We start from the raw sequence: 139,677 nt of genomic DNA on the forward strand, positions 1-139,677 counted from the left end.
GCCGCCCACAAGCAGAGTGCCCCATCATCTCTACCCCCAGGGACTCGGAGATCAAGCAGCAGAAGCAGAAAAAGGCAAACTAGAAGGAGGAACCCAAGTACGTTTGTGGCTTCTTCGTGTCCAACCCTCTTGCCCTTCCCTTCGCCTGTGTGCCTGGAGCCAGTCCCACCACGCTCGCGTTTTCTCCTGTAGTGCTCACAGGTTCCAGCACCGATGGCATTCCCTTTGCCCTGAGTCTGCAGCGGGTCCCTTTTGTGCTTCCTTCCCCTTAGGTAGCCTCTCTCCTCCTGGGCCACGCCTGGGGGTGAGGGGGTTACCACTTCCCAGTGTTTTTTATTCCTGAGGGGCTCACCCCAAAGTATTAAAAGTAGCTTTGTAATTTCAAAAAAAAAAAAAAAAGAGGGAGCTCTGGAAGTGGGCCTAGATGTGCAGTGGTGCCTAGTGTCGTGCAGGTGGGGTTTAGAAAGCACAAGCACAATGGGGGACACTGGTGGGGGACTTGCAGTGAAGGGTATAGGGCCATGGTGCTGGTGCTAGATTGAAAGTATGGCATATAATAGAGGACCCTGGTGGGGTGGTGCTATGGCCCAGCTGTCTGCCTGTCCCCCCAGCCCAGTTTCACGTTTACCCACCAATGTGTTCCCCACAGCCATCACAGTACTCTGCGTGGAGGGCCTCATAGCAGGCACAGCAGTGGGGGCGGCTCTGACGCATAACGTAACGCTGGCCTCCTAGCGATGCTTCACACTCAAAGCAGCAGAAGTGGCCCATGTGCCAGTGCTGGCCCTCAGCCTCCGTGCACTCAGGGGAGAAGATGATCTGGGTGGGGGGAGGGGAAACACACACACAGGCCACCTTGGCCATCAGAAGGGCCTGCCCCGGCCCTGCTCACCCTCCACTCCCATCCCCAGGGCAGAGAGGTGTGAACCTCGTCACAGGCTTGGCAGCGTGGGCGCAGGCGTTCGGCATGGTGGCGGCCACAGTAGACTTTGCCAGCATGATAGAAGTAGATGAGGTCCACCAGCAGCTCGCGGCATGTGCAGCACACAAAGCACTGCGGGTGCCAGCAGGCACCCAGGCCCGCTCGACTGGCAAACACCGCGATGTCCCCACCTCCAATCTGTTTCCCGCACTGCCAAGTGACAGAGAGACACTGCCACCAAGATGGTCAGATGGATGGGGGTCAGCCAAGACATGTCACACTTGGGCCTTCCTCTGGCAGACCTTTGTGACTGGTTACACTCGTGGGCTTTTAGATAGGCCCCACAAACACGGGAGGGTACCCTAAGACTGACCCTACTTCTGGGGGAAACCATAGAGACAGGCCCTTCTAATTGTGGGTGGCCTTCAAGGCAAGTCTCATCCTCAGGGAGCTGGGGAAATGGAAGAGACAGGCCAGGCTCCGTGGGGGAACCTCAGTGACAAACTTCACTGAGAACCTAACAGGAGGATCTAGGGTTGGGCGCCACCTACCTGGAGGGACCATGAAGAAAATTCCACCCACCATGGGGCCCTATAGACAGGCCCTGCCCCTGTGGGTCAGCTCTTAAGGACATGTCTCAACCACAAGAGGACCAGAGAGACAGCCTACACCTCACATTCACTGTGTAGAGGGAATGAATAGAGAAGGTCAACTAGGGTCTGCTCAGAGACAGACTCATAGTCAAGGGTGAGATCTAAGGAACAGGCCCTGTCCACCAGGGGGCCCTACAGGCAGATCCTGCTGGCCAGGGAGGCCCTAAGGCAAGGTCCTTGCCCAGTAGTGGGAAGTGAGGGGATGTTAGAACACTGGAGACAGACCTTGAGTGCTTAAGTGGCAGGCCGCCTCCTCCTTCCAGGGCCCGGAGCAGAGGCACTGCTCTCATTCATGGGGGGCCGTCTGTGGCTCACCTCCTCACAGATGGCTCCGGTGATGGTCACGGGGAAGATGCGCACTGTGCCACGGCCCAGATTCTCCCGCTTCCGCTGCTGGCTGAAGGATCTGAGCTCTTTCTTCTCCTCCTCTTCCAGCGCTGTGCAGTACTGTGCCTGGGGTAGGAGGGTCTTCCAGGCTCCTCCCGCCAGGCCTGCCTTCCTCCCCCCACTCCCAGAATTCATCCACACTCAAAAGGAGTTTACTTCTAGACCTTTGTAGAGGTGGTGCTTCCTGCCCGAAATTGCTACCCCTTACCTCTTCTCTCGGGGGTTCAGTCGTGGTTTTGCCCAGGAATGTCTCAATTGTCCCTGCCTATCCAGACCTTCCATGTCGGATCAGCTTACCTTTCCTCCTCTGACCCTGTCCATTTCTTTCCAGCTGCTTAGCATCTGCCCAGGCTGTGCACCTTGGCCCCCAAACTGGACCTGGCATGCCCTTCCTGTCTCCTCTCTCCTTACCTCACTGTCATGTGGGGGCAGCTGATACAGAAGCTGCTTGATCCTGTATTTTTCCCCGGGACTGTTGACATAGGGGACCTTGTCCTCTGGGAGGCAGCTGAAAAACTGGTATACCTGGGAGGACACGGGGCGGGGGTGGGGCGGGGGTGGGCAGGAGAGAACAGTTGAGACGAGGGATGAGTTGGGAGGCAGTGGGATATGGGGGCCCTATTCCCTGAGAATATTCAAGTCATCAGAAGGGACATGTTGACTGACATTCTCCATCGCCCCTTCCTCCAGGCTGGATCCTTTCCATCACCTCCCAAATACACTGCTTTGACCCCACATTTCTCTCCAGCTGCTCTCCATTGGTCTTTTACAGCAGAGTTCCACGAAAGAGTGGTGTGCATCGGCTGCTTCCACTTCCTCTCCTCTCATTGTCTCCAGACCTGACTCCACTCGGGCTTTTCCACCCCTTCTGTCCCTGCCCCTCATCCCAAGCCTTCCCGTCCTGTCCTGTCCCAATCATTGACGATGTCTACACCATTAAAAATCCTTTTCCAGGTTTCAGTCCTCATTCGATAAACCCATCAATAGCACTGGACACAGTTGATCACTCCCTCTTCCTGGAAACACTTTGTTCCCTTGGCTTTCTCGGTTTCTTCCTACCTTACTAGCTGTTCCTTCTCTGTCTCCCTTTTGGTTCTTCCTCAACTTGCTGACCCCCAGATGTGGGAGGACCCTTAGGGCTCATCCCTGGTTCTCTGGATTCTCTTCATTCACTTCCTTGGGAATCACACCCAACCTCCTGCCTCACACATGCATACCCCCAGCCCCGTGACGTCTCCCTTGAGTTCCAGGCCATATGGCCACTCAGATCTCTAACAGGCATCTCAAACTCCAGATGGCCAAGACCAGACTTACACTCTTACTACTCAGTTTGCTCCTGCCTTGGCCTGAACCCTATTGGTTCATCCATCCATCCTTGAGGTTATCTCTGACTCCTCTTTCTCACACACCCACAAACAGATCCTTTTAGCTCTGCTTTTAAAACATCCGGAATCGGACCACCACTTGCTACTTCCACCACCAGCATAGTCTTCAGCCACTGGCCCCCTGCTTCGGCCCTCGCCCCTACAGCCTATTTTCCTCCCAGCAGCTAGAGGGAGCCTGTTAAATCCTAAAACAAACCACAGCCCTTCTCTGCTCACAACCTTTTGTTGGCTCCTCCTCCATTCAGAGTAGAGGTCAAAATCCTCTTGGTGCCCACCCCACACCAGACCTCACCTCCACCCACTCTGCCAGTCACTCACTCTGCTCCAGCTGCACCTATCTCCTAAGGATTCCTCTTGCAGGCCAAGTACACTCTTGCCTCAGGACATTTGCATCAGCTACTCCTTCTGCTCGGGTAGCTCTAACCTTGGGTACCTGCATGGCATTCTTTACCTCCTTCACAAAGCCCAAACATATCTTCACAGAGGCTGACCTGGGCACCCTATTTACAATTCTAACAGTTCCCTCCCTCCACTATTTTGTTTGCGTTTTCTCCACCTGCTATGTCCTCAGTGCCTAGAGCAGTGTCTGACATGCAGTAAGTGCTCAATAACTATTTGTTGAATGAATCAACTAATGGAGATGTGGTACACGAAGTGCTGGGATAAGACCGGAGTTAAGGAGCAGAATAGGAGTGGGGTGAACAAGGCCTGACCGACTGACTCAGGGATCATTCACTGTTCCCTGAGCATTGTGGGGGAGCTGACCACTGTGGGATTACAGAGGGGTTAGAAGGGTACATTCAGTCTAGTGTTGTCCCGGAAATAGGTTTCTGAGTGTGTGTCTTTGTGTGCCTGTTGGTGTGCGCGCATCTACTGGACAACAAGAGGGGGTGGCGGCCTCTGGTCACCTGCTCTGGCTTGAGCCCAGGAGGCACCCAGGCATACTCCTCCGAGGCACAGCCTGAGTCATCGTCAGAGATGGAGTGGCGCTGGAAGTCTGAGATTAGGCGACACATGATACGTTCCAGGTCCACAGGCACCGTATGAACAGCATGCTCTTCCCTTGGGCATTTGCAGTGCTGACAGATCTTTCTGAGGGGGCCGGGATGGGGGTCAATTATTAAGTGGTAGCTCACTTGGAAGCAGCAGCCCAAGGAAGTCCAGCTAGAGGGGAGGGACACGTAGAGCATCACCACCAAAAGATTCTGAGCCTGGATGAGGATCCAGCCCCAGGTGGGGGGGGGGGCAGGGGGCCCAAGACTGCTGTGGGTGAGACAGGAGTGGAGGGCGTGGCTGTCTCCAGCTGGGGGTGGGGCCGTGGGGGTCTCAAGGCCATTCCCTGACTTTTACCTCTGGGACTCAGGTCAGACTTTCCTGGTGGTGGGCCTGAATAGGGGTGGAGCTCTGAGTCTGAGACTGGAGTTATAAATTTAGGGGTTTCTCCTCAGGACTGGCTTTGGATGTTGTGGGGGGAACTTTATCCCTATAGGTGGGCTCTAGTCTGTGCTGTGGCTCTGAACTTGTGGGCAGGTGGAGGCTCTGAGCCTCTATGTAAGGGCCTGAATGTGCCAGCTGTGGACTCTGTGGTATTTTATGAGACATTCTGGATACAGGGCTCCAGTGGGAGGATAGGACATGGTCTGTGAGAGGAGTTCTAAGCCTGAGAAGGACTGGATGTCAGTGGACAATGCTCAGGGCCTGGGACTGAGGATTTCCCTAGGGATGGGACTCTGTGGCGCCCAGAGAACATTTCTGGGGGGCGGGGCTATGTAGTGGGTGGAGCTTTCCTGGGAACAGGACAATTGGGAACGAGTCAGGGGGCGGGGCCCTGAATCTAAGCCGGAGGCTCTTGCCCCAATGGAGCTGCTCTGGTGGACAGGGCTCAAGTCTAGAGGTGTAGCCAGAGCTTCTAGGGGTTTCCCCCCAAGGGCGGGGCCCAGACAAAGGCGAGGCCCTGGGATAGTCACTTACCTCCACCCATGCAACAGGAAGCCGGGGCACTGCTCCCTGCAGGAGTTGCAGGGCTGGCCACGATCTGGGTCCTCCAACTCTGGAGGCTGAAGTGGGTGGGGGCAGACGCGGGAACAGGCACAGCGCGGGGGCGGGGAGAGAGAAGTCAACACCCTCCTCTCCACTCCAAGCCCGCGACCACACGCTGGGGCCTGTCCCACCAGGGCAGCGCTGGGCAGGCTGGGACAGCACCAAAAGCGCAGAAGAAGGAGGACACAACTGAGGTAGAGGTGGGGCAGCTGAGGCCACCTCCCCATATACCCCTTTTTCAAGGAATTCCCTTCCCCTCACCCAGCCTTGGACACATCCCACCAGCCTCTAACTCCTCCAGGCCTCAAACACCTCCCCCCAGAACTCAGAGTACTCTCCCCACCAGACCACAGAGTCCCAAATCTGGGTGTCTCCTCCCAGGCCTCATCCTGGCCCCTTCTCCACCCAGGAGGCCGGAGGCACTCCAGTTCCACAGGGTAGGAGTCTGAGGCCCCATCCTTACTTGGGATTCCCAACATGAACCCTCCCCTCTTTTCTGAATCTCAACAGCCTGTCCTCAAAATCCTGGCTTCCTCTTTTCATACCTAAGGAGTTGGAGACCCTCCCTCAGGATCTCAGGAGGCCCCTGATCCATTCAGTAATCCTGATCCCAAGAAGCCTTGGCCTTTACCCTTCATATCCTAGGGCTATTCACTCCTCTGGAACACCAAACCCAGACCCCACTTAAGAACCCCCTCCAAAGGAAGAGCTACCCCGCTAAGAAGTCAGAAAGCTCCTGGCTCAAGTAGAAGCCTGGAAGCCCTCGTTCCCCAAATCCCAATCCCCAGACCCTTAATATTCAGGAACCCCAGGAGTGTAGGACCTCACCCTTAAGATCACCTTCTGCCAAGGTACAGGGGAAGTCCCTTCCCTCAGAAGCACAGGAGGTCTTTACTCAATCCAGGACCCTAGGATCCAGTCTTTTGGCCCTCAGAATCCCCTCCCAGAATTCACATGAGAGGGGAGCCCATCAGGTCTCTGAGGGTGCTGATAGAAGTGTGCAGAGAGGTGATTAGGGAGCAGGTGCCACCAGATCTCTCTCTTCCTTAATCCACACGCTTCCAGCAGCCCTGACCCCTCTGTTCTAGGAATCTGTGGATGGGGATTCCCAGATCCTCGGTGGAGCACCTCCTCCTTATCCCAATCCCCTGCCCGCTCTCCTGAGCCTCAGTTTACCCCTGCCTCCCACCGCTGCCCCGAGTCTCGCTCACCGCGCGCCCAGAGCGGCGCCTCCTGGACCCACGCGCGAACATGGCGCGCCCAGGCAGGGTCAGGCCGGGCAGGGTCAGGCAGGATGGAATCCTCCCGGCGGTCAGCCCACCGCGCGTCCGGCCTAGGAGCTCTGTTCCGTAAATCTGACACCGGCGTGGGAGGAGCGCGCCCGCATGGCCCGCCCCTGGCCCTGCGCTCACTCCGGGGCCGCGGCGCCCCCTGCCTAGAGGTGAGGGGCACGCAGCGCAGGAGCGCGGGACGCGAGCGCTCCCCAGCCTTCCTGCCCTGGGGCGGGAGTCAGGCCTCAGAAGGCTGGGCCCGGAGCCCCAGGGTAACACATGGCCTCTCCCGGGATATTCTAGGGCTTGAGGGCTCTGGAGTGGAGGAGGAGGGACTTGGAAATGGTGCGCTAGGGTACTAGTATTGGCATTTCATGTCCATTTATCTTGGCTGTTTATTTGGAGGAGGGGTTAAGGCCACCTCTTGGCCCCCTACCCACTGGGGATATTCCCAGGGCCTCTTTCCCCCGAAGAATACTGCAAGAATGATCCCCAAGCCCATCGCAGTTCCAGCTGGCGCTCCCTCACCACTCATCAGAGAGGGAGCTCTTATCCACCCCCTACAGCCTCCACTCCCAAACCCTATCAGAGCCAGGACTATTTGAGATTTATGGGGAAAAGGTTAAAGTCACTGGCCAGGTTCCGAGGCCCCACTACCCGCTCCCTCTCCTTCCTAACAGGCCCAGCTGTCTTGTCCCCCTAAGTCCTGAGAAATCGATTTTTTTTTTTTAAACAGAAGTGGATTCGCGGGTGCACATTTTATTTTTAAAATATTTTTTGTTTATTTATTTGATAGAAAGAGATAGTGAGAGAACAAGTAGGCAGAGCAGCAGGCAGAGGGACGAGAAGCTGACTCCTTGCAGAGCAGGGAGCCCGACGTGGGGCTCGATCTCAGGACCCCGACGTGGGGCTCGATCTCAGGACCCCAAGATCACGACGGGGCCCCAACCCAGTATCACGATGGGACCTTAAGCAACTGAGCCACCCAGCCGCCCCCTGAGAAATAGATCTTAAAGCCTTCTCTCCCTGGCTCCCATTTTTTCTCTCCAGTTAGATAGCCCTTTTGCTGAGCTCAGTCCCATAGCTGGGAGTCTCTCCTTTGCCCGGCTTCGCTGTGCCTCAGGGCTAGGAGGAGGGGGGTCCCCGACCCACAGTCAGAACTTGGGCGCCGGGTGGGGGTTTTTAATTAGGCAGGGTGATGGCAGCAGCCGGGCCTTTCAGCGTGGGCACAGGGTACCAACTCCGTACCCAGCTCCATTACGCACATCCCAGTCACTCTCCACCCCCCTCCCCCTGCCCCAGGGAGGAGCCAGGAAAGGGTTAAAGGGAATGAATTAATGAGGTAACGAGTCACCCCAGTGCTCTTGCTTCCTGGTTGGGCAGGAAAGGAAATGGCGAGAAGGCTGGGTCTGAAGAACACGAGGCACGTAGGTAGGGGGAAGTCTCCCTGTGAAGTATAGGGGTCCTCTTCAGACCCCATGGGGTTTGAGGACAGGGCTCCACAGGGTCTGGGAAGGGGAGTGGCTAGTGGACCAGAATTAGAACCGACCCCTACAAACACTGGACATTCGGCGGCCGGTAGTGGGGGCAGCAGGCAGGGCTACTCAGAGAGAGACTTAGAATGATCGACAGGTGAGGTGAGGCTTCACCGAGGATGCAGCTTGGCGTTACGCTGCTGGAGGGACGTGAAATGATGGAGTGACTTGAATGGCAGGTCCAGCAGGTCAGGGGCGGAGCTTCCTCTCGCCGCCTCTACCCCACCCCTCCTTCTTCCTCCCCCCTCCAAAAACAGAAAGACACACTGAGAAATCAGATCCGGGTGGACTCGGTGGTTGAGGAGTTTATTTAGGGGAGGAGAATTAATCCTATTTGTTCTTCCTCGGGGAGGTCTTCAAACAATACCGACGGGCTAGGAAAAGGGTGGGCGTCTGGAGGAGAGGGGGAGGGACCACAGCCAGACAAAATGGCAACACACAATCACAGGCACTACCGACGTCATAGACACAGCAGAGGGTGCAGGATAGGGACTTCAGACCGGGCCTCCAACCACCCTGGGACGGTGCGGGTGTGGAGGGAGGGAGGAGGCAAGGGAAGCGGGGGAGGGGTGGGCCGGCCCCACAGGCCCGTTGGCTCTGTCCTCTGACTACCTAGCTGTCCCGTTACGGGGGTGGGCAAGGGTGTGGAGGGTGCTTCTCTCTGGATCCCACCCCTCACCCTCCCAAGCCTTCAGGTCCTCCCAGGTCACCTCAGTACTCAGTTCTCATCAGGGATATTCCCGCCACCCCCCCACCCCCTGCCCACCGCTGCTAAGCCCGCCCACTTTAAAACATTTTTTTCACTGCTCTATTGGGGAGGGCTGCCCCTTCTGAAGCCACCATGAACACCCACTCTAATCCCCGCCCTGTCTAGAACCCAGACCACGACCTCACCTCAAGCTTGGCCCATTTCTGAATCCCACTTCTCGCCTTGCACAAGATCTGCCCCCTGTAGAATCAAACTCCGTCTCCTGAATATTCCTAGCTACACCCCTTCCATACCCTCTGGTCCCAATCCAAGATCTGCCCACTCTAGAACCTCTCCCACCGTCTGGTTCAGGCCCCACCCCTCTAGAACCCAGTCCCCAGGTCCCCAGTCACACCCCTCCCATAGGACCCTGTCCTGTTCCAAATCCTGTCCACTTTGGAGGCCCAACCCCTGCCTCACTCAAAGCTCCACCCATTCTAGAACCACGCCCCCAGCCTCATCCCAAGCCACACTCCAGAATGCTCTAGGGCACCCCTCTTCTTTGGACTCTAGATCCAGTGTGTCTGGCACCCAAACCCCTTGCTTACTAGTCCTCTTCACCCCAGAGCTCCTCTCCAAGTCCACCGTGGGTCAAGTCCCCCAGTCTGCCTTTCTGCCCTCTCAGGACTGAATTTCCCCTAATCATCCCTGTTTGGGCATTGCTGGAGGAATCAAGGCCAGTTGGGAGGAGGGAAGGGAGAGAGGGGAGAGAGTCTGAAGTCACCCTGACCCTCCCCACATAGCAGAGATCTGTCTTTTCCCTGTCCCCCTTTCAGAGTCCCCCAACCTCAGGGCACAGGGCCAGGGGACAGAGAGGGGCCAAGGTATGCAAGGGAAGGGGTGAGGTTAGGAGAGGGGCCACCTCAAGGTCAGGCCCCTCATGCATGAGGAGTGTGGAGTGGGGCAGGGCTCAGACAGATAAATAGATATTTATATATAATATATATATATATAAACAGCAAAGAGAGAGTCTCCTGGCTTGAGGGGCAGAGACCTGGGGTGGAGGGGTGGAAAAGGGGGCAGGGCTTCTGAGCTCTTGCCCACACATGGGGTCCTCCCGGGCTGCACTGACCTGTGGAGACAAAAGATACAGAAAGGAGAGGGGGTCCAGACATAGGTTGTGCCCTTAGGGAGGGGGCTGGGCTGCTAGGCCTCCACCTTGTCTTTACCCTCTGCCTGCCATGTCTTTTCTTCCTCCTTCACTCAATAGTCCTTGAAGTCAGCTTCATCCCAGCTGCCCCTATTGGGAAGATATACCTTGCACCTGCTAGGTTAAGTACCAAAGACATTATGGTTTCCCCCTCCCCTAACCCCCAAATGTCCATTAAACTGTACTGTTCTAGCCACTGGTGATAAACTGTATTGGGTAAAACAAAGCTCCTTATCTCTGTGGTGCTTGCGTTGTGGCAGAGGAGACAGACTTCAAACAATAATAGAAACGTGTAAGTGGGTTATCTAGCATGACATAAGGTTATAATTGAAATGTAAAAACAAAAGGTAGCCCAGGGTGAGGGGGAGTAGGAGTACCAGTAGGGGAAGAAATGTTACTGTAGTAAGTAGGGTAGTTAGAGAAGACCTCAGTTAAGAAGTGATATTGGAGGGGCAGCCTGGGTGGCCCAGCGGTTTAGCGCCACCTTCAGCCCAGGACGTGATCCTGGAAACCCGGGATGGAGTCCCACATCAGGCTCCCTGCATGGAGCCTGCTTCTCCTTCTGCCTGTGTCTGCCTCTCTCTGTGTGTCTCATGAATAAATAAAATCTTAAAAAAAGAAGTGATATTGGAATAAATAGTTAAGGAGGTGAGGGAATGAGCCATGCAGACAACTGAAGAGCATGCAGACAACAATGAAGAGCATTCCAGGCAGAGGGAACAGCTGGTGCAAAAGCCCAGAGGCAGAACCACATCTAGTGTATTTGAGGAACAGCAAGAAAGTCGGAGTGGAGTGAGCAAGGGACAGTGGTAGGAAGTGATATTACAGAGGTTGGTAATGCCGTCCTATAGGGCCTAGATTGTGAGGACATCAGCTTTGACTTTGATAAGGTGTAAGTCACCGGAAGATTTTAAGCAGAGATATATAAAATGAGAGTAAAATGTCTCATATTGTTTCTATTATTTTCTCAATAAATCTTTCTTAACATTAGTAGGGTTCTAAGTGATGTATGTACAGCATGAATAAGTCATGGTCACATCCTCTAGTTTAGTGGAAGAGATAGTTAATAAACATATAAAGTAATAATTACAGACTATGGTAAGAAAAGCATAGGGTACCATAAGAGAGCTAAGAAAGGGGACTTGTAAGAAGCTGGCCAGGTAAGGTTATCAGTGTGTGTGGGCACAAAACTCCAGGAGGAAAGCAAGTACCAAGGCCCTGAATTTGGCTTGTGCCTGGAACACAGTTGGGGGTGGGGAGTGGTAGGAGGTCTGAAAAGTGACAGGTGACATTTGGTGTTGTGCCTGGTGAGGGCTTTGGCTTTAAACGTGAGTGAGATGGGAGCCTAGGTAGAGTTCTGAGCACAGGAGGGTCGTGTCCTGATTTAAGATGTAACAGGATCCCTCCCAATGCTGTGAGTCGAACAGAATGCGGATGCAGGTGGAAAGCTGTGAAGATGTCCAGAGGAGAGGACAGTGAGATGTGGAAGATTATGAATATATTTTGAAGGTAGAGTCAATAGGAGTTTTTGATGAATTAGATGTAAGATACCTAATAAACTCCTCCCTGCCCTTTCCATCCTGGCCAAGTGCCAGAAGTTATCTCCACCCACGTGTTGCCATCTCCCTGCCTCTTCCCATTTCCCTCTCTAATTTGCGAAGTTATCGCTCTTCTCTTTTCCAGGGCCAGCAAGAAGGCCTGCAAACCTTTCCATTGCCCCCACCTGCCCCCTTTTCCTTCCGTGAAATTCCACACCACCTCCCTCACCACAGGATCAGTGAGCTTGTTTGGCCTTCGTGATCCCAAGCCCCTTTAGCTTCACCATCTATCGGCCTTATCAGAACATATTGGCTAATCAATCACTTCTGAGGCCCACCTCCTTTTCCCTCTTATGCAAGTCCTCCTGCCATTCCCTTCTTTCATTGGTTGTTCTGTCCGCTTTTTCTCTCCCCTCCCCTCGGAGAGGCATTTGTTTCTCTCTCATTGGCTTTCCATTCTGCCAATCTTCAAGCACCGCTCTCCTGCTTTCCATTTATTGGCTAGTTTTTCGTTCTTCGCTTGTAGCCCCGCCTCCCCATTGGTGCCCTCGCCCCCCGCGCCTACGTACTATTTACTCTCGACTCTTATTGGTTCACTGACCCGCCCGTCTCATTTCCTGTACCCTCCTTGGCCGCGCCGCCCGTCCGTCACTCACCAGACTACATCTGATTGGAGAAGGAGGTGGGCGCACCCTGAGGGCCATAGCCTTGCTGCCCGTAGTCTCCCTGAGGCCCGTAGCCGCCGCCGCCGCCGCCGCCGCCGCCGGCGGGCTGCCCGTAGTCCGGCTGGTAGCCGCCCTGGGGCCCGTAGGAGTCCTGGGGCCCGTACCCGCCAGGGCCCTGCCCGTAGCCCGCCTCGCCATAGGCGTCCCCAGGCGCTGGTTGTTTCTCGGGAGCGCCAGGAGGTCCGCGCATGAATGGGGCAGCCCAGCCTGTCTCTTTGAACACGAACCACAGGTTGCCGACCCAGAGAACCAGGTTCAGGAAGCCGAACACCTGCGGAGAGACAAACCCTGGCTGTAGTGTGGCGCGCACTGAGTTGGCCCCGGGGAACATCGAGGCTGCGCACATGGAGCATAGATCCGTGGCCTGCCGAAGAAAAAGTGCTTTCTAGAACCCGGACCCTCTAGAGTCCTGGCACATGAACGCAAATGTGCAGAAAAGTCCCCCAGGGTGGGGGTGGGAGGCGTGTTAGATTTCAGATTCTCCGGGATGTCGGCCTCTATCGCAATTACATATACACATTTATACATGTCTAAAATAGAATATAAATTTGTAATGGCATGTTAAGCACGAATTTTTATTATGTTGTTACACCACTAATAGATGCATATATACACATATACAAAGTATATAAAAATATACCTTTACATAAAATATATGGAACTCAGGCCCAGAGACGCTAAGATGCTCAAAATCTCCTACCTTGCGAGTGACAGAAAAGTTGGTATCTTAGCATCTGTAACACTTGTATACAATTTACCACATGCCAGGCCCTTTTCTAAGCACTTTGTATGTTACTAGTTCACTGAATACTCAACTTTGGAGAGGACTTCTTAGTTTTCAATTTACATGCTCAGACTGAGGCTGAGAGGCTAGTTTGAGATCAGAGTTGTAGGTGGTAGAGATGGTTTGACTCCGGCCAGTAGGGGGAGCCCAAGCGGGAAAAATTTCAAGTTATTCTTTCATTTGGCATACTGTATAAGGACGCTGGTCCCCAGACGGTATTGAGTTGCTAGAGGATCTACATGACTAGGCTGAGCCTGGGATCCAGATCTCCCAAACCTAATCGGATAGAAGGTCTCATATTCCCCTCCTGGGGACTATTTGTGGTATTGAAGTGGTTATAATTGCTATCTCATCCTTCAAGGCACTGTTGTTGGCATGCTTCCTCCAGGGAGCCCTCGGGGATCTCCTTTGACTTCTCTCATTCTCTCCCCACCACTCCCATGCCAGACGGTGAGTTTCCTAGCCTCCCTTCCCAGCTGGCCCACCAGCCCAGCCACGTTCCCAGGGCTTACCACTGAAGTGTTGAGGCCAGAGGTCACAGGGTCCCTCAGCTCCTTGCATGTATTCCCTGTCTGGTGGCAGACAGACATCCCTTTGATAATGTTCTCTGGGTCAGTGGCCATCTTCACATCTGACAGCCCCTTGGCCCACGCTGATGAGCTAACCAGCCACATGAAGGCGAACACTGCTGTGGCCAGAAAGTCCTAGGACAGGCAGGAGAGAGGCAGATGGCCCTGTGAGTGGGCTGCTTCACCTCATGCCATGGGGCCTCCTCAGATCACACGCTTTCTTGGGAGTGGGAGGCCCCGCAGAAAAGCCCTGTCTCTCTCCTGCCTTTTTAGCCAGCTCCGAAGCCCCCAATATTCACTCGAAGGTGAGCATTCCTAGCTTGGGCTTGTGTGTATGTGTGTGTGTGTGTGTGTGTGTATGCATGTGAGGATGTGGGAGTGTAATTGTGATGTGTGGGTGTGTTGTGGGAGGATTTTGTGGGATGGCTTCCGAATCTGTGGAAAGTAGTGTGTCTTTCTACTTTCATCTCGATGTGGGGATTTATGTCATTTTGAGTCTGGGATGAGGGTGTATGAGTACAGCTGTGTAGGAATCAGTGTGTCTGGGTGGCATGATGACAAGCATGACTGCCCCAGTGAACCTCTGTGCACTTTTCCTTGATCTAGACTGTGTGGTTGTGTGAGAGGTGGTAGGTTTCCAGGGCTAGGCCTGTTTGGGATTCTGTGTGGGCTCTGAGCATGTCCCTGTCATTCTATGATTTGGTTTCTTTGATGCTCACAGCAGCAGCAGCAGCAGCAGCAGCAGTGACATCTGTGGCTGTTATGGTGACTGCTTGCATGTGGGACTGTCTAGGGTTTGGTGTGGCCCGTGAACATGGCTGTGTCCCTGAAGCTCCATGGTCCCTGGCCCCTGTACTTGAGTGGTTGTGGGGCTCACCATCATGGGTCCTTTGTTGTTCTCTCGGTACTTATTCTGCAGAAAGATGTAAGTGGCCAGAGCCCCCATGGAGTACAGGAAGGCAAACACAGCCACGGTGACAAAAAATTCGGCCGATGAGGAGTAGTCCCCCACCAGGAAGATTTTTTCAGTGTCCCCTCGGCAGGTGGGTGCATCAAAGTACACTTGGTGCAGCCTGTGGGGAGAGATGGCAGGTGTGGCCCAGGACCTAAGAATACCCCCCACTCCCCCTGCCCAGTCATGGATTCCCCAGATTCTGACAAAGTCCCAGGAAGGAAGAGGGGTGAACAACCATTCGCAGAGCACCTACTGTATACCAGTCACATTTTACCAATTGCGGTGAACTAGGTCTTCTTTGACCACTACTCCAACCCAGGCGCTTTGACTTTTTGGTTATTTGTAGAACATACCAGGCCCCTCCCACCCCAGGATCTTTGCACTGGAATGCCCTTCTCCTAGATATTACACCCTTCATGTCCTTCAAGTTTTGCTCAACTGTCACCTCAATTAGGCCTTCCCTGATCTCACTATTAAAATCAGATGGAACCATTCCCTCCCAGTGCTCCTTAGCCCCCTTCCTGGCTCTATTTTTCTCTGTAGCAGTGATACCCTATGCATCTGACATATCATGTGTTTTACTTTTTTCCTTGATTTTCCCCTTCATTAAAAGAGGGTTGGGGGATCCCTGGTTTGGCGCCTGCCTTTGGCCCGGGGCGCGATCCTGGGGACCCGGGATCGAGTCCCACGTCGGGCTCCCGGTGCATGGAGCCTGCTTCTCCCTCTGCCTATGTCTCTGCCTCTCTCTCTCTGACTATCATAAATAAATAAAAAAATTAAAAAAAAAAGAGGGTTGGGCTTGGGCACCTAGGTGGTTCAGTCGGTTAAGCATCTGCCTTTGGCTCAGGTCCTGATCTCAGGGTCTTGGGATCGAGTTCTGCATTAGGCTCTCTGCTCTGCGAGGAGCCTGCTTCCCTCTCTCCCTCTGCCACTCCCCCTGCTTGTACTCTCTCTCACATGCGCTCTCTGGGTCAAGTAAATAAATAAAATCTTTAAAAAAGAGCTGGTCTTTTTCCTTTGCTGCATTCACTGCTATATCCCTAGGACCTGGAACAATGCCGCCACATAGTAGGTGCTCAGTAAATGTTTATCACATGAAATGGATAAAGGCTGAGAAAAGTGCATTAATTTGCTTAAAGTCACACAGCTGGGGAGATAATGGCAAGGTTGGGATATGAACCTTGTGTTTTCTCCCTACATCATGTTGACTCTTCTCTCTACCCTACTCCAGGTCCCCAAGAGAAAAGAAACATATGCATAGCAGAGGAGGGCTCAGAGTCTATAAGAACAAGAGATAGAAAAAAAAAAAGAACAGGAGACAGAAAGACAGGAGGGTAGAAGGGATACTGGAACAAACAGAATGTATGTATGTGAGGTGGGAAGGGGCCAATTGGGAAGGTGTCCTGGGACTAAGGCTTTCCTGTAGTGTAATGGAAATCATAGGGAGAAAATGTGTGTGAGGAGAAGGTCTGGGGTGGGGTTCTGGGGCTCTGGCTTCAGATTGGGGGGCAGGATCCTGAGACTGAGTGAATGGTACTAGTCCCCTTATGTAGCAAAGGTCCTGAGGGAAGGGGCTTATGCTGACTGATCACCTACCAGGCACTTTAGGGAACTGCCTCATTCAGTGACCCTCCCCCTCAATCTCTAAAGGAGGCATTAATATACCCATTTTACAGATGAACAGAGGCTTAGCAAGGTTATGTTAGGTGCCCAAGGTTGTATAGCTGCTAAATGACAGCTAAGAGTTGAATCTGGGGGGGATCCCTGGGTGGCGCAGCGGTTTGGCGCCTGCCTTTGGCCCAGGGCGCCATCCTGGAGACCCGGGATTGAATCCCACGTCAGGCTCCCGGTGTATGGAGCCTGCTTCTCCCTCTGCCTATGTCTCTGCCCCTCTCTCTCTCTCTCTCTCTCTCTCTCTCTGTGTGACTATCATAAATAAATAAAAATTAAAAAAAAAGAGTTGAATCTGGGTAAGTTTCTGGGTTCCTAGTAGGTTGGGTTGGGAGAAGGGGTGTCTAATGGGAATTGGGGAGCTCTGGGGGGTTATCAGGGCAGCAGGGGGAAGGCCAGGGGGGCCAGGGCAAAGACTTTTTTTGCAGGAGACTTGTAGCTAAAAGGCAGATCTTCAGGACTGGAGGTCCTATGTGTGAGAGCTATTGGGGAGTCCACGGGTTTTTGTGGCCTTCTGGATCCCCAGAGGGCTCCCAGCAGTATCCTATGCTTCCAGCTTCTCCTCCTTCCCCAAACTCTGCTTCCTGGCTTCTGTGAACCAGGGGATCCCTGCTTCCCACTGCCCCTTGGGCCACGCCTCCCTGGTGCCTCTTTTTCTTTTAACCATTGCTCAGGGCCAATGCTGGATTTTCCTCTCTCCACTCTTCCCTCTCACCCTGGGTGATCCCCTGAGTCTACATTTGTCGATAGTGCTCAAAAATGCCCAATTTCCAACTCAATCTCCGACCTCTTTCCAGAGGCCCTTAAACTTACTGATTTTCTTTATTTTAACAAGCCCTCGTGGGGAGCTTATTGTGTGCCCGGCACTGTGCTAAGCACCTAACAAGTACCAACTCACTTAATATTCATCAGAACCTTGTAAGGTAGGTATTATTATCTTCTTTTGCAGATGAGGAAATTGAGCCCCCAGAGCAGTTATGTGATTTGTCCAAGTGGTGGAGGAGCCTCAGGAGCCTCGACTGAAATGGTGTCTGTGGATCTGTCTCCCCACTCCCCAGGAGGTAAGCATCATCATGAGGGCAGTGACCTTGCCTGACTGCGCTCATCCTCAAGTTCCTAGCACCTGGCATACAATGTGAGTATAGTAAATATCAGAATTGCTTAACTGGGTTTAATCATTCCCTATAGCTAATCAGACCCCCTCATTATTCTCTGTGATAAAACCCTGCACGAGTATCCCCTCTTTGAATTTCTCCCAATCTGCAATCATCCTTTTTACTGATTTATTTGTTAAAATGTTGGCTCCAGGAGGGTGGGGAGGTTGGTCTGGGTTGTTTTGTTTTGTTTTGTTTTCCCTGTTATGTCCCCAGCACTTTGAGCAGAAACTGGCATACAATAGGTTCTCAAAAAAAATGTATATGGAACAAATGAATGGGAATGAAATAATATTAGCTGACATTAACTAAGCAACTACTGCTTTAATATATAAATATATAAATATATATATTTTTGTTTTTGAATCTTGTTTATTGCCAGTCTCCTGCCCCTCTGCATTCACTAGAACACAGCCAGAGGGCAACAGCTTCTGCCTGTCCTGCTTACCACGTGTCCTAAATGTCCAGAGCAGTGCCAGGCGCAAAGTAGGTGCTCAGTGCATGCACAGTGACCTGAGCCAATGTGGTCTCCTGAGGTGGAGACTGAACAGGAGCCATTGGGGAGGCAGTGTTGGCCAGTCCCAACCCACTCCCACCCTCTTTCTTGGGATCCCTGGGGTGGGTTGGGGTGGGGGCGCACCTGAAGGGGTACTCGAATTCAACCTCGATGCTGAGGTCACTCTCTGACTTGTTGGCACACTCCACGCTCAGCCGGAGCTCCCCGGTGTAACTGCCGCATGTGGCAAAGGCGAAGATGGCAAAGACCTTGGGCCACAGGGGATGGGGATGGCCATGGTGAGCCCTGCACAAGCAGGGCCCCCGCACAAGCAGCAGCAGATGGACCGGTCCCCACCCCCACCCCCTAATCAGGGCTCATCGGCTCCAAGGACAAGCTGATTACAGGGGTGTGGCTGTCTCTTCCAGTCTTTCTCTCAGTGGCTCTCTCAGTCTCTACCCCTCAATGCTTTGACCGCCCCTTCCTCTCTTCTGCCTCAGCCTCTTTATTTCTCTCTGTGTACTTCTGCCTGTCTCTGTTCTCCGTGTCTCTATTTCTCTTGGTACCTGTTTCTCTTGTCTTTCTCAGATGTCTCTTTGTATCTCTGTTTTGCTCTCTGCCTCTGCCTCTCTAGTATCAATGTATGTCTCTTTCGGTCTCTTTTTTCCTCTGGCTCCATCCGTGTAAAATGTATGTCTCCCCTTGTGTGTGTTTCTGTCCTTGGTCTATTTGTCCCTATCTCCCTCCTCTCTCTCTGCCTTGGTCTCTGTCTCATGCTCTCCCTGATACATCTTGCTTTCTCTGTGTATCAGTTTCTCCTCTCCTCTCTCCACTGGGTATCTCTCTTTCTCTTTCTGTCTCTCCCCCATCCCATTTTTTCTGCCACTCTCTTTGTGTCCATTTCTCTTTGCATCTCTGTCTCGCTTTTTCTTGCTTGCCTCCACTCTCTCTCATCTCTGTATCTTTTCTTCTCGGTATTTCCATCTCTGTCTCCATCATTCCCTGTCTCTCATCCTCTCTGTCTCTTTCACCATCTCTGGATTTTTCTGGCTTTGCATCTTTTCTGCAGCACCAGCTTCAGGCTCCACCTCCCCTGCCCCTCTCTCACCTCAGGGGAGGAGGTAGGACGTCACATTCTTTCACCTCACAATGGGGGTATCCTTGGTCTTACATGACGTCACATCATGGCCCATCTATTTTCTGGCCCTAACCCCCTGGGACCTCACCCTGGAGCCCAATTCTTTCATCCCCCTTCTCTCCCCCCCCCATCCATTCCTTGCTCCCCACCCCTACTCGTCCAGACCCCACTACCTCCTTCTCTTTCCCCATGGCCCAGACCACACTCACCCATTGCAGCACCTTCACGAAGCCAAGGGGCTCCTTGACCACCCGGAACTGACCCCCGGCCACCAGCTGAGGAGAGAAAATGGTGGGGAGGGGGTGGGATTGTTGGGGATGGAGAGGGAGGTGAGGGGCAAGGCCACCAGGCGATGATCCCTGGGACTAGGGCATGTGTCCTCCGGGAGTGAGTGATGTTCGGAGGAGAGAAGGGGTGAGGAGAAAGTGACACTTCAGGGAAGGTGGGAGTACAGCGGTATTTGTGAGAAGAACCTCAGGGTTGAGAAGTGGTGGGGAGGTCTGGGGAAATGGTGAGGTTGATGGCAGAGGGTCGTAGGGGTGAGGAAGATTGGGATGGAGTCAAGACTAATTAGGGAAGGGGAGAAGGTCTGAAACAGTAAAGGTAAGTCAGATGGTGAAGGGGATCAAGTGAGAAAGGAAGAGTGAGGAAGGAGTCGGGGTTCATTGAGGGGAAGGGGGTTTTGGGTGGTGAAGGTGAGTCATAACAGGGAGGGAGTCAGGTTGGCCATGGTGGGGGAGGGGTTTGCAGCGGTAAAGGTGAGTCAGATGGTGGTGGTGGTGGTCTGAAGTGATGAGGATGGGGAGGGGTTGGTACTGGTTAGAGAGAGGGTGAGGTTCTGATGTGGTGAAGAAGAGTGAGATGGCAGAGAGGGTCTGGGCTGATTAAGGTGGGGGAGGGCTGGGACATGGCTTCACTAGATATGTATTGGGGGAGGGGAGACTAGGGGTCTTGGGGAGGCAAAGTCGGATGGTCCCCCTTGGTCTGCTCTAGGGGAAGGGGTGGTCATCTACTGGGGTACTTTCTCTGGGAGGGACAGGTGCCAGCCCTTCCCCATCCCCCGCCCCCACGCCTTCTGTCATTCTATTTCCTAGCTCAACTACAAGCAACCCCCATCTTCCTTCCACTCTTCCTCTTCTCCCCCCACCCCGTTGCCCCTACTGTAGCCCCAAGACCCCCCTCCTTCTCCTCATGGTGGCCAGTAAGGAACCAGGCTCCAGGAGGACCCCGCTGCGGCAGTGAGGACGGCCCTCGCTGCGGCAAAGGGCGCGCTCCTTCTTTTCTCTACCTCCCCTTTCCCCCCTCGCCTGCCGCAGACCCCAGCCCCAGTGCCGGGGACTGAGCGTCCGCTGCCAGGACCCTGGCCACCGCCTCTCAGAGTCGCCCGATCCGCGGCGATCCGGGCGGGGAGGCCGGGCAGCGGCGGGCTCTGTCCTCGGTGCTGGAACGCGTACCTGATTCACCACGTCCATGTCTGCCAGCAGCAGCATCAGCAATGCGGGGGGCGGGAGGCGCCTGCTAACAAGGGCGGGCGCGGGGCGCGGCGGGGGCGGCGCGTGATCGTCGGAACAGCCCAGGCGGCCGCGGCTCCACCCCTCGCGCCCCCGCCCCACTCGCCGCGCGCGCGCTCGCACCCAGCCGGCCGAACCTAAATCTCTCTCGCCGCCATTCCGGCCGGAAAACGGGAGCCGCGAGAGCGCTCAGAGAGGATCGGTGTCTCAGGGACCACAGCTAGATTTCTGGGGAGAGGAGGACCATTCGGTCCTATGGTATGACGTTTCTGCCAGGGCCTTGGCGGCGTTTGTTGAATGTGTTCCTTCCAACAGCCCTATGTGGTAGGGACTATTAGCCCCGTTTTTACAGATGAGGAAAATGAGTCCCCGGAGAGGTGAACCTACTTGCAAAAGGTCGCTGCGCGAGTAATTGGTAGTGCCCAAAGTCTCAGCGATTCAAACATTGTTCAAGGTCTTAAAAACCCCACCCGCCCCCTCCAACCATCTCCTCTATTTCTCTTTTTACTTTAAAATTTTTGCCTGCGCCGACTCTGCCCTTTACAGACTGTTTATTTCTCAGCCCTCTTTTAATTGGACTATTCCACCTTCATGCTACTAAAACTAGGCCCACAAGGTCAATGACGATTGCCATGTTGCAAAACACAGTGGATAAACACAATTGGGGTTTAAGATGTTCAACCTCATTTATGCTAAAAGAAATGCCTATGAAAGCTACTAAGAAAAAAAAAGAAAGCTAAGATACTGCTTTTCACCTTTGAGAGTGGTGAATATAAAAAAGTTTGCTTACGCTCGGTATTGGCAGGTTGGCTAGAAACAGGCATTCCCATAAATTACCGGTGGAAGTTAAATTAGAATAACCTATGTAGAGGGCAATCTGGCAAAATCCGGCAAACATATCCATATACTGTTCGGCTCAGCATTTATACTTCTAGGAATTTATCTGACAGATTCATACATGAGCTAAAAGATGTATGTATAAGATGACTCACTGCAGCACTGTTTATAATATAAAAGAGTGGACACTCCCTAAGTGCTCATTGCTAGTGGCCTGTTTAAGTAAAATCTGATATAGCCTCAAAATGGGAGTACAATGTAGCTGTCATTAATACTAATATGGAGCCTTGGAATGATTACCAAGATAGTTTTTTTTAAAGATTTTATTTATTTATTCATGAGAGACACAGAGAGAGGCAGAGATACATACAGGCAGAGGGGAAGCAGGGAGCCTGATGCAGGACTCTGGGATCACGCCCTGAGCCAAAGGCAGATGCTCAACCACTGAGCCACCCAGGTGTCTTGATCACCAAGATAGTTAAGTAAGAAATGAAAGATGCCAAAGTGTGTGGGAATTGTGTGGAAAGAAAAGGGAAGAATTATATCATGATTATATAGAGAATGGCTAACATTTTAAATTGTGCCTGTTCTATGTCAAGCACTGTTGGGAGAGCTTCAGTCATTTAAATCCTCACAGCAGACCTATAAAGCAGGTACTACTACCACCCCTCATTTTACCCATATTTTTATAGCTGAATAAACTAAGGTGTGAGGAGATGAAAGAATTTTCCTAAGTTCACACAGCTGCTAAGTAGTAGAACCAGGTTTTGAACCAGGAAGTCTGGCTTCAGCACCTGCTTTTCTTAACCTCTGTGCTAACTTATCAGTACAGCACTATATCTATATATATCTATATATATCTATATATCTATCTATCTATCTATCTATATATATATATATGTTTAAAATGTATCTGATAACACTGGTTGCCCCTAGAAGGAAGGGAAAATTTCCACTTTATGTTCTTCTGTGCCTTTTGAATTTTTTAAAAATATATTTATTTATCTGTTTGTTTAATTTCTACACCACACATGAGGCTCAAACTCACAACCCCGAGATCAAGAGTTGCATGTTCTTCTGACTGAGCCAGCCAGGAGCCCTATGTACCTTTAGAATCTTGAACCATCTGAATATATACCTAGTTTTTAAACATCCCCATACATACACACTCAACTTCACACAAATATGTAATGGATACTTCCCAGGTAGTGCCATTTTGGCGAAAGAACTTGGGTTTTGGCATTCAATCGCTTGAATTTGAATCCTACCTTCAATATTTATTCCTGTATGACTTTGGACATGTAATAGAGTTTAACATGGTACCTATGGGGTTGTTGCACTGATTAGACAAGATAATCACTGTTATGCACTTAGCACAGGGCCAAATAAATGGTTCATTCTACTTCCTACACATCTCTGGAATCCACTAATTTCTCACCATCTCCATTGCCACCTCCCCTGGCTAAGGCAACCATGGTTCTTGCCAATTTTAGCATCTACAGTCTCTTCCCCCTCCCTTCTGTTTTCAGCACAGCCGTCAGAGCATCTGTTTAAAATTCAGTTAACTATGTCACTACCCTGCTCAAATCTCTCCCATGGCTCCCCACTGCTTTTAGGAGAACTCTCAGGGTTTAGAAACTGGCATTGAAGGGTCTGCATCATCTGGCCTCAGGTGGCTTCTCCCACCTCATCCCTTAGCAGTTTCCCTTCACTCTCTGTGTTCTGTCCATGACTTGCTATGCCCACAATGCACCACCCTAGCCACCACAGGCCTTTGTTTCAAGGTCTAGTGCAATCCTATATTCTGAGTCCCAGTCTCCAATTCTGGCTTCCCTCAAATTTCAGTCCTGGCTGGATTGACATAAATTACAAAAATGAGCAATTCTTGCTCTGAAAGCTGAGGATGAAATCCTAAGTCAGAACCTCCCCAGCAGTGGCCCCCTCCAGGACCTTTCCCCGCACTACTTCCAATTCCTTTGGAATGGAGCTGACCAGTACCTTGGACAAGTCTTGTGGCACGTTTAAGCCCGCTCAGTCTGGTGTGAGGAAAACCCAGGGCAGTGCCTGGCACAAAGTAAATGCCCAATAAACCTTTACTTAGTTAATGATACCCCCAAAGGGTGGACAATGACTACAGGCAGGGCAAGAAGCAGAAAGGGGAGCTCTGGGATCTGTGTGGGAGGATAGGGGGGTACTCTTAGGTGGTCTCAGGAAAATCAGGTGGGTCCTAAGTGGGTACCCATAGGCTGAGGGCCTCACCCTTTGCTGTCACCCATGTCTCCTGTCAGTGGACTTAGATTTTCTTTTTCTTAGGGTAATCCCAACTTAGCTTCCCAGAAATTCCTGATGATGTCAGAGAGGACCCTTCTGCCTGACATATTACATACCAGGCTAATTCCAACCTCTAGGCCTTTCTACTGGCAGTACTCTCTACTCTGAGTATTTTTATCCTTTCTATCCTGTCTGTCTGTCCTTCCTCAGTCTGAGCTGACTGACCCCTTGTGGAATCTCTGACTTTGCCTCACTCTTTATCCAAGCCCCCACACATTCTCTCTCCTCCTCCTTCCTCCATCTCTGTCCGGTCCCCTTCCCCTCCCCCACCACCTCCACTCTGTCTCCAGCTTTTTTTGGCTGCTGTCTCTTCCTCCTCCTCCTCCCTCCTTCACTGACGCTGAATAATCAGGCCTGGCTGTCCTGGTTTCTGGAAATATTCGTGTGTGGGCAGTGGCTCAGGGCTGAAGCAGGGAATGGATGGCTGGGGGCTACTGGGCAGCCCCAGGCCCCAGTGCAAAGACACCAAAATCCAGGACTGTGGTCCATGCCTGTCTTCCTCTGGGGAAGGGAGAGCGGGAGTTTTATTGAGCAGTGGAGGAGGGGTGGGAATTCAGAGGGCATGGACACAGGCCATTTCATCTCCCAGGTCCTCCTCATCAAAGCGAGAGAGGATAGATTCCTCATCACTATACAGTGAGCTGGTCCCCTGTGCCAACAGGTTACTGGCAGCACTGTCCATCTCGTCCAGTGTCAGGCGGCATGCATCTGCAATCTCCTGCTTGGCTAGGGCCACAAAGCGTGGGTCTCGGGCAAAGAGGCCTAGGCCCTCGGAGATGAGCACCTGGGGGCACAGATGGGATCAGAGTTGGCAGAGGGCACAGCATGGAATCAAAGCAGTGTGCACAGAGGAGTCAGTGTAGATAGATGATGCATCATCCATGAAAGTGCGCAGGGGAGTCACTGGGGACAGTGGTGCATATGTCATGCTGAGCAGAAGTTGCAGAGCAAAGGGATAGATAATTACAAGCAAAACACAGAGCCAGGGGTGGGGGGCCCTTCCCCCTCCTTCCTGAGCTCCCGCTTCCTTCCCATATCCCCCATCCCTCTTGCCCGCATCCCTTCTGGACTCACAGCCTCCACCAGACTGTCAGCACTGCCCCTCTTGCCATGGCTGGAGTCTGAGTGGGTTCCGGGCACATGCAGACAGGTGAAGGTACGCAGCGGACCGCTGGACTTGCCGAGGTATCCCTCCCCTGCTGCGCCCTCCTCCACCAATAACAGTGGGGCATACAGGAGCCGACCCCGTTGAGGAGGGGTTGCCCAAGAACCCTGGACCAGAATAAACAGGGGGATAATGACTGCTGGGTGGGGTATTAGGATCTAGGACTCACCCCTGTGCCTACCTCTTACCACTGCCCACCCCAAACACAACCGGAGTCAAACTGAACACATATAAATCAGACTTGAGTTTACTTAAGAGCATAGAAGGCCTGGGTTTAAATCTGAGCTCTGCCACTGACTGGCTGTGTGATCCTGGGTAAGCCTCTCTGGGCCTCCGCTTCCTCCTCTGTAAACTGGGACTAGCCACAGTACCTGTCTCACCGGTGCCATGAGGATTTTGTGAATTCATACATGCCTCATTCTTCGGAAGACATGTGGTATGTTTGATAAACAGCCTAGGCTAACTCCATCCCTCCAGACCTCCGCACCCTATTCCCCACCTCACCTGAGCCCTGCTGGGCCCTGAGTTGCGTCCACGATGATAGGTGCCTGGGATGGGTAAATCCTCACAACTGCCCTGGCGCCGCAGACACTGTATGGTGAAGGAAGGCTTCCGCTCTGGGGGCGGGGGGAGGCATGGAGCGGGGAGGGGGGCGGCAAAGAAAAATGTCAGTGCGACCCCAGCCCTCTGCTCTGCTGGCCCCTGTGGGGGGCCCCCAGGGTCCATGCCTGCTCTCACCTGCAGGCGTGGGGGGCAGTAGACGGCGGCGTGGTGCATTGTGCCCATCAGCATATCTCTGGGGTCTGTGGGGTGGCAAAAGGATGGGGCGTGGGGGAGTCCCTGCCTGCTCATCTAGGTAGGCGAGCCTGTGCAGGAGAGAGAGCTTGGGGTGAGCTCAGGCCTGGGCATGTGCAATGGGGTCCCATTATTCCTGCCCTCCTGCACATGGCTCATGAGGTCATCCTACCTGTCGTGGCCAGAGTCTTTGGTGGGAATTTCCTCTTCCTCCTCCTGATTCTCTTGCTCTTTGGTTCCCTTGGGCTGAGAACTTCCTTCTTCGGGGATGGTGAAAATGAAACCCCCAGAGCTTCTCCTGGGGAAAGTGAAGCAAATTAGACCAGATTCCCCCCAGTATGGGGTCCTGGGGTTCTAGTTCCTTTTTCCATGCCTCATCTCCTACAGAAACTCTGCAGGTTTTGTTTTTGATTGAGAAAACTTACATAACATAAAATTAACCTGTCATCATTTTATTTTCTTTATATTTTATCTATCTATCTATCTATCTATCTATCTATCTATCTATCTATCTATATATCTATCTATCTATGAGAGAGACTAAGAGAGCACACAAGCCCGGGGAGGAGCAGAGGGTGAGGGAGAGAGAGAATTCCAAGCAGACTCTGCGCTGGGTGCAGAGCCTGAGTTGGGGCTGTATCTCACAACCCCAAGATCATGATTTGAACCAAAATCAAGAGTTGGATGCTTAACTGACTGAGCCACCCAGGTGCCCAACTTGTCATCATTTTATTTTATTTTATTAATTTTTTAAAGATTTTATTTATTCATGAGAGACACACAGAGAGAGGGGCAGAGACACAGGCAGAGGGAGAAGCAGGCTCCACGCAGGGAGCCCGATGTGGGACTCGATCCCGCGACTCCAGGATCATGCCCGGGCTGAAGGTGGCGCTAAACCGCTGAACCACCCTGGCTGCCCCTACTTGTCATCATTTTAAAACAAATAAGGGACACCTGGGTGGCTCAGCAGTTGAACGTCTGCCTTTGGCTCAGGTCATGATCCCGGGGTCCTGGGATCCAGTCCCACATCAGGCTCCCTGTAAGGAGCCTGCTTCTCCCTCTGCCTGTGTCTCTGCCTCACTCTCTGTATCTCTCATGAATAAATTTATTTATTTTTTTTTAAATTTATTTACGAGAGTCACACACACACACACACACACACACAGAGAGAGAGAAAGAGAGAGAGAGAGAGAGAGGCAGAGACATAGGCAGAGGGAGAAGCAGGCTCCATGCACTGGGAGCCCGACTTGGGATTCGATCCCGGGTCTCCAGGATCGCGCCCTGGGCCAAAGGCAGGTGCTAAACCGCTGCGCCACCCAGGGATCCCCAATGTATCTCTCATTAATAAATAAATAAAATATTTTTTAAAAGATGAATATGGGCTTTCTTTTAATAGATGTTTCTCATAATAAGGACCCAACATTTAAAAAAATCAAAGTTGGCTTGTTGAAGAGATACCTTCAACACAAAACTAAGGGTGTATTAGGGGAAGTGAGGAGGAGGCCGTACAAGCTAGGTGTGACTTCATTGCATTCTTTCATTATCCCCGTGAGGTAAGTGCTGTCATCATTCCCCTTTTATAGGTGAGAAAATTGAGGACCATGGAAACTAAGTTACTAGCCCAAGATCACTTAGCAAATGGCAAGCCAGGATTTGAACTTAAACTCATTTTGTTCCATGTTATGTGCTTTTTGTATTAAACCTTTGCATTGCTGTTCTCATATGAATCCCTTATTACCCTCTGTTCCCATACGAACCCTTGAATCCCTTCCATCCTTCCCAAATTTCCATTCAAAGGCCCTCTTGCCCCTCAATTACCCCCATGTAGTGGCTAGTCCCTGCCTTCCCTTAGAATTTCCCACCAGACCCTTGACCATACCTGTGGCCATGGGATCCAGCCTGGGGTACACTGGACTGTCTGGAATTGGAAGCCCCCCCATCGTCATCACTGGGACCAAGGGAGAGTGAATCTGGAAGTCTGTCCCCAACAGGCAGAGACACAGAAATCACGGAGCTCCGGCGAGGTGGGGGCTGGGAGCCCATCTGGGCCTGTGGAAGTCACAGGACTGAATGTTACCATTCATGTTCTATCTAAGTCACTTGGTCAGTGACACAAGTCACTTAGAGTTTATTTCCAGTGACCTCCTTAGGGGCTGAATCTGGATCTCACCCTCCAACAGTGGATGGTAAGTACCAAATAAACGTTTGCCTGTTGCAGGGGAGCTTCTCTGGGAGCCTCCTCCCCAGAGGCAGTGTCAAAGTTACTTAGGAATTAAGGGTATATTTTTACAATCAAATTCTGTAGGGGAGTGAAAACTTGTCCTCACTTTGTGTGTTTCCAGGTGTTTCTCATCTTCCTCCTCCTCTCCCTCCTGCCCCTCTTCCTCCTTCTCCTCCTCATCTGTGTCACAGGTGAGGGCCTGCCTGATCTCAGGACCCAAGTCGTGTAGGCTCCTCAGACCAGTCTGTGGAGGTAGAAAAATAGGGAAGCAAGGCATCTCAGTGTCTAAACTCCCCTGTTAAAGAGCCTGTTTCCCATGCAGGAGTGTGGGGTGGGGTAAGGGGTCCCTCAGCCACCCCTGACCCTCTGTGAGTCCTGGGGTCTCTGTTTCCTCATCTGTGACATGGGTTCCATGAGATCAAGAGGGCAGTCAGCCTCAGCCACAGTGCTCCCATATACCCCCACCCACCCAGGCCCCTCTCTGAAGACCTGAAGGGCAGAGGAGGTACTGTAGGGGGCCTCGCTCCCTAATAGCCCCTTTTCTTTCCTCCGCCGGAATTTGCGGAAATAGTCCTGGATCAGAAATGTGGCGTAGAATTTGCCCACGGTGACCTCTTCCTCTGGGGGCAAGAGGGAAGAGGCAAGGTCACACAGGGGTCCTCTGTCCCCCTACCCACAGCATAGACTCCTCTTCGTCCCCTCCCCCATCCAGTGCTTTTTTTTTTTTTTTTAAGATTTATTTATTTATTTGAGAGAGAGCACATGAGATAGAGAGCACTGTGAGTACTGAGCAGTGGGGAGCAGCAGAGGGAGAGGGAGAAGCAGGCTCTCCGCTGAGCAGGGAGCCCAATGCAGGGCTTGATCCCAGGACCCTGGGATCACCACCCGAGGTGAAGGCAGGTACTTAACCCACTAAGCCACCCAGGCGCCCAGTCCAGTGCTGGTTTTTGTGATGGTGAGCAATCATTTGACATTTGGGTGGGTTCAAGTAATTGGGGTGGAGCCATCTCACCGTCAGCAGGGGGGATGACTTCATCTAATAGCTTCTGCTTCATCCGCTTCCAGATCTTTTTGATGACAATCCGCAGCTCCTGATTGGCTTGTTCCAGGTTCCCTGCATCAGGAGAGGATGTGAGGCATGAGCCAATAAGAGGAGCCCTTTCCAGCTCCTTCCCTGTTGGGGAGGGGCTTCAGGAGCTTCTACTGCAGTTACACACCACCCCCATTGAACAGGTGGGAAAACAGGCCTGGAGAAGCCAGTCACTCATTTTGAGGTTCAGAGACAGGAGCTGGGCCCACACTCAATGAGACTAATCCCCAAACTCTCCTCAGGGGCCCTCCCGCTCCTGCCCCTTCCCCATCCCTCCCATGCACCTTCTGTCTTGATCTTCAAGGATGTCCGAACCAGGGCAAAGAGTGTGGCATTGAATGTCACTGTCCCATCTGAGTTGAGGGGCATGTTCATCGCCACAAGCCTCTACACACACCAGAGACATGGAGCCCCCCTTGAGCAAATGCCAGGGATGAAAGCATTGGATGCCCAGGGACAGAAACCTTTGAGGATAAAACCAAACATACCCTCCCCACCCAAGGCAGGGTCCCTGCCCACCCCTGCTATGTGGTGGTGGACAGCCCTCTCACAGGTGGGGGTGTGTGTGGTGGTGGACAGCCCTCTCACAGGTGGGGGGGTGTGTGGTGGTGGACAGCCCTCTCACAGGTGGGGGGGTGTGTGCTTGGGGGAAGGAGGTGCACAGACCTTGCAGGCTACTCGGTGTGGGCAGAGCTTCCCAAATCCCAAGGGGGGCTGGATGCGTCTCAGCAGGGCAACCACATCCAGGTGCTTGATGCGGCCCCTGGGGCAGATGGAGGCAGGTGGGAAGCACCGCTGGATTGGAGACATCTCCTCTAGCCCTTTCTGAAGACTCTACCAGCTCAGCACTACCTCCCCCTCACCATCAATACCTCAGAGCCTGCCAGGGAAGAATCCGAGGGCAGTGGGGAAGGAAGATAGAGGACAGAGGCAGTGGGAAAACTGGGGCATCTATTGCCTAGGTAATGGAAGAAACAGGTCAGAGGTTCTGGGGGCTGGGCTACTGGGTGGAGCAGTGCACTGTCCCCTGCAATCCCCTGTGGTTACAGGCCATACTTGGCTCCAGGGTCATATTCAGACCAGATCCTCTTGAATTCATCGAGGTGATGGGGGCCCAGGATGGACCAATCTCTGGTTAGATAGTCAAAGTTATCCATGATGACAGCCACAAAGAGATTTATGATCTGTGGGCCAGTGAACAGTGGGGATTAGGTAAAGGGCAGAGCTAGGTATGGGGGGGTTGGTGGGAGGCTGAGGTAAACTTATGGTTACTGGATCACGAGTCCCTGGGTTGATCTCATCAGACCAGCCCTTTTACCTGATCTGAAGGTTTGGGCTTCCCACCTTGTCCCCAGACCCCTCAGGGCCAGCCCCCATGGCAGTGGTGGTGGTTGTGAAAAAACGGTTCTCACCAGGAAGGCACAGAGCATGAAGAAGCTGATAAAATAGGCGATGGCAAAATTGCTACCACAGGTAAACTCCTCGCCAGGGCTGACGTCAGATTCAGGGTCACACCGACTCCCGGGAAGGCTGGCGAGCATTATCTCCTGCCATGCCTCACCGGTGGCACACCTAGGGGTCACATGGGGGGGCCATCCTGGAGGGGAAGCTATGAAGTCATGGCAAGTGGCACTGTGGGGGCTGGAGGGATGAGGCGATGACCCACTTCTTGCCAGGGGTTGCATATGACACAGATAGATTCCATAAAGTATTTCAATATTTTTGAAGCTGGTGTGGTGATTATGATGACAGTCATGTTCATCAGGTATCCCCATTTTGGTCCCCATTTTACTGGTAGGTCACTAGGGGCTATCCATCTTACAGCTAGAGAAAGGATGGCTGAGGGTAGATTATTATACAAGACTCTTCAGATCACAGCCATAAAAGGTCTCGGGTAAAAATGGAGTCCCATGCTGTCCTGTTATTTCTATAGCTCAGGCAGTCTGGGGGCCAACAGGGTGTGTGGGCACTCAATGGCATGTTGGGGACCAAGATGACAGTAGAAGGAGGGTAGATGTCACCTGAACAAAAGTAGCACAGCCTGTGGAAAGGTCTGAAAGTTGTTGTTTCGGTTGATCTGTGTGCCATCCTGAAGAGCCACCTTGCCAAACATCTGTGGGTACACAGGGCATGTGTCAGAGGAGTGAGCCCATGCCCCCACAGGTTGTCACTCATTTCACAACTTCTAATACTCAATAGATCCTCACAACCCTGACATGCAGGCACTGCTGATCCCATTTCACAGATGTGTGGACTGATTCAGTGTCATCCAGCTTGTCTTTCAACCCACCACCCCCACTGTAGGTGAATTCCTACCCAACACCCCTCAGCAGAGGAGTGCCTGGGGGATGCTCCCTAGGGTCCCCACTTGCCTGCATTCCAATGACTGCATAAATGAAGAATATCATTGCGATGAGAAGAGCCACATAGGGCAAGGCCTATGGGGGTGGAGAGGAGGATAGATATTTAGGTCCAGACAGAGCACTGTAAGCCCTAGAATGCACTGCTCCCTCAAGAGTGGGCCTGCAGAGAGATGTGGCCCATCCCCAAAGTGCCCACAACTACCAGTGTCTCACAAATGTGGACATGGTATTAAATACAATAGAATAAGGTCAGTAAGGCCAAGGCCTGTTGGGAATTGGGAGCCTAGAAAAACAGAAGTGGTAAATTTCAGACGGTAATGATACACAGGGAGATGTAGTGCTGGGGGTGGTAGAAGGACAGGTTGAGAGGCGTGAGATGGGGGTGGGGGTGGTCAAAGGGATGAGAGTGTACCTGGAAGGACTTGATGAATGTCCAGAGCAATGTGCGGATTCCTTCACCTTTACTGAGAAGCTTGACTAGTCGCATGACTCGGAAGAGGCGAAAGAAAGTGATGGAAATGCGGGAACTGTCCTCAGAGCTCTGAGGTTGGGGGTGTGGTAGGTATGATCAGTCTACATTTGCCACAGCCACCTCCTTATCTCATGCTTTGGACCTCCCAGCCCCCAAATCCCTCAGAACTCAGGCCCCAGGATGGTCAGGGAACATTTCTAGGGACTCTCAGGAAGAAAGGAAGGGAGGGTGGGTATGGAAAGGAGAGAGTTCCTGTTGTAAGGTGGGGACTATTGGGGACTACCTCGCCAAGGTGGCCACCATTCTGAAGGGAGGTATGGCCAAGACAGAGGTGGCAGAGAAGATGATAAGATCACAGGCCCAAATGAACAGGAGAATTGATGTAGCAGATATAGGGAATAATGGATGGTAGAGTAATTATTCAAGGGATGATGGAGAAGGTTATGAGGCAGTGGATCAAGATGATTGTGGGAAAGGTTGGCAATGAGGGTGGAAGGGAAATGAAATGGTACAGGAAATGATGGAGGAGAGCCAATGGAGCCAATGGAGGAAATGATGGAGCCAGTGGTTTCATGGAGATGATGGAGATTAGAGAACCGATGGAGATATGGAACCAGCAGCATTGTCAGTTGAGGTGACAGAGCCATGTAGGACCCAATGGAAGAGATGATGGAGCCAGTGGTACAGTCAGTGGTGATGACAGCCGTGGAAGACCCAGTGTCGGAGACAATGGAGTCATTGGAGGAAATGGAGCCAATGAAGTAGAAGAGACGATGGAGCCAAAGTAGTTGGTGGAGATGATGGAGCCAATGAAGGGTGATGTAGAGGAAATGAAGGAGGAATGGAGGAAATAATAGAAATAACAGGAGAGTCATTTTAGGAGATGGAAGAGCCAGAGGATAGGTTACAAATGGAATAAGGGAGCTTGTGGAGGGGGACTTTGGCTAAACCTGACAGGGACTCAGGAGATACAGAGCTAGAATGAGGAGCACTGAGTCTTCAAGAATAGGGTGGAGGTAAGCGAGAGGCACCTCTTCATGTGAAAGAAAGCCCTGGGGTTGAGGTGAGGAAAGGCTGGGTTAGTGGAGAGGCCAGTCCTTACGTTGACTTCAGTGACGGCAATGTCCACTACGCTGCCCACTACAATAAGAGCATCAAACGTGTTCCAGGCATCGGTAAAGTAATGCTGTAGGCAGGAAAAAAGTAGAGCCTTGTCCTCTCAGAGCTAGCAAGCTAGTATAGGAGGCCAGTAGTGGTAGGCGACATTGTGGAGGCAGGGCCTGGCTTGGACCACATGATGGGCCTGCATCTGAATCCCTGTCACTCCCTGGTCTCATGAGTCCTTGGTTGCTGCCCCTACCCGCCCCCCCCCAACCTGGAGCTCTGCAATGAACTCCACCCCAAGGAATTCACCCACGGCAGGTTGAATCTAGGGCTAGGGAGGCACCTTGGGTTTGAAGGCGATGATTTTGAGCACCATCTCAATAGTGAAGAGGCCAGTGAAGACCATGTTGAGGATGTCCATGGCATAATTAAAGGGAGCAGTCTGTTCATAGTGCTGGGGGAGAAAGCCAGGGATGAGGACAGAGCCTGAGGCAGAGACCTTGCCACCCACAACCAAATATTTTCTGGCATGGACAGAGGTGAGATGTGGTAGCACTATGCCTTGGCCAAACCCCTCACATTGTATCCCAATATGGATATTGGGAAGCCCAGCTTGTGATTTCCTAGCTTTCCTCGCAGCTGCTTCTGACAAATGAGACAGAAACAGAAGTCTGCTGCTGGCTGGACAGCTTCCATGAAAACTATTTTTGCTTTCCAATAAAAGGTTCAAATGAGGAGAGCCCCCTGGTGCAACCTTCCCTCCTTTTTCCTGCCTTGGATTTGGTTTTGATGTCTGGAGCTGCGGCAGTCATCTTGTGATCATGAAGCAACCACCGTAAGCATGAAAGCCAACTTGTTAAGAATGGTGGAGGATAAAGAGCCTGGATACCTGATGAACAATGATCAAACAGCCTACCTCTAAACTTCTTGTTATGTGAGGTAGCTACCGTATTTTGTTGACTCCAATATGCACATCTTTTCACATTTACACTCACTGAAAATGGAGTGTATTTCACAATCAATGGCAACTTACAATGCCCATCAGCCATTTCCCCACATTCTTATATCTCTTAAGTCAGGATACAACTTCCAATTATCGGCCTTAGGTTTGAAGAAATGTGGCAAATATTTTTATAGCTTAAGTCTCTGTCAGTTGGGGGTTTTGTTACTTGCAGCTGAAAGCATTCCTAATGGTTCCCAAGGTATTGTGTGGACAGAATAGGATCAGGTGACTGGCAGGGGTCAGGAAGGGGAGCTCAGACCTGCATTGCTAGAGCAACGGTGTTGAGCAGGATGAGCAGGAACATGAGGTACTCAAAGGCAGCAGAGTTCACAGTGGCCCACACACGATATTGATGTGGGTTCTTGGGGATGTAGCGGCGGAGTGGCTGGGCCTTGAGGGCATATTCCACACACTGGCGCTGCATATGGGTGCAGGGCATGAGTGAGCCATGGGATCTCAAGGCAAGGAGGTGGGGAGGGGTTGGAGGCCATGGGTGAGGGGTCAGAGGTCACCTGGTTCTTGTCCAGCTCACAGTTTTGGTATTCCTGCTCGCCCTGGGCACGGAAGGTGATGATGACAAAGCCCACAAAGATGTTCATCATGAAGAATGCAATGATGATGATGTAGACAATGAAGAACACTGAGATCTCCACATGGTAATTATAGATAGGGCCCTTGTCCTCTGCATTTGCATCGATGGCCTTGTACAGTAGACTGGGGAACCAGTGGGGGTAGGTGAGGAGATATCCCAGTCTCCTGAGACCTGACCCCAGAAACCTTATAACAGACACTCCAGAATCCCCTACTTGGCACCCCAAAGGCCTTAAATCCCCTGACCTAAACACCTGGAACCTCCATGCATACTCCAAGTGACCCCCACCTGTCCTCCAAGATCCCCAAATCCCCTTCTTCAGCCACCTAGAGATCCCCATGTAGCTCCCCAGAACTCCCCCACAAGCCAAGCCCCCAAATATTTCTAAATCCTGTCCCATCAATTTGAATTCCTTGCTCCTCTTCCCCAAAGATCTTCAGTTAGTACCCCAAAGACTTGTACAGCTCCTAAGAACTGAATCTCCAGCTCCAGCTCCTCTGAGACCTCCTCCAGTGCCCCTCCACCAGACCTCTACCTGGTCCCCCCTAAATTCTACCCATTCCTCTCTAGACTTCCACCTAGATCCTCAGAGGCCTCTAGCCAATTCCTGGAGACATCCCCTACCCAGTCCCCAAAGCGCCCCTAGCCAACTTCTGGAGGACCCCCACCCACTCCTCTGATATGCCCATCAGTCCGCATAAAACCTTATCCAGTCTCATGAGACCTTTATCACATTCCAAGATACCTTCCCACCCGCCCCCAAGGAGATCCCAGTCTAGAGACTCCTGCCCTGTCCCCTGTCCATCCCCGGGGCCCTGCTCCTCACGCAGGCCAGCCTTCGAAGGTGGAGACAGTGAACAAGGCCATCATGGCTGAGAGGACATTGTCAAAGTTGAAATCGCTGTTGACCCAGAGCCGCTCCCGGACCAGGGGCCGTGATACATCTCCATCGGGGTAGACCAGGAAGGAGCCCCTGTGGATGTTGCAGACAGGCTGGGTGGGTGAGGAGGGATGGGGAGCTGGGGAAATGGGACTGGGGTCTCTAGCATGGAGGCAGCAGGGCATAGTGGTGAGGATGGATAGCCGGGGTTCAAACCCTGATCCCCTGCCCTATTTACTGGCTGGGTGACCTTGGGCATTTAACCTCTCTGTGCTTTAGTTTTCCTCATCTATGAAATAAGGATATTAACAGAACATATTTCCCGGGGTACCGGGATCGAGTCCTGCATCAGGCTCCTTGCAGGGAGCCTGCTTCTCCCTCTGCCTATGTTTCTGTCTCTCTCTCTCTCTCTGTGTCTCTCATGAATAAATACACAAAATCTTAAAAAAAAAAAGGTGGAAGCCTGGGACTAGGTGGCAGTGGCTGTGCGTGGGTGGGGGGTGTTTAGGGATTTCCGAGGGGTTTGAAGTAGAATGTGGGTAACTCTGGAGAATGTGGAGAGGGGTTTTGGGGAGGTATTGGGGGATCTCTTAGGGCTTAGTGAGATCTGAGGACTCTGTAGCTCTTGGGAAAGTTCTGGGGGTTTATCATGGGACCTTGGGGGAATTCATGGGGTTTTGGGGTCCTCAGTAAAAACTGAAGGAGTCTCTGTAGTTTTTAGGAGGAACGTCTAAGGGTTCTAGGGGCCTTGGTGAAATCTAGGGGCCCCTTTGGCCTTTGGGAGGGGTCCCAAGCTCCAAGAAGGGCAGGGTTTTAGGCACTCACTTGCATTCTTGTGGGGTGTGTTTGGCTTCATCGGTGCAACTGTAGAATTTCCCCTGTAGGGAGGATATTTGTCAGGCAGATCTCCCCCTTACTCTCCACCTTGACCCATACCCGGACATCCCTCCGGTGTTTCCTCTCACCTTGAAGAGCTGCACGCCAATGCAGGCAAACATGAATTGCAGGAGTGTGGTCACAATCATGATATTCCCAATGGTCCGGATAGCCACAAACACACATTGCACCACATGCTGCAAGCACCCACAAATATGGCTAAAGAAACTGCATGCCACAGCAGCCAGGGGGTAGGGGTTCTGGGTGTAGATGGGGCTCAGGGACTTGGGCTGGGGACATCTGGTTATGGATCAGGGATGGGTGGTCAAAGATACAGGCCCAGGGCCATGTGGGCACCAACCAGGAATAAGTGTTTACCAAGAAGGGATATGTGGTCATATTTCAGGAACTTGAATCAGAGAAATGTGGCCTTTGATAAGGAATTTATAGTCACTTGGATGGAACATAGGTCAGGCCATACAATCAGTGGTCAGGGATGTGTGGTTACATGTTGGGGCCAGGCTCTGTGGTCATGCATCCATGCAAATGGCCAGTCTGATTAGAGGTCCTGGCCCTAGGAGTGGGGCAGGGGCATGGGTCCTGTGGGTTTGGGTGGGGTTGGGTTACCTTGAGTCCCTTGGCCCTGTTGATGGCTCGGAGAGGCCTCAGGACTCGGAGTACCCTCAGAATCTTCACCACTGAGATGGCGCTGGAGCTGGGGAAGGGTCAGTACTCAGGCTCTGGCCCAGGCTTGGCCTCTGTCCTGGGAGGAATAGAGTGGGGAGGAGGTGGGGAGAGTCACTCACTGGATGCCAAAAGAGATGAGGGATACACTGACCACCAGCAGATCCAATAGATTGAACCAGCTACGGCAGAAGGAGCCTCGATGCAGGAAGGCCCCAAATACTGTCATCTGGGGGAGGGGTAGAAGGACATCAGGCTAGACTCCAGGTGTGGGCATAGAGAGGGGAGGAAGGTATGGAAACAGGAAAGGTGGGCTGTAGGGATGGGGGCAGAGTGGGTTGGGGCAACTGGGGGTATGGCTGGGAGGCCTATTTGTTACCTTTAGTAGAATCTCCACAGTGAAAATAGAGGTGAAAGCATAATCAAAATACCCCAGAATCTGGGGGGGGGGTGAGAAATAGGGGAAGCCATTGAGTCATAGCTGAGGGGACTCCTTGGGGGTGTGGGTGTATATGTGTGTGTGTATGTGTGTGTGTGCTCACACCTCTCTGTAAGTTTTGCTGTCCCCCTCTCCTTCCCTCCCTCTCTTTCCTCCTCCCTCTCCTCCTGCCCCTGGGAGTGTCCCCCTAGCCCCCTGCCAAAGGCTCACATGGTTGCGGAAGGAGTGGGCTCGGATGGGGTCCTCAGCGGCCAAGGACACACTGCTGAGGATGATGAATACCAGAATAAGATTGGTGAAGATATGATGGTGGATGAGGGTGTGGCAGGCCTTCCTCAGCCTGGGGAGTGGGGAATGGGCTGCGGTCAGAACCCAGGACCAGGGAGTTGAGTGGGAGAGCCCAAGGGATACAGCTCAGCCTCTGTTGCATCAGGCCATGCCCGCTGCCAGAGCTTTGGCTGCTCCCCGGGCCTCCACCTGCCCCAGCCCCTCCTGCACCCACTCCCAGCACTCACGGGTTGGTTTGGCTGAGACAGAAGAAGGCGCTGCCCTCAGGGATGGGTACCACCTTCTCCTTGGGTACAACTTCTTGCAGGAGTTCCACATGCCCTGCACCCCCTTCCTCCTCTTCCTCCTCCTCCTCCTCCTCTTCCTCTTCTTCCTCCATGCCTGGCATCAGAAGAAGATCAAAAGACAGACAATTCATTGGAAAACGTATGTACAGCACCTAGAACAGTGCTTGTCACATGGAAAATTCTTCCCATCTCCCTGCTAGAATGTCAGCTCCTCGGAGAAGGGATTTTAGTCTGTTTGGTTCACTGTTGTGTCTCTGGCACTTAGAACAGTGTCTGGGACACCGCAGAAGCTCAGGAAATGTCTGCCGAGTGAATACCACCATCCTTGCAGTCCACTATACACTATTTTACAATAAAGGCTCTGAGAAGTTCTGCAGTAAAACAAAAGTCACTTCTTTTCTTTAAATCTCAACATCCCAAATGTTGCTGGCCACACACCAAGCCCCTTACTTTCAAGATGATTTCAGAAAAGGCTTCTCAAGAGAGGAGGATTTCAGGGGTCAAGAGCTCTGCCTGGGTGCCATCTCTAAGGTCCAACACCTTCTCCACCCGGCCCTGCCACTTGCCTGCTCCTTCATTCTTTCTGCCCTCCTCTTCCTCATTCTCCCCACCAGCCACCTGGGGACAAAAGTATGGGGGTCACCGATGGTAGGGGAGACGCTATAGGATGGACCCAGGGGAGGCAAGGAAGGAGCGCAGTAATGGAGGAATGCACAGGCAGAGTATGGGGGTTAAAGACACACACATACAGACAGGTATGGGTGGTAACGCGAGGTGTAGACAGTGATCAGGCTTCTAACTCACCAACACTCCATTTTCTTGTGGGACAGCCCCCTCAGTGCTCTTCTCCCTGTTGGAGGAAAGGGGAGTGATTGCTAAGGATCACAGCAGATAGGTGAGGCTGAGGGGGGTCAATGCAGTCAGAACAGACCTTTCTGAGGTCCCATGGAAACTCCCTGCTTCTGCCCTCATCCTCACAATCTGTTCTTTTCACAGCAGCCAAAAGGATCCTGTTAAATCTTAAGTCTGGCACATTTTTCGTCTGCTCACACCTCTCCCATGGCTCCCACTCACTCAGAGCAAAAACCAAAGTCCTTACCATAGCCCAGAACGCCCCCAATATGGCCTCACTGTTCCCCCATTTGAGCTCACCTCCTACCACTCTCTTCCTTGCTTACCCCACTCCAGACTCACTGGTTTCCTTGGTATTTTTTTGGACGCACTGAATGTGCACCTCAGGACCTTTGCTCTTGCTCTCCCCTTGTCTTGAGCACTCTTCTTCCAGATATTTTCTTTTTTTTTTTAAAAAAGATTTTATTTATTTATTCATGAGAGACATACACAGAGAGAGAGGCAAAGACACAGGCAGAGGGAGAAGCAGGCTACATGCAGGGAGCCTGACATGGGACTGGATCTGGGTCTCCAGGATTACGCCCTGGACTGAAGGCGGCACTAAACTGCTGAGCCACCCGGGCTGCCCCCTCCAAATATTTTCATGGCTCACTCTCTCACTTCATTTGGGTGTCTGCTCAACTGTCACCTCTGAATAATGGCCTAACCAAAGTAGCAACTCTCATTTCTCTCTATTCTTTTATTCCATTTTCTATTATCAATTATTAACATATATTTAAATTAAATTATGTTATACATTCATTTGTTTATATTTTGCTTGCCTCCCTCAACTAGAATGCTATCTTCATGAGGGCAAAGGCTCTGTCTACCTTGACCATTGTTGTCTCCTCCGTGTCTAGAACATGGCCTGGCACAAAATAGGTGATCAAGAAATACACATTGAATGAATGAGGACCGACAGAATGGATCTAGGGATATGGGTTGCCAGGGTGACCAAGGCATCTCTGGTGGGGTGGGGTGTATGTGTGGGGACCAAGTCAGGGATCCCAGAGAGAGACTGTCTTGGGGGCAGGGCCAGACGTACTTGCCCTTGTCCTTGGGAGTGCCTGTATCTCCGCTGGCCAGGTTATCCACAGCTATGGCGAGAAACACGTTCAAAAGGATGTCTGGAGCTGAGCTCAGGGTGCAAAGAATGGAGAATCAGCCTGCCTGTGGACTGCCCACATCCCCTTATCCACCCCTCCATCCTACCACCACCCAGCCTCCCAAAGCTCCAAGGATACAGTTGCCACAGATGAAAAGGATGATAAAATAGACACACACCAGCATTCCTGGGAAGAAGGGGCCACCATAGGCCATGATGCCATCATACATGACCACGTTCCAATCCTCACCTGTCAGGATCTGGGGTGGGAGTTCACCGTGAAGCTCTTTGGACCCTCCCACCCTACGGTTCCTCCTCCCTGCCTGGCCCACCTATCCCATGGCCTCCAGACTCCACCTGAAAGACAGTGAGGAGGGCCTGAGGGAAGGTATCAAAGGTGCTCCGCTTGGTGTGGGTCTGGTCAAAGTTGAACTTGCCCCCAAACAGCTGCATGCCAAGCAGGGAGAAGATGATGATGAAGAGGAAGAGGAGAAGCAGCAACGATGCGATGGATTTCATTGAATTGAGCAGGGATGCCACTAAATTGCTCAGAGATGCCCAGTGCCTGCAGCAGAGATGGAGGAGGCAGGGTTGACATGTCCAGTGGTGGGTGAGTCAGGAGCCAGGGCAGGACTCCAGCTTGCAATGCACTGGGCGTGGGCTGGGTTAAAATGAACTTTGGAGTTGGGTTGAGGCAAAAATGCGATGTGAGGGGAAGGTTGAGTTTGGAGTTAGGATTGGAATTAAAGGTGTAATGAGAGATGAAGTCAGGATAGAGGGTATATGGAAGTTGATGAAGCTAGAATTGGGTTTCAGGTTGGGAGTATTTGGAGTTAGATACCTGAGTTGGGGAAAAGGTTGTGGTTGAGAGTTGGGATAGAAGAGGGGGTAGGGATGAGATTGGGTCTGAGTCTGGGGTTGGAGCTGGAGATAGGCTGCTGGTTAGGAGTTAGGGACATGGGATTGTGGTTAGTGATGGAGATGGGCTGCAAGTTAGGGATGAGATTGGAGATGGGGTTGACTTTGGGATTTGGTGTTGGGGCTGTAGATGAGCTTGCATATGATGAGTGGCTAGGGGTTGGGGTTAGAGATGGTGTAATGGTTGGGGATGAGCATGGAGGTGAATTCAGAGATGGGGCTGGGAATACTGTTTGAGCTGGAGTTGAGTTTGAGGAAGGGGATGGAAATAGAGTAGACACCCTCCACAATGGCTTTTAATCACTAGGCAGGGGGCGCCTGGGTGGCTCAGATTTTGGCTCAGGTTGTGATCTCAGGGTCAGAAGATCGAGCCCCAAGTCAGATTCTGGGCTGGGCATGGAGCCTGCTTAAGATTTTCTCTCTTTCCCTCTCACTCTGCCCCCCTTACCCCCCACTCGTACTCTCTCTCTCTCTTTCTCCCTCTAAAAAAATAATCTCCATGAGGTGGGAATTTGTGTCTGTTTGATTCCTGCTGTTTCTCCAGAGCCTGGAGAAACAGCAGGAATCAAAGGGTGCCTGGCACGCAGTAGGCACTCAGTGGATATTTGCCAAATGAATAGTGATACAGATAGTCACTGGAGCTGGGGAGAGGGATGCTAGGGCTGTGCTTGGGGCCCAATCCTCCCCCACCCCACGCACCTAGTGACCTTAAAGATCCTGAGGAGGCGCACACATCGGAGCACTGAGATGCCCAGGGGCTGCATGGTGCCCACCTCCACCAGGGTGGTCTCCAGGATCCCCCCACAGACCACGAAGCAGTCAAAGCGGTTGAAGAAGGAAGAAACATAGACAGAAGGACCCAGACCGTACAACTTGAGGAGCATCTCCACCGTGAACAGACAGAGCAACACCTTGTTGGCATACTCTGTGAGAAGAGGGGCAGAGGTGACTGAACTGGCCAATTTCCTTGGTGAGGTGTAAGGAGGTAGGGGCCATGGGGCAATCTGGGGTAGCTGGCATTGGGCCAGACGCAGCTGGTGGTAAGGCTACGGTTAGGGGTTGGGGTGAGTTTGTAGGTCAGAGTGGGTGAGGTTTTGAGGGGCTTGGAACCAGGGTGAGGGGCAGAATCAGGGTGGGGGCCTCAGTCAGTCTCTATGAGTCCAGGAAAACACCCCTTCACAGGTAGTGTCAGAGTTTGGGGTTTAGTTGGGACTGAGGCTGGTTTGAGGCTTGGGGTCAGAAGAGTGTTCAGTATTCAGGTTGGGGTTGAGATCAAAACGAATAATAGTAAGAGCTAACACTTATAAAAGGTTAGCTTTATGTGGACCAAGCCATGTCTGAAGCACTTTTCACCTGAACTAATTCAATCCTTCCAAATACCCCAGGAAGTGGGTATGATTACTAGCCCCATTTTGGAGACAGGAAACTGAGACATGGAAGGGTTTAACCTGTCCAGACAGCGTGGAGTTAAGATTCCTGACTCTGGGGCCACCTGCCTGGGTTTGCCACTCGCTAGCCGAGTCTTGGGATTAATCATTTAATTCTTCAGTTCCTTGGTGCTCAGTACTCTGTGCCTTAGTACTTGATTCACATAAGATTTTTGGTCAAGAGTAACTGAGTTAGTACATGTAAAGTGCTGACAACAGAGCTTGATGCACAGAGCAAATGCTACATCATTGTAAGCCACAGGGTGGGATGGGACAGGCTGAGGTTTCTGCATTTGTTAGGGCAGGAAAGCAATGTCCAGGGGGTCTGAGGAACTCTAGAGATCCTGGATTTGGGCTTCTGGGGTGGAGGGAATTGGGGGCTGGGGAAGAGGCCTGGCAGTCGGGGCATGGGGACAGCGCACCCTGGATCTGGGTAAGCCACATGGGTTGGCCATGGTGCTCTGAGGCTATGGTCAGTGTGTTGAGGAAGACGAGCAGCAGCACGGCCCAGTAGCAGGCGGTGGACTTCACAGCCCGCCGGCAGCGTGCCCGGAGTCCTCGGTTGACTCGGCGGAGGCGGCGGCTGGGGGGGGAAAGGGGAGTTCACTGGCTGAAGTCACCCACCTAAGCCATGCTGGGGGGGCTCAGGTAGGGTAGCCCAGGGGTCATGGGGGCCTTGGAGGTGGGGCTTACAAAGTCATGGGGCCCCAGAGTCCCATAACTTTCTCAACTCACCAGACCCTGGTTTTCATGATCTTGTTTCTGGAAAAGAGGATGAAAGGTAGGTGTCATAAGGGACAAAAGGGCACAATCAGTAGTTGGGGTTGGCGGTCAAGGGCTGGGGTCAAGGTTAGAAAGTAAAATAAGGAGTCGGGTCAGGGTCTGGACTGGGTTCTGGGCTGGTTAGAGGCCAAGGGCTGGGGGTGCTCACAGGCAGCGTGTACAACTGGCCAGAGCCCCCTCCTCCTCTTCCTCATCGCCTGGCATCTCTGCCATTGAACCGGTGTCACTGGCTGGGAGGCTGGCTGTGGGCAGGATGCGAAAAGAGGTCAGTATGTGAAGACCCCAGGGTTCTAGCCTTGGCTTTCTCCTCTGTCTACCCATCCTACCCTCCTCCTCAACCTGGATGGGCCCCCACCATGGCTGCTGGTGGAGTGTGTGGAGCGGGTGGAGTGACTGAACCAGCGCAGATGTCCACGTCTCCTGGTGGTCAGATCTGCCAGCTGTGGCCCTGGGGACAGGGAGGACATCTGAGGAGCATGGCCTGAGGCTGGGTTAGGGCCATGTGGGGGGAATGTGGTGGGGGCGGGGCTGCTATTTGGAGTCCTTGTTTTGGGTACAGTCTGGGAAGGGTACTTGAGTCTGGGTCTGGTCCTGTGTCCTAGGCTGGAACTGGGGGGACTGGGTGTCCAGGCATTGCCGGTGGGGGTGGGGTCTCAGGAGGGTAGCCCACATCTGAGGCAGCAGGGAGCAGGGAATGGGCCAGACTGGGGTTGCCTACGGTGGCCGGCCCGGCCCTCTTCAGCCATAGAACCAAAGTTGCCATCGGTTGAGGGGTCTTCGAGGCCCAGCTCCTCTGCCTGCGTGATCCAGTCCAGGTAGCCCCGCAGGTCCTCCTCCAACTGTTGCTTCTCCCGCAGCTTCTGGAAATCCCCTCGTGCTTTGGCCTTCTCCCTTTCCTTGGAGAACTCCCTGGAGGAGGAAGATGGAGAACCACCCTGTCTCCCTTGCCTTTACCATTCCAGCCCCACTGGGCTCCTTGCCGTTCTCTGAATATGTCCAGCACATGCTAGCTTTGCACAGCTGGTTCCCCTTGCTTGGAACACTCCACACAGCCCGTGCTCTCATCTCTTTCACATTTCTACTCAGATAACACCTTCTCGAGGAGGGGTGTCCTGATTGTCCCTATTTATAATTGCAAGAGTTGCCCATTTCTATCTTTAACCTTGTTCCCCCCCCCCCACAGCACGTATTCCACATAAAATACCACATATGTGGGGCGCCTGGGTGGCTCAGCGGTTGAGCATCTGCCTTTGGCTCAGGGCATGATCCCGGGGTCCTGGGATCAAGTTCCAGTTCGAGCTCCCCGCAGGGAGCCTGCTTCTCCCTCTGCCTAGGTCTCTGCCTCTCTCTCTGTGTCTCTCATGAATAAATGTTAAAAATCTTTAAAAATCCATACACACTACATATGTGAAGTGCCCAGCTGGCTCAGTCAGTAGAGCATGTAACTCTTAATCTCAGGGCTGTGAGTTCAAGTCCCACATTCGGCATGGAGCCCACTTAAAATAAGGAAAAATTTAAAAACCCACTACATACATGTGTGTAGGTGCATGTATCCACAACCTGTTGTGTATATTGCTATTATCTGTCTCTCCCCATCAGAACATAATATCCAAGAAGACAGAGATTTTTGTCTTTTATTCCATTCCTAGAATGGTGCCTTGCACACAGTAGATGCTCAATGTTGACTGACCAAATGAAGGGGCACTTCAGATGGGTGCTGAAAGATGCCTAGGGGTTTGCTAGGAACAACAAAAAAAATGAGACAGGGGCTGAAGGGCGGTATGGGTAGAGGTGTCTAGGCTCCTCACCCACTCAGGACACCAAGCACAAGGTTGAGGACGAAGAAGGACCCGAAGATGACGAGACTCACGAAATATACCCAGGGCAGCTCATACCCCATGGCGTCCTGCATCTAGGGAGAGAGGGAACATGCGTCTCTCAGGATATGCAGACACTCTCGCCTGAGCTTAGGAGGCAAGGCAGGGGCAGTCTCGCACCATGTGCGGGTCGTCCACCTCACCCAGTAGAGCACGTCGGTCCAGCCTTCCATGGTGACGCACTGGAAGACCGTGAGCATGGCGAAGAAGAAGTTGTCGAAGTTGGTGATGCCTCCGTTGGGCCCTGCCCAGCGCCCCCGGCACTCGGTCTGGTTCAGCGTGCACGCTCGCCCTGAGCCCGAAGACGCACAGGGCGACGGGTCCTCCTCGGCTTCCATGTCTGCGGGAAGACTGGAGCTCCGGGTTCTGAGGCTCGCCCACCCACAGTCACCGCTACACTGGAGCCCCGCCCATCTGGTAAGTTCAGCTCTGGGTTGAGATTTTTCTAAATCAAGGGCCGGGTAGGGCCTTGGCCTGTCGGGGGAGTCTTGCGATGGGGCGGAGCTATTGGCAAAGGGGTGGCCGTAGTTCGGGATTGAGGACAGAATCTTGAATAAAGGGGTAGCGCTCGTTATTCTGGGGGTGGAGCCTGAGCCTGGGGGTGGAGTCTTGTGGATTTGAGGGGGTTTTTATGAGAACAAGGTGGGGGCCTAGGAACCGGTGGAGGTGGTGGGGGTCGGGGGGGTCCTGGCTCTGGAGGGGTGGAATGGCTGACCAGATCCCAGGAAGTAACATGTCTTGTGCATGCGTCCAAGGAACAGCTCAAGTCCGATGATGGCATAGATGATGATGACGAAGAGCACGAGCAGTGCAATGTGCAGTAGCGGCACCAGCGCCTTCATGATGGAATTGAGCACTATGTGCAGGCCTGTAGGGACAGAGAGGGAGGTGGGCCTATCCCACCCCTCTCCTGTGCCCTTCCCCCACCTCCAACCTCCCAGGGCGTGCCACTCACTTGGCACCCCAGATACCAGCCTCAGTGGCCGCAGCACCCGAAATGCCCTCAACGCCTTCACATCGAAGCCCCCCGGCTTCCCCCCGGTATGCGGGGTGTCCCCCGGCCGACCAGGGCCCTGCTCCAGTAGCACGCTGAACAGCCTGATGGGGTAGCACGGGATGAGAAGGCCGAGGTCGACCCTTGCGACCTCCCTCCACCCCTCCCTTCTCAGAAAAGCACAAGTCCCTGTAACTGGAAATGCGAATATATTTAACACATGTTAACAATTCCTGATTCTGGCTGCCAAATGGGACCCGGAGGAAGTGGACATTTCCCCCGCATCCCAAACTCAGCGGGCCTGGGGTAGGAAGTTGCACCAAGGTGGGAGTGTCCCCTGTAGACGCGCACCCGACCACAACGATGATGAAGTCAAGTAGGTTCCAGCCGTTGCGGATGTAGGCGCTGGGATGGAGCACCAGCCCATAGGCCACGATCTTGAGCACGGTTTCCACAGTGAAAATCACCAGGAATACATACTCCACTTGCTCCTGAGTGCGGAGCCAGGGGTGGGGCGGAAGAGTAGGGGGTTAATTGGGGGTGGGGCTTGAGGGGGGCTGGGGAAGGGAAGCATAGTGGGGATCTAGGGTGAGGCTCCATGGGAGAGGGTCTTGTGGGTCAGCGAGGAGGGGGGATGGGGGGAGCTTAAAGGGTTGTGGTGTGGTTCTATTGGGGCTGTATCTGGCTGGGGGCAGCAGGGGTGGAGGATGAGCCTCACCAGGTTGTGGTTAGCAGTGTTGGAGTCATCCTCTGGGAAGGGGATGTAGACCCCCAGGGCTACACAGTTGGCAAAGATGGTCAGCAGGATGAGGATGTCAAAAGGCCTCAAGTGGACAGTCAAGGACCCAGGCAGATAGGCATCAGGATCTCCGCATTCCCTTGGGGCTCTCCCCACCCAGTGCTGATGGTTGACCCAAGGCAACCAGCCTCGGCATTCCCAACCCCTGCTCCGATCAAGGCTTTGACTTTGAACCCCTTAGAAACCTTAGCTATCCCCAACTCTAGCCTTGATTTCTTCCTTAACTCCTGACACTCCTCCTTTCCCCAGTAACCTTCACCTTTCTCAACTCACCCTCTAATCCAGTTCTTGACTCTTGGTCCCTAGTGACTTCAGCCTTCCTCCATTCCAGCCCTGACCCAATCCTTGACTCTTGGTGCCCTGGTGACCCTCACCCCTGAGCCCTGCCCCTGGCCTTCCAGGATGCTTCCACTCCACAATGTTGATGCAGGACCGCCGCAGCGGGTTGGCCAGAGTGAGGCAGAAGAGCGCCCGGGGTGACCGTTGGGCACTGGCCACTGCCACCGTCTTGTGCTTATTGTGCTGAGTTCTTCGCTTAGGGGTCTCTGGGCCCACGGCCCCACTGATTTCTTCGCCCCCTGATGCTGGAGGCCCAGGGCACAGCCCCCATTCAGGCCCAGGGCCTGTCCCATTGACTGGGCTGGGCTCTGGGGTGGTGTCTGTGTGGAGAAACCAAGTCAGGGAGGGACAGGGTATTGGGGCAATCATGATTGCCTCCTTCCTGATCCCATCCCTGTGTCTGGGGGAAGGAGAGAAGAGTATGTAAAATTAGGGAGAGTCGGGGGTGCCTGAGTTAAGAATTGAGGGTAAGACTTGGTGTTGTAATTGATTGGGGGGTAGAGTTTTTGGAGAAGGGAGGGTGAGATTACATGTCCAAGTAAAAGAGGCTTTGCTGTTAGACTTGATAGGGAGTTTAAATTGGCACTGAGTGGGATGAAGTTTATAGCTGGAGGCAAATTTAGGGTTAAATTAGAGTGGTGGACTTCTGGATTGGATTTCAATACAGGTAGGAGTGGAGTGTGTGAGTTGGGATTAGAATTAGGATCAAGGTTAGGGTTAAAGTTAAGTTTCGATGGGCCCTGAATTTGACCCTGGGGTTTTCAGCTAAGGCCATTCCTAATTCCTGTGGCTTTGTTCCAGCCTCTGAGGGGCAGTAGGTCGGCTTGCTTAAGATCCCCAGGGTTAGAGGAAACAAGCTGTCTGAATTTTTATTTCTGTCTGAATTTAAATCCTGACTCAACCACTTGGTAGCTGTGTGTAGCCTTGGGAAAATTATGTAACCTCTCTGAGTCTCAATTTCCTTATCTGTGAAATGGAATCATAAGAGTACCTATGTTTAGAGTTGTGAGGATTGTGAGTTCAGCATTCAGAATAATGTCTGGCACAGAGTATTATTCCCATTTTGCAGGTGAGGAAATTGATGCCAAAAGGGAGGTTAAGTGATTTGATGAAGTAGCTGAACTGGGATTCAAATCTATGTAGTCTCTGACTCCAAGCCGTCATGACTTACTACCACCATCAAATGTGTTCATTCTCTCTCTCTCTCTCTCTCTCTCTCTCTCCCTTAAAAATTTATCTGTGCTCTTTCTGGGAAGTCAGAGACCTACTTATAACAGTATTGATATCTAGATGTTGGGGTTGAAGTTAGGTGAATTTAGAGCTCATAGTAAGAGCTGTATCTACATTGGGCATTAGACTCTAATGGGGGTTTGCCTTCTGGTTGGTAAGGTTTGTGTTAGGATTAAGCTTGGGGCTGGCTTTGGAATTGGGCTTGGGGTGGGCACTACGATGGAGGTTGGGGCCAGGATTAGGGTTGAGATTCAGTTGGGAACTAAAGCTGTGGATGGGGCTGGGAGGCCATAGGGGCAGGGTCTGGGTAGGCTGAGCATCAGGGTTCAGGTGGCAGTAAGGCTATATTTGGTGCTGGCTGGGATGGAAACAAGGCGATATGGTTCTGGTCCCCGGTGACTCTCCAGGGGTGGGGTCCCGTTGGGCAGTAGATGGGTCAGAGGGACAGAGGGTAGAGCAGAGCCTAGGCTTGCTCCAAGGGTCTGCAAGGGTGGAAAGCTGCTCTCACCTTTCCCGCCATCAGATGCCGACATCCTCCTTTCGAGGTTGAAGAGCCATCTGCACATAGCCCCCCTCTCTTCCCCCAGCTTTAGGGAGATTAAGGTCACAGGGAGGGGCCATAGCAGGGTTGGATGGGACAGTGAGTAGGGGCAAAGATGGGACATTTATGGGCTAGATCCTGGCAACAGAAAAGGCACTGATTTTTTAAAAATATTTTTATAAAATATATACCAGTACCAGTCAGTCAGAAATTAAAATAAGGAGATCCCTGGGTGGCTCAATGGTTTAGCACCTGCCTTCAGCCCAGGGTGTGATCCTGGGGTCCTGGGATCGAGTCCCACGTCGAGCTCCCTGCATGGAGCGTGCTTCTCCTTCTGCCTGTGTCTCTGCCTCTCTCTCTGTCTCTCATGAAAAATAAATAAAAATCTTTTTATTTTTTAAAAATATTTTATCTATTCATAAGAGACACACAGAGAGAAGCAGGCTCCCCACAAGGAGCCCGATGTGGGACTTGATCCCAGATCCCAGGATCAGGACCTGAGCCAAAGGCAGACGCTCAACCGCTGAGCCACCCAGGGATCCCAATAAAATCTTTAAAAAAATAAATAAAATCTTAAAAAAAGAAATTAAAATAAGAAAAATGATATCATTTCCCAATAGTATCTGAAGTTTGAAGTACATAAAAATAGACCTAACATACGTATGTGCAAGATCTCCATGGAAAAAAATGATCAAATATTATCAAGTGATTTAAAGGGAACCTAACTAAATGGAAAGATAAGTTTACTAATAGAAATGGTCAATGTTGTGAAAATGCCAATTCTTCCCAAAGTGATTTAGAGATTCAATGCAGTCCCAAACGAAATCCTGAAAGATTTTTCCATGGAATTTGACAAATTGATTCTAAAATGTATATTGATATACAAAGGACCTAGAAAAGCCAAAATCCTTTAAAAAAACAAGATGGGAAGGTATTCCAGACCAGATATCAAGGCGCGTTATAAAGCTACAGTAATTAAGAACAGAAAAGAGTTCAGAAAATGAGCCCCACATATATGTACACATGATTTATTTATGATAAACATGGCAGTACTAAGCAGTGGAGACAGGGTAGTCTTTTTAATGAAATGGTGGTCAATTGAATGTCCTGTGTAATTATTCTTTGGAGTGTACACAGATGTGTAACATTAAAAGAAAACATTTATGGAATGCATGAATACTAGTGACTACAATTTACATAGTGCTTTCCTACTGTACTATGTGTCCGGTATATAGTAACAAGGTTTTACACAAATTGTTTTAATCCTCGCAGCAGGTATATTCATAGTTCCATTTTACAGATGGGGAAACTAAGACGCAGGGAAGTTATGTAACCTGCCCACGGTTGCACCTTTAACTAGTTGAGCTAAAGACTTTAGCTAAAAAGCTGAGACGCAACCGAAGCCGCTTTATGCTAAAGCCCTTGCCCTTACATTACGGAAGACGAATGCAAGATGAATGCCGCCTTAAATGAATGAGTCAGGAAGCCGCGCGCGCGCGTACACACACACACACACACACACACACACACACACACACACACACACACACACACACACACACACACACACTCGCGTGCGCGCTCAAAATATATTTCTATGCCCCCTCTGATGAACCCACTGGACTGCAAGCGGAAGAACTACAACTCCCAATAGCCACTGCACGCTTAAGCCTGTACACGCACCTTCGCACCAGGACGCCAGGCATCCGGCTCGCGCCACACTCGCTCACCGAACTACACTTCCCGGCTTTCCTTGCGCAGCCGTGACACTCTTTGGACCGCGAGTGCCGATCGGGGTTTCAACAGCTGCTCCTCTCTTCCTCGGACCCGGTCCTGGACCTGTCCCCAGACTCGAACACGGCTCCACCATGGAGGAGGCGGACCGAATTCTCATCCATTCCCTGCGCCAGGCCGGCACGTAAGGACACAGCCCCCGCCCACCCCGGATTGCCCACATCCGGGACTCCAAAACTCTGGACCCAGTCACCCGGGAACCTTAAAACCCCAGACCTTGACATCTAGGGCTCCAACTTCCAGAACCCTAAGACACCCCCCACCCACCCACCCACACAAATGCTCTTTGACATCAAGGACCTCCCAAACCCTTTGACCTCAACACTTGGTAAATCCCAGATTCCAAGACCCAGATATCTCCAAGGTTTAAATAAAACCTTGGATCCTCAGCACCCAGGATCCTGAAATATGTGGTTCTTGACATCAATCCCCTGGGCCCCTGGTATTTAGAAAATTTAAGCCACCTGTATTTCGAGAACCAAGGAATTTAAACACCCAGGACCCTGGCACTCAAAACCCTGGGACTGGATACTTGGGAACCTTCAAATCCTGTTTTCCAACACCTGGGCTTTTAAAATCCCTGGACCCTAAAACCTGGAGACCTCAACACTTAGTGACCGTGACACACAGGACTTCTGCATTCAAGGGCTCTAAAAACCCAGGATGTCAACATCTAGGGAGGCTGATTTCTGGATTGCTTGAAACTAGAAGGTCTTGAAATCTGAAGATCTTGACATCTAGGGACCCTGACATTCAGAACTCCTGAAAACCTGAGCCTCGCAATATCTAGTCTCAAAACCCTAGCAGCTCAGTACCTAGGGGCCCCTGACATGTGAGGAACATGATACCTGGGGATCCAGAAACACAGAGAGCATGCCATCTGGGTCCCTTGCCCTTCCTAGACCCTAGAAATGAGAGACTTTTAAGCATATGGCAATTTGAGATGATTTTTGAATTCAGATCCCTCCTATCCACCATTAGGACCCAAGGACTTCTCTGGTTCTTAGTTTTCCAAATGGAAGTCCCAGTCACCAACACCCAGGGCCTGTCTGAACTGTGGCCATCCCCTCCGTTCACTCCCACCCCAATACTAAGGTGTCCAGAAGGCAGCATGGTCCAGCCTGATCCCAGTTTCCTGGCTGCTTCGAATCTGCCCTTTTCTTTTTCAGGGCAGTTCCTCCAGATGTGCAGTCCCTGCGAGCCTTCACCACTGAGTTGGTCGTAGAAGCTGTGGTCCGCTGCCTGCGTGTGATCAACCCTGCCGTGGGCTCTGGCCTCAGCCCCCTGCTGCCTCTGGCCATGTCTGCCCGGTTCCGCCTGGCCATGAGCCTGGCTCAGGCTTGCATGGTGAGTGCCCTCCTCCCAATATGTACAGCCTCTTCCTTCCTCCTTCACAAAGTCACCAAGCTCCTTCAAAACCCTTGCCTGTCCTCTCTGCCACCTCCTCTTGTGGCTTAGCATTTATTAGTGGTTAAGGATGCTAACTCTATGCCTGAGTAGCTCAGACCCTCACTAACCACTTGCTAACAATGTGACCCTAACCCTTCTGGGCCTCAGTTTCCTTATTTGTGAAACCGAGATGATAAAAATAGAGTTGATAGGAGCATTATATGAGTTGATCCAGTTTGCCCTTGGCTCCCACATTTTACGCTTAGCACCAAGAATCCCCCCTACTTCCATGGTATCCATTTATTAGTTCCAGAAAAAGGCTTGGCTTGGGTCGCATGTTCACTCCTAAATTAATCACTGTGTACTCTGACTGGCTCAGCCTGGATCACATAATCATCCCTATAGGACTCTGTGATTGACTCCTCCTTCAGGATAGTTTGGGAGTTGGGGGCCAGAGGGTTACTCAAAGGAAGAGAAGCTGATTATGTAAAACTGTATCTCTGCTGGGTTCCCCCTGTGGCAGCCACACACATCTTGCCTCTGCTGAGAATAATTCCCAAACTGTCTCTCTCGTAGGTAAAGTGCCTTGTGATGAAGCACTCATGCCTCCCTCAGTACAGAGCAGTATTCCAGTTACTATGTCCAGGGGCTCTGAGTAATGTCATTTCTCTTGGCTTGCTAGCTCTGTCACATTGGGTCAGTCTCTTAACCTCTTTGGGCCTGTTTCGTCATGTGTAAAACGGGTATAAGAGTTGTACCTACCACATAGGTTAGCTATGAGGAGTAAGAATTAGTTAATATAGAAAACAGCTGGCTATAATATGCTTTGCAAAAGTGGTATCACTATTAGGGAGGCCCAATCTGGCTGCTTGCCTTCCAGCAACCTCTAGCTACATATTGAGTGTGTGAACCTGGCCAATGGACCTAGGACATGACGGTATAAGGACAGTAGAGTCACTGCAGTGAATGTTTCCATTTAGCCCCTGGGGACAGGGCGGTCAGGTTTCTTGAATTCGAATCTTGTGCAGTTTCTGTCTCTTAACAGCAGGCTGCGGAGCTCTGCCCATCCTTTAGCTCTCAGGTTTGGCTGAATCTCAGGGGTTCCCAGATTCTTCTCTCTGGGGCTCTCTTGGGGTGGCCTCGGGAGCCAGGCCTGTCCCCTGGCCTGGAGCTGTTTTCTTGAGGATGGCACTTCCTGAGCAAGAGGTTCTGTCCCCTTTGACAAGGAGAGTGCACACAGTGAGAGATTTTGAGAAGGGGCTGGGGGTCTGGTGTCCCCCAGCTCCCTGTTTCTCTTTTCTCTCAGAGCTGCCTCCCAGTGGCTTTGGTGTTGACTCACCGGTTCTCTTTAATGTGGGGCAAAGAGCATGGCCAAAGCGTGCCTGCGATTGGCCCCAGAACCCTCATGTACATATCAGCAGACAGAAAGGTTCTCTCATAATCCAACCAGGTGCTGCCCCTGTAGCCCACTCAGGCTTGGCACCACTGCCTTCTGCTGGCCGCCTCCTCATGTGGCCGTCTGCCTGCCACCACTTTCTGCCACTCGGCCACCTCCATATTTTGGTGTCTGTCACTTCACACACCTGACTTCTGGATTGAGTTTCTGTATCAGTCACAGTTCTTTGATTGCAGGTGTCAGAAAAAACCCAAAGTAAAGTAGCTCGAAAGCCAGTGGTTTTCACACTCTTTTGACAGTGACTGTCTGAAATAAATACCTCTTATGTTGTGACCTAATAGACGCGTGGGCACACACACACATACACACACAGATAATAATGAGTTTTGCTGAGTGGATTCCCTCCACCCTGTGCTGGGTATGGTGGTATAAACTTGCTTCATTCTCGTGGCCGCTTTCTGAAGTAGGTACCATGGGTATCCCTTTATTTCAGATGAGGAAAAGTAAAGCACAGAGAAGTTAAGTGATTTGCCTGAGGTCACACAGCTGGTAAGAGGCAGAGCTTGGATTTGAATCCAGAAAATCTGCTCTCAGTGTCCATGCAGCCCCAGAGTGACAGGAACTCTGAATAGAAGAAAAAGGCTTTCTTTCTGGACCTGCTTCTTAGTCCCCACGCAGAACACTGATGGGGCCTTTGAGCTCTGAAAACAGGCACATAGAGAAAGTCCTATCAGCCCCATTTCATAGCTAGGAAGCAGAGCTTCGGGTGGTGAAATAACCAGTTCAAGGTCTTAGCCAGTAAGTTAGTACAGGCTAGATTTCAATCCTGATCTTTTTACACCAAAGCCCATAAGTCTCTTCTTAAAAAAATTGTTTTGAGGAGGTCATTTTATTAGTCTGGGTCCAGTCTGGAGCCTGAAACTCCAGCAATAGTTGGAACAGGGACATCTAAATATAAAAAATTGTTAATTTGGTAAAAGGTGGTTAACTACTGAAAGGGTAAGAGAGAGCTCCCAGGTGTGATGGAAGGAGCATGATACTGGCAGAGTCTCATGCGCCAAACCGTTCACCTGTTACCCTGCCTGTCTGCTGAAGGGGATGACTTTCATTGGTTTCCTGTGTTTCTTTCCAGGTTTTTTTTCTTTTAATGCAGATATAAGCAAATCTGAATATACTTATTTCCTCGTTTCTTTTTTCTTTTTTCCTTTTTTTCTTTCTATTAGATTTTGATTGCCCGGTTTCTGGCCATAACCAATGGTTCATGACATATACTAAAGGTCCCCTCCACCTAACCTAATATCTGTATAGGATACATATAAACCATGAAGCAAGTCAAGAACACATTTCTTTGAAATAGTCTAAAACCCTTATATCAAAAATAGATCCACTTAGAGCATTGTATGTCATATGATTGGACATCGTATCCTTCCTCTTCATGGCATTTCGTACTCTGCTGTTTCCTGGTTGTTCTGCTCCAGAGAGCACGTCTGCATACTCTGCAGAGCCTGGAAAGGGAAAAGCAAAACCAAAAATCTGCTTCCTGGTTTGGAGCCGTGGAGAAAGGCCCTCTTCCGACTCTCAGAAGGGTCGACTTGAGGTCATCTGTGAACCGCATGAAGTTTGTTTTCAGAGCCTTTCCTTTCCCAGGTCTCTGCCCCTTTATATTTATTCTTTAGCAACTTTTTCATTACTTTGGCTGTTCTGTTGAGAAAAGGCTCTATGAGGAACCCATGCTCTGTTGTAAATTAGTAAAGCATGTCACGCGGAGGAAGAGGAAGAGAGGGCAATGAACCTGTAGCCTTTTGAGGATAATTCGGACATTGTAGCACTTTGGTAGTTGGTAATTTTGCTTTATGGGAAGTCTATAAAATGCGGGAAAATAGAGACTTGCTACCCATTCCTGTGTTTGTTTTATTTCTCTCTTTCTTACTTTTTTTAATCCCTCGTAACAGCTGCATTAAACGTTTTAAATGTCCATTGTACATATGTACTGCAGTACATACATATGATATCCTGTGCTTGGACACTTAGGATTTTGCAAATAATGCTGTAATGAATAATCTTGTGTGTGTCTGTCCTCTTGAATTGTTAGAGGGATGGTTTGACAGCTCCTTAAGGTAGGATTGCTAGGTGGAAGGGTAAAAGCATATATTGTTTTGTCGGACTTTGCTCAATTGCCCTCACTGGGCTTTGTTTCATTTCTGCCTTCCCAACGGCAGTGTGGGAGAGAGCACCTGTTTCCCCACAGCCTGGCCCACTGATCTGTGCCCCTTCAGTAGGTGAGGAATGATAGCTCAGTATAGTTTTTCTCCCCAGCTTTCTGTTAAGATTTTGCTCCATTCTTTTCTCTGTATATAAATGCATGCACACACACTTTTTTGCCAAACCATTTGAAAGTGGCAGACAGCATGATACTTCATACATATAATTTTCAGCACGCCTCTCCTAAATAGCAGGACTTTTGCCAGCATAAGCACGATATCGTGATCACACCCATGAAATTTAATATGTATGTTAACAATCGATAGTATATATTAGAATAATAGTGTCTAATATCTAGTGCATGGTGGAATTTCCCCAGTTTTTCAAAAAATATCCTCTATTGCTTTTTTTTTTTGAACTGTAGCATCTAATCAAGGATCACACATTTGATTTCACTGTTACCTCTTTAATCTTTTGTATCCAACAGTCCTCCTTCGTTTTTGTTTCTTTGTTTCCTTTGTGATGACAAATGTTTTCTAAGAGTCTTGGCTGGTTGTCGCCTGGCACAGCCTACGCTTTGAGTTGGTCACAGTGTTTTCTGATGATCAGATTCAGGTTTGGGGCAGCGGCACTGCCCAAGCGATGGTATCTCCCTCCCAGCATGCACCTGAACAGGACAGCCGTCAGGTTGTCCTGGGTCAGTGACGTTTGTGTGAAATCTCTTGGTGTGCTTTCAATTTGTGTCTGTCTCATAAGCCAGGTTGGACATATTTGCCTAGGTTTAAGGGCCATTTTCATTTTTTTTTCTGTGAACTGCCTGCTCCTATCTTTTGCCTACTTTTTTCTTGCATTGCTGGTCTCTTTTGCTTGTTTGCTTTTTATTTTAATTTTATTTATTGTTATTTTAAAGATTTTATTTACTTATTCATGAGAGACACAGAGAGAGGCAGAGACATAGACAGAGGGAGAAGCAGACTCCCCGCGGGGAGCTCAATGCGGGACTCAATCCTGGGATCATGACCTGAGCCAAAGGCAGATGCTCAACCACTGAGCCACCCAGGCGCCCCACTTGTTTGATTTTTAGATGCTCTTCAAATATGAGGTAGATTTACTCTCTGCCTGTGATGGGAACTCCAAATATTTTTTTTTCTAGCTTGTCATCACTCTTATGGTTTTGGTAATTGTATTCTTGAACATTTCTGTTTCTTTCCATGGGTTCAGAAATACTCCTCCTTTATGGCCTCTGGATTTAGGCTCATAGTTAGAAAGGCTGAAGCCTTAATCTTATTTCTCGCTCTCTGTAGCATTGACTATAATCACTCTGTGGCTCCCCTCAGAGGCCTGGAGGCCTTGCAGAGCCAAGGTGGAGTTGAGAGGGTGGTGGTTGGCAAGATAGTGGGAGCATTTGTGGTCTAGGCCCAGAGCTCCCAGGACAGGAGGGTTCTGCCTGCCTGATAGAGGCTACCCCCCCAACCCCCAGGACCTGGGCTATCCCCTGGAGCTTGGCTATCAGAACTTCCTCTACCCCAGTGAGCCTGATCTCCGGGACCTGCTTCTCTTCTTGGCTGAGCGTCTGCCCTCTGATGCCTCTGAGGATGCAGATCAGCCTGCAGGTATGGTCTGCCCAGGGTACGGTGGGTGTGGGGTGAAGGAGAGCACGGCATTCCTGGATGTTATAGGGGCTGGGGGAGGTGGAGGTGGTAAAAACGTTGACCAGGGCTGGGGTCAGGGATGTATCTTTGGGAGACCTGGGTGGGATGGGAGGATTGGGTCTAGGGAGGGGGGCAGGGCAGGGCAGGCGGAAGGGGGCCTGGGCTTGGGCTGCCTCAGGTGGTGGGGGGAGTTGGTGCTGGGTGCTGGGAGGGGCTTCTCTGCCTTACTTCCTCCTCGCTCCTCCTCCCCTCCCCACTCCAACCACACTAGCCTTCTTGGTGCTTCTCAGACATTCCAGGTTTGCTCCAGCCTCAGGGCCTTTGTATTTGCCAGATTATTCTTCCCCTAGATATGTTCTTGGTCCACCTTCTTACCTTTTACAGGTTCTATTCACATGTCACCTCTGGGAGGCCTTACTGAGACCGCCTTGTTTAAAATTACATGCTCCTCTCAATAGTCTTTACCCTCCTCTTGGATCATTACCTGAGAGTTTTTCTGTATTGTACTTTTGACTTTAATCATGTTCTCCTTTACCAGCATGCTGGCAACGTGGGGGCAGGGCAAGTTCTCAGTCTGCTCACCAAAGTATTCTGAGAGTCTAGAACAGTGACTGGCACATAGTAGGTGCTCAGCAAGTGTTTGTTGACTGGCTGGGTGTGAGAAGGATAGCTAGATAGAGATGCATCTCTGGGGGGTAGGGGTCAGGGAGCCATGGCTGCTTTCCCAGGGTATGCATTTTGGGAATTGTGGCACTGTCACCTGGTTGACACTCCTTCCCCATCCCCTATAGGTGACTCAGCTATCCTTCTCCGGGCCATCGGCAGCCAGATCCGGGACCAGATGGCCCTGCCCTGGGTCCCACCCCTCCTTCGCACTCCCAAGCTGCAGCACCTCCAGGTGGGACCCCCTAGCTCACATCGATGTTGCTTGGCCCCACCTTGGCCCCATGCTCGGGTTTTTAGCCCCCCTCCCACCACCAGTGCCCTCCCCTCCCCCTGCCACAGTTCATCAGGGAGGCTCTGATTCTGCTCTCCCACCAGGGCTCAGCCTCCCAGAAGCCTTTCCACACCACCAGGCTGGTCATGCCTGAGTTGAGTTCCAGAGGAGGTACGGGTGAGGCTGTGCGGGAGGGCCGGGAGCAGGGGGAGAAGTAGGCCTGAACCACCGCCCCCTCCCCAGCCAGCTGACTCTGTTCCTGCCTCTAGAGCCCCGGGAGTTCCAGGCAAGTCCTCTGCTGCTTCCAGCCCCCACCCAGGTGCCCCAGCCTGCTGGGAGGGTGGCCTCACTCCTCGAATGCCATGCCATCCAGCTCTGCCAACACAGGGGCCGGGACCGCCCCGGGGATGAGGACTGGGTCCAACGGGCACCCCGCCATCCCACCCAGGTACCGCCCAATGCTTGGCTCTCTGCTGCCAAGGCCCTTGCTTACAGAAATGCCCCTGTTTCAGCTTCCCTTGGTTCTCTGTTCCTCCTGCCCTTTCTCCCTCATTGTCTCCTCTCTGCCTCCTCCACCTGGCTCTTCCCTGAGAGAACCCTGGAGTTAGAAAGACTGTGGACTTCTGACAAGTCACTATCCTGCACTCCCTCTAGAGCCTCAGTTTCCCTTCCTGAGACTTGGGAGGTGATAGTACCCTCCCCTCAGGCTAGCATTGAACCAAGGCAGGTTCTTAGCAACCAGCATGCTCAGGATTTGCATACTTCTTCCCTGTTTCTGTTGCCTTCTTCCCACCCCAGAGCCTCTCATTCTTTCTCTGTCTCTGCCACTGTCACCAATGCTTATTTTTTCTGTCCCCGGGTCCCTGCACTGTCTCTTCTGGTCATTATCTTTCTTGTCCTTTGGCTGTGCTGCCCCTCCTTCCTGCCCCTCTGTCTCCTCATTCCTCTGCTGGGTGTTTTCCTGTCCTATTTGTTCACCTCTGTCACTGTCTCTTCTTTCTTTCTTTCTTTCTTTCTTTTTTTTTTTGAAAGATTTTATTTATTTATTCATGAGACACACAGAGAGAAAGAGAGGCAGAGACACAGGCAGAGGGAGAAGCAGGCTCCATGCAGGGAGCCCAACGTGGGACTCGATCCCGGGTCTCCAGGATCACACCCTGGGGTGAAGGCGGTGCTAAACCGCTGAGCCATCTGGGCTGCCCCCGTCTCTTCTTTCTGCCCCAGCTTCCCCCACCGCCATTTGTTCCATCTTTACTCCCGCCTGTCTTTTTTTAAGCTTGTAGAAATTTTCAAACACAGAAATAGAATGTTCCAGTGAATCCTGTGTGCCCATTATCCACCTTCAACTATGAGCAGGTCACCAGTCTTTCTTCATCTGTTCTCCCCTAAGTGTTTCTCAGTATTATTTTGAAGCAGGTCCCAATATGCATGACACTTCAGCTCTAAATACTGAGACAGACATCTCTTAACTCAGAAGGGCATTGACTTTTTAAGGTAACCTGTGGGTTATTTTCACACCTAGTACCATTAGCAGTGATCTCTTAATACTGTCACTGAGTTCATAGTCATATTTCCCTAGTTGTCTCGAAACTCCCTCTGTTTCCCACCCCCCATCTTGATTTAACTCTGCTTCCATTACTCCTTTGCCCAGCACCTCTGACTCTCCATTTCTGTTCCATCCCCATGTAGCCTTTCAGTGTGGCCCTCTGATTTGGGGGGTTGCTGATTGCTGCTTCTCTCCCTTGCCTCAGCCACCTCCAGTGTGGGGAGCGAGTGGGTGGAGAGAAGCATGGCTTTGAGGAGGGGACCCTGTCCTTGGGGAGCTCCCAGACCGGTGGGTCAGGAGAGGGGGACTGGGCCTCTTGGTGGGAGGGGTTGAAGGGTGGGTGTGACCATGTGGTGGCACTTTGTCAGGCAGCTCCCTGGAGGAGGCAGGGCCTCAGGTGCCTAGCAGGCCTCTACACCTTCCCGTTTGCCCTGCCTTCTGTTTCCAGGAAGATACACGGGCTCAGCGGCAGCGGCTGCAGAAGCACTTGGCCGAGCATCTCCACCAGACCTGGGGCCGACTGGGGGCTCCACCACAGGCCCGAGACCTGGGAGAGCTGCTGCAGGCCTGGGGTGCTGCAGCCAGGATGGGTGCCTCCAAGGGCTCCCGCTTCACACACTCAGAAAAGTTCACCTTCCATCCAGTGAGTGGGTCTGAATGGACCTGGGTGTGCTGACAGGGCCAAGGCAGGCTTGCTGGGTTGCTTTCTGTATAGACAACACACTTGATCCACACAGGTTCCTGTGTTCCCACTGGGCATGCCCTTTCTGAGCTGGTGGGTGGGGAGTGTCCCTGGCTTCTCAGGGGCTTTGGTGGAGAAAGGGTGGAGGGGTGGGAGCCACATAAGGGTGTGCGAACCCTAGCTTCCCTTAGACAGTTTCCTCTGGACTTAGCTTCTTTCCTTGATCTAGAGGGGCCCTCATCCTCCCCGTGGGCAGGAGCTGTGCCAGGATCAGGGAGGTTTCTTTATGAGCAAATATGTCTAGCCTGAGGTTTCAGAGAGTGCCCAGGTCCTCATAAACCCAGTCTGACAGCTGTCAGCGGTTGAGTGGATGTGAGGACGGTGCTGGAAGGGCACTTGGGTGCTGAGGCTGGGTGGGGTGGGGCGGGGCAGGGCAGGGCCTTCTGGGACAGCCAGGATACTCCCTTCTCATTCCCGCAGGAGCCCGAGGTCCAGGCAGCCCAGGTGTCTGATATGCCAGTCACCTCCCAGCGGCCTGAACAAGTAAGTGGAGCAGTGGGGGGAGGCTTTGGGCCTTCACCTGTCTCATGGGCCTGACACCCTGACCCCAACTGGCCTGTGCCTCTCAGGACACAAGGGCAGCTCAGGAGCAGGAGCTGGAGTCTCTTCGGGAACAGCTGGAGGGAGTGAACCGCAACATTGAAGAGGTTGAAGCCAACATGAAGACCCTGGGAATCAGCCTCATGCAGGTGGGAGGTGGGGAGGAGAGGGGCTGCCCACCTGGGGTTGGGTCACAGTGGGGCCTAGAGGGCCTTGCAGAGCCTGAGAAGACCTTGTAGAGGTCTGCCGATGTCAGGAGGGTTCAGAGGCAACCCTGGGGACCCATGGGCTCTCATGGGTTTAGGAGAATAAGTGGAAGTGAGAGGGGGATGTAGGGTGAGTGGGTTTAGACCTGTGGGGGTCAGGGGCACCCGTGGGCATCGGTCAGGCTATGTGGGTGTCTATGAGAATCAGGAGGGGTGCGAGCATCTGTGTCAGTATGATGTATCTGTATGGGCAGGGGCTTGAGGGCCTGGTCAGGGCTTCTGGGGTGGGGGGTGTCATTTTGTGGAGGTAGAGGGATCAGAGGGATCAGAGGGGCCTGTGGGTGTCTGTCACTGCTTATGGGTTTCCGTCACTATCAGGAGGGGTCAAGGGGCCGACAGAGGGTAGAGGGGTGTGTTGTCATCTGTGGGGGCTCAGGCTAGACTAGGGCTTTCCAGGCTCAGTGGGGGCTAGAGGGCTTTAGAGGGCTTTGGTGTGTGGCTGAGCTCCTCTGCTGATGGGAGTGGGGGTTCATGGGGTGCCAGGTGGAGACGGAGTGTCGGCAGAGTGAGCTCAGCACAGCAGAGCGTGAGCAGGCCCTGCGCTTGAAGAGCCGGGCAGTGGAGCTGCTTCCCGACGGGACTGCCAACCTCGCCAAGCTGCAGGTGGGGCTGGCACCATGGTTAGGTGGGAGGGCTGGAGTTGGAAGAGTCCATCCGGTGTGACACACATCCCTTACTGCCATCCCCAGCTTGTGGTAGAGAGTAGTGCCCAGCGGGTCATCCACTTGGCGGGTCAGTGGGAAAAGCACCGGGTCCCTCTTCTGGCTGAGTACCGCCACCTCCGAAAGCTCCAGGATTGCAGAGAGGTAGGTTGTGAGGCCCTGGGCTGTGGGTGGGGCAGGTTCAGTCCCTCCCTAGGGGCTCATCCTTGTGCTCTGCTCACTATCCCTCTACCCATGGGGTCCTGGCAGCTGGAATCTTCTCGACGGCTGGCAGAGATCCAGGAGCTGCACCAGAGTGTTCGAGCAGCTGCTGAAGAGGCCCGTAGGAAGGAAGAGGTCTATAAGCAGCTGGTAAGGCCCGTGCGGGGGCCCTGGGTAGCCCGGAGTGGGTGAGGAGTGGGTCCCAGTGGAGTGGGTGGGGTGTAGGTCCCAGGAGAGTGTCTGCTATGTTCTGTCTAGGTGTCAGAGCTGGAGACCCTGCCAAGAGATGTGTCCCGGCTGGCCTATACCCAGCGCATCCTGGAGATTGTGGGCAACATCCGGAAGCAGAAGGAAGAGATCACTAAGGTACATCATTGCAGCTGTGGAAGGTTGGGGCAGATGCATGTAGCATGGCCACACGGGGACTTCACATTCTCTGAAAGGCAGAGCTATCTAGCCACACCCCAACATAGAACACTCCTACCCCGTCTGCTCCAGCCACACCTGATGCAGTGGCGCAGTGACATCTGGGTGTGAGCACATGCACACAAATGCTTGCAGCCGGCTGGCCAGCCTGTGCCAAACATGGGCTCATGGCCACCCTGTACTCTGCCAGATTTTATCAGATACAAAAGAGCTTCAGAAGGAAATCAACTCCCTGTCTGGGAAGCTGGATCGGACATTTGCTGTAACTGATGAGCTCGTGTTCAAGGTATGGGTCAGGCTGGGCTGGGTGGAGGGGTGGGGTGGGGCTGGGCTGCTGCTTGTCTGTCTGCTTACAGGTTGGCTTGGGCACAAGCCCTGTGTGAGCCTTGTAGGTATGCTGCTGCTCCAGCCTGGCTGTGTGCCACAGAGGATGATTAGGGGAGTGGGAGAGGGTGGCCTTGTGGGGTCCTGGAGGTGGTATTTGTGGGAAACATGGGGGAAGCCCACTGATCCCTTCTGTCTGATCAGGATGCCAAGAAGGATGATGCTGTTCGGAAGGCATACAAGTATCTAGCTGCCTTGCATGAGGTGAGTGGAGTAGTGTCCAGGGGGGCTGGCCGGGGTGGGGCGTGGTGGGGGTGCAAGCCTTCTGCTCCTGCCATCCATAGAACTGCAGCCAGCTCATCCAGACCATCGAGGATACAGGCACAATCATGCGGGAAGTTCGAGATCTTGAGGAACAGGTGAGGCCCATGGGTAGGAGGAAAAACCAAGGCAGGCCAGTGGACAGCACCCCTGGTTCACACCAAGAGAGGCTGTGGGAGCAGACGCAGCCCACGGCTGGACTCTTGGCCTTGCCCCTTAGTAGCTGTGTGTGTAAACTGTCACTGGCCAGCAGTCTGCTCTGAGCCCTGGCTCCCATCCCAAAGGCTCTCTCGCCTGCCTCCTGGGGCCATCGGCAGAGGCCTCAGCTTGAGTATGTGTCGGCTCATCCTGCCATGTAACAAATGATGCTTTAGGCAAATAGATGACACACGCAAAGGCCCAATGGTGGTGGGACACAGCAGGCTGTTGCGGGAGGAGGTGGGGGAGGGGCACGGGAGGGGCCTTCAGCAGCCTTAATGGAGAGGGGAGGTGGGAGCAGGGTAAGGCCCCCCTCACCCCACACTAAAGACATGTGATTCACGTTGCCTTAGATTGAGATGGAGATGGGGAAGAAGACACTCAGCAATCTGGAGAAGATCCGCGAGGACTACCGAGCCCTCCGCCAGGAGAATGCTGGCCTCCTCGGGCGGGTCCGGGATGCCTGAGGAGCCCCTAGCACCTGTCTGCTCCCAGCCTGGCCTCCAGCGGGGAGTTGAGATGTTGGGGGCGATAGCCAAGGGCTTGCCCTAGCCATTCCCTCTGGTGGCTGCACAGCTCCTCCTGCTACGGCCTTGGCCCCAGACCCCTGCCCACCTGACCCCCACCCTTATCTAGGGTGATCATCTAGAGCATGGAAACTCAGCTGCAGTTTATTGGAGAGGGTACCAGGGTTAAGACCTTGGATCCCAAATAAATGAGGGGCTCTGTCTGCAGTCTAAGCGGAGGCATGGATGGGGACACAGGGTTCAGGACAAGGGAGGTGGGGTGGGTGGCAGGTGAGACATGGGGTATGTTTGGTGATTCAGTGTGTATGGCTGTGAAAGCCCATGTGGGACGCAGGAGACCCACTGGGGTGCCAAGTGCATGTGCATGCCCATGAGATGCACAGGTATATTCTGGTGGGCCATGTGACCACGCTGATGTTTTGGGAGCTGTGTGAGAATGTGCACAGCTGGGATGTGTTTGTTTGTGTGGCTCTTTGGGACCTGAGATCCTGAAGGTACCAAGGCTGCTTCTGTGCGGGTCCCTGGGCACATCTCCTGTGACACTGCACCTGTGGGCCTGGGGATGGCTGTGGGTGGGTGCTTTGGGGTATGGGGGCTGACAAGGCTGTGCTAGGGTGTGATCATCTGCGTGATTGCAGGTCTGAGGTTGTCTGAGTGTACGGAGGCAGGCTCTTTGTGTTCTGGTGTTTGTACTGCATCTAAGGGACTGGATTGTGACCGTGCATGTGTCTTTTCCAGCCCCGGGGTCATCTGTGAGAATGACTGAGGCAGGCTGGATGTGTGGTTGTTTGTGATGGCTCAGTTTGGCTAAGGAGTGTGTTGCAGGAAGCTGGGATGGGAGCTGGGGCCGGGGCCCCTCTGAGCAGCCTGGGTGCAGAGCATTTGACCTAAAGAGGGTGGTCAGCTGAGGATCAGGGTCCCTGTACACCTCACTTTGTGGTCCCTGTAGGCATATCCAGGGCCCGTAGTCCCTGCCCCTGGCCACTTCCATCCCACCACCACCCCTCATTCGGCCCCTGTCCTTCCTTCCTCCTTTCCTTTGCTTTGAGTTTAGGGGCCAGGTGTGGGGTTGGAACTCCTGCTAGGCCTCTGGCTTCTCTTCTTGCGGAACTCGAATTCGTCCACGGTCCACACGGCCCCCTTCTCACTCTCCACCCGCACGAAGCACTTGTGCAGGCTCAGATTGTGGCGGATGGCATTCTGTGGAAGGCAGGCCAGCCAGGCCGGGGGCAGGGGAAGCAGGCAGGCAGTCATCCTCTGAGGTCAGCAGTACCCACCAAAAGCTGGCCCCCTGCCCCTTGCCTACATGCCTACACGCCCTCCCACTCCTGAGCTTGGCCAGTACTATGGTAGCATTTGAGGCCCTCCCAGCCACTGCTACCTCCAGAGGAACTCACCTTCCAGGTGGCAGGGTGGTTCCTGAAGAAGGCAAACATGCGTGTGAACCAGTGGTAGATCTCATTGAGTGTCCGCTGCTTCTCAGGAGCCTCCAGGATGGCCTGGAGGTTGGGGGGCAAGGGGGTCACTTCTCCAAAACTGAGCTGAGAGTGGTAGTGGCCCGCCCTGGGTATCTGACATGGGTGGAACTGTGGGGGTGGGGGGAGGGGAGGGAGGGAGATGGTGTGGGGTGATAGGTCAGAGACAGGGTCAGAAGTGGGCTGAGGGGTCAGGCCAGGATGGGGTGAGGTAGAGGGGAATGGCTGACATTGTGGTAAGGTCTGGCTCAGGGTAAGGCCAGGATCAGGTTAAAGGTCTGGGACAGAGCTGGAGCTGGCTGTCTCCACAGGGGCAAGGTTGCAGGGTTTGGGGAGGTTGAAGGCCAGGAGCAGGGTCAAGTTAAGGATTTGGGCAGGGTAAAAGGTCATCAGGGAGGGGATTCATTAAGGGTCTGGCTGGGGATGGACTGGGGTGAGTTGAGGGCTCAGGGATGGGATAGCATTAGGTTAGGAGTCAGAGGTGGACCTAGTGATATAGCAATCTTATGTGTCAGGCATGTATTTGGGTTCAGGGTCAAGAAGGAGGTTGGTTGTGTGTGGTCCTTAAGGGTCAGGGCTTGTGTTAGGTGTGGAGTGAGGCTAAAGGTCAGGGAATTTGATCTGTTTGGATTTAGGAATGGGGTTAAGTAAAGGGTCAGAGGTTATGGCTGCAGTGAGGTTCTGGGTCAGGATGGGGCTACGCAGGGGAATGTAGGGGCTAGGTGTGGGCCTACCCAGGATAAAGGTCTGGGCAGCCTCTGATGGAAGTGCTGGAAAGGCATCAGGGAGATTCACATGAAGCGTCTGGGATGGGGTGAGGCCAAGAGTCAAAGAGACGTTACAGGAAGGGGTTAGAGGCAGGGTCTGGCCGAGGGATGTGTTGACATATTGGGGCATGTACGGGGCTGGGAAAGGAGTTAGGATAGTATCTGTGGTGGGTTTAGGGCACGGGGCAAAGATCAGGTTCATAGTGGGGCTATTCTACAGGTCTAGGTGGGGGTACATATGGGTGGGTAGCAGGGAAGGGGTGGGTCGAAGGCCCGAATTTGGCTTGCACTGGCCTAGATAGTGGTTTGGGTTTGGGTTTGGGGGCAGGTCTGGGGTGAAGCCGGCATGGGGAATCATATCTGAGACCTGTCCTGGGTGCGCTCAGAAGGAGGCTGGGAATGTGGCAGGCCGGTCCCCACCCCGTTTCTTTTCCTTCTCCTTGACCCCCACTGCCTGCTTACCCAGCGGATGAGGGTGGCGTAGGTGAAGGGGGGGCGCATGTTGTGGAATTTGAAGTAGTCCATGTTGTGGAAGAACTCTGCAGGGGGTTGGGGAGAATCAGGCCCCATCCTGGAGTGCCTCACTCCCTCTCCCATCCTCCATGCTACAAACAGAATCAAGTAGAATCTAACCTGGCTGAAATCCCTTGCTAACAGCACCGCTTTTCACCATTGGAGTTACTGTGCCAAGCCCCGGGCATCAAGTATATGGCTCACCATTAGCACCATTCTCACCAAAATGGGCCTTGCTGTCCCCAAAGTTTAGAAGAAGTGAAGTAGCTGGCACACCAAAGGGATGTCACTGGCCAAGTGGCAGAGCCAGGCTGACACTCCAGGGCCTGAATCCCTCTTAAGCCCACAGCCCAGGCCTTGTGGGCAGTAAGGGGGTCCGTGAGCTTGGGAGAGTCATGCCACTTTTCCTTGAAGGGGGAAGGGACAGTCCCTTGGAATCACTTGGCTAGTTCTTTCCCTTCTGATGACCAAATGGGGTAGTCGAAGCCCAGAATGAGTGAGCCCTGAGCCCCAGGGGAGATGGGGCTAGACACGAGAAACCATGATGGGGAGCTTGCAGGCTTTGGAAACGCTGAGAGGCAGCTTTTGCAAGCAGTCGAGTTTTCCCAAAGGCAGGGTAGCAGTGCTGGGGAGGGGCAGGACTGGCTGTCTCCCCCTACCTCTGTGCCAGTCAGGGGGATTAGGGGCTCAGGATGAGGGGGGGGCGGGCACCATGTAGGGCATAGACCATCCTTACCTGGGAATGTGCTGTTTCCATGGCTGCCCCAGAGGTGCCTCCTCACAGCAAACAGGCCATCAGGGGCCTCCTGGGGGCTGGACCAGGCTGGGCCCGTGGTGGCAGGAGTGCCAGCAGCTACGATGCAGCAGGAGCCTTTGTCAGATGATGCCTGCAGGAGGAGGGAGAGGCTACTGACTCAGAGGCTTAAACTTTCCACTTCAGTTTTAAATAAGTAAGTGTTTTTAAAAACAAGGGAGCTCTCTTCTCCTTTCCAGTCTGATGTGGAATCTCACAAAGCAGCATGAGTTGTATTTATGAGAGTGTGAGTGTGGAGAGTGTGGACGTGTGTGTGTGTGTGTGTGTGTGTTTAAGATTTTATTTTATTTATTCATAGAGACAGAGAGAGAAAGAGAGAGGCAGAGATACAGGCAGAGGGAGAAGCAGGCACCACACAGAGAGCCTGACGTGGGACTCGATCCCAGGTCCCCAGGATCACGCCCTGGGCTGCAGGCAGCGCTAAACCACTGCGCCACCGGGGCTGCCCGTGTGTGTGTGTGTGTGTGTGTGTGTGTGTGTGTGTGTGTGTGTATGTGTGTGTGTGTGTTTAGAGCACTAATGCTGGTGCCTCAAGCTGGGGCTGAATGGGGCTCCTCTCCTACCCAACTGTGACCTTAGGGATGATAGGAATACCTATCTCACAGCAGCATCAGGAGGATGAGATAAATTAACCCCAGCAAAGTGCTCAGGTACAATGCCTTGCACTTGGGGCCGGCTTCATGGGTGTGTGGCTTGTTTAATCACACAGGTCTCTGTACTGTGTCTACTGCTCTGCGGTGGTCATCTTGAAACTCGAGCTCCCTGTTTCTATTTTGCACTGGCCCCTGTGTGTTATATAGCCAGCCCTGCCAGTGGCACAGGGTCTGCCTCCAGTAAGTGGTGATTTGCTGCTGCTTTGAAAAATCAAGATCACAATGTTTTGGGAATCTAAGGGTCAGAGGGTTTGTAACTGAAGAGGACAGATTTCCAGGTCTGGGCATGTTTGGAGCTGGCCCCAGTCCTAGGGCCTGGGTTCAAGGTTAAGTCCCCTCCCCCAACCCCTCCAGTTGTCTCTTACACCTGTGGGCCTGGGGTGGCTCACCGTGGATGGAGCTTTGGTCAGGGTCATCTTCCCAGCCAAGTGGGCCTGCATAGCACCCAGCTTCTCCTTCTCCAGCACCAGCTGTGAGGATAGGCACAAAGTGAGGCCTCACCTTGGCCTTTTTCTGTCACATCTTTGCTCAGGCCATGGTCCTTCCTGGGAGTGCCCTACCTCCTCCCTTCCTTTATGCCAGCCCCCATCCTGGGTGAGCTAAGCACAGGGTGGACATAAGGCTCGCCCATCATCCCCCCCCACCCACTCTCCTATGTCACCTGCTGTTCCAGAGACTGCACCACCTCCCTCTGGAGGAGACACTGTGCTCTGCCCTTCTCATCTAGGAGATGGTCCGCCTGGCAGTGCCTGGATAGGGGGAAGATTCCATGTGGGTGACCATGGTGGGCCTGCCTCCTGACTCAACATTCCGAGTGAGGAGAGCCAGACCATCTTGGAGACGTCTCTGCAGAGCCTCAGCCTCTCTCCCCTCTCTACCTCAGTCTCCCTTTTAAACCTGCTCTTGCTTCAATACATGCTACTTGGCATCTCCTGATGCCAGGCCTGAGCTCGCCGCTTGAGCCCAGCCAGGAGGCTGGAGATGATGTTGGGAGGCTGGTGAGTTAAGAGCAGACCAGGTAGATGAGGGCAGGAGAGGCACTCCAGGTGGAGGGGACAGCCTGTGTAAAGTCATGGTCATGAAGAGGACAGGGTGCAGAGTTGCCACTGGTAGTTGGGTATGGTTGGAAAAGGTTTTGTGTGTGTGTGTGTGTGTGTGTGTGTGTGTGTGTGTGTGTGTGTGTGGCTGAGGGGAGGGAGCAAGAGCCACTGTGAGAATCTGGGACTTTGGTGCTCAATAAAATCAGGCTGCTGTGTTGGCATGAGGGGTAGGACAACAGGGCAAAGTGGTCAGGAGTGTGGATTCTAGAGCTTGGCTGCCTGGATTCAAATCCCAGCCCTGTCACTTAGGAACTGGGTGATTTTGATCAAGACACTTAATGTTTTATGGCCTCAGTTTCTGTATCTGTAAAATGGAAGTAAATAATAGTATATACCTTTATTATGATGCCCCATTATAAAGATGGGGAAACCAAGGCCCAGAGAAGCTAAATAGCTTGCCCAAGGTTAGACAGCCAGGGAGTGATGGAGCTGCAATTTGAATCTATAGTCTTAGCCTTTGCCTTTCATCTTGTCACTACCTACTGAGATGAGGCCCGAGCTAAGACCTGTACCACATGCCACCTCCCACAGACTGGGGACCCTTCTGGACTGGAACAGGCCTGGGTCACTCACTTGAGGAAATCCTCTGGCTCCTCGAAGACCTTCTCACATCCAGGCCACTTGCAGACACCATTTGCCAGCAGCGAGTAGGAGCCCTGGGGCACGGTCGGAAGGGTGCTGGGGGGACACAGGGTGTCAGAGGGGAGAGTGGCAGGGCAAGGGCCCTTCCCAGCCTGGTCCACTCACCTGTCTTTCCTGGGTGTGCTGGGGCTTGGGAAGGTGCAGAGCAGTGCTGGCTCCCTGGACACCCACTCCAGGCTGGCTACGTTGATCCCTGCGGGTGGGGACAGGGTACCTTGGGGGACTGTGGGCTGGGCCCTCCAGCTTAGCCCACAAAGACTCTCGTTTTGAACTTTCCACCCTCCTGAGCCTTGCAGGCCCTGACTCCCGGGAGGGTTGGGGGGGGTGCTCTGTTGTCCCTAATGTCCAAGGCTTCTGGTGGAGCAGCTCAAAGACTGCCATTTGCAAATGCTGACATTTTGACTGCAAAGACCTGTGGTTCTGTGATTTTTGCTATTCTGCATCTTTAAGGTTCTGAGCCTGACATTTTCAGGAGGTTGGAGTTTCCTAGATGAGAAGACCTGATGCCTCCGACCTCCTGAAGGCTGCCATTCGGCAGCCTACGCTGCTCACATTCAAGCACCCAGGGGCTCGGTTTCTATAGAGCTGTGGGGTGGAGTGTTACCAGGTGGCAGGCCTGGCCGGGCCTTGAGGGAGAAGACGCTGGTGGCAGCAGTGGGTGGTGGCAGGCTGATCATAGCTGGGCTGTCCAGTGGGCGCACCTGCAGCACCGGGGTCCGAGTGTGGGTACCCACCGTGGAGAGCTGGGGGAACACGGGGGCTGTGGTTCAGCCTACCCCTGCCCAGTTCTCCCACCTGCTCCCCTCTGCCCTGCCCATTGCTGGTTAGTACCTGGTGCATGAAGTGTGGCCTGTCCTGGAGGAGTGCCTGCAAGTGGGGTGAGGGGCTCAGCCGTGCCCCAGAAGGTGCCACCATGACCAGGGGCACTGTGGGCAGCTGGGGGGAGAGGAGAAGGCATACAGGTGAGGTGCCGTCCTTTTCTTCACTGCTCTACACATCTCACTCATATACTCCTTACCCCAGCCCCACGCGGTGTGCACTGACCATCCCCATTTCACCTATGTAGAAACTGAAGCTCAAGGAATGACTTCTTCCAGATCAAATGGCTAATAAGTGGCAGAACTGGCCTCAACTCTGTCACCTCACCGCCTCGGGCTTCAGCCCTCTCCCCTATCACATGGGGATGGGGACACATGGCCATGCCCGTGGGACCATGATAGGATCTCCTCTCCTGAGACAGGGATTGGGAGGTCGGGGAGAGCCTCGGATCTCTGAGACCTGCTAACCAGGGACTTTCTTGGCTCTGCGACATCTGCATAAGTCACAGACTTGCCTGGGACCCAGAAAACCACTTCCTGTGCCCCAGCTGGGCCCCCCGCCCAGTGCCACAGTAAAGGTTGGCACCTGTAGGCCCAGGTACCCACCCCCTGCCTGCCCCATCCTGGGCCCGGGGCCTCACCTGCAGCTGCGATGGTGGCATGGGGTTCAAAGAGGAGGAGGCATGGGCCCCGCCTCGGAGGTCCCGGCCCTGGAAGGTCACCCCTGGGCCCTTGGCCCCAAGCAGGTCTGAAGCCTTGGGTGCAGCCCTCCAGCTGGGCAAGGCTCCTGGGGATGGGTCAGGTGCCAAGGAAGGGGCTGAGGGCTTGGCTGGCCTGGGGTTGGGCATCGGGTCCTTGTCCGAGGGCAGGCTGTGGGGACATAGGAGGAAGGAGTTACACATGTCCCCAGCAGGTGCATGAACTACTCAACCACCTGAACCATGTGGACCCCCAACTCTGGTCAGAGCAGGCAGCGGTTGGGGCCTGTTCCCAAGGGCTCCACAGCTGGATCCCAGCTCTGATCATGTGTCCATGTGGCACACAGCCATGCATACAGTGGTGTCAGGAACACAGGTATGCATGTGTCTCCACACATGTCCCATGTGCAGATGTGCCCGGGGTCAGCACTCAGCCTGCCTGTGCATGTGGGCAGAGCCCTGCTGGTGATGTGTCCTCCTCCACAGGGGAGGTAGGGGATTCGAGTAGTTTGTGGGGCCTCAGAGCAGGGGCAGGTCTCGGCTTTTCTCCCCCAACTGCTTGAGGGTTGTCTTCAAACCACAGCTCCCTGGTCCTCCCTGCAGTTTGCACAGGCCACACAATATTTGCTGATCCTGCTGGGACTGGTCTCTGACTTTCCTGGTGGCACAGTTTTATCCCAGTAACCTGGCATATACAAGAGCAGAGGGGGGCCATGGACCCAAGATCCCTCTGGACGCTGTGAGAGGGACAGGCTTTAGGAAGATAAGAGCAGGGATACTGGCGAGGAGGCTCCTGTGACAGTCCAGTCACCAAGTGACAATGGTGGCACAGACAGGATGGTGGCAGTGGAGATAGTGAGAAGTCGATGGATTCTGAGTGTGTTTCGGAGTTGGAGTCAGAAGACTTTGCTGGCACCTTGGATGTGGTGGGGGGTGGTGAGAGGAGGAGGGTCAAGGTGACCTCCAGCCAGGTATTTGCCTGAGCAGCTAGATGGACAGAGTGGATGCCACCTGAGATGGGGGGAACAAGGTTGGGGGTGACGATCCAGGTGTGGATGGACATGAAGAGTCTGGCATTAGACATGAAAGTGGGAATACTGAGTGGGCAGGAGTCTGAGTACAGGAGTCTGGAGCTCAGGCAGGGATAGGGTCTGATCATCTCTGGGCTCCTGCCTTGCATGAAGCTGAAGTGGCAGGTGGCCACAGGGGAGAGAGATAGGCTCTCTTAGGCCAGGGCTTGTGGGAGCATCTTGACTCAGCCCCCACCAGAGTTTACCCCAAGTCTGCTTTCCAAGCCTGCACTCATATTCTATGCCTTGCCTGGAATGTCTGCTCTTCCTCCGTATCCCCTATCTGAGCACTATCCAGAAAGTCCTCTGTAATGGCTCCAGGCTCCTTTGCTGAGCCCTAGAACCTTCCACTCCATGACAGGCAGGGCTTCAGTTTCTCAGAATCCCAGTCTAAGAGGAAGCCAGAGCTGGAAGAGGCTGCCTTGTCCAATTGCCATTTTACTGAAGGGAATACCCAGGTGCAGCATTCCACAATCCTATGGGCAACTTGAGAGCTCCGTATCTTACTCTAGAAAGTGTGTGTGTGTGTGTGTGTGAGAGAGAGAGAGAGAGAGAGAGAGGGAGAGAGAGAGAAAGAGAGACTCCCCACCCCACTTCACCCCGCAGCACTGGGTTGGGCACGTAGCTGCTGATAGCAGCCCAGGCTGCCAACAAGCAGGGTTTAGGGGAGCAGCTGCTCCTTCCTTTCTTTGCTGTCAGCTCACAGGTCAGAGCTCTGGTGCAGAGGGAGGTGCAGGTGAGAATCCAGGTATTAAACTTTTGGTCTCTCATGGGGGTTAGATTCTACATGAGAATCAAGAGCCTGGATCTATGGAGGCTCATAACTCAGCGACTGTGAGGAGGTGAGCAAATGAATGAAGGCAGAGATCAGGGTGATGCTTCTAGAAAGCCAAGGCATGCCAAAGACTGCCAGCAATTCACCAGTAGCTAGGAGAGAGGCACAGACAGATTCTCCCTCACAGCCTTAGGAGGAACCAACCTTGCCGACACCTTGATCTTGGACTTCTGGCCTCCAGAACTGTAAGACAATAAATTTCTGCTATTTAAGCCCCTCCCAGTTTGTGGTACTTTGTTACAGAAGCCAGAGTAAACTAATACTAATTTTGGTCAGTGAGTGGATGGTTTCCACCACTCTGGCCTGGCTCACATGGCTGGCCTGTGGTCACTTCTGAAGCTGCCTGGACACTTGTCTGTGGCTCATAAGAAATCTCTTTCTCAGACACGTCTAAGATGTCCAGACTCAGAGAAGCACAGATACATTCTCAGAAAGGGGACACAGATATGGTCTGTCTGATGGTAGGGAACCTGGAGGGCCGGGCTGGGCAGCCAGCTTCCTGCACTGTCTGTTGGGGCGTCCCTTTTTGACTATTTCTCAGAAGCTGCATGGAGGATGTTTCTGGGACGCAGAGCATGTTTTCATATCGGGGTCTGCATCTGGGCCCTGTTGTCACGTCTCCAGATTTTCCGCCATTGACGTCATGGCGGCCGGATGCGCTGGGCTTCATTGGCCCCAAGGAGGAAGAGAAGGAGGCAGATACCCCACCCCATAGGTTTCGTTCCGAGAACTGGCTGGCCCATCCTGCAGCCGTCTTGGCCCCGGTGGGGGTGATGTGGGTGCCTGCGGATGTGGTGAGTGACGTCCATCTGGCCACCATGACAAGCCCTGGGCCCTGTAGACTTGGGCCATGGAGAGGCCTAAGGTTTGATGCTTGGGGAGTACCATGCAGATCTGACAGATACTGGGACCCTGGGGGAGGGGTTTTCAAGGGGGGGTCTTCTTAGGTTCAAAGGATCCCAGAATCTCAAACCCACTCTGTGGGGTCCATGGGTCCAACTGCAAAGTATGTGAAAGCTAATGTCAATGGTGTCCAAACTCACTGGAACTCCCTGAAGGACAGGAAGCTCCCTACCTCATAGGGCCTTTGAGGCTTAGAATTGTAGCAAGCCTCCTCTTAGCCTCCCTACTAAGTTCTGTGATGGCAAGAGGGGTCAGAATCATCTCCTCTACTCCCCCTAGCCTGGGGTTAGGCTCTGCCACTAACTAGCTATAACTCTCCTCAGGCTCATATGTAAAGTGGGACAATAATAGTACCCCTCTTCCAAAGTTAATGCACATGAAACGTTAACAAATGTCAGTGATGGTCAGTGAACACTTACAGGGCCTCAGTCTCCCTGCCCATTCTAGGACAATGTTCCCATACTCACAGCCATACCACAAAATATGGGGAGGGAAGGAGAGGAGGTAGAGACCACCACACCTTTGGCTAGAGCCTTATTGCAGGGAGCAGGAAAAGCCTCAGTCAGTAGAGAGCTCACTGCCAGGCTCTCTGGAAGGGCCCCAGGATGGGAGATCCCAGGAACCAGTGCCAACGCTGGGGACATGGTTGAGCTCTATCCACAGCCAGACCCAAAGCCAGACTGACTGACTTATATACTTCCAGTATCACTACCCTCTGGCCACAAGGCCTCCTGACCCAGGGGACCCTGGGACCCCACCCTGACTAGTTCTTGTGAGGATGGGCCTCCACACTGGCCCATGTGGCCATGGAGCCTCCTGCCTGTTTAAGCATCCAAGTTGTGAGGGAAGAAGGGGGAATGCAGCAGCTGGAGGGCAGCTCAGGTATGCCCCTCCTCTCATGGGTGCTGAGAAGTAAATTGAGGCCCACAGTGGGGGAGAGAGACAAAACCAGGGTCCTGACAAGAGCCCCATGGTCTGAGCTTGGGGCTTAACTCTGCTACTCCATCTCTGGGAGGCCTTGAGAGAGCCCCCCCCACCCATTTCCAGGCCTCAGTTTGCTCCTCTATACACTGGGTAGAGAGAGGCATGGAGTAGGTGAGGGCCAGGGCCCTTCCACTTCGTGTCTGGGTGACTTGTTACATGTCTACAGGGTGTCAAGTCGACAATTTCCCCTCCATCCAGGGGACTGGCTGAAAGACAGGGATACATGGAGACAAAGAAACAGGAATAGGAAGAGATAGACAGATAGGCATAGGGGAACACAAAGACCCAGAGAACAAGAGATACAGAGAGATGGGAGAGACATGAGGTGGGACAGAGATACACAGAGAGTGAGAGATGCTGGAAGAGAGGGAAGGAGAGAGAGAGAGAGAGAGAGAGAGAGAGAGAGAGAGAAGAGGAACTCCCAGGAGCAGAAAGTCCTAGAAGTACACACAAGGAGGGAAACAGAGAATGAGAGAAACCAAAAGAATAAGATGGAGAAGGAGCGAGAGAGTGAGGGAGGGAGGGAGAGAAAGGGAGAGAGGGGGTAGGAATAGATAGACATGGATGTCCCAAATAGGAACAGTTGTTAATCTCTGGCTGGAGGAACTGAGGCTGCAACAGATAACAAAAAAAAAAAAAAAAAAAAAAACTGAAGGGCAAGATGCTGGGGGGCCTGTGGTCAGCGAATCTACTGTATGGCAAAGCAACAATCAGCAAAGTGGTATGGCTCAGACACTGAGGAACAGAACAAAACAGAAAACTTGATCACAGACCAGTGTCTAGAGGGAATCAAGTTTGTGATGAGTGTGGCATTTCAAACTGGGAGATGGTAGAGGATATACTGTTTGACAAATGCTTCTGGAAACGTTAAGGGAAAAAGACAAAGTTATTGAATGAATAATCAGTCCATTTTTCCCACCAATTCCTTTCTGCCCAGTCTGAAAAGTCATCATCATCATGTACCCCAAAATACATTCCAAATCTATGAAAGAGATAAATAAGAATATCTAATGTTGCTCTTGGGTTTCTTATGTGCCAGGCCCTGTACTAAACACTTAACATGGGTAATACATTTAATCCTCACAACAACTCTTTGAGGCAGGTGCTGCTATAATCATCATGGTATCTATAAGGAAATGAAGGTACAGACAAGTTAAATGCCTGCCTAAAAATCACACAGATGGCTTGAGGTGAGGCTGGGTTTGTCCCAGACAGTCTGGCTCCAGTACCCACACTCTTAACCTCCACAGCAAATGGAAAAAATGAAGCCATAAAAGAGACTAGAAGCCAACACAGGTGAACATTTATCTCATTTTCAAGTGGGAAAGGACTTTCTAAGCATAAAACCAGAGATAGTAACCACAGAAGAAAAGAGTAACCCATTTGACTATATAAAAACATCATAGCATCACAAAACTCCATAAACAAATAGAAAAAGTGAGTGATGAATTGGGGAAAAATATTTGCTATACATGTATGGCCATTGGAAGTTTAATACCCTTTTAAATAAAAAGCTATGACAAATCAATAAGAAAAAAATGATGAACACCCTATTAGGACTAAGGATATGAACAGACAACTTAAAAAAAGTAGATGATTGGGATCCCTGGGTGGTGCAGTGGTTTGGCGCCTGCCTTTGGCCGAGGGCGCGGTCCTGGAGACCCGGGATCGAATCCCACATCGGGGTCCCGGTGCATGGAGCCTGCTTCTCCCTCTGCCTGTGTCTCTGCCTCTCTCTCTCTCTCTGTGTGACTATCGTAAATAAATAAAGAAAAAAATTAAAAAAAGTAGATGATTAATAGATAGTATAGGTAATCAAAGAATGCGAATGTCAACAATGTGGTAATATTTTTTCTTACCTGTTATGCTGAGAAAGGATTTAAAAATGAAAATACCCACCGAGGGTTAGCTTGAGTACAAGAAGCACAAAACAGGACAACCTTTTGAAAGAACAGTTTGCAGAGAGGGTCAGAAACCTTAAAAATGCACATCCCCCTTGTCCCAGCAACTCCATTTTCAGGAATCCAAGGAACTATCAGGAATGATTATGGGGAAAACCTAGAAATAACCCAAATGTCTGGGAATTGGCACTGGGTCAAACCAATTATGGTTCATACCAATGTGAGGACAGTCTTGACAGCCACAAAAGATCATATGTTGAAACAATTTTTAGTGACCTACAAAAACACTCATGCTAATTAAATAAAACAGGAATAAAAACAATAGAGAGAGTGGTTCTAATTTGGTTAAAAAAATACTAACAGCTAACAGTGAGCACTTGCTAAGACTACAGAGATGAACTGGCTCCAGCCCTAAACAGCCTGCTTGGTTCTTGGACACGGACTCTGGACACGCACATACACACATACACACAGGCACACACGCATGCATGCACACACACACGGTCCTGGGGTAGGACCACTTAGCTAAACCACGATTGACAATGGCATTAAGTGCCCCCCAGGAGGTTCTCTCATGCCATGCAAGCCCAGGTTCAATTAAGCGCTCAGCCTGACCCAACAGCTCACAATCCTCCTTCGATAGGGGCAAAGAGAAGTGATGCTCACTCTTGTAAAAATGGAAATGTCCTTATCGAAGTTACTCAGTACACTATCATTAGGCACCAACTGTACAAAGCTCTGTGCTGGATGTTGGGCAGGAAGGGGGGTGGAAGAAGGCTAGACAAGAGAGCAGGAGAAATGGTGGGAGTGAAACGGAGGAAAGAAGATAGATGGGGTGTGGTGAAGATGGAGGAGACAGAGACAGGAAAGCTGGGCAGACCCCGAGAAAGAGCGGTGGAGAGTCTGAGTGTTAGGGAAACAGACAAGGGCAGGCAGAGCAACATGGAAAGAGGGAGATGGGGCGAGCTATGAAAAGACAAGAGGTGAAGAGAAGGGAGGGGTGTAGTTGAAATTTCCAGTTACACCTGGATAGTGTTCAAGTCATTCAAAGCTCTGAAATTCATAAAGACTGGTAGTTGGCCTATTAAAATAAAATCCTGCCCATCTCCACATCGATCAATTTCTTTATCTTTGCCTCTGCCCATGCATTGATTAAGCACTTTACGGATCAGTCTGCTGGGATTTATTATTACTCTTATTATTGTAAAAAATATCTTACCTGACTGGAGCCACAGTTGCTGTGCATGTCTTGATGGTACCAGAGGGCTCCTGACCACCCCCCAGTGCCTGCCTCACTTCCACTGGACCCGCATTTGATGGGGAAGAGCAAGGGCACTCACCTTGGTGAAGTGGACTGGCAGAAAAGGATCAGCCCGGCTTGTGGGAAACTGTCACATATCAAAAACAACTTTGCTTTTATACCGAGAAGAAAAACCACGGTGTGGAAGCCACAGACCTCTCTCTTCTAATAATCCAATTTTTTTTTCGATGAGTGTGTGTGCTGATAATCACGGGGTGGGGGGGGTTCTCATATTCTCATAGTTTTTCCCCTCCCTTGCTCTCTCTCTCTCTCTCACTTGCTCGCTCTGTTTCTCCTCTTCTTGATTATGAGACTTAAACGGAAATTTTGAAATTTTGGGTTTTTTCTTTGCCCTTTACGAGTCATCTGAAAATATGATTTCTTCCCCTTGCCACAGAGGTGAGAGGTATCAATGAGATAACAGGGCTCATGAGAAACCACAGTTTTTTACACAAAAGTGTGTAGAGTTAGAAAAAAAAAAACAAGGGAAAAAAAAACCTCAAATAAATCACGGAGGCGTCCCAAACAGGCAGAGATACCACTGTGAGTATGGGTCAGGAGACACCAGGGAAAGAAACTGAATAGGCTGAGTTTCCAGAGGCCTGCTCCATACCTCAGTTCTCCCTTAGGGAGAATTGATATGGTCGTCACTGCTCTTACTGCCCAAAGAGCTCTGCAACCCATCTCCCCACAGAGGGGGCATGGAAGTCATTTCATGGAGAAAAATGCAGGGAGTCCCTTTCTATCTGCCACAACTCACAGAATCGAACAGTCAGAGAATCACTGGCTCCCAGAATCCACTTAGCATCACTGAGTGAGGAAAGGGAGCAAAGTCTCATCACGTAGTAGGGCTTGAGAGCCCTAACCTGGAGGGTACCCTACAGGGAAGGACCTGAGGAGGCCCCCAGTGTTAATGCATCTGTCCTCATGAAGCCCAGAAGCCCCTTGGGACACTGGCCCTCTCTTTGTCAAGGACACCATGACCCGATGCTTCTAGGCCCCCAGCCTTTGCGATTTTCTACTTTGAAAAAATCCCAGTTTCTCAGGTTTCAGGATTCCAAATATTGGCCACCATCCCCATAGCTGACATTTATCTCCAATTTTCCATATGCCAGACACAGTGCTGAATGATTCTCTCCAATGATCACATTCAGTCCTCACCACGGCTTTCTGCAGTCCATCTTGTCAGTGGCCATTACACATATAGGGAAAACAAAAGTGTGAAGTAGTCGAGCAATGTGTCCACGGTGACAGAGCTGGCAAGTGGGGGCTCTGCCTTCTTTGGTGCTAGCCTTAAAAACCCCCAGTGTCCTTGGGCCTAACAGTCTTGGATCTTAAAATTCTGGGATGCCATGACAGGGAAGTTCTGAGATTTGGAGATTCCTCTGGGGGCTTGAAGCTTGTGAGGTTTTACGGTAGTCCAAGAAGTGGCAGCTGCATTTCCTTACTTCACCAGGAACCCTCCTTTAACCAGTGGTCAACAGGGGAGACCAGACTCCAGGGGCTTCTCCTGATCGGTCATGGCTGTGACTCCCAGACCCCGGCTCCTCAGTGCCCTGCAGGGTTCTGTTATCCAATGTTTACTCCAAGCCCTCTGCAAGATTGGCTTCAGGCCTAGGGAAGAGAGATTGGAAACCACTTTTTATTCACATGGTACAAATCTAGTGGCCAAGACCCACCCCTTAACCCCTTCACCTTCCCCCACCCACCTCTGAAACCCTGAAAGAAAGGAGAGCCTTCTTTCCTTAACTCAGACTCACCTTTCTGGAAAAGCCCAGAGGGGGCCTGATACCTTGGCTTGTGAAGATAAGAAAAAAAAAGTGAGCAGAAAAAAAAGACCTAAAAAAAAAAAATCAGCCAACAACAATTAAAAAAAAAAAAAAACCAAACCCAACCCTCCTTACCATTAGTTCAAAACCAAACTTTCACTGGTTGAGGTTTCTGAGTTGGTGGGACACGTCTTGAGACCCAAAGATGGCCTGTGTGCGCTGGGCAGCCAGGGGAGGCACCAAAGTGGGATAAGGTCCTCAGGTTGGAGGCTTGCAGGTATCTTGTGTACAGCAGGGGCTTAACAGGTGTGGCCTGTGGTTGGGAGCAAGATGGTGTGAGGAGCTTGTTCGTTAAGGAGTCTTGGGGAACTGCCTTTAGGGATAGGCTAATGACCCCTTGTTCCTCATGGACTTGGGTCTGAACATTCCTTATACTTCCTGTATAACCATAAACTAGGCTAGTTCTGGAGGCTGAGGCCTCATTCCTTGCCTCAGGATCTGTCTCCTCTTAAGACAGGGGGTTGGTTTTCTTTTATAGGGTCAGAGGTGTGGGCTTCATCCTCCTCATACCCTTCCTATAGACCATCCCTCCCTTACTGTCATTCACTCCATGAGAGGAGTGGCCAGAGAAGTAGGGGGATAACTGAGTGAGGGTGGTGGCCCAGGATCCCAGGAGGCCACCTGAGTGGGGCTTGAGGTAAGGGAGGGGTGATGCTGCTGCTGCTGAGACCCTTTACAGAGTGAGGGCTGGTGGGTCAGGTGGGCAGAGAGGGGCAGAGGTCACCACCTCCTTTCTGTATGGGACTATATCCTCTTGTGTGGAAGGTTTCTGGGGGAGAGTACACAGGATTACACGGACAGGTGCGTGAAAGTCCCCAGAGCAGGGGCAGGGGGTGGGAAGGGTTTGACAGACTCGAAGGAGGTGAGGGATGGATCCATGGGGATCATGGATCACCCAAGTGATTCCAGAGGGAACAGCCAGCTTAAAGGCCAGCTTAAAGGCCTTGAGCGGGAGTGTGATTTGCTCCAGGTAGTCAGTGTGGTTAGGAGGGTGGGAGCGAGAGGAATAGGGGTAGGAGGTGAGGTCAGAGAAGAGACTTAGGGGTTAGACCCTGCAGGACCTTGTAGTCCATGTAGGACTTTGGCTTTTACTCTGAGTGAGGAGGAGGCCACAGGAGGGTTGTGCATAGGGGAGAGACATAAACTGCCTTAGGATTCAATAGGCTCCCTCTGACTGCTGAGTATAGAACAGGTTGTTGGAGTGAAGGTGGAAGAAGGGGAACCCGAGACAAATAGGCTACTGCAGTGGTCCAGTGACTGATGATGTGATGGAAGTGGAGGGGGTGAGGAGAGGCTGGATTCACGAAATATTTTGAATGGGGAGCTGACAATTTGCTCAAGGATGAGAGTCTTGGGGCCAGACCAGGACACAGATAATGCCCCTAACTACAAGTAAGGCACCTCCCCCCCCCCCCCCCGCCCCGGAAATTCTATCTTGGTTAATCCCCTTTTCTTCTGTGATTTTCCCCCTGTTGCTTGCAACTGAAAATAATCCTTCCTGACTCATGACCACCTCCCCCTGGACACAGACCTGAGGAGGGGTAGGCTACTGGGGGGACCTACCCTCTCCTTGGGATGTTGTGCTTCAGAACCTTGCATACAGTAGGTGAGCAGAAAACACTCCCAGGATGGAGGGGGAACGTATGAATGGCCATGTTCAGTGGACAAAAGCTACGTATCAGTTCCCGCCCAAGGCAGGACCTCAAAGGAAAGTGAAAGGATGAAGAAGCAGGAGCAGTGCTCCTGGCAGAGAGAACATCAGGAGCAGAGATGGGGGACAGAAAGAGGGAAGTGCGGCCACTTTGGGTGTGGAGTGCCAGCGGGGCAAAAAAGACAGGACTTTAGTTCATGGTTGGTAATGCCAACATGTCCAACCAACTCCTGGCTCATACAGTCAGGCTCAGTGTTTCGCTGAGCTGAAGTTAGAAAAAGCTAATTTTCCAAAAAAGGTTAATTTCTCATTGGGCCATTCATTCAACAATGGTGCCACGTCCTGGAGAATGCTGAGGGTGATCATCAAGGGCATTATTGGCTAGTGGCATTGCTCAAGGAAAGGTTCTGAGGTGGGCAGGGAAGACCCAGTAATTGCGACGGGAGAATCCCTTTTGCTTTCTTAGATCTCACACTAAGGGTGCAGTCTAAGTCTTCAGGGACTCTGGGCATTCACAGCCCTGGGGCAATGAGAAGTCGCGGAAGGCTAAGGAGATGATAAATCCATTCTATTCCCAATGGCCGTGCGCATTCTATGGCTCTGCGGCCCAACCCCCCTACAGCCCAGACTGCCTCCTCTGGCCTCCTTATTGGCTGTTCATACCCCTCCTTCACACAACCTCCAACACCCCGGTTGGCTCTGTTCTTTTCCGTTCCGCCTCCGTGTCCTTCCGTCCCGCTAGACTTTCTAGCCTTGGCATTGGTTCATTTCGTTTTAGCACTGCCCTTTGAGGTCTCAACCGCCTTCATTCTGGCTCCCTCATTGGCCATCCGTCATCTCTCTTCCCGGCTCCTGGTACCATCCACTCCCTTTGGTCCTGTCCCTCCAGTCCCGCCTCCGAGGCCGCTCTTACGTCACCTCTTTCTAGCCTTCGTATTAGCTAGTTTAGCCCTAGCACCGCCTCTTGAAGGCACAGTGCAAGATCACAAGACTCCCCACTGGCCCACTGTGGCCATTATCTTATCGTCATCTCCTCTACGCCACCGTTGCGTGGTTCCCCATTGGCCATTCACGGTCTCTATCATCGCGTCCCAGCGCCTACGCAACCAAGGGATCTCCTGGTTTTTGGGCCTCTCCGCTCCTCGCTGCTCCCATCACCTGTAGACATTCCATTTTCGCCGCCACACACACGCCGCTCCCGCTCACACTCCCCCACTGGCTGCCCCACCTTTGCTCTTTTCAACCCGGACCCCGCACCACCCCCATTTAGACCTCCCTATTGATTCCCCCATCATCCCGCCTCCTGCTCCGCCCACTCTCGGGCATCCCCATTGGCTGCGTGCTGCTCCTGCACTCGCTTCACCGCTACGTCATCCGTGCACAGCTCCCCATTGGCTTTCTGCTCTACCTGTCTTAGTCTCACCGCCTACATCCCCCTAGAGCTGTACCCCCCCGCACTGGCCTTCCCATTGGCTGCCCACCCCTTCAGGCCCTGCCCCCGCCGGTCCAGCCACCGGTGCCGTCGGTGCCGCCGCCGCCGCCGCCGCCGCCGCCGCCGCCGCCGCCGCCGCCGCCGCTATGGCGCGCCCGGCCCCTGTGGAGCCCCCGCTGCGGCATCCCGCGCCCCCCTCGCCGGTTGTGGGCGAGCCCCGCACCTCTGTTGAGGCGGCGGTGGCACCGCGGAGAGTGCTGTTCGCCGACGAGGCCCTGGGGCTGCCGCTGGCGCAGCTGCGCCGCTACCGGCCGTGGGGCGGGCCCGGGGCGGGCAAGATGGCGGCGGCGGCCGGGCAAGATGGCGACGGCGGCGGGGCTGACGAGGACGACGATGGCGAGGATGGGGATGAAGGGGAGGAGGAAGAGGAGGCTTGTCCTGCGCCCTCGCCGTTGTGCCCCGTCCCCGCTGGCGGGGGGTTTTACCTGGTGCCCACATTTTCGCTGCCGCCCGCGCCGGGCCGTCTGGAGCGCTTGGGGCGCGTCATGGTGGAGCTGGAGGCGCTGCTGCCGCCTCCCGGAGCGGTCCCCGGGGGTGCCGGGGTGTGGGTGCCTTGGGGGCGCCCGCCGGTACTGCGCGGGTTGGTACGCGTGCTGAACCGCTCCTTCGAGAAGGCGGTGCACGTGCGGGCCTCACACGACGGCTGGGCTTCCTTCTGCGACCACCCAGCGCGCTACGTCCCGCGCAGCCCGCCGGGGGCAGGAGCGGGAGGACCAGGAGCAGGAGATCCCATCCTGGATCCCGGCCTGGGCCTGGGCTTGGGCCCTGGCCAGGCGTCCGCCTCCTCGCCCGACGACGGCGGCCGCACTGACCGCTTTGCCTTCCAGCTGCCCTTTGCTGAGGGCGCGGGCGATGGGGCGCGCCTGGACTTCGTGGTGCGCTATGAGACCCCCGAGGGCACTTTCTGGGCCAACAATCAAGGGCGCAACTACACAGTCCTGCTCCGGATCGCACCCGCTCCCACACCCACTGATGCTGAAGGGCTGCCCCAGCAGCAGCAGCTGCAGCAGCTGGAGCCACAGCCCGAGTGCCAGGGTCCGGTGGAGGCTGAGGCCAGGCAGCTGAAGAGCTGCATGAAGCCGGTGAGGCGCAGGTAATGTCTGCCAGCGCCACCTCCGCCAGCGCAGGTCTGTGTCTAGGATGGAGGACAAGCATCCCAACCCAGGAACCCCTCAGGCCTGCTCTCCAGGACAGGGAGGAGGACTCATTCAATCAGTTAGTCAAAGAGTAAGGCAAACATGTGCTAGGCTCTGTTTTAATTACTGGGGTTTCATTCATTCATTAATTGAATTCCACTGTAAAACTGAACAAGACAGACATCTTCCCTGCCCTCAAGGATACGTATAGGCTCCTATGGGAGACAGTTTGAAAAAAATAAGCAGATAAGATACATAGGGATAAGATTAGTTGCTGGGAGGAAAGTGAAATAGGCTAAGGGGATAGTTTGGAGGGAATAGCTAGCTGCTTTAGAGTGTTGAGGAAAGGCCTTTAAGGAGGTGAGTCTTGGAAGATTGCAAGTGGAGTCATGCAAATGGGGGAGGGGTTTGTAGAAAAGGGAACAGGAAGGACTTTTCTGATGAGGTGCCATTTAAACTGAGTCCTGAATGATAAAGGAGGAATGGTTACGTACAGAAATGGGATCAAAGGTGTTCTAGGCAGAAGGAACTGAGTACAAAGGTACTGAAGTGAGAATGAGGTTGGTGTGAATGATGAGCAGTGTGCCGGAGTGGACAGCACTTCAGTGACCTAGTAGGGTGGACCAAGGGCCTTGCCAGTGGGGAAGAGGAGATCTGATTCCCATTTGACAAGAGTAGTAAACCAGAGTTCAAGAGGGAGAAACTGGTTGAGGAAGTGATGGCGCCTGGCTTTTCAAATTCCACCATGGCTGACCTTGAAGCCTGTGCATCTCTTTACTGTTAATGCTCTAATCTAGCGCGAGGCCTCCTGCAGAACTGAGGGGCTGAGTCTATGCTCTCACTGGGAAGCAGTTGCTCTGGCAGAGGCAGAACCAGATGATCCTGGACTGGAAGTTCTTGTCCTTTGTTTTTGCCTGTGATCATTCAGAGCCTGGGGGAAGGGACCAGTTAACCCCAGGAAGCCTGATAGGAGACTAGGTTTTCTCAGTCAAGCTAGGAGTTCTTTTAAGGTAGCAGCTTCAAAGGCCTGATTCTTTTGGAGTGTCAGAGTCTAACCTGGGATAAGTAGAGTCTCTGTGCACGTGTGAGAAATGTACACATTTCCCTGCTTCCAGGGGGATTGGAAATGGGAATGGGAAAATGTGTTCTAGACCTTGTATGTGCTTGATCAGAAGCCTTTGGGTGCAGCAAGATGTTTGTGGACCTGGCAAGGCCATGGGCTGTGAGTGAGTGGTTCAGAAAGGTCTAGCGTGGGGCTGGTGGGCAGGTGTGCCTGGGTATGTGAGCAAGCAGGCAAGTACCAACTCACCGACCTGTGAACCCCACAGTAACCTGAGAGTCTAAAGGGGGCAGGCAGCATGTCTTTCCTTACAGTGTTAAGAGAGTGGGTTCTGACATCAGAGTGCCTCGGTTCAAATTGCAGCCCTGCTGTCTACTGGCTTTGTGACCTTGGCTAACTTATTTGACCACACTGTTCCTCAATACCCTTATCTGTAAAACGGCTAATTACGCCACCTACTTCAGAGGAGACGAGTAAAAGCACTCAGAACCAAATCTGGCTCATAGCAGTGCCAGAAAATATTAGCTTGTGTTTATGTTTATATTTATTTATTTTTTTTATGTTTATATTTATATTTAGGGAATCACACATATAGTTCCTTGAATACTCCTGAACTCTGCTCTGCCCATCACCTGCTGTGTGGCCTTGCCTCAGTTTCTTTACCTATAAGCCTCAGTCTTCTCATCGGACAGTTGCTTTGGTTGGGTTGAATGCAGCAAACATGGGCAAGGCACTTAAGGATGGTGGTCGGCTCTGAGAAATAGTGGCCAGCATTTACTGAGCTCTGCTGAGTGCTTCAAGTCTGTTCTCTCCTGAGTCCTGCTGTGCATGTTCTGTGGTATAAGTGCTCTGATTATGCACACTTAATAAAGGGGCAGACAGGTAGCTCAGGGAGGTGAGCCAGCTTACTCAAGACCCCTCAGCTAGTGAGTGACAGGACCAGGGAGAAAGTGCTAGGGACTTTTTTTTTTTTTTTTTTTTTTACTTCTGGAAGGTCTGTCAGGTAATTCTGCATTTCATTCTTGGTGTTCCCAGCAGGTCATGCTTTCCTTTTAACTTCTTTCTCTCTCTCTTTCTCTCTTCAGTCTCTCCCCTCTTCACTTTTTTTGAGGTATACCTATACAAAGTGTACTGATCTTAAGTGTAGGGCTCAGTGGATTTTTACCTATGCATGCTCTTGTGTAGCCATCACCCAGATCAAGGTTTCAAGTGCCCAGAATCCCCTTCATTTCTGTCACTTTTCCCAAGTTGTCTTCCCAGGTGGCTGTCATGGGAGCCCTGTCTGTAAGATGCGACAGTTTGGGTAACAGTTTGGTCATTTTGGAGTGTAAAGGGAAGAGAACAGAGTAATCAAAAGCTCGCAGGGCCAAGGTGGGTGGAGAGGGTGTTTTTCTTTTAAAATACATGAGTGGTTTTAAGGAGAAATTGAAGCAGCCTGTTCAGACAATTGTTTTGGTATCTGGCCCCAGGTCTGTGGTTCCTAACATGACTTGTGATATTATTTTAAGTGGGCAGATGGCTTTTTGATAGCTTCTTTATCTTTTGATCTCAGCTCTTGCAAAGGGGAGGTTGGTGCTCATTGCAAGATCAGCGGTAAGATTTTCTTTGTAGGTCGGTGGCTTTCTTAGCGAGTACATTTCAACTTATTATTGTTGTAAAAGCTGTGTGCTGCTGGTGACTTGGAGAGCTGTTGAAGAACAGCTGCCCCCTGCAACCCAGCCCTCTTGGGAAATGGTAGCTGATCTCAGGGGATAGGCTTAACCCGTGGGAACCCCATGGTAGAGGGTTTCTTGTTCAGAAGTACTGGCTGCAGGCCCACCGTGAACTGGGCATGGCCGTGTCAGGTGGGGGCACAGGGGAGGTCTGTGGTAGCCATTGGGCTACAGCTCAGAAACCGAAATGGCTGCATTCCTGGGATCGCTGAACCAGGCTTTGGATAACCCTTAGGCTTAGAGATGTTCCATCAACAAGCGTTTGTTGAGGGCCTACTATGTGCTGGGCACAGTGCTAGGTTCAAACAGGGAAAAAGATGGAGGCTGGCACTCAGCTATCAAAGGTTTTGTAAGCGGTACTGGGAGGGGAGAAGCAGGGACGGAGGGCTTGGTACATGAGGCCTGGCAGAGACCCTACTCTGCTTGGTATTTCGCTGAGGGTTTGGGTGCAAAGGCCTCATACAATCCTTTCAACATTCCCTGTGAGAGAGACTGTTTTTATCCCTTTCCTGGATGAGCAAACAGAGGCTCCCAGAGTCCAGAGTCCTAGGACTGGTGTCAGGAGGAGCCTTCCTGGTCTGCCTTGGCTTAACACCCTTAGGAGGTGTCCCATTCCTCTTAAAAATAAAGACCAAGAAAGCCTCAGCATGGCCTTCAAGCATCCCCCTGCCCTTTCCTCCAGTCTGGCCTCTGCAGCTGCCAGTCTCATTTCACACCATCCTCTGCCTTCTGAGCTCCGGTCACCACGGTCTCATTGAGGTGCCTTGCCCCTTACTGTCTCAGGGCCTTCCACCCATGCTGTTTTCCTTCACCAGGAATGTTGGTCCTGTGCTCCTCTCTGTCTCCTCAGTTTGGTCCTTCAGTCCTAAGAGGGCTTCCTCTGGGAAGCCTGTCCATCCCAACATCCTCAGGCCTCAGTGTGTTCGTAACATGGAGCAGGTGAGCCCTGCTGAAGAACATCACATAGCAGAACAGATGTGTGTTGCCACAAATTTAAGCTCCTTTTCCAGCTTGCCTGGCAGTCCTGTTCTATTTTTCTGATCCACTCTTGTCTCCACTTTGATGTGACTCTTTTCACATGTTCTTTACCTTCAGACTTCCTGCTTCAAAAAACAAAATGAAGCCATAAGAAGGGAACTCCCCACAACTTGTAGCCCCCAAGCCTGCAAACTAAGTTCCCTCCCTTGTTTTGCAGGGGAGAAGAGGGTCCTTTTACTCAGGCCAGTCCCCCCCTCCCTGGACTTATGCCCTGGGTCCTATTTTCTGCCACTTGCTCCAGAACTTGACCTTTCTCTCCTGGCAGTTTTTCAACCACCCTCCTTGCTGATCCTCTCAGTCTTTATGTGTGCTAGTGTCTCTGCTTTCTTAAAAACCTGTTCTTTGACCTCACCTCTGTCCCTGTTGCTCTTGGCCAGCACCTAATCACCCCCCCTTCATTACGGACTCCCCCTTCTAAAGAATTCCCCACACTCCTCCGTTTGCTTCAGCTGCCCCCCCCCAACATCTGCCAGATTCCACAGGTGGTTTTGGTTTTCTTCTTGAAGCGGTTGATCCCTTCTTCTTAAAAAAACAGTCTTCTCTTGCCTTGGGACCACGCTCTGCTGCTTTCCTCTTAACCCTCTGGCCCTTCTCCTTGCTATTTCCTTCCACCTCACATAGCCAAGCTTGGTGTCTCCACTTGGCTGATGTCCCAAAGATGCATCCCATGTTCAAGATCACATCCATCACCTCCCTGAAAGTGTTCCTGAGCGGCCTCTTCCCTACCCCTCCCTTACTTATATCTTCCTTCTAAGCATCCTAAGCCCATCCTGACCCTGGAATCTGGGCCAGGGCCCTTTTTGTTCTAGGGCATTCATCCTTTCCTGAAGGCACCGACCTCAGTTTGCAGTTAGACCTTCATTAGGGGATTATTGGATGACCCTCCCTGCCCTCTTAGACTGTAAGCTCCGTGAGGGGTAGGAACACAGTCTGCTTTGGTTCACCACTGTATTCCTGCAGGGCCTGCCATGGTGCCTGGCACTTAACAGGTGCTCAATAAATGTTTGTTGAAAGAATGAGTGTGAGTTATTTTTTTAAATGTCTTCCTCCACACGAAATTGTAAGCTTCCTAGTTGAGGTGCTCACCATTGCGTCTCCAGGGTCTGTCACTGGGCTGATGCACAGTAAGGCCTCTGATTTTTAGGTCACCTGTTGCTGAATGGATGGGGACCCAATTTGCTATCTTGAGTTGGCAGCCTCAGGGGAAACCAGAACAATCAAAGTTGAAACAGGACAGGCCAAGGGCCATCTTAGTTGTCTGGAAAGTGAGGATTTTGTGAGAAAGTGGTCCTCTTTTACTCCACAGACAGTCAGTAGGGCATCATGGTTAAGGGTGTGGACAGACGCCACCCGCTATAGAAGTGGCAGAGCTTAGATCTGAGCCAGGGCGGTCCTGCTCTAGTTCCCCAGTTCTCAACTGCTATACCAGGCTGGGTGGTACGTCTTAACCAGTGGGACATTGGTGGGCAAGTTGCTTTCCTTTTCAAAGCCTCAGTTTCCCTCAGTGGGAGATTGGAGGGGGATTGGTGTTCTTCGTTAGCACTTCATAGGCGACGTTCCACTCTTTCCTGAATTCACTCCATGGCCCTCTGAGATAGCTGTTACCATTATACCTTCTTTACGAAGGTTCAGTGACTTGCTCCAGGTCACACAGCTGGTAGGTGGCAGAGCTGAGGTTATTCAAAAGTACACATTCTGACCCTTCATTGAGCTGTGGAATCATCAATTTCCTGGATCACAACGAATATTAGAGAAAAAAAACTAGCATAGGAAATAATCAGCGTGCATCCTAACACATAGTAAAGGTAAGTGTTGTTTCATTCAAAGAACAACTTTTTCAGATCTATATAAGTATGTATATTTCCACATGCATGGGTATGCTGACTTATGATGTAAAATGTATTTCTTACTGTGGGTTACCGCCAAACAAATGAAGTCACTGCTGTAAAAGAAGCTCATGGCAGTGATAAACTGCTCTCCTTCCTCCACCTTGCTGGATGGGCTGTAAGTCTCAGAGTTGCTACTGACACAGACTGTAGTCGGGGAAGGCAGAACAATGCCCCCGCAGAATGTGGCTTTTACAGCCACTTCAAACCCTGTTCTTTTCAGAAAGCAGATGGCTTGGGGTAACCAGAATTCCAAGTATCGTGGGGCAGGTTTCTGAAGCCATCTGACCCCCTGGAGAGTCAGCATTATCTTCGAGTTGACTACATGGGAGCTGGGGTCTGTTGAGTTTCCCTTTGGGTTTCAGCATGTGACCCACTTTGGGCTGGCTGGGTTCTTTGAAAACAATGTTGGGGTTGCTCCCAGAGGACTCGGGGTGGTAGGGGCAGTGATGTGACTGCTCTGAAACTCTGCTTTGCTCTTCCCCATTGGGGACTGTCAGCCCCCCCTTGCCCTCACTCTGACCATTCACTTTTTCGTTCAGTCTCCGGCTGGCCCAGGTTGGGGCCAATGGCACCTCTTTCTGAAATCTCATCTCCTGCCCCCACGGGTGTCGTCTGAGGTCAGCGATCATTGAGTTTCCTGATGGCAGGAGGAATTTCACACCCAGGATATTGGTGTGGCCCCTTCTAGGCTGCGTGTCTTGACTAGTTCTCAAGAACACCCCAAGGATGCATCTTGGATGCAGGCCCACTACTGCCTACTGCCCTTGAGGAGATAGCATGTGGCATTTGTGGGGCCAGTGCCAAAAGAGCAGGTTTCCTTCTCGAAAATTAGCAAGCACCCTGGAGGTACAGTTTTGTTCTTAATCTCCTCCCTCCCCATTTTTCTAAGAACCCCTCTTCTCTGTTACTGATCAGTGAGTCAGTATACACTTGTACCCCATTTCTCTTACTATCCTCCTTTTGATTAAAGTCATAGCTGCCCCTGACTGTTTACTGTGAAAGACAGTTCAAGGATATTTAGGTTTTTTTTTCTTCAGCCCACAGTTTCAAACACTGTCTTCAAAATGGAGCCCACTTTGGATTGTTATCAGTGTGGTGTGTAGTTAGTGGGTGTAGAGACACGGTTCCTTGAGCCTCAGTTTCCGCATTTGTAAAAAGGGAAGAATGTCTCTTTGAAGGATGGATGTGAAGGTTTTCAAATGACTTGGTGTATCAATGAAAAGGGCCCACGTTGGAGGAGATGAACAATAAATGCTTGTGCCTTCTGCTTTCATCTCTCTGACTTCAGAGGTATGGAGAGTGCCCTGTGTACTTCTGCTGACTTTGTGGATCTTGGGATCAGCTGAATTGCTTGACCTGATTTTTGGAAGTTCCTCTTCTCACGCTGCTTGGCTGCAGAAGAGATGCTCTGGGGGCTGAGCGATTTGTTTTGTGTTTGTTTTTCTTCTCTTCTTTCTTCAACTGAACTGTGGAATTCTTTTCCTTCTGGTTGGCTGCATCCTGTGTCCCGTCACCCCCCACCCCCACACTCTTTACTCTCTCCTGTACATTCAGGACTCTGGAGTGGTATTTAGAAGCCTGGTTGTGCGTGTCAGCACTGAACCAGATGGTAGGGGATGGCTTGCCTTGTCCTGCCCCTGGGAGGGAGGGCCGCCCTTCTGTTTGTGGGTCTTCTTTAAGAAGCTTGCTTTAGAAGATCCTAGGAAGGTGACATTTTTCTAATGAAGGATTACACCAGCAAAAGAAGTCAGTAGAAATTGTTTTGGGCCACAAGTCCAAAGCCCTTGACTTTAAACTTACTGGGGGAGGAGGGTGGGACCTGGTGCACGATCAAGCTGGTTTGTTCCAAATCCCCCTTTCTTATCCATGATGCTCAGGAGTTGGTGGCCAGGCTTCCAGAGTTACTCACTCCAGGGCCTTGTAATATTCAGATTCAAATACCTTTGGTGAGGTGCACGAGCCCTAGTCATTGGAGAAAGATAGATGGTCCCTTCTGGGACTTCTAGACTCTAGATCTATGCACCTGGTTCACATTTCTTCCCTGAGGGACCTTGCAGCCATTGCTGTGTCTGTTGATCTAGGCACATGTCCCATGAAGGCAGGGAAACTGAGAATGAATATATGGGCAAAAGGCAGGTCCAAAGAAAAGCCCGAATGAAAGAAGAAGCAGAGATGTTGTCTTATTACTGCTGCCCACCTCTATCTACTTCCAGAAAGGGTCGGAGATAGGGTTGGGGTAAGACCTCAGTTTCCCTCGTCCAGGAAGTAGCAGTGTGTTGATTGAGAGCTCAAATTTAGACTTGGGAGCTGAAAGGCTTAGGTTTGGATCCTTGCTGTGTGACCTTGAGCCGTTTCCTCAGCTCCCTCATCATCATTTGTGAGATGCAGATAATAATACTGCCTACTTCACAGGATTAAAAGTACCTACCTCACAGAATTGTTGTGAGGATTACATTAATATAGGTGAAGTGCATAGAATAGTGCCCAGCATCATAGTGGGTATTCAGGTCAGCTAGTGATCCTCGGTTTCTGTGAGGTAATTGATTATGTGTTTTCAAAAAGTTGCAACCATCTGCAGAAATGTCAACATCATCATATTACCTTTTGGGAAGAAAAAGGTCTGAGCAATTGCCTCAGCTCCTCTCTGTCCCTGCTCATGTTTTTGTTAACACTTCCCTCTCATTTGTCTTCATCTGTCAACATTTGGCACTCATTTCTGAGAATGAGAACAGCGATTTCTCCATGATCCCTGGGACCCCACCCCTGGCAGAGACTGGCTGAAATACACTTGCCTTGTGCCACTTAGACTTTGCTCGGGGCCTGACTTGCCTGGTAGAGGAAGACCAATCCTCATGAATATCTACAGTAGATTCAGCTCCCCCACCTCCCCACTCAGTGCCAGGCCCCGGTGTCTGGCTTGATGTCCTCATTTCCCCTGACTGCCCTGTGCTTAGTGTGCACATCCTGGCTGTCCTGTGCTCTGTTTTAAGGTGAGGAGGGTGAGGCTCAGAAAGGTTAGGTGGTTGGCCAGGCTGGTAGGGTGACGGGTGGAGGGTTGGTGGAGGGACCCAGGTTTTTGTGACCTCAGTTTACTTCCTTTTTCCACTGGTCTCCTTTTGGTTATCCAGTTGCTTCCTTCCTTCCCTTTGCTGCTTTCTGAGTCCCAAAGTCCTTGCCTGCCCTTTCTTGGAAAAAGCATGCTCCTCTACAGCTAGGAATGTACCCCCAAAGAAATGATCCAGAATGCTTGTAAAGCCATGCCCAACCACGTCTGCCAGAGTCTGCTTCGTGAGAGCAAAACCAAGGCAACAAACTAGCTGCTCAGTAGGTTGGGAATGGGTACATATGTTACAGTGAGCTGCCATGAGAGTAGGCAGCCATATTACACGTTGACAAAAGTATATAGTCATGCTTCTTACTGTTACAGGGACAAAGCCAGTGGTGAAATGTCATCTGCAGAATCTAAGTGATTTTTGTAGAATATCTGGAATTAAATTTTCCAAAATGGTGCTAGTGGTTGCCTCGGGCTGATGCGTGGCTTTCCCCCTTCTTTGTGCTTTCCTGTGTATCATAACATTTCTACAATGAGAGCGTAGGACTTTTCTAATTAGGGGATAGAAAGGGGTGACAGAGGGAAGATAGCCACAGTCCCTTGAGAGTGGGCCACCCCAGAGGCTCAAAAGGTACTGGTGGGTGGCAGAACTGGCCTCTCAGGACATCAGATCCATGCATTCTCCCTTTTGCCCCGCAGGCCTCCTGAGGAAGAACTGAGGATGAACAACCTGGATGATAACACCCCTGCTATGGGTAAGCAATTGGCCGGCTTTGGGGGTTTTAGCTTCTATTTACCATTTCTTTCTTCTCCCTGTTTTCTTTTTTAAGAAAGATTTTACTTATTTATGAGAGAGAGAGAGAGAGAGCACGATCGGGGGGAGTGGCATGGAGAGGGAGAAGCAGTCTCCCTATTGAGCAGGGGCATGACCTCGATCCCAGGACTCTGGAATCATGACCTGAGCCGAAGGCAGATGCTTAACCAACTGAGCCCCTCAGGCACCCTCTCCCTCTTTTCTTTTTTTTTTTTTTAATATTTTATTTATTCATTCATGAGAGACACAGAGAGAGGCAGAGACATAGGCAGAGGGAGAAGCAGGCTCCCCTGCAGGGAGCCTGATGTCGGACTCAATCTCAGGACCCTGCGATCATGCCCTGAGCTGAAGGCAGACACTCAACCACTGAACCACCCAGGTGTCCCTCCCTGTTTCCTTCATACAAATTAGGAGGTGCCCTCTGCCTTAGAGTGTCACAGAAAGCTGCAGAAGCAAAACTGCCAAGTAGCCAGAAGAGCAGATTTAAAAAAAACAAAACTAAACCAGGCCTGCTTGTACACCTACCTCACCCCAACACTACCCTTCTCTTCTCTCCAGCGGAACGCCCTAAAGTCCAGGAGTCAGTGGGTTCCCTGGTGGCCCCCACCCCTCTCCGTCCATGGCCTCAGATGACACTTCAGGTAAGCAGGCCCTGGCAGCCTCTGGATGGACAGCCCAGTGGGAGACTGAGTGGTGGGGGCCGACTTGCTCCAGGTCTGCCCTGGGTTGGAGGGAGGCCCCCCAAATCAGAACCTGATGGCAGAGGGGTAGAAATGCAGTTATTTACCTGAGCTTTGTTAAGTTAGCAAATATTTACTGAATGCTTGCTCCATGCTAAGCAGTTTAAGGCATTGGGAAGATGGTCGTGACCACTCTGTCTTCATGGGGCTTATTTACATTTTAATGGAGTGAGACATGACAAAACAAATAATAGTCAAAATATATGATATTTTAGATGATGGTGAGGTCTAAGGAAAAAAACAAAGGGATGGGGAGTGTGTGTGTGCACATGCACACGTGTGAGACACATACACATATACACGGGGGTGGGGGGATGTTTTGTGAGTTTAGATCGGGTGGCCAGGGGAGGCCTTCATGGTAGGTGAGATTTGAGCAAAAATCTGGAGAACGTGGGAGAGAGACATGTGAACAACTAGGGGAAGAACATCCCAGGCAGGTGCAAAGTCCCTCAGGCCCAGGCATGGCAAAGGTATGTGAGGAACAGTGAGGAGCAGTGAGTGGGGGAGGGGAGGAGCAGCAGGAGGTGAGGTCAGACAAGTTGGGGACAGATCGCCTAGGGTCTCATGGGCCTGGGAGAGAACTCTGGCTTTTCCTCTGAATGACAGGGGAGCCATGGAAGGGTCAGAAGGCTTGAGAGCAGAGAAGGGCCATGATCTGACTTAGGATTTAACGGGCTCCCTCTGGCTGTTGTGAGGAAAACAGGCTCTAAGGGCAAGGATGGGAGCAGGCCCCCCACGCCCACCAGGGGGAGGCTGCTGCCCTGTTCCAGGCCAGTGATGCCCTTGCTGGCAGGGAGACAGAGATTCTGGAGATGTCGTGTGTATGTGTGTGTGTGTGTGTGTGTGTGTGTGTGTGTGTGTGTGTGTGTTAGTACAAAGATTTTTTTAAAGATTTTATTTATTTATTTATTCATGAGAGACACACACACACACAGAGAGAGAGAGAGAGAGAGAGAGAGAGAGAGAGAGGCAGAGACAGGCAGCAGGAGAAGCAGATTCCATGCGGGAAGCCTGATGCAGGACTCTATCCTGGGACCCTGGGATCACGCCCTGAGCCGAAGGGAGGCACTCAACCGCTGAGCCACCCAGGAATCCCAAGTACAAAGATTTGCAAACATATACAGAAGAGATTAGTATAATGAACTCACATATGCCTATCACCCAAGCTTCAACAGATTTTAATCCCTGTACATGCTTACTTATTTCCATACCCCCTTTGCCCCCCCACTGCCTATGGAATTATTCGGGAAAAATCCAGACATTATCTCATCCATAAATATTTCAGTTTGTATCTCAGAAAATTAAGCACTCTTACACACACACACACACACACACACACACACACTCACCCACTCACATACACACATACCACAATGTAGCATCACACCTCAGGAAATTAGCAGTCAGTCCGTAATATCATCAAATAGTTGATAAGTGTTCAAATTTCCTTATCTCAGTGGTGTTGTAGGATCCGAACCAGGTCAACACATTGCATTTGGTGGATGGGGCTTTTTCAGATTTTTCTTTTTAAAAAAATTTTATTTATTTATTTGTAAGAGGCACAGAGAGAGAGAGAGAGAGGCAGAGACATAGGCAGAGGGAGAAGCAGGCTCCTCGCAGGGAGCCCGATGTGGGACTCGATTCCGGACCCTGGGATCACACCCTGAGCTGATGCTCACCAACTGAGCCACCAAGGTGTCCCTTTTTTAGATTTTTCAATCTCCCTCACTTTTCTGGCAATTTGTTTGTTGAAGAGCCCTTGTTTGTCCTGTAGAGTTTCCCACAGCCTGGTTTTGGCTGATTGCATCCACATGGAAACACATTTCTTACTCTATTTTTATTAATATATTAATTCCATTTGATTAATGTGATCTATTAAATTAACTAATGTACTTTATTAAACTATCAATTTTATTAAATTGATTAATTAAATACAATCTATTATTATTAAATGAATTTAACTTGAATTGATTCTGTTTAATTCTCTTGTTCCCATTTCATTTATTAATTGGAATTCTTCTCTAAAGAGAAACTTTCTCATATCAACTGTTTGGCTGCCTTGAGGATATATAATTTGTATTGAAAAAGCTGTATAAATTTTTTCCTTTTTATTTACTAGTTTTCAGAAAAAATGAACTTCTCTGAAGTTGACCAGTTAAAGGATTTTTGGTTTGGGTATATTATTACTAACTCATGAATTTGAAACATATTTGATAAGTTTCAATCCATTGCATTTATTTATTTATTTATTTATTTTGATGTTTAAATTGAACTATCTCTGGCCAGTGGAAACTTATTTACATTGGTTCTAAAGTCCTTTTGAATATATCCCCATCATTCTTTGAACACTAACTCGCATTCTAGAATGACAGCATATCTTAGACTCATCTTGTACTTTCCCTGCCCCAAACCTGGAAGCATTCATTTATTTAGAAAACTCTGGTTCATTTTAGTGGAGAACAGTGTTTAGAAACCAGGGTATGGGTTCTCGGTATGGTTGTTGTCATTTCTAGGCCTTGTTAAAATAAATTGTTTTAAAAGAGAAAATATGTGAGGATATTCTGGGTATGTTTTGAAGGTCAACTGACAGTATTTACTGATAGCCTTTCACCAAATATTGTTGCTAACTGCATTCCTTAGCTTTATGATCTGCAGAAGTCCCATTTTACTCCATCTGATTTTGTTATTTTAATATAGATGACATAGGTTCTGGGGTTTGGAGAACTAGAGAGGGCCCTTTAGGGAGGGTTTATCTGGAAACACCTGTGGGGCTGGGTGTGGGCTGTCGTTAGCTCTCACTTTCTCTGCTTGTCCCATCCCCTCCTCTACTTCATTTCTTTCCCTTTCTCTCCCCTCCTGCCCTGCCCCGCCCCCCATGGCTCTAGGTTTCTGAAGTTACAGTGACTGGCAAACCCCCAGAAGAAGGTGACGTCCCCAGAAGCAATCCACCTGTGGCTTTCACAGAGGTCCCCCAGGCACCAGCCATCAGGATTCTCCCCTCTTCCTCTCTCTGTGGCCTGGGGGGCTCCCCCAGGGACCAGGCCTCAGGGCCCGATGCAAGTGAGGGGGCACCCGGGCCTCTCCTGGAACCCAGCCAGCAACAGGTGGAGGCCACGTGGGAAGTATCGAGAGAGCATGGAGGGGGCCGAAAGGACTCCATGGTGGGGGCTATTATTGATGAACCCCCTGGGGGTCTGGAGGTTGTGAGTGGGTTGGAGGAGCTGCTTGGCGAGGACACCATTGACCAGGAGCTGGAGCAGCTCTACCTATCCCACCTGAGCCGCCTGCGGGCTGCTGTGGCTGCAGGTGGGGCAGGAGGTGGTGGGGAGGGCCCCACAGATGGGGGGGTGTCCCCCAGCCATCCCCTGGGCATACTCACAGACCGAGACCTGATCTTGAAGTGGCCTGGCCCTGAGCGGGCCCTGAACAGTGCTCTGGCTGAGGAGATCACACTGCATTATGCCCGGCTGGGGCGTGGTGTGGAGCTTATCAAGGACACTGAAGACCCTGATGAGGAGGGGGAGGGTGAAGAGGGACTCTCCGTCATACCCTCCAGCCCAGAAGGGGACACCCGCAAGGAATCACCTCCGGAAATCCTCTCTGGGGCCCATTCTGTGGTAGCCACTATGGGAGATGTGTGGCTCCCATGGGCAGAGGGCTCGGGATGTGACAGCCCTGTGGTTCTGGGTGCAGAGGGTCAGTTCACCAGGGCTCCAGAAAAAGGGATGGGCAAGGACACTGATTCTCTGCATATGAGTAGGGTGACATCTGGGGTGATGGGGTCCCCAGAGGGGAAGGAAGGCCGGATGGAGTTTACCACTGAGTGGGCAGATAGCTTGGTTCCCATATCTGGTAAGGAGCCAGCCGCTTCAGTCCTACGGGGGCAAAGTCTTACCCTTCTTGGTCCCTCGGGGGCTGCAGTCTGTCCTTCTAGCCTGGCCAGGCCCCACATGAGCTCCCAGGATGAGAAGGGTCCAGGCCCAAGCCTTGATCCTCCAAAGAAGTCTCCCACCTTAGCAGCCCCTGCAGAATGTTTGTGTATATTGCCTCCCCAGCTCTGGGGGCCCTTGACCCAGACTCTGGGGGTCCTGGCTGGGTTGGTGGTAGTCCCTGTGGCTCTTAACAGTGGTATGTCCCTCCTGGTGCTTGCACTGTGCCTCTCTCTGGCCTGGTTCTCGTAGAGGCTGCTTATGGGGGTGCAGCAATGATAGGCTTCCTCCTCTTTGGAGTCTGGGGGGAGGCAGTCCCTATATCCCCCCAGGGGCTTCAGATGGGATATGTGGCTTGTATAGTGAGGGGTCTTTTGCTTCTGAGAATGCCTGACTGGAAAGAGACCTTCCCGTCCCTGAGGACTTGTGGGCACAGGGCTTCTTGCGGTGATACCAGTGGAGGGGAACAGGGCTCGGTGGATGGTGTGAGATATCTTTTCAGAAGGGAACTGGGCATGTCCTCCCTACCCCCCAAGCCTGTATTTATTTTTGTATAATTCTCTGGACGAGGGAGAGTGGTCGTGAGCTGGTCTTGGGGCACAATTACCCAGAGATATATTTATTAACAACCAACCTGTGCAACCTGCTGGAGCTTTATTTTTAATTTAATTTATATAGAGTGCCTATTATTATATGCCACAATAGAGCTCTATGAAAAATGATGTGTCTTACTGTACAGTGTTCTCCTGTTTGGGCCTGCATGTGTGGGGTGGTCATGTTCTGTGGGAGGCTCAAGGTGGGGAGTTGGGCGTGGGACATGGCCATGCCTGCTGCTACAGCTTCAATATGCCCTTGAGGATCTGTGTCACCTCACCTTATGGTCCTACTCCGTGTGGTCTGGTGGTCTTTGGAGGGGCAGGTCCTTTGGTCTTTTCTATATTCTGCCAGGGAGGGAGGAAGAATGATTGCCATATGAGGGTTTGCTGTCGAACACGTGGCTGTAGTGATGGATGTGGTCAGCTGTAGATGTGGGGATACCAGTTATGAATCAGCCACAAGGTTTTGAAGTTACTGAAAAAAAAAGGCCTCTGACACCGGGAGGAGACCCCTCTGTCCCCAAGATCGGGAAGGTCTCAGAAGGGACAGAGGAGTTAATGTGCTGTGAAGAATTCATACCAGAGTTGCTGTCCACAGGCATTGCGTTTCTAACTCAAAGCAGGTTACCCAGACACTTTGAAAGAAAGGATAGATATATTTACTGCATGCAAATAAAAAATCTCTGCACAGCAAAATAAAACACCATATATTTATTTACTTCCTTTCACAGAAAAAGTTTACACCAACTTTCTTCCATTCTCCTCCAGGGCTCCAGTACTTTTCTGTAACAGTCCCAATCAGATTGTTTGCCCAACCACTTCGAAAAGTGCTGAAGTCACTGATGATATATGATTGGTGTATCAATGGCCACCTCCCAGACTTCATCTTACTTGACCTATGGGCAGCATTTAACACAATGGGTCATCCTATCAACTTTGAAATCTTTCTTTACTTGGCTTGCAGGACACCACACTTGACTAGTTTTCCTCTTTCCTCATTGGCCATTCTTCTAGGACGGTGCTGGGCACATAGTAAGTCCTCAATAAATGCCTACTGAATGAAAAAAAATGGAGGAACAAATAAGCAATGTGGGAAAATACAGAGACATGGTTAGAGAACTTAGTTGGTCATTCAGTGGTTACAAGCTCAGCTTAGTTCCCCAAATGTTGACTGACCACCTCTTCTCTGAGGTGGTCACAGAGGACACAGAGGAAGGATCTCACAGTCTAGTGGGAGGACAGATACAGAGAAAGGATTTTAGTGGAGTGTGGTTAGTTGCATTAGCAGTGGTGGGGGCCTCAGAACAGACGCTCAGCCCAGTGTGGGGAGTCTGGAAACCTTTTTGGAGGATATGGTGCATGAACTGAATTAAGAAATGAGAAGGAATCCACCAGGTCCTGAAGGGGAAGAGAGGACAATCCAGTCAGAAGGAAGAGAATTGCAGAGTTCTGAAAGTGGAAAACAAGTTTTTTTTTTTAAAGGTTTTATTAATTTATTTGAGAGAGAGTGAGAGCATGAGCCAGGGGAGAGGCAGATGGAGAGGGAGAGGCAGACTCCCACTGAGCAGGGAGGCCAATACAGGGCTCAGTCCCAGGACCCTAGGATCATGACCCGAACTGAAGGCAGATGCTTAACCAGCTGAGCCACCAGGCGCCTTGGAAAACAGTATTGAAAACAAACTTAACACTTGCTCATTTCATCTTTCAGTGAGGATATTCTCACTTGGCCAAATACCAAAGTCCAAACATGTGCCTGTGGTCTTCCATTGATGTGATAATTTGCTCAATATCCAAAAAGGCAACTTTCCAACAACTGGATTGAAAAGTTAGATAAAATGGACAAATTACTACAGACATGTAACTTGACAAAACTGTCTCAAAAAATAAAAAAAGGAAAAGTTGAGTAGTCCTATGACCATTAAAGTAACAACCTGGGAATCCCTGGGTAGCTCAGCAGTTTGGCGCCTGCCTTCAGCCCAGGGTGTGATCCTGGAGTCCCAGGATCAAGTCCCTCATCGGGCTCCCTGCGTGGAGCCTGCTTCTCCCTCTGCCTGTGTCTCTGCCTCTCTCTCTCTCTCTCTCTCTCTTTCTCTCTCACTGTCTCTCTCATGAATAAATAAATAAAAACTTTTTTTTTTTTTTTAAAGTAACAGAACCTGTAGCCAAAAGTCTTCCCAACAGAAACTCTGGGCCCAGATGGCTTCAGTGGTGATACACTCAAGGAACAAACAATTCTGATTCTACAAAAGGGATTCCAGAGTGTAGAAAAAGGGAGTGTTTCTTTTTTTTTTTAAGATTTTATCTATTTATTCATGAGAGACAGAGAGAGGGAGAGAGAGAGAGAGAGAGAGAGAGAGAGAGGCAGAGACACAGGCAGAGGGAGAAGCAGGCTCATGCAGGGAGCCCGACTCAGGACTCAATCCTGGGACTCCCAGATTATGTCCCCAGCCAAAGGCAGGCGCCAAACCGCTGAGCCACCCAGGGATCCCCCAAAGGGAGCGTTTCTTTCTTTTTTTAAAAAAAATATTTTATTTATTCATGAAAGACACACACACACACACACACACACACAGAGAGAGAGAGAGAGAGAGAGAGAGAGAGAGAGAGAGAGAGGCAGAGACACAGGCAGAGGGAGAAGCAGGCTCCATGCAGGGAGCCCGACATGGGACTCGATCCCCGGTCTCCAGGATCACACCCGGACTGAAGGCGGCACCAAACTGCTGAGCCACCCAGGCTGCCCAAAGGGAGTGTTTCTAATTCGTTTTCTGGGGCTAATAGAAACTTGATACTAAACCTTGATGAGTGAAAAAAGAATATTACAGATCTCAAGAAAACATAAAAATACCTTAAACTAAATAACTGCCTGTCTTGGCCTGTTTAGGCAGCTGTACCAAAATAGTGTAGACTAGGTGGCTAGAAAACAACAAACACTTATTTCTCATAGTGCTGGAAGCTGGGAAGTTGAAGATCAAAGCACTTGCAGATTTGGTGTCTGGTGGGAACCAACTTCCTGGTTCATAGATGGCTGTCTTCTTGTGGTGTCCTCACATAGTGAAGGAACAAGGTTACTCTTTGGGGTCTCTTTTATAAGGGTACTCATCCCATTCACAAGGGCTTCACCCTCATGATCTAATCACCCCAAAGGTCCCACCTCCTAATACCATCACATGGTGGGAATTATGTTTCAACATACAACTTGTGAGGGAGGGAACACAACTATTCAATCGCTAGCACTGCCTACATCCAATATATTTAAAAAGTGTGATATGACCAAGGTGTATTTATTCTAAAACTGTAATGTGGTTTAACGTTTGAACTTAGCACATGTTGCTTTATTAGCATATTAAAAGAGAAAAACCATAATAATCTCAATAGGTGTTAGAGAAAGGGTTAGATAAAATTTGATATCTATTCATGCTTTTACTTTTTATAATAAAGATTTTATTTATTTACTCATGAGAGACACAGAGAGAGGCAGAGACATAGGCAGAGGGAGAGGCAGGCTCCATGCAGGGAGCCTGTGGGATTCAATCCTGGGACTCAGTCCTGGGACTCCAAGATCATTCCCTGAGCCAAAGGCAGATGCTCAACCGCTGAATCACCCAGGCATCCCTGATTTTACTTTTTTGAAAGATTTTATTTATTTATTTGAGAGAGAGAGAGAGAGAGAGAGAGAGAGAGAGAGGTAGTGGGAGGAGCAGAAGGAGAAGGACAAGCAGACTCCATGCTGAATGCAGAGCCTGTCATGGGGCCCAGTCCCACAATACTGAGATCATGACCTGAGCCAAAATCAAGAGTCGAATGCTTAGAGTCGGAGCTACCCAGGCATCCCTCTATTCATGATTTTAAAAACCTTAGCAAGGGGTTCCTGGGTGGCTGAGTCAGTTGAGCATCTGACTCTTGATCTTGGCTCAGGTCTTAATCTCAAGGTTGTCAATTCAAGCCCTGTGTTGGACTCCACACTTGGCGTGGAGCTTACTTAAAACAAAAAGGAAAACCTTAGTAAATTAGTTGAATAAATTTTCTTAACATAAAATGTATTTATCTACAAGAATTTACAGTAAACTAAGTAAACTACATACTTCAAATGAGATTTGAAGAGCTCTGACATTTGGAGCATGGCAAGAATGCTTGCTATTGCATTTCTACTCAGCATTGTACTGGAGGTCTTAGCAAGCACAATAAGGCAAGGAAAAGAAATTAAAAATATTTAAAGATTGGAAACGAAGAACTGAATTGTCATTATTTGTAGATGATACCATTGCATATATAGAAAATCGAAAATAATCCATGGGCAAATTATTAGAATTAATAAGAATTTAAAAAGATTTCTGATACCAAAAATCCATATTCAAATATAAATTGTTTTTATATACTAACAGACAGAAAATTTTAATAAAGATACCCCTTATGAACTCCTTAGAAATTTAAAAAAGATCTTACCCTTTTTTGTTAAAGATCTTATCTTTAATTAATTTCCACATCAATGTGGGGTTTGAACTCACAACCCCAAGATCAAGAGTCACATGCTCTACTGACTGAGCCAGCCAGGCACTCCAAGAGAGCAAGATCTTTTTGTAAAAAAATGTAAAAACCTTATTGAAAGACATCCTAAAAGATTAAATAAATAGATATACATGTTTTTGAATGAGTCAATGTCATAAACCTATCAGTTCCCTCTGAACTATTCTGTAGATTCACTGTAAATCCTGTCACAATTTCGATAGATTTGTGTCTGCATATCTTGGCAAGTTAATGCTTACATCTATGTGGAAGTGCTAACTAGCCAGAGCACCCATACTTAATTTAAGGTATAGCAATTAAGATGGTATGATATTGCTGCAAAGGTAGGCAAATAGACCAATGAAAGACCAGTGGTTTCAGAAACAGACCCACTTTATATGTAGACTCAGAATGGGTAGCCAACGAGATATTGTGAGACCAGTAGGAAATGGTTGGACTTTCAATAGAAGGAAAAATCTGTTATCCATATTAAGAAAAATGAAAGTGGATCCTCACAACACAAAAATAACTCTAGGCAGACTCAAAACCTAAATGTGAAAAGCAAAACCAAAGAGCTCTAAGAATTTAATACAGAAAAATACCTTCATATACTCATGGTAGAAAAGTTTTTCTTAAGACACAAAACACTAACCATAGATGACAATTATAAAACATTCAATTACATTAAAATTAAGAATGTCTATTGATCAAAAAATACCATAAAGAGTGAAAACCACAAATTGGGATGTAAATTGAGAGAAAATCATTCAAACACACATAACTCGTGAAAAGTTCAAACCTAGAATATATTTAAAACTACCAATAGAAAAACCAGATGCACCAATAAGTGTATAAATAAGTTATATATTCACAGAATGGAATATTGTATAATGAGAATGAAAGATCTACAACTATGTGGAATAGCCTGGATGAATCCCACAGACGTGATGTTGAGCAAAAGAAGCCAAACAGAAAAATAGGCAGAATGAATCCATTACCAGTGGTAAAATTATAAAGGAGAGTGAGAGAATGATTATCACCAAGTCCATGATAATGTTTACTTCTGGGGGAGGGAGGGAGAGATGTAATTGGGAAGGGACCCAGAAGACTTCTGGTCTACAACTTGACCTAGGTGGTTGTTCATGGGTGTGCAATTCGTTAATATTCATTGAAGTGCACATTTCTCAGGCAAAAAAGAGATCACAACTAAGGCAAAAAGCAGTGAGTCATGGGAGTGATGTGACTCTTTGGGACTCCACACAGGCTCTGAGTGACCCCAGTTTCCTTGTCTAGACCATGAAGTGTAGGTGGACTGCTTCTTTCAGAACCTCTCCTGGGGTCAAGGTCTTGCAGTCCTGGAGGTTACCAAGGCTCCCTCAGCCCTATCTGTGGAAGTCATGTTTGGGAACTTGCTTATTCTGTGTCTCTTGACACCAGCTATGGAGTGGGGATACTCGCCTCTTAGAGGATGGAGAGAATCTGTCCATTTTGTCCTCAGATATCTGAGTTCATCTCCCCTTGGACCTCATTCATACATTGTTTTGTTGTGTTTTATGTATGTATGTACGTATACTATGTATGTATGTATTTAGAGAGGGGGGAAGGGCAGAGGGAGAGAGAGAATCCCAAGCAGGCTCCATGCCTAGCATAGAGCCAGATGTAGGGCTTGATCTCACAACCCTGAGATTGTGACCTCGTGACCTGGGCTGAAATCAAGTGTTAGATACATAAATGACTGACCCACCTGGGTGCCCCCATACGTGGTTTTAGAGCCTGGAAGAGTTCATTTAAAAGCCAGGACCAAAAAAAAAAAAAAAAAAAGCCAGGACCTTGGGCAGCCCGGGTGGCTCAGCAGTTTAGCACTGCCTTTGGCCCAGGGCCTGATCCTGGAGACCTGGGATTGAGTCCCACGTCAGGCTCCTTGCATGAAGCCTGCTTCTCCCTCTGCCTATGTCTCTGCCTCTGTGTGTGTGTGTGTGTGTGTGTGTGTGTGTGTGTGTGATGAATAAATAAATAAAATCTTTTAAAAAAAACCTGGGACCCCAAGCCCTTGTTGTGTGTCTTTGGGCAAGTTATTTGTCCCCTTCCAGCCTTAAAAGGGAGCTAATGCCCACTGAGTTTTGGAGAAAATGTGTAATGGCCTCATTCATTAATATATTTGATTAATCTAGCAATTCATGCAGTGTAGCAAGGCAGGAAAGAGGAAGGGCTCCGGAATGGTACAGTCCAGGACTAAATTACCACTATGTCACACTATAGGCAAGTTATTCAAGCTCTCTGTGCTTCCTTTTGCTTGTGTGTCATCAGGGATAATAACTTTCCCTCCTCACAGGGTTATGGTGAAGGTTAAATGAGATAACACATGGGTTACCTAGGGCAGTGCCTGGCACATAACAAGTACACATCAGCTGTTACCAGACCCCCCCACCCCCGAAATCTTATAATCACTGTCACTCACAACACCTCATTCCCACCCTTAAGTATATGTATTGTTGTAGTGGTGGATAATGTGAAGGGTGGAGGCCTCTATCTACCCCAGGCTCCTTCCCTGCCTGCCTTCTTGAGATGTACTGGATCTCCACACACCCTCCCCAGGGGACCCACACCCTCCTCAGTCTCCCCCTGTCTTTGAGGTTAACCAAGGCCACAGGGCCACACCTCATCCCAGGGCACCATCTTGTAGGGGGCACAGAGCTGGGCATTTCTGGCAGAAATGCAGACCTGAGAGGGAAGAAGGAAGGGAGTGGGGAACACTTGTGTTTCCCTACCTAGTAGTTTCTTATTAATCATGTAACAAATTTGCAACAAACAGTGTCCAAACAACACAAATATACTGTCTTACAGTTCTGGAGGTCAGAAGTCTCACAGGGTGTCTGTGAGGTCGTGTTCCTTCTGGAGGTTCTAGAGAAGAATCCACTCTTTTGCCTTTTCCAGCTTCTGGAGGCTGCCTGCAGTCTTTGGCTCATGGCCCCTTCTTCCATTTTCAAAGCCCGCAATGGCCAGTTGAGTCTTTCTCATATCAAATCACTCTGACTCTCTCTCCTGCCTCCTTCTTTCACTTATAAGAACCCTTGTGATTACATTGCACCCAGTCAGATAATCCAGGATAATCTCATCTCAAAATGCTTAGTTTAATCACATCTGCAGAGTCCCTTTTGGCATGTAAGGTGACATATTCCAGATCCTACAGTTCAGGATGTGGCTATCTTTTGTGAGCTGTATTCTGCACCGCCCCCCTCACCAGGCCTCTGTGGTTACTGACAGTGTCCCCACCCTGAGGCCACAGAGGTGGACAGATGGGCTTGCCCTTGAAGGGAGCAAGATGCCCATCCTGTAGCGAGAATAGCATGTCACCAAATAATTAAAATTGAGTGATTCTTGTAATAATAACACTATCAGCATTTACCTCCCAGTTACTCTATGCCAGACACTGGGCGAATTACTTTACATGAGTCATGATTTTCTCACACCAAGACCACGATGTAAATTCTACTTTTATCACGAGTGTACAGGTAAGAAAACTGAGGCCCTGAATGCTTTGTTTTCATCAGTCCTGAGCACATTCCTTCACTGGGGCTTCCCTGATCTTCCTCTGTATCTTCTTCCTTGTTCCTAGGCCCAGTATCTTGATCTCACAGGGGCTCCTGCTCTCTGTCCTCGGGTCTCAGCCCTCTGCCCAGATGTCACTGGACCACAAAGTACAACCCTCCACTTCCCCTTCTGGGTGTCTGTGGTCCAGGGGAGTCCAAAATTAAACCTGAGCTTCCTGCTAAATCAAAGTGGTCTTTCCCTTTCGTTCAGGGAAGCATGACTGAAGCAATGGTCTCATGGTGAGGTGTTACTGTCACCAGACACAGTTCAGTCGTTGACTGTCCACATTCTAACCTTTACCAGCAGGAGGCGACTCATCTCCAAGACCAGGGAGGCCTCATGGAAGAAGATGGAGGAGGGACAGAGGCTGAAACATTCACACCTGAGAGGGTCACAGGTCTCTGGGTGCCTGAGTTCCAGACCTGAGTGTCCCTCAGAGCCTCCCTCTCTGTGTGTGGACAGCTGGGGGCAGCCTCGGGTCAGCTCTGTCTCTTTTTCCTGGAGAACCCTGGTCCTAGTCACTGCAGATGGCCTTTCTCTTCCTCCTGCTCTTCTTCCTCCTACCAGAAGCCCATTTCTGTGGTCTAAGGGAAGTTCTCACATTTGTAATGTTTTTCTCATTTATAAAGATTTCGTTTTTGTTTTTTCCCCCATAAGATGGACTAGCTCTGTGGCCTCAACCATAGGGCAGGTTGGGCTACCACTTAGCCTGTCCTGATGGCACAGTTCTGGATGTTGAAGACACTGGGGGCATCCCCTACAGAGCCTGTGTTTAGGAAAAGGCCTCTAGGTCTCCTTTCAGATCCTGACCCGCTGCTAGCTCCACCTCCACCCAGTCCCCTCTCAGAACCTGTATGCTGGGATGACATATAACTCCTAGCTGGGGCAAGTAGATGTATCGGGGCTGCTGGTCTCGAGGAGACACTGGCCTGCGGAAGAGGCAGCAGAAAAGCTCTATATGGCCTGAGGGGATGTACAGCTGTGGGGTAAGGAATGGCTCACCTACAATCTGCCCTCTTACCTCCTGCAGGGCCACAGACCCAGCTCCTGCCCTCCATGTGTCTCAGTCTCTTCACCTGCACAGTGGGCATGATTATACTCCCCCCACACAGGGGATGCTTATAAATTGGGGTGGGGGGGTCTCTGAAGTGATGAGAAAGCAGATTTGGCCCAAGAGGAGGAGGAGCAGGTCAGAGTTTCTGGGGATGACTTGACTTGAGTCTTCTCAGGCACAGCCAGGGGCTACCTCCCTTGAATTGCTCAGGGCAGTCAGGCAGGTGGGAAGCTCTGAAGTCAGAACCATGGGCCAATGTCCTCTCTGGCCATTTATGTTCTTCCTGTTTGTCCTCACCTCTGTCCACGGGGACACCAAGATGAGTTCAGGGAACTCACTGCCTCATTGGTTACTGCGACCCATCTGCAGTCATTAGATTCGTGTGTCATCTTTACAACAGATCCTCATTAACACTAGTGTAACTTGTCCAAACAGTGGCTCACATGTTCTGAAATAGTTTTGTTGATGTGTCATTATTTATTAGAGCCAGAGTTTATTCAGGCACTTTTCTACCAAATGGATAGGTAGCATACGATTTAGGTTCTTGCCATCTCATACTAGCTGTCATGAGCATTCCAGGACATACAATAATGGTCATATAGTAACTCTATTTGTAGTAGCTAAACACTGGAAACAACCCAATTATACACTAGTAGGAAAATATATAAATAAATTGTGGCAGTTTCATAGCACAGAATATGGCACAGCCATGGGAATGAATGAATTTAACCCACAGAGAAATAATGTTAGGTGAAAGAAATCAGATACAAACCAGGACACGCTATAGGATAATTTAAAAAAATACATACCAAAATATCAAAAATGTAAAAATTGACTGTGGTGGTTCTGAGTTTTAACACATGAATAGATTCATGTACCCACTGCCATGTTCCGGATACATGACTGTTCCATCACCTTACAGAGCTCCCTAGTGCTGCCCCTTCATAGTTAAACACCTTCACATGAAAATATGGTCAATTGATAGTTCATGAAGGTGTGTCTATCTCTGTGCCAGGACCACAGTCTTGATTATTGTAGCTTTGTAGTAAGTAAAAATCCATGTTAGCCCTCCAATTTTGTTCTTCTTTTTCAAAATGACCTTGACAATTCTAGTTCCTTTGTTTTTCCACATACATTTTAGAATTAAGTTGTCTGTATCCACAAAAAAATGCTGCTGGGATTTTGAATGGAATTGCATTAAATGTATAGATCAATTTGAGGACAATTAACATCTTTTTTAAAATTTATTTTTTATTTATTTTTAAAATTGTATTTATTTACTCATGAGACACACACACACACACACACAGGCACAGACACAGACACAGGCAGAGGAAGAAGCAGGCTCCATGCAGGGAGTGTGGGACTCCATCCCAGGTCTCCAGGATCAGGCCCTGGGCTGAAGGCGGTGCTAAACTGCTGAGCCACCCAGGCTGCCCCAATTAACATCTTTACTGAATCTGTCAACCCACATACACAGTATGTCTCTATATAATTTAGGTCTTTTATTTCTTTCGTCAGCTTCTTGTAGTTTACAACATCCACAGATCCTGTACATGTTTTTGTTAGATTTTTTGAGAAGCTATTGTATTTATTTATTTTTTTAAATTTTTTATTTTTTTATGATAGTCACAGAGAGAGAGAGAGAGAGAGAGAGAGAGAGAGAGAGAGAGAGAGGCAGAGACACAGGCAGAGGGAGAAGCAGGCTCCATGCACCGGAAGCCCGACGTGGGATTCGATCCCGGGTCGCCAGGATCGCGCCCTGGGCCAAAGGCAGGCGCCAAACCGCTGCGCCACCCAGGGATCCCGAGAAGCTATTGTGAAATAGTATTGCATGTGTGCGTGTTTAAAACTTCCAGTTTCTGGAGTGCCTCAGTGGCTCAGTTGGTTGAATGTCTGCCTTGGGCTCAGGTCATGATCCCAGGGTCCTGGGATCAAGTCTCTAGTCGGCCTCCCTTCTCAGTGGGGAGTCCATTTCTTCTTCCCCTGCTGGCATGCTGGCTCTCTCTCTCCCTCTAAAAAAAAAAAGTAAAATATTTTTTTAATTGCAGTTTTCATTGTTCATTGCTAATATACAGAAATATGCTTGAAATCTGTGGATAGATTTGTATTCTGGAATGTCGCTAAACTCACATATTAGCTCTAGTATTTTTAAAATGTATTTTAAAGATTTTATTTATATTTGAGAGAGAGAGTGAGTGTAAGCAGGGGTAGGAGCAAAGGTGGGGGGGAGAGAGAGAGAGAGAGAGAGAGAGAGAATCTCAAGCAGATACTGTGCTGAGTGCAGAGGCTCATGTGAGGCTCAATTTCACAAACCTGAGATCATGACCTGAGCCAAAATCAAGAGTCAGAGGCCCAACTGACTGAACCACCCAGGGAGAATTAGAGTAGTTTTATTTCTTCTTCCCAACCTGTAAGCCATTTGTGACTTTTTCTTGCCTTTCCAAACTGGCCAGGATTTCTAATACAATGTTAAATAACCAGGGTGAGAGTGAACATTCTTCCTCATTTCTTTTTTATTTTTTTTTAAGATTTTATTTTGTTTTAATTCATGAGAGACATACACACACAGGGACAGAGACATAGGCAGAGGGAGAAGCAGGCTCCTCGCAGGGAGCCTGGTGTGGGACTTGATCCCAGGACCCCAGGATCATGCCCAGAGCCAAAGGCAGATGCTCAACCACCGAGGTGAGCCACTGAGGCCTCTCTCCCTCATTTCTTTTTTTAAATTTTTATTTATTTTTATTTTTTTTCCTCATTTCTTAGGGGAAAAGCACTGAGTATCATGAGCTCTGGTAGACAACACTGAATATGTATTATCACAATTCGTTGCTGGGGGGATGAATTTCATGACTCCACTGGGAAAGCACTCTTAGAAGCTTGTGAGGCTTTCCTCTGGACTTTTATCTCATGCACTTTTTCCCTTTGCTGATTTTGCCTAGTATCCTTAAGTCATAATAAATATTAGCCTTGGGTACAGCTATATGCTGAGCTCTGTGAATCCCATTTGCAAATAATTGAACCTAGGATGGTCTTGGGGACCCCAAGTGTATGCACATTATAGATTATTATGTATTCTTGGTGAGTTTGTATCAGTTTGTAATATTTCTCTTTACCTCTGGTAATGTTCTTGGTTCTGTAGTTTATTTTGTCAGCTATTAATAGTCACTCAAGCTTTTATTTTTATTTTTATTTTTATTTTGTTTTTTTTAAGCTTTTATTTTTAAATTAGTGTTTATCTGGTGTATCTTTTTTCATCCTTTACCTTAACTTAGCTACATCATTATATTTGAAGTAAGTTTATTGTACATAGCATAGTTGGCTCATGTTGCCTTTTTTAAAGAAAAAACCATCAAAATCTTTGTGATCATTTACATTTATTTTTAAAGATTTATTTATTTTATATAATAAATGAGAGAGAGAGTGTGTGTGTAAGTGTGAGTGAGGAGAGGGGCTAAGAGAGAGGGGGAGAGAGTCCTAAGCAGACTCTGTGCTGAGTGTAGAATCTGACTTGGGGCTAGATCTCACCACCCTGAGATTGCAACTTGAACTGAAACCAAGAATCAGATGCCCAATCGACTGCACCACCCAGGAACCCTGATCATTTACATTTAATGTAATTATTAGTATGTTTGGATTTACATCATTGTGTACCACTTGAATTTATACCACTGTGTACAAAATGTACTGTTTTAAGATTTGTTGTATGTTTCTTCCCTGTTTTTTGTCTCTCTGCTTTTTGCTTTCCTTTGGGTTATTTGAATATTGTTTAGCATTCCTCTTAAATTTATCTATTGTGTTTTTTACTATATCTCTGTATATCTGTATCTATTTTTAAAAGTGATTTGTCTAGGAATTAAAATATACATAGTTAACTCTTCCTAGACTACTAAAAATCAATTTTTTTACCATTGCACATAGAATGTGGAAATCCTACCACCATGCAGTTCCTGTTAGTCTCCCCCTCTTTATGTTCTCATTACCTTAAATATTATTACTTCCACATATATTGAAACTACATCAGATGATGTCTTAATTTTTCATTTTTCCTTTTCATCCTCAAATATAGTTTAGTTAACCAAAAGGAGAATAGTCTATTATATCTAGCCATATATTTACCCTTTTCTTCTGTTCTTCCTTCATTCCTACTACTTCACATGACCTCCTGATATCATTTTTCTTCTGTTTGAATTTTGACTGAAATTCTTTTAGGTCTGCTCCTAACACATTCTCTTTGTTATCCTTCATCGTAAATGTCTTTTTTGTACATTCATTCCTGAAGAACATTTGGCTGGATGTCAAATTCTGGGTTGACAGTTCTTTTCTTTCAGTACTTAAAAAATATTGGGAAAAAAATGGTCTCCAGGATTTCTATTTCTTTAAGTTTGTTTGTTTGTTTGTTTGTTTGTTTGTTTGTTTATGTCATCTCTACACCCAACATGGGGCTCAAAGTCATGACCCTGAAATGAAGAGTCACATGCTCTACTGACTGAGCCAGCGAGGCACTCCCGGCCTCCATGATTTCTAAAGAGAATTCTGCAGTCATTTGGATCATTGTTCCCTTATAAGTAATGCATTATTTACCTCTTAGTGCTTTCAAGATTTTTTTTTCTTTGTGGATTTCAGAGTTTGATTCTGATGTGTCTGGGCATGGGTTGTTTGGGTCTGTCCTGTTCGGTATTTGCCAAACTTCTTGGATTGTAGGTTATGGCTTTTGCCAAATTTGTAAAGTCTCCGGCAATCATTACTGTAAAAACACTTTAAATCACCATACTATGTCACCTTTTGTAATACTATGTTTCCTTTCCTTTCCTTTTTGGGTTTCTTTTTTTAAAAAATATTTTATTTATTTATTTATTTATTTATTTATTTATTTATTTATTTGAGAGAGAGAGAGAGAGAGACATAGAGAATAAGCATGAGTGGGGAGGAGGGGCAAAGAGAGGAGAAGCCGACTCCCCACTGAGCAGGCAGCCCAACTCAAGGCTTGATCCCAGGACCCAGGGACCATGACCTGAGTGGAAGGCAAATGCTTAACTGACCAAGCCACCCAGGTGCCCATCCTTTTGGGTTTCTGATGATAGAAACTATAGATGTCATAGTATTTTGCTATAGGTTCTTGAGATTCTGTTCATTTTTCTTTCAATATCTTTGTCTCTGAGTTGTTTTGATTGAATAATTTCTACTGATCTATCGTCAAGTTCAATAACTAATTTTGTCATCTCCATTCTTGCTCCTGAAACCATCCAGGGAAATTTTTATTTGGTTATCTTATTTTTCTTTTTCTTTTTTTTATATTTTTTAAATTTTTTTTATTTTATTATTTATGATAGTCATACAGAGAGAGAGAGAGAGGCAGAGACACAGGCAGAGGGAGGAGCAGGCTCCATGCACCAGGAGCCTGACATGGGATTCGATCCCGGGTCTCCAGGATCGCGCCCTGGGCCAAAGGCAGGTGCCAAACTGCTGCGCCACCCAGGGATCCCTGGTTATCTTATTTTTCACTTATAAAATTTCCATTTGTTTATTTAAATATTCTATCTTTTTCTGGTGCCAAGACTTTTTATTTTTATATTTGTTTCAGAAGTGTTCATGATTGCTTGTTGATGCTTTCTTTCTTTTTTTTTTACCACAGCTGTTTTAAAGACTTTGTCAGACAATCCCAACATTTTAGTTGTTAGCCTTAAAAACATAGCTGTCAGTTATTTTACCAGCAAATTGGGTTTATTCCAGAATAGCAGAGAATTGCAAATTTGGGACATTCAAGCTTTGGGCAAAACCAGAGGCAAGTCAGGTGAGCAAGAGAAAGAAATGCTCTTTTACAGAGGAAAGTGGGAAGTTGGGAAGGGCTGTTATAAACAAAAAGTCCATTGGAATAAAGTGGAAGTTCAAAATGTAGTGGTTTTGGGATGCCTGCGTGGCTCAGCGGTTAAACATCTGCCTTTGGCTCAGATCATGATCCTGGGGTCCTGAGATTGAGTCCCGTATTGGGCTCCCTGCAAGGATCCTGTTTCTCCCTCTATGTCTCTGCCTCTCTCTCTGTGTCTCTCATGAATAAATAAATAAAATCTTTTTAAAAATGCAGTGGTTTTTAATTGGCTGAGTTGTGACAGTCTCTCATTGGCTGGGCTGTTGCCAGAAGAGAAAGAAAGCCTTTCTTCCTCCTGCTGGGATAGTAAAGTACCTCCTCTTCCTGTAGGGATCTGCGATTGGCAATAAGTGATAGTGCATAAGACCTCTCCCTTCTGGCATCCCAACTCAATTATATAGTGAGGTTTCCTTTTATTAATTTTCAAAATTCCTTTTTTTTTTTCAAAATTCCTTTTTTGATCAAGGTCTTTACTCAGAGGGAGGGGCAAGATGGCGGAAGAGTAGGGTCCCCAAATCACCTGTCCCCAACAAATTACCTAGATAACCTTCAAATCATCCTGAAAATCTACGAATTCGGCCTGAGATTTAAAGAGAGACCAGCTGGAATGCTACAGTGAGAAGAGTTCGCGCTTCCATCAAGGTAAGAAGACGGGGAAAAAGAAATAAAGAAACAAAAGGCCTCCAAGGGGGAGGGGCCCCACGAGGAGCCGGGCTGAGGCCGGGGCGAGTGTCCCCAGGACAGGAGAGCCCCGTCCTGGAGAAGCAGGAGCTGCACCAACCTTCCCGGGCGGAAAGGCGCCCGCACGGAGTTAGAGCAGGACCCAGGAGGGCGCGGATGCCCTCGGGCTCCCTGGGACACTAACAAACACCTGCGGCGTGCGCAGGAGAGTGCGCCGAGCTCCCTAAGGGCTGCAGCACGCAAGGCGGGACCCGGAGCAGCTCGGAGGGGCTCGGGCGGCGGCTCCGCGGAGGGGGCTGCGCGGCCGGGAGCGCGAATCCAACAGCGCAGGCCCCGGAGCACAGGGCGCCGGGACACAGCCCAGGATCCGGCCTCCCCCAGGGACAGGCAGAGGCCGGGAGGGCCCAGGACAGCAAGGACGCTCCTGCCCAGAGCTGAGCAGATCAGTAGCCCCACCCCGGAGCCTCCAGGCCCTGCAGATGGAGAGCCCCGTAGTTACTGCGGGAGCTGAATCCAGGTTTCCAGAGTTTCCCCCCCACCACTGTGGCTGTTCCTCCTGGGGCCTCACGGGGTAAACAACCCCCCACTGAGCCCTGCGACAGGCAGGGGGCAGAGCAACTCCCCCAAGTGCTAACACCTGAAAATCAGCACAGCAGGCCCCTCCCCCAGAAGACCAGCTAGACAGACAAGTTCCAGGAAGTCAAGGAACTTAAAGTATACAGAATCAGAAGATACTCCCCCGTGTTTTTTGTTTTTTGTTTGGTTTGTGTTTTTTTTCTTTCTTTTTGATTTCTAATTGCTTCCCCCACCCCCCTTTTTTTCACCTTTCTTTTCTTTCTTTCTCTTTTTCTTCTCTTTTATCCCTTTTTTCTTCTTTCTCTTTTTTCTTTTTCTCTTTTCTTTCCTTCTCTCTCTCTCTTTTTCTCCTTTTCCCAATACAACTTGTTTTTGGCTACTCTGCACTGAGCAAAATGACTAGAAAGAAAAACCTCACCTCAAAAGAAAGAATCAGAAACAGTTCTCTCTACCACAGAGTTACAAAATCTGGATTACAATTCAATGTCAGAAAGCCAATTCAGAAGCACTATTATACAGCTACTGGTGGCTCTAGAAAAAAGCATAAAGGACTCAAGGGACTTCATGACTGTAGAATTTAGATCCAATCAGGCAGAAATTAAAAATCAATTAAGTGAGATGCAATCCAAGCTAGAAGTCCTAACGACGAGGCTTAACGAGGTGGAAGAACGAGTGAGTGACATAGAAGACAAGTTGATGGCAAAGAGGGAAACTGAGGAAAAAAGAGACAGGCAATTAAGAGACCATGAGGACAGATTAAGGGAAATAAACGACAGCCTGAGGAAGAAAAACCTACGTTTAATTGGGGTTCCCGAGGGCGCCGAAAGGGCCAGAGGGCCAGAATATGTATTTGAACAAATCCTAGCTGAAAACTTTCCTAATCTGGGAAGGGAAACAGGCATTCAGATCCAGGAAATAGAGAGATCCCCCCCTAAAATCAATAAAAACCGTTCAACACCTCCACATTTAATAGTGAAGCTTGGAAATTCCAAAGATAAGGAGAAGATCCTTAAAGCAGCAAGAGAAAAAAGTCCCTGACTTTTATGGGGAGGAATATTAGGGTAACAGCACACCTCTCCACAGAAACCTGGCAGGCCAGAAAGGGCTGGCAGGATATATTCAGGGTCCTAAATGAGAAGAACATGCAACCAAGAATACTTTATCCAGCAAGGCTCTCATTCAAAATGGAAGGAGAGATAAAGAGCTTCCAAGACAGGCAGGAACTGAAAGAATATTTGACCTCCAAACCAGCTCTGCAAGAAATTTTAAGGGGGACTCTTAAAATTCCCCTTTAAGAAGAAGTTCAGTGGAACAATCCACAAAAACAAGGACTGAATACATATGATGACACTAAACTCATATCTGTCAATAGTAACTCTGAACGTGAACGGGCTTAATGACCCCATCAAAAGGTGCAGGGTTTCAGACTGGATAAAAAAGCAGGACCCATCTATTTGCTGTCTACAAGAGACTCATTTTAGACAGAAGGACACCTACAACCTGAAAATAAAAGGTTGGAGAACCATTTACCATTCAAATGGCCCTCAAAAGAAAGCAGGGTTAGCCATCCTCATATCAGATAAACTAAAACTTACCCCGAAGACTATAGTGAGAGATGAAGAGGGACACTATCTCATACTCAAAGGATCTATCCAACAAGAGGACTTAACAATCCTCAATATATATGCTCCGAATGTGGGAGCTGCCAAATATTTAAACCAATTAATAACCAAACTGAAGAAATACTTAGATAATAATACACTTATACTTGGTGACTTCAATCTAGCTCTTTCTACCCTCGATAGGTCTTCTAAGCACAACATCTCCAAAGAAACGAGAGCTTTAAATGATACACTGGACCAGATGGATTTCACAGATATCTACAGAACTTTACATCCAAACTCAACTGAATACACCTTCTTCTCAAGTGCACTTGGAACTTTCTCCAGAATAGACCACATACTGGGTCACAAATCGGGTCTGAACCGATACCAAAAGATCGGGATAGTCCCCTGTATATTCTCAGACCATAATGCCTTGAAATTAGAACTTATTCACAAAAAGAAGTTTGGAAGGACCACAAACACGTGGAGGTTAAGGACCATCCTGCTAAAAGATGAAAAGGTCAACCAGGAAATTAAGGAAGAATTGAAAAGATTCATGGAAACTAATGAGAATGAAGATACAACCGTTCAAAATCTTTGGGATGCAGCAAAAGCAGTCCTGAGGGGGAAATACATCGCAATACAAGCATCCATTCAAAAACTGGAAAGAGCTCAAATACAAAAGCTCACCTTACACATAAAGGAACTAGAGAAAAAGCAGCAAATGGACCCCACGCCCAGCAGAAGAAGACAATTAATTAAAATTCGAGCAGAACTAAATGAAATTGAGACCAAAAGAACTGTGGAACAGATCAACAGAACCAGGAGTTGGTTCTTTGAAAGAATTAATAAGATAGATAAACCATTAGCCAACCTTATTAAAAAGAAGAGAGAAGACTCAAATGAATAAAATCATGAATGAGAAAGGAGAGATCACTACCAATACCAAGGAAATACAAACGATTCTAAAAACATATTATGAACAGCTGTATGCCAATAAATTAGGCCATCTAGAAGAAATGGACGCATTCCTGGAAAGCCACAAACTACCAAAACTGGAGCAGGAAGAAATAGAAAACCTGAACAGGCCAATAACCAGGGAGGAAATTGAAGCAGTCATCAAAAACCTCCCAAGACACAAGAGTCCAGGGCCAGATGGCTTCCCAGGGGAATTCTATCTAACGTTTAAAGAAGAAATCATACCTATTCTACTAAAGCTGTTTGGAAAGATAGAAAGAGATGGAGTACTTCCAAATTCCTTCTATGAGGCCAGCATCACCTTAATTCCGAAACCAGACAAAGACCCCACCAAAAAGGAGAATTACAGACCAATATCCCTGATGAACATGGATGCAAAAATTCTCAACAAGATACTAGCCAATAGGATCCAACAACACATTAAGAAAATTATTCACCATGACCAAGTAGGATTTATCCCTGGGACACAAGGCTGGTTCAACACTCGTAAAACAATCAATGTGATTCATCATATCAGCAAGAGAAAAACCAAGAAGCATATGATCCTCTCATTAGATGCAGAGAAAGCATTTGACAAAATACAGCATCCATTCCTGGTCAAAACCCTTCAGAGTGCTGGGATAGAGGGAACTTTCCTCAACATCTTAAAAGCCATCTACGAAAAGCCCACAGCAAATATCATTCTCAATGGGGAAGCACTGGGAGCCTTTCCCCTAAGATCAGGAACAAGACAGGGATGTCCATTCTCACCACTGCTATTCAACATAGTACTGGAAGTCCTCGCATCAGCAATCAGACAACAAAAAGACATTAAAGGCATTCAAATTGGCAAAGAAGAAGTCAATCTCTCCCTCTTCGCTGATGACATGATACTCTACATAGAAAACCCAGAAGCCTCCACCCCAAGATTGCTAGAACTCATACAGCAATTTGGTAGCGCGGCAGGATACAAAATCAATGCCCAGAAATCAATGGCATTTCTATACACTAACAATGAGACTGAATAAAGAGAAAGTAAGGAGTCAATCCCATTTACAATTGCACCCAAAAGCATTAGATACCTAGGAATAAACCTAACCAAAGAGGTAAAGGATCTATACCCTAAAAACTATAGAACACTTCTGAAAGAAATTGAGGAAGGCACAAAGAGATGGAAAAATATTTCATGCTCATGGATTGGCAGAATTAATATTGTGAAAATGTCAATGTTACCCAGGGCAATTTATACGTTTAATGCAATCCCTATCAAAATACCATGGACTTTCTTCAGAGAGTTGGAACAAATTATTTTAAGATTTGTGTGGAATCAGAAAAGACCCCGAATAGCCAGGGGAATTTTAAAAAAGAAAACCATAGCTGGGGGCATCACAATGCCAGATTTCATGTTGTACTACAAAGCTGTGGTCATCAAGACAGTGTGGTACTGGCACAAAAACAGACACATAGATCAATGGAACAAAATAGAGAACCCAGAAGTGGACCCTGAACTTTATGGTCAACTAATATTCGATAAAGGAGGAAAGACTATCCATTGGAAGAAAGACAGTCTCTTCAATAAATGGTGCTGGGAAAATTGGACATCCACATGCAGAAGAATGAAACTGGACCACTCTCTTTCACCATACACAAAGATAAACTCAAAATGGATGAGAGATCTAAATGTGGGACAAGATTCCATCAAAATCCTAGAGGAGAACACAGGCAACACCCTTTTTGAACTTGGCCACAGTAACTTCTTGCAAGATACATCCACAAAGGCAAAAGACACCAAAGCAAAAATGAACTATTGGGACTTCATCAAGATAAGAAGCTTTTGCACAGCAAAGGATACAGTCAACATAACTCAAAGACAACCTACAGAATGGGAGAAGATATTTGCAAACGACATATCAGATAAAGGGCTAGTTTCCAAAATCTATAAAGAACTTATTAAACTCAACACCAAAGAAACAAACAATCCAATCATGAAATGGGCAAAAGACATGAAGAGAAATCTCACAGAGGAAGACATGGACATGGCCAACACGCACATGAGAAAATGCTCTGCATCACTTGCCATCAGGGAAATACAAATCAAAACCACAATGAGATACCACCTCACACCAGTGAGAATGGGGAAAATTAACAAGGCAAGAAACCACAAATGTTGGAGAGGATGCGGAGAAAAGGGAACCCTCTTACACTGTTGGTGGGAATGTGAACTGGTGCAGCCACTCTGGAAAACTGTGTGGAGGTTCCTCAAAGAGTTAAAAATAGACCTGCCCTACGACCCAGCAATTGCACTGTTGGGGATTTACCCCAAAGATTCAGATGCAATGAAACGTCGGGACACCTGCACCCCGATGTTTCTAGCAGCAATGTCCACAATAGCCAACCTGTGGAAGGAGCCTCGTTGTCCATCGAAAGATGAATGGATAAAGAAGATGTGGTTTATGTATACAATGGAATATTCCTCAGCAATTAGAAACGACAAATACCCACCATTTCCTTCAACGTGGATGGAACTGGAGGGTATTATGCTGAGTGCAGTAAGTCAATCGGAGAAGGACAAACAGTGTATGTTCTCATTCATTTGGGGACTATAAATAATAGTGAAAGGGAATATAAAAGAAGGGAGAAGAAATGTGTGGGAAATATCATTAAGGGAGACAGAACATAAAGACTCCTAACTCTGGGAAATGAACTAGGGGTGATGGAAGGGGAGGAGGGCGGGGGGTGGGGGGGAATGGGTGATGGTCACTGAGGGGGACACTTGACGGGATGAGCACTGGGTGTTATTCTGTATGTTGGTAAATTGAACACCAATAAAAATTAATTTATTTTTAAAAAAAGATCTTTACTCAAAAGCATTGCTGATCAAGAATTAGTTTTCCCTTGGGATGCCTGGGTGGCTCAGCGGTTGGGTGTCTCTGCCTTTGGCTCAGACCATGATCCCGGAGTCCCGGGATTGAGTCCCACATCGGGCTTCCTTGCGTGGACCCTGCTTATGTCTCTGCCTCTCACTTTCTGTGTCTCTCATGAATAAACAAATAAAATCTTAAAAAAAAAGAATTATGTTTCCCATATGTTTTTGTCTTTAACTGCCAAGAAGGATCTTTCCTTCTTTAGGGGAAAATTGCATAGCAGCTTGAAACCACTTAAGGTTAAGCCACATTTGAGTAACAAGAAAGGCTAAGAGGAAGAACTCTCAGACACTTCTATAATCCATATTTATCACCATTGTAAGCATTGGAAATCATTTCAAAGTGTTGAGCCAGCATCCCCTTATTTGGTACATGATTTTTACAAAAGTCTGATGGGCAAGAAGTGCAGAATTAAAGGTAACATGACAGGGTGTCTGGGTGGCTCAGTCAGTTAAGTGTTTGACTCTTGATTTAGGCTCGGGTCATGATCTGAGGGTCATAAGATTGAGCCCCATCTTGAGCTCCTTGCTCATTTGGAGTCTGCTTGAGATTCTCTCCCTCTTTCTCTCTGCCCCTCCCCCTGCTCTCTCTCTTTCTCTCTCTAAAATAAAAAAGAAATCTTTAAAAAAAAGTAACATGATGATTCCAAATTGCATAATGTTTCACACCTAGAACCCTAGGTGTGAAAGTAGCCAATGGAAATATTTATTGGCACTTATTCTGACTTGCAGAGAAAAGTTCCCCATATGGGGGCAAACCCAGAATCTTGTATGCCTCCTGGAGGCCCCTGCTTAAAGAGGTCATGAAAGCAAAATAGTAAATACTCTAAGAGCCCACTGAATTAGCTGAGGGCATTTGGGAAGATATGGTGCAGGTATAAACATGAAGCAATAGCTGAGCTTTTTGCAGAGCAGCAAAACTTCAAAGGCATTTTAAACCAGTATTATTATCTCAAAAGAACTGTTTGAAACCAGATGGGTTATCAGTAATATAGCCTGTAAAGTTGTAAACTCAGAAATCATGAATTTGGATAGGGAATCCAAAGTCAGTTAATAGTTCAGATGAAAAAAAGACTTTTGCAAATAATGAACCTTCTAATCCTTCAGAAAAAGTGAGTAAAAACTTAATTTATCACAGGATCATGATGAGGCTGTTTCCAAAAGACCGTAATCAGAAGAAGTGGTTTCCCTCTCTTGGAAGGGTTTCGGAAATGCAGAGAAGGGCATTTTCTTTCCATGAAAGAGATGGAAGAAGCAAACAGTGAGAAAAAGGTATACAGGCCTTGTCCCAACATCTTGGGAAAGTGTCTCATCAGATGTTGTCTGCTTTAATTCTGGGAAATCTTTACTTTTAGATCACCATATGGTGTGAGTATCCAATCAGACTTTGGTACTTTCTTTAGATGTGTCCTATGAACCCAAGAGTCTACTCTAGAGTTTGGCAGCACAAGGGTTGGTGAGCAGTACCTGATAGGGGCCTTTCTAGTGAGATCGAAGACAGTCTTTCTTGGAGGTGTCTTTTCCAATGGATAAAATCTCCAGCTTGCAAGATGTAATGCTTAAGGTCTTGTCTCCCAAGAGGGCACTATAAAAAGATTGCTCTACCAAATCATAGTTCTTTAATTTTATGTATGTATGTATGTGTGTATATATGTATGCATGTATATATGTATGTATTTCAAAGCATGGTTATTTTAAATAGAAACAATTATGCCTTTACAATATTGAAGTGTATCTCCTTTTAACAACTGTGGGTTAAAGGAGGGAGGGGCCAAGTGCATTGGACATCCTGTGACTATCTCATAGGGTGAAAGTCTATGAGTTCTAAGGGAGTGGTTCTGAGATTTACAAGGACCAATGGCAATGCTTTCAGTCAAGATATTTGGAGGGTTTCTAAAAATTTTTCCAATTGAGTCTTAGTAGTGCCTTTAGTGCATTCAACTAACCCTGAGGATTTAGGTTGATATACGCCATGAAAGTTTTGTAAAACCAGCCAAACATTACAGACTCATTGAAACACCTGACTAGTAAAATGGGTTCTATAATCACTATGAAATTCAAGAGGAGTTCCCCATTTTGGAATAATCTTTTCTAATAGACTTTTAGCCACAGAGGCAGCAGTGGCCTTTCTACAAGGGAAAGTTTGGCCCAGTGAGAAAACATACAAACCATGACTAAAACATATTTATATCCACAAGGCAGGAGAAACTCTATGAAATACATTTCTGTGAATAGGTTTCCCTAGATTATACTTTGGACAGGTGGGACAAATGAGGTAGGCACTTTTAAAAACTTTTTATCTTTTTATTTTACTTACTTATTTTTTTATAGAGAGGATGGGGAGGGGCAGAGGGAGAGGAGAGAGAGAATCTTTTTTTTTTTAATTTTTATTTATTTATGATAGTCACAGAGAGAGAGAGAGAGAGAGAGGCAGAGACATAGGCAGAGGGAGAAGCAGGATCCATGCACCGGGAGCCTGACGTGGGATTTGATCCCGGGTCTCCAGGATTGCGCCCTGGGCCAAAGGCAGGCGCTAAACCACTGCGCCACCCAGGGATCCCCGAGAGAGAGAATCTTAAGCAGGCTCCATGCCCAACACAGAGCCTGATGCGAGGCTTGATCGCAGGACCCCGAGATCATGACCTGAGCCAAAGTCGAGAGTCAGACGCTTAACCAACTGAGACGCCCAGCTGCCACACTTTTTAAAAAAAAGATTTTATTTATTTATTTATTTATTCATTTATGTATTTATTTATTTTTAAATTTTATTTATTTATTCATGAGGGACACAGAAGAAGCAGAGACACAGGCAGAGGGAGAAGCAGGCTCCTCATGAGGAGCCCGATGCAGGACTCCATCCTAGGATCCTGGGATCATGACCTGGGCCAAAGACGGACGCCCAACCACTGAGCCACCCAGGCACCCTGCCTCACTTTTTAAAAACTTTTAAATTCCGCTATAGTTAACATACAGTGTTATATTAGTTTACGGTATACACTATAGTGGTCCATCAATTCCATATGTCACATAGCACTCATCACAAGTGTCCCCCTTAATACCCATTACCTATTTCACCCATCACCATACCCACCTCCCTGCCACCTCGGGCAGAGGTAGGCAATTTTGTGGCCTCATTAATATTCCCCACCAATATTGGTTCATGAGCACTATCATTTTGTCAGTAGACTGATGGTTTAATGCATCTAGAGTGGTAAAGCAGAGGCAATTTTAGAATTTCTGGTAGGGCCAGATTGTTATTTGGTCCAAACCAGAGTTCTCTTTTTATATTGAATCAACCATTATTGGATTTCCAGTATTGTTTTTCCCTCTCTGGGGCCAATTGTTGTCTATTTCTTGTCAATTTTTCCAAATTATCATTTGGGAAAACATCTCTTTGAACTATGACAGAGGTTAGGCTATTGGTTTCCTTGAGAGCAGCATTTTTGGTGGAAAGATCAGCAAAGTAGTTTCCTTTGGTCTCTAAGGAGTTGAGTCTGGAATGCCCAGTAACATTAATAGTAGCCAGAGCAGCTTGTAAAAATATGGTATCTAATGCATTTTGGACATAAGAGCCATTTAAAATTGTATCCCCAAGGATCCCTGGGTGGCTCAGTGGTTTAGCGCCTGCCATCGGCCCAGAGCATGCTCCTGGAATCCTGGGATCTAGTCACACATCAGGATCCCTGCATGGAGCCTGCTTCTCCCTCTGCCTGTGTCTCTGCCTCTCTCTCTCTCTCTCTCTGTGTGTCTCTCATGAATAAATAACATCTTTTAAATTAAATGAAATTAAATTGTATTTTATGTATTTATTAAACCTCATTTCCATAGAATTCCACAGTCATGAGCTACTCCAAAGGCATATTAACTATTGGTATAAATGTTCGTGGTTTTATACTTGGCTAAGGTAAAAACTTGAGGAAGGGCATCTAACTCAGCCTGCTGGGCAGAGGTAAGCAAAGGTAAAGTTGTTGTCTCGGTTGCAATAGCATACCCAGAACAATATCTACCATTTTCATCTTTTAAGTAAGAACCATCAGGAAGCCACGAAAATATCTGCATTGGTTATTGGAGTTTCCTATAAATTATCACAGGGAGTCAAAAGGTAATCTGTCAGTGTTAAGCAGTTGTGAAGGATTTCTTCTGGATCTAAACAAGATCAGATGCCCTAACTATAGAACCTGAGTTTGAGCAAGCTGCATTTTTCTTTGGGGACTTTATGACCCTTTAAGGCCAAAAGTTTTTAGCGGGAAGATGTTATCCTCTTGTGAAGAGGTTTGAGATGGGGAGCAGAGAAGCAAATAATCTATGTATGTAACAAAGTAGAGCTTGCAGAAAGCTTTATGTCATCCAAATCAGCTTTTAAGTTTTGTGAAAAATAAGAACTCTCTGTGAAATCCTGGGACATTATTGTCCAGGTGTATTGCCTTTTTTTCCCAAGTGAAAGCAAAAAGATTTTGGCTATCCTTACCATCTGGAGTACTAAAAATGTACTGCATAGATCAATTACTGTGAAAAATTTGCTTTCAGTGGGCATGAATGTCAGCAGCACATGGGGGTTCAGAACAACAGGATGTCAGTGGATAACAATGTTATTTATTGCTTCAAGGCCATTAGCTTTTCTCACAGGTAAAATAGGGGTATTAGAGGAACTAGTGCCAGGGATAGTGAGGCTCTGAGCCTTGTAATCTAGTATGGGGTCCATGCCTTGAATGATTTCTTTATAGGGCATTGATTAATTCTAGGGAGAGATTTTGAGGGATCTATTTGAATCTTGATGGGTGGCACACTGTGGATTCTGCCAATATCAGTTGAAGATTTTGCCCATGAAGAGGACAGCAGCTGATCTAATAGCAACAGGTGATCAGTGTCCCTGGACTCAGCTACAGAGCAAACAAAATATATCAAAGGGTCATTTAATCCCCATGGTTGGCTATTTTAATTACCACTGTCAAATTCTGGCATTATTTCCCCCTTTTGGGAGAAAGAAATTTTGGCATGATACGTTTCTATGAAATCTCAGCCTGATAAATGAATAGGGATGGAGGAACTAAGGAGGAAAGGGTGTGCATCTCTCAAAGGGAACACGTTCAGAGACGGGAACCTGTTGAGGTTTAGTAGAGACCCCACTACTTGAACTTTTAGGACTCCAAGGCAGGGGCCACTTTATAACAGTGGGATTGAGCACCATGAGTGTACCTCTGGTGTCTATAAGAACAGAGATCCATTCTCAGTCTAGAGAATGGTTTCTCTGAGCTGATTAAGAGAGAAGAGCCCAGTCACTAGAAATTAGGAGGATATTGGAAAGGCTGGCTAGAGGGATGAATGTGCTTGGAATGCTTACGTTTATAAGTCTTTTGTCCAATGCTCTGGCTCTTTGCAATACTAGCAGAAACTAAAAGGGGTTTGGTATTGTTTAGGGGCCTTTGTTTGTTGGAGTTGAAAGTTGAGAATTTTAGTGGTTTTTCTTTTGGGTGACTCATTTAGGGTGTGACCAAACTGGTTTGGCAAATTAACTAAACCTGGAATGGACATCATTTCCCATTCCATCCTGGTCCTTTTAACTAAAAGAGCAAGATCCTGGTTCAGCCCATTAATAAACATAGAGTTAAATGCTACCCAGGTGGATTCAGTATCTAACAACAAAAAAGAGAGTGTTCATTGAAAACAATCTGAAGTTGACTGTTAATAGTCTTGAACAGGTTCATTGGGCTTTTGTGTATAAACTTGAATTTCATTCCAATCAACAGTCTTAGGAGCTACTGTAATTGCTTGGTGGAGATTCCCCCCCCCCCCCCGGTGGAGATTTTTGGTGAGCGTTCTAGCATCTTGCCAAAAGTTGGGGGGGTTATCACTCTAAAAACCTTTCCAGATGTTCCCATCAGGCTAGTTTCATCCAACGTTTGGCCTGGTCTTCACCAACAAGCATGTAGACTAATTGATACCAATCTGAGAAACCAGGTTTGTAAAAGTTTGAGTGACTATGTTACATTCTGCAGCAAACTTAAGGAGATCCTCAGTCATTGTAGGAAACTCTTTAACTATAGCCCCCAATTTGGCCTTAGTCCATGGAACATAAGAAGTCTGGGGCTTATTTGGATCCCCAGAATGTTTAACTTTTAAGGAGGCAGGTTTTAATAGATTTAGGAGGGGAGGAAGTTGGAAGAGTTTTGGAGGAAGAGGGAAGTTTGGAGAAAGGATTAGAATGAGGATTGAGGTATAGAGGAGGCAGAGTCAGTGTGGAGAGAATAGAGGCAAATGGCACTGGAGATGGGGCCTGAGCACAAGGTGTCAAATGTCAAGAGACAAAGAAAACAGTGGAGGGGGAAATGAGGCCTCAGAAGCCCTTTTTACTTCTTTCAATTGTTTATTTGCTTCAGTTAATTTAGAGATGGTATTTTGTGGGGCATGTTGGTGGCTTAGTTGGTTGAGCATTGGTTTTGGCTCAGGTCATGAACTCAGGGTTGTGAGATAGAGTCCTGCGTTAGGCCCCAGGTTTGGTGCAGAGCCTGCTTGAGATTCCTGTCTCAGCCTCTCCCCCTGCACATGCTCTCTTTATCAAATAAATTAAATTAAATTTATTTTTAAAAAGAAATAGTATTTTGCAATGAGGCAAACTTAGATTCATGGAAATGTTTGGAAGCCTCAAGTTACCAATTAAAGCATGCATTTTATTAAGTTTCTTTTGTTTGTTTGTTTCATTATTTTGAAATGTGGCTTTCTTTCTTTCTTTCTTTCCTTTTTTTTTTTTAAATTTTTTAAAATTTATTTATCATAGTCACACAGAGAGAGGGAGAGGCAGAGAGAGACACAGGCAGAGGGAGAAGCAGGCTCCATGCACCGGGAGCCCGACATGGGATTCGATCCCGGATCTCCAGGATCGCGCCCTGGGCCAAAGGCAGGCGCTAAACCGCTGCGCCACCCAGGGATCCCATCTTTCTTTCCTTTTTTAAAAATATTTTATTTATTTATTTGACAGAGAGAGAGAGGACAAGCAGGGCAGGTAGAGGGAGAGGGAGAATCAGGCTCCCCGCTGAGCAAGGAGCCTGATGCGGGGCTCAATCCCAGGACCCTGGGATCATGAAGTGAGCAGAAGGCTCAACCAACTGAGCCACCCAGGCACTCCCTGAACTGTGATTTTCTAATTTAATTTTGATAAAAAGAAGTTTTGGGAGATCAGAAGTTCTCCATAATGGCCATTTGTGTACTTTTGGCTAAGTTGTTCCATGTAGTTAGAAATGCACATGAGGGGGATTCCTGGGTGGCTCAGTGGTTTAGTGCCTGCCTTTGGCACAGAGCATGATCCTGGAGTCCTGGGATCGAGTCCCACATTGGACTCCCTGCATGGAGCCTGCTTCTCCCTCTGCCTGTGTCTCTGCCTCTCTCTCTGTCTCTCATGAATAAATAAATAAAATCTTAAAAAAAAGAAATGCACATGAGGAGGGAACTGCAGTTTTAAAACATTAAACCAGCCAGGGTCTCAGAAGGAGGGGGGCGCTCTTATAGTATTTTGATGACTGGGGTCCCATTTCTTGGAGGTTTTTCAGGAACTGCCTGGTTCCAGAAGGAATCAGACCAAAGGCCAGCAGAGTTCATACAGGAACAATCCAAGGGCTAACATAGTTCCAGTAGGCACAATTCCTACAGGAAAAGTCTAGTTCCAAATGGAACCCAATAAAAAACCAAACAATATTCTCAGAAAGGACAAAGCTTTAAAAACAGATCCCAAATAATGCCTGGAGAACTCAAAACACCAAGTGAGTAGAACTTGAATCCAGGAGAAAACTTACCCTTAACCTCTAGGGTTGGCAGGGCACCTGGGTGGTTCACTGGTTGAGCATCTGCCTTCAGCTCAGGTCATGATCCTGGGGTCCCAGGATTGAGTCCCGCATGGGGCTCCCTGCAGGGAGCCTGTTTTTCCCTCTGCCTATATATCTGCCTCTCTGTGTCTCTCATGAATAAATGGATAAAATCTAAAAAAAAACAAAAACAAAAACAAAAACAAAAAACTCTAGGGTTAGCAAGAAAGCAGTGAGCTCAACTGTTCTGTGGATACCAGCACAGGTTTTGCTCACCAGTCTTGGGGTTGTTGGGGGTCTTCTCTGGATCCCACTTCTGGTCACCAAATAATGTTAACCTTAAAAATAAAACTGTTTATTATTTTATCAGCAAAAATGAGTTTATTTAGGAATAAGAGAGAAGTGCAACTGGGGACATGCGAACTATGGCAAAACCATAGGCAAGTTGGGAGAACAAGGGGGAGCTGAGAGACACAAAGTCCATTGAAATAAACTAGGATTTTCAGGTGTAGTGGTTTTTCATTGGCTGAGCTGTGCTGAGAGAGGAGAAAACCTCTCTCCCTCCTGCTGGGATAGTAAAGTAGTATGGACTTAAAGGTATCTTCCTGTTTGGGTCTGCAAATGAGAAATGAGAGGGTGAGAGTTCCCTCTCTGACCTCGTTTCCATTTTAGTGAGGTTTCCCTTTTTAAAATGTGCACACAGCCTTTCTGCATTGGTGTCCATTGATCATCTTCTCATGTGAGTTGAGAATTTTTCTTGGTTCTTCATATTCTGAGTAATTTGAACTATGTTCTGGACATTTTGAATATTATATTATGAGACTCTTGGTCTTATGTAAATCCTATGGAATACATTTTGATTTCTGTTTCATCAGGCATTCTCTCTACACAAGTAGGCACAGTAGCCCTTGTCCTTGTGGCTGGGCCAGGACAAAGGAAGAAGTTGGGCCTCAGAGGGGAGGGGATTAGATGAAGATGGGGCAAGTCTCAGGGGCATGATTTGAGGTATCTGGGACCTGGAGGCACCAGAAAATGCCAGCAAAAGGCAGATTTGGGAATCCTAATTAGGTTTCAGATAAAAGGGTGGGAAGCCGGTTCCCCCAAAAGTGGACACATGCTCAGTGATGCAAGTCCTCCCATTGGTCATTGGTATGGGGCATGGGCATTGTACATCTCATGCTGAGTTATGCTGATTCCACCTTACCCTGTGGATTCTTTCTTTCTGCCTGAAACTCAATCTGTATGTCCCCTGATAATCCTCCCAGGAGTTTAAGTGTGAGTGGGAGTGAGGAGGGAGCCAGTGAGTTTCAGACAGGTAGGTCTGTGTGTTTCCTGGACTTTGAGAAGAAATTTCCTCAAGGTTGTCATACTTCTCTTCACAGGTGCAGCAGCCACCATGGCCTTTGATATAATTGCAGGCTGGGACAAAGGAGGATCATGGACTTCAAGGGGGTGGATACACAAAGATGGCGCAAATATAGGGGCATTATTTGAGGTATCTCGGTCCTAGAGGGCAGAGGAACTGCTGACAGAGGGTAGATTCAAGAATCCTCAATGGGGCTTGGATGAAGGAGTGGGGAAGCCCCCATACACCTGGCACACAGCATGCACTGCACCTGCCCAGTGCCACAATCACTTTCCCATTGGCCATTGGTGTGGGATATGTGGACATAATCTGGTGCAGAGCTGTGCAGCTTAGGTCTCACAAACTGGATTTTTTCCCTGGTGTCTGAGACTCAACTGGTAGGTCCCCAGATGAGTCCTCCCGGGGAATTTAAATGTGAAGAAAAGGCCAACAGGCTTTGGGTGGGTAGGGGTGGTGTGGTTTCTGGCCTCCAAGGAGGAAGGTCCTCAAGGTTGTCGTCCTTTTGTCTGGGTGTGTCACCAAAATGGCGGTTGTCTGTCCTGGTGGGTTTGGGATAAGGGAGGATGGTGGGTTGTGGGGGTAGGGGGTGAGATACAGATGGGGCATCTTGCCGGGGTGATTTGAGATATCTGGGTCCTGGAGGCCCCAGGAACTGCCGACCGAGGGCCGATTTAGAATGCCTGTGGGGCCCCGGATGAAGGAGGGGGGGGAAGCCCACACCAGGCACACGTGGGGTGCAGTGCGCCTGCGCAGTAGCAGGGGCTTTGTAATCTGCCATTTGAGTGGGGTGTGGAGCTGTGCGGGTTGTGTCTTTCCGTCTCGATTCTCCCTTGGAGTCTGAAAGTCAACTGGTAGGTCCCCAGATGAGTCCTCCCGGGGAATTTAAATGTGAAGAAAAGGCCAACAGGCTTTGGGTGGGTAGGGGTGGTGTGGTTTCTGGCCTCCAAGGAGGAAGGTCCTCAAGGTTGTCGTCCTTTTGTCTGGGTGTGTCACCAAAATGGCGGTTGTCTGTCCTGGTGGGTTTGGGATAAGGGAGGATGGTGGGTTGTGGGGGTAGGGGGTGAGATACAGATGGGGCATCTTGCGGGGGTGATTTGAGATATCTGGGTCCTGGAGGCCCCAGGAACTGTCGACCGAGGGCCGATTTAGAATGCCTGTGGGGCCCCGGATGAAGGAGGGGGGGAAGCCCGCACCAGGCACACGTGGGGTGCAGTGCGTCTGCGCAGTAGCAGGGGCTTTGTAATCTGCCATTTGAGTGGGGTGTGGAGCTGTGCGGGTTGTGTCTTTCCGTCTCGATTCTCCCTTGGAGTCTGAAAGTCAACTGGTAGGTCCCCAGATGAGTCCTCCCGGGGAATTTAAATGTGAAGAAAAGGCCAACAGGCTTTGGGTGGGTAGGGGTGGTGTGGTTTCTGGCCTCCAAGGAGGAAGGTCCTCAAGGTTGTCGTCCTTTTGTCTGGGTGTGTCACCAAAATGGCGGTTGTCTGTCCTGGTGGGTTTGGGATAAGGGAGGATGGTGGGTTTTGGGGGTAGGGGGTGAGATACAGATGGGGCATCTTGCGGGGGTGATTTGAGATATCTGGGTCCTGGAGGCCCCAGGAACTGCCGACCGAGGGCCGATTTAGAATGCCTGTGGGGCCCCGGATGAAGGAGGGGGTGAAGCCCGCACCAGGCACACGTGGGGTGCAGTGCGCCTGCGCAGTAGCAGGGGCTTTGTAATCTGCCATTTGAGTGGGGTGTGGAGCTGTGCGGGTTGTGTCTTTCTGTCTCGATTCTCCCTTGGAGTCTGAAAGTCAACTGGTAGGTCCCCAGATGAGTCCTCCCGGGGAATTTAAATGTGAAGAAAAGGCCAACAGGCTTTGGGTGGGTAGGGGTGGTGTGGTTTCTGGCCTCCAAGGAGGAAGGTCCTCAAGGTTGTCGTCCTTTTGTCTGGGTGTGTCACCAAAATGGCGGTTGTCTGTCCTGGTGGGTTTGGGATAAGGGAGGATGGTGGGTTTTGGGGGTAGGGGGTGAGATACAGATGGGGCATCTTGCGGGGGTGATTTGAGATATCTGGGTCCTGGAGGCCCCGGGAACTGCCGACCGAGGGCCGATTTAGAATGCCTGTGGGGCCCCGGATGAAGGCGGGGGGGGAAGCCCACACCAGGCACACGTGGGGTGCAGTGCGCCTGCGCAGTAGCAGGGGCTTTGTAATCTTCCATTTGAGTGGGGTGTGGAGCTGTGCGGGTTGTGTCTTTCTGTCTCGATTCTCCCTTGGAGTCTGAAAGTCAACTGGTAGGTCCCCAGATGAGTCCTCCCGGGGAATTTAAATGTGAAGAAAAGGCCAACAGGCTTTGGGTGGGTAGGGGTGGTGTGGTTTCTGGCCTCCAAGGAGGAAGGTCCTCAAGGTTGTCGTCCTTTTGTCTGGGTGTGTCACCAAAATGGCGGTTGTCTGTCCTGGTGGGTTTGGGATAAGGGAGGATGGTGGGTTGTGGGGGTAGGGGGTGAGATACAGATGGGGCATCTTGCCGGGGTGATTTGAGATATCTGGGTCCTGGAGGCCCCAGGAACTGCCGACCGAGGGCCGATTTAGAATGCCTGTGGGGCCCCGGATGAAGGAGGGGGGGGAAGCCCACACCAGGCACACGTGGGGTGCAGTGCGCCTGCGCAGTAGCAGGGGCTTTGTAATCTGCCATTTGAGTGGGGTGTGGAGCTGTGCGGGTTGTGTCTTTCCGTCTCGATTCTCCCTTGGAGTCTGAAAGTCAACTGGTAGGTCCCCAGATGAGTCCTCCCGGGGAATTTAAATGTGAAGAAAAGGCCAACAGGCTTTGGGTGGGTAGGGGTGGTGTGGTTTCTGGCCTCCAAGGAGGAAGGTCCTCAAGGTTGTCGTCCTTTTGTCTGGGTGTGTCACCAAAATGGCGGTTGTCTGTCCTGGTGGGTTTGGGATAAGGGAGGATGGTGGGTTGTGGGGGTAGGGGGTGAGATACAGATGGGGCATCTTGCGGGGGTGATTTGAGATATCTGGGTCCTGGAGGCCCCAGGAACTGTCGACCGAGGGCCGATTTAGAATGCCTGTGGGGCCCCGGATGAAGGAGGGGGGGAAGCCCGCACCAGGCACACGTGGGGTGCAGTGCGTCTGCGCAGTAGCAGGGGCTTTGTAATCTGCCATTTGAGTGGGGTGTGGAGCTGTGCGGGTTGTGTCTTTCCGTCTCGATTCTCCCTTGGAGTCTGAAAGTCAACTGGTAGGTCCCCAGATGAGTCCTCCCGGGGAATTTAAATGTGAAGAAAAGGCCAACAGGCTTTGGGTGGGTAGGGGTGGTGTGGTTTCTGGCCTCCAAGGAGGAAGGTCCTCAAGGTTGTCGTCCTTTTGTCTGGGTGTGTCACCAAAATGGCGGTTTTCTGTCCTGGTGGGTTTGGGACAAGGGAGGATGGTGGGTTTTGGGGGTAGGGGGTGAGATACAGATGGGGCATCTTGCGGGGGTGATTTGAGATATCTGGGTCCTGGAGGCCCCGGGAACTGCCGACCGAGGGCCGATTTAGATTGCCTGGTTGGGCCCAGCTGGAGGAGGGGGGAAGCTCCGCCCTCGTGGCACTGTGAGACTCAGTGGGCATGCTCACTGCTAAGCTCTTTACCACAGACTACTTGCATGGGGGTTGTGCAATGCGTTCTGGGTGTGAAGCTTTGTGGGTTGCATCCTGCTATTTGTATTCTTTCTCCTTGTTTGAGACTCAATTGATAGGTCCTCAGAATAGTCTTTCCAGGAATTTAAGCATGAATGAATAATATGACGGGGCAGCCAGCAGGCAAGTAGGGATGTTGTGTGCTTCTGGCCCCTGAGGAAGAAGGTCCCCACGATCATCTTTTTTTACAATGGTGTTGAGGCTTTCATGGCCTTTGATGTCATGGCGGGGTGGGACAGGAGATGATGGTAAGCTTCAGAATGGAGGGGTTTAGATGAAGATAGGGCTAGTCCTGGGGCCATTATTTGAGGCATTCAGGTCCTGGAGGCATCAGGAACTGCTGACAGAAGGAAAATTTAGGAAACTTAAGTGAGGCCTGGGCAAAGGGGTGGGGGAAGCAGTGTGCATGCCTAGTGCTGTTGCATCTTCCCCCATAGGTGTGGGGTATGTGCCACGAATTCTGGGTACTGAGCCTGCGTGTGGGTCTTGTCTTACTCTCTGGATTCTTTCTGAGACTCAATTGGTAGGTCTACAGATCAGTTTTTCTAGCAGTGTGTGAGGAGGGAACCAGTAGATTTTTTTTGTTGGGGAGGGGAGTCAGGGCAGTGTGGATCCTGGCCCCTGAGGAGGAAAGTCCTTGAGGTCTTCTCACAGGCATCACAGCTACCATGGCCCTTGATGTAGTGGCAGGGCAGGACAAGGGAGGAGGGTGAGCTGGGGACAGATAGGGATAGGGTGAAGATGAGGCTAGTCTTGGGGGCATTATTTGAGGTATTGGAGTCCTGGAGGCAGAAGAAACTACCAACAGGACACAGACTCCAGAGTCCTGCGAGTCTGAGGGGCACTGGGCAAGTGACAAGTTCAGTAGTGGTAAAGAAAAGCCCTAGAAATGGGGAATGTTGTGGGGTTGTAACTGCATCCCTGAAACTTGTAGTGAATCCAACAGAGGACCAAGAGAGAGCATGCCACATGGAGTCTTTATTGCAGGCACCAGACTCTGCAGTTCTAGTGGAAAAATAACTATAGACAACATACAAATAATGAATGTGGTTAAGTATTCCAATAAAAATTTATTGGAGGTATGGAAAGAAAAGGCTTAGTAAATTAGAGTGTACCAGCAGTAGTAGTTACTCAAGTCTTAATTCTCTTGTGGTATTTTCTTAACTGGCTCCAAGATGGTGAGTCAAGTTGTGAAACTGTATTCCTTTAGAAATGTGTTATTGTCTTTTCATGTGCCTTATTTAATTTTTCTGTCAGTTTGGCCATGACATAAATAGCTGCCTTTGCAAGCAGCCAGATTCGGTGTGATTGGAGAGTATGTACAATAAAATTACCTTTAGACTTACTTTAAAAATATTGAAAAAAAATACGTCACCATTTGGTCAAATATAACTATGCTCTATACTCTCAAGTGCATTTTCTACATCTCAGTATTCTGTTTTCAGCTTGAAATATGAATTGGCAAGTAAGGTCAACATTCAGGCCTAGAGCAAGACGAGATGATGAAAAATATTTGAAGCCGTTTGGGCCTGTGGTTGTAAGTACTTGAACATTTGATGTTATTAGTACATATTTATTTTTGTGAAAATGTTAAGCTAGTATGGATACACTAATAAGGATTTTTCATGCTGATATGGAACAATTATCCAGGAGCATTACATTCTGATGTTTTCTGGGTGGATGCTGTTATGTTCCTGGGAAATCTATCCAATGACTTTCTTTTTTTTTTCAATGACTTTCTATTCATGCTTATTAACAACAGATTGCACGCATCCATCCCAACATAGATTAAAATAATTTCTAAAGCTTTTGCAGGTAACTCTTTTCTTAGTAGCCTGTGGGAAGAGTAATTTTATTAATAATAAGTATATTGAGTAGTATTGAGAAATGTCTCTAGATTGTTGTTATTGTCATTGAATCATTTTATGAATTCCTTTTTTAATGTGGCCTTTTCTCTACATTTAGATGTGGAGAGTCTGTCCTGCCAGCCCTTGGGTCTTTTTCCTGGGTTATTTACGCTTACATGGGTATTATCTAGGTATATATGGGAGATGAAATGCACACAGAATCCTCCTCCTCTGCTATCTTCCCCAGAAGCGAAATGTCTTTAGATTTGTGATCAAATATATCTTAAGTGTTCTATATGTTTGTGTTATTGATGTGTGTTAACACAGCTTTTTATTTGCGTACACACACGCGTACCCCTAGGCCCAACAGCCCAGTGCTGAGCAACAAGGAGAGGAGCCACCAACTGAGCGTCAAGATGTTATACCTGATCAAAAGAAAAGAGATGAAGGAGCACCTGTAGCTCAAGGTGAAGGAAAAGGGAAGAAGAATTACCCTCTTGGGAGTGTGTGTGTGTGTGTGTGTGTGTGTGTGTGCATCTCTGTACTTCATGTATCATGATATACTCGTAGCAGAAGGGAAGAAGACAGCAATAGAAAGGAATCTCAAACATTGCCTGGAAATTGGCTGGAAAAGTGAAGATAATAGAATGTGCAAACTAGGGCAGTTCCTCACTATAGTAAGTTTCCCCTATTTTACAAATAAAATTGAGGCTCAAGGATTGTGTTTATCAAAGAACATTTGGCTATTGAAAACAAAATTTGTGTTTTTTTTAAATAGCAGTTTTTAAAAGATTTTATTCATTTATTCATGAGAGAGACAGAGAGAGAGAGAGGCAGAGACACAGGCAGAGGGAGAAGCAGGCTCCATGCAGGGAGCCCAACCTGGGACTCGATCTGGGGACTCCAGGATCAGCCTAGGCTGAAGGCAGCGCCAAACCGCTGAGCCACTTGGGCTGCCCTTTGTGTTTGTTTTTAAAGTGGCTCTTAAAAGGGGGTTGCATTCTTTATGGTTAGAAAAACCAAAAGATTAATTATCCTGAGATTAGTATGAGACAAATTACTTTTCCCAAATATATTGTGTTCCCAGTACAGAATATTTTGAAGCAAGATATTTACATAGTCCATTATTAAAGGTTTCTAGAAAATGACTGACAGTCATGTCCATTCATTTCTTTCCACCCTACTGTCTTTATAATCATGGTAAGTTAGTATACATACTGTATTTCAAATAATTTTGTTCTTACTTTTGGTTCTTTGTTGTGTATAGGATTCACCTATGGAACATTACACATAGGACCTATGGGCTTAAGTATAACTTTATTTTAACAAAATAAGTTTTTGGTTGCCCCTATAGGGGATGGGTGTCCCTTCTATAAGATTTGTCAGAGGTCTGCAAATGAACTCAGCTAATTCTTCAGAAAATTACATTTTAATTGTAATTTAAATCCTATCTGTGGTGTAGACCTCAGACTTCTTTTTTTTTTTAATTTTTTTTTAAATTTATTTATGATAGTCACACAGAGAGAGAGAGGCAGAGACAGGCAGAGGGAGAAGCAGGCTCCATGCACCGGGAGCCCGATGTGGGATTCGATCCCGGGTCTCCAGGATTGCACCCTGGGCCAAAGACAGGCGCTAAACCGCTGCGCCACCCAGGGATCCCCTAAGACTTCTTTTTTTAAAATAGATTTTATTTACTTATTCATGAGAGAGAGAGAGAGAGAGAGAGGCAGAGACACAGGCAGAGGGAGAAGCAGGCCCCATGCAGGGAACCCGATGTGGGACTCGATCCCAGGTCCCCAGAATCATGCCCAGTGCTGAAGGCGGCACTAAACCACTGAGCCACCTGGGCTGCCTGGACCTCAGACTTCTTAAGAGTGTTTGCTCACTGCTCTTAGGACACTATGGCAAAATACAGGAATTCTATGTGTATTTTGATTTCTCCTTAGATTGTCATTTAAAATAAAAGTTTCATAATACAGGAAAACAAGTACAGAAAGTCCAATCCTAGTTGCTACTAACATTGCACAAAAGCCCTTCCTTACTGAACTGTATGCTTAAAAATGGCTAAGGTGGTGTATTTTATGTATTTTATTTATTTTTATTTTTTTTTAATTTTTATTTATTTATGATAGTCACAGAGAGAGAGAGAGGCAGAGACACAGGCGGAGAGAGAAGCAGGCTCCATGCACCGGGAGCCCGATATGGGATTCGATCCCGGGTCTCCAGGATCGCGCCCTGGGCCAAAGGCAGGCACCAAACCGCTGCGCCACCCAGGGATCCCTATTTTATGTATTTTAAACCACAATTAAAAGTGAAGTAAAATGAAGTAACTACTGTCTTCTGAAATAGGAGGTCCTATATTCTTTGAATATCCAAACCACTAAATTTACAGAAAAGTTGTAAGATTAGTACAATTATATGTACAAATATACATTTATATTCATATAAAATTTTCACTTGGATTCACTGATTGTTAATAGTTTTTACCACTTTGGTTTCATATCCTCTTCCTTTTTTAAAATATACACACACTTATTGATATGTTTATTAGTACTAATGTTCAGTCCTTTACATCAAGTTCAACTATTATGATCCTTTACTCTGAATACTTTAGTGTGAATATATTCTGAGAACAAAGAAAAAGTTATTCTCTGGGCTAACTGCTGTACAGAAATTTGACAGTGGGAAAATGCAATCATTTGATATACAGTGTATATTCAAATTTTCTCAGTTGTCCTGGTAATTTCCTTTATGTAATTTTCTTTGATCTAGAGTCTGATCCAGGATCATGCATTTGCATTTAGTTGCTTTTAAAGATTTATTTAGGGCAGCCTGGGTGGCTCAGCGGTTTAGTGCCACCTTCAGCCCAGGGTGTGATCCTGGAGACCTGGGATGGAGTCCCGAGTCAGGCTTCCTGCATGGAGCCTGCTTCTCCCTCTGCCTGTGTCTCTGCCTCTCTCTCTTTCTCTGTATGTCTCTCATGAATAAATAGAATCTTTTTTAAAACAAATAAAAGATTTATTTATTTGGGGGGGAAAGAAGGAGGGGCTAAAGGAAAGGATGTCAGGCAGACTCCCCACTGAGCCTGATGCCCGTGTACACATGGGGCTGATCTGCCCTCAGATCATGACCTGAGCTGAAATAAGAGTTGAATGTTTAACTGAGCCACTCGGTCACCCCACATTTAGTTTCTTTTAAATACAAAATGGTTCTGCACTTTAAAAAATATTTTATTTATTTTATTTAAGAGAGAGCATAAGCAGGGGGAGGAGCAGACTCCCCACTGAGCAGGGAGCCCTTTATGGTCTCAATCTCAGGACCCTGGGATCATGACCTGAGCCAAAGACAGATGCTTAACTGACTGAGCCACCCAGGCACCCCAGTTCTGCACAGTTTTGATGAAGACAGTAGTTGGTTTGCAGAATGTTTATCAGTTTTGAGCCTTAAGATTTTTTTTTCCCCTTCAATATTTATTGGTGTCTACTCATGCCAGGTAACATGCTGAGTATTGAGACATAATTTCAGCCTTAAACTCAATATTTAGTCAGAGAGATTCAAGTCACTGACAAGTATAATTACAAGTACAGTATAGATAAGTACAAAGGGGACACCTGAATTGTCTGAGGGCCATCTTGAAAAAGGAAGAGGGTAATAAACCCCTGCTTTACTAGTTTCTTAAAACAGACACCAGAAATAATGCTCTTGTGATTCTTACCCCTTTTATTAGCACACTAGCCTAAGGCTTTTATTTTCTAA

General features: G+C 49.4%; 6 protein-coding genes across 9 annotated transcripts in view; 2 read left to right on the plus strand and 4 right to left on the minus strand.

Moving 5' to 3' along the window:
* The window catches only part of PRICKLE3 (prickle planar cell polarity protein 3), a 9,070-nt gene extending 2,316 nt beyond the window's left edge, over nt 1-6,754 (minus strand). Inside the window, exons 1-7 of one of the 2 annotated variants that reach the window (XM_041741808.1) lie at nt 6,599-6,754; nt 5,319-5,404; nt 4,256-4,439; nt 2,374-2,487; nt 1,891-2,028; nt 929-1,132; nt 633-819 (exon numbers count right to left, since the gene is read on the minus strand). In XM_041741808.1, the coding sequence (XP_041597742.1) occupies nt 633-819; nt 929-1,132; nt 1,891-2,028; nt 2,374-2,487; nt 4,256-4,439; nt 5,319-5,404; nt 6,599-6,640 (955 nt within the window). In that variant the 5' untranslated portion in view covers nt 6,641-6,754. Of the gene's footprint in view, nt 1-632; nt 820-928; nt 1,133-1,890; nt 2,029-2,373; nt 2,488-4,255; nt 4,512-5,318; nt 5,405-6,598 lie in introns of both variants that reach the window. The other variant, XM_041741807.1, reaches the window with a different exon arrangement.
* A 1,718-nt stretch (nt 6,755-8,472) lies between these two features.
* Nucleotides 8,473-20,680, minus strand: LOC121482325 (synaptophysin). Its single transcript, XM_041740208.1, has 7 exons — nt 20,576-20,680; nt 19,331-19,396; nt 18,128-18,252; nt 14,585-14,780; nt 13,651-13,842; nt 12,286-12,625; nt 8,473-10,013 (listed from the first exon to the last, which is right to left on the minus strand). Exons 1-6 carry the CDS (start codon nt 20,609-20,611, stop codon nt 12,290-12,292), a joined length of 951 nt encoding a protein of 316 aa, XP_041596142.1. The 5' UTR covers nt 20,612-20,680; the 3' UTR covers nt 8,473-10,013; nt 12,286-12,289.
* Nucleotides 20,681-24,353: 3,673 nt separating this feature from the next.
* On the minus strand, nt 24,354-48,955 carry CACNA1F (calcium voltage-gated channel subunit alpha1 F). Of its 3 annotated transcripts, none has more exons than XM_041741908.1 (48): nt 48,931-48,955; nt 47,260-47,512; nt 46,773-46,878; nt 46,406-46,545; nt 46,016-46,158; nt 45,776-45,928; nt 45,204-45,400; nt 44,992-45,095; nt 43,935-44,092; nt 43,539-43,631; nt 43,332-43,425; nt 43,136-43,162; nt 42,823-42,983; nt 41,673-41,898; nt 40,413-40,620; nt 40,195-40,315; nt 39,996-40,077; nt 38,864-38,909; nt 38,626-38,677; nt 38,000-38,153; nt 37,695-37,824; nt 37,425-37,484; nt 37,168-37,274; nt 36,989-37,076; nt 36,451-36,558; nt 36,311-36,363; nt 35,432-35,578; nt 34,526-34,727; nt 34,273-34,431; nt 33,354-33,464; nt 33,009-33,092; nt 32,190-32,210; nt 31,847-31,975; nt 31,444-31,509; nt 31,093-31,184; nt 30,484-30,643; nt 30,128-30,255; nt 29,738-29,834; nt 29,356-29,458; nt 28,994-29,095; nt 28,471-28,601; nt 28,088-28,225; nt 27,640-27,809; nt 25,933-26,058; nt 25,704-25,831; nt 25,470-25,582; nt 24,875-25,072; nt 24,354-24,584 (listed from the first exon to the last, which is right to left on the minus strand). In XM_041741908.1, the coding sequence occupies exons 1-48, from the start codon at nt 48,953-48,955 to the stop codon at nt 24,354-24,356; spliced, it is 5,925 nt and encodes a 1,974-aa protein (XP_041597842.1). The 3 variants fall into 3 exon arrangements, with proteins under 3 accessions (XP_041597842.1, XP_041597841.1, XP_041597843.1); XM_041741907.1 differs by having other exon boundaries at nt 43,902-44,092; XM_041741909.1 differs by having other exon boundaries at nt 43,902-44,092; nt 47,260-47,274; nt 48,891-48,955.
* Nucleotides 48,956-50,668: 1,713 nt separating this feature from the next.
* Nucleotides 50,669-64,289, plus strand: CCDC22 (coiled-coil domain containing 22). The gene is made up of 17 exons (XM_041741910.1): nt 50,669-50,881; nt 51,927-52,104; nt 57,225-57,357; nt 58,188-58,294; nt 58,438-58,504; nt 58,603-58,781; nt 60,328-60,522; nt 61,042-61,104; nt 61,191-61,310; nt 61,911-62,030; nt 62,117-62,233; nt 62,339-62,440; nt 62,549-62,656; nt 62,907-63,002; nt 63,245-63,304; nt 63,385-63,459; nt 63,913-64,289. The coding sequence occupies exons 1-17, from the start codon at nt 50,832-50,834 to the stop codon at nt 64,024-64,026; spliced, it is 1,884 nt and encodes a 627-aa protein (XP_041597844.1). The 5' UTR covers nt 50,669-50,831; the 3' UTR covers nt 64,027-64,289.
* An 835-nt stretch (nt 64,290-65,124) lies between these two features.
* On the minus strand, nt 65,125-80,626 carry FOXP3 (forkhead box P3). The gene is made up of 13 exons (XM_041741911.1): nt 80,464-80,626; nt 78,600-80,173; nt 71,510-71,738; nt 70,882-70,986; nt 70,655-70,793; nt 70,156-70,243; nt 69,982-70,086; nt 68,970-69,057; nt 68,698-68,778; nt 67,578-67,728; nt 66,791-66,867; nt 65,484-65,585; nt 65,125-65,286 (listed from the first exon to the last, which is right to left on the minus strand). The coding sequence occupies exons 3-13, from the start codon at nt 71,714-71,716 to the stop codon at nt 65,137-65,139; spliced, it is 1,293 nt and encodes a 430-aa protein (XP_041597845.1). The 5' UTR covers nt 71,717-71,738; nt 78,600-80,173; nt 80,464-80,626; the 3' UTR covers nt 65,125-65,136.
* Nucleotides 80,627-83,546: 2,920 nt separating this feature from the next.
* On the plus strand, nt 83,547-99,623 carry PPP1R3F (protein phosphatase 1 regulatory subunit 3F). Its single transcript, XM_041741853.1, has 4 exons — nt 83,547-84,624; nt 94,118-94,173; nt 94,791-94,873; nt 97,858-99,623. The coding sequence occupies exons 1-4, from the start codon at nt 83,618-83,620 to the stop codon at nt 99,151-99,153; spliced, it is 2,442 nt and encodes an 813-aa protein (XP_041597787.1). The 5' UTR covers nt 83,547-83,617; the 3' UTR covers nt 99,154-99,623.
* The last annotated feature ends 40,054 nt before the right edge of the window (nt 99,624-139,677 follow it).

Source organism: Vulpes lagopus, chromosome X (genome assembly GCF_018345385.1).
Source record: "Vulpes lagopus strain Blue_001 chromosome X, ASM1834538v1, whole genome shotgun sequence".
NCBI classification, from domain to species: domain Eukaryota; kingdom Metazoa; phylum Chordata; class Mammalia; order Carnivora; family Canidae; genus Vulpes; species Vulpes lagopus.

Coding starts and splice junctions, on each gene's coding strand:
- LOC121482325 (XM_041740208.1), bottom strand. CDS start 20,611: ATGCTGCTGCTGGCAGACATGGACGTGGTGAATCAG. Junction 14,781..18,127: donor GAATTCGAGTACCCCTTCAG/GTGCGCCCCCAC, acceptor CTCTCCCCACAG/GCTGCACCAAGTGTACTTTG. Junction 13,843..14,584: donor ACAACAAAGGACCCATGATG/GTGAGCCCCACA, acceptor TGCCTGTCCTAG/GACTTTCTGGCCACAGCAGT.
- CACNA1F (XM_041741907.1), bottom strand. CDS start 48,955: ATGTCGGCATCTGATGGCGGGAAAG. Junction 45,929..46,015: donor GCTGGTATCTGGGGTGCCAA/GTGAGTGGCACG, acceptor CTGTCCCTACAG/GCCTGCACATAGTGCTCAAT. Junction 43,163..43,331: donor GCCAGTTGTACACGCTGCCT/GTGAGCACCCCC, acceptor CCTCTTTTCCAG/AAACAAGATCATGAAAACCA.
- CCDC22 (XM_041741910.1), top strand. CDS start 50,832: ATGGAGGAGGCGGACCGAATTCTCATCCATTCCCTGCGCCAGGCCGGC. Junction 60,523..61,041: donor AAAAGTTCACCTTCCATCCA/GTGAGTGGGTCT, acceptor TCATTCCCGCAG/GAGCCCGAGGTCCAGGCAGC. Junction 62,031..62,116: donor CCAACCTCGCCAAGCTGCAG/GTGGGGCTGGCA, acceptor TGCCATCCCCAG/CTTGTGGTAGAGAGTAGTGC.
- FOXP3 (XM_041741911.1), bottom strand. CDS start 71,716: ATGCCCAACCCCAGGCCAGCCAAGCCCTCAGCCCCTTCCTTGGCACCT. Junction 70,794..70,881: donor GGCCACACTTCATGCACCAG/GTACTAACCAGC, acceptor GTGTTCCCCCAG/CTCTCCACGGTGGGTACCCA. Junction 66,868..67,577: donor TGGAAACAGCACATTCCCAG/GTAAGGATGGTC, acceptor AACCCCCTGCAG/AGTTCTTCCACAACATGGAC.
- PPP1R3F (XM_041741853.1), top strand. CDS start 83,618: ATGGCGCGCCCGGCCCCTGTGGAGCCCCCGCTGCGGCATCCCGCGCCC. Junction 84,625..94,117: donor ATGAAGCCGGTGAGGCGCAG/GTAATGTCTGCC, acceptor TTTGCCCCGCAG/GCCTCCTGAGGAAGAACTGA. Junction 94,874..97,857: donor GGCCTCAGATGACACTTCAG/GTAAGCAGGCCC, acceptor CCATGGCTCTAG/GTTTCTGAAGTTACAGTGAC.